This window comes from Meriones unguiculatus, chromosome X (assembly GCF_030254825.1).
Source record: "Meriones unguiculatus strain TT.TT164.6M chromosome X, Bangor_MerUng_6.1, whole genome shotgun sequence".
NCBI lineage: Eukaryota > Metazoa > Chordata > Mammalia > Rodentia > Muridae > Meriones > Meriones unguiculatus.
Window position 1 is genome coordinate 99,804,425 of NC_083369.1, and position 144,179 is coordinate 99,948,603.

Below are 144,179 nucleotides of genomic sequence, written 5' to 3' on the forward strand. Positions count from 1 at the left end.
CTGCTAACAAATTCTACTTATTAGTTTCATTTTTATAAATAAAATAACCAAACAATTATGAAATAGAACAAAATGATATTTTCATATGCAGCCCTTTATAGAGTTACTGAACTTGTTGTTTTTGATGAAGACTGAACTCAAGGCATCAAATATGCTGGGTAATCACTTTAGCTGTGAGCTTGAACCCTAGCTCTTTTTTTCATAGATGGTCAAGTTTATGTTTGAAGGTAAACCAGTATAAGTATAGAAGCTGGAAATGAAACAGAGTTTCAAGCAGATCACATATGTACAGACTCAAGTTTTAGATCTTCCTTTGGTTGATTCACTTAAAATCAGTGAATGGGGTGAGTTAAAATTAGTCTAGCCTAGATTCAAATATAGAAGCTAATCTGCAATTAGCATCTTAGGTTGGACTAGAAGTGTGTTTGCATTCTTTTTTTGTCAAGACAGGTTTCTCTATATAGCCCTGGCTGTTCTGGAACTCAGTCTGTAAACCCAGCCTAGTTTGAAATTCAGAGATTTGCCTGCCTCTGCTTCCTGGGATTAAAGGCATGTGCCGTCATGCTTGACTTGAGATACTAAAAATTACAGACATAATTACCATAAGAGAATTGGGGAGGAAGTTGTGCACATCCAAGATGGTTAGTTGAGAAGTTAAGGGAGAGTTTTTGGTATAGTGATTTTGGGATGATATGAAGTCCAAAAGTTACATGGATTGGATAATATACATTGACAATATTTAGCTTCTGTTTGGCATTTTTTAGGCTTCTATTTGTCACCTTCATGTTACTTAGTAATTTTCTGGCAGACCTTCTTAATTAAAGCCAGCACTTTCTAAGATGGTAAATTCTTTCAGTGAACTGGTATCCTAAGAACTCTCAGGAAAGACATGTGGAAAGTCAAAAATATCACTGGCAATTTATGAAGCCTTTGTGAGTTCCTAGAGATCTGCATTTGTAGGTCAACTGCCACCACTTCATTTTATCCAATCCGGAAGAATTCAATAATGGAAGAGAAAGTGTCACTCCCTTTTCTCTGCTTTGCTTTAAAGCTAAAGATAAATGACCACAGTTTTATTCAGTCAGTAACCTCTTTGCTCATTTATAATTCTATCTTACATGAGCTGAAATACGGGATGTTGAAAAAAAAAAGTCATTTTTTTTTCCTATAGAAATTGGGAAATACCTTTAAAACCAGCAATTGAGAAGCAATTTAAAATGAAAGAAAACATTGCTAGATCATTAAAGCGTGCAGGATTTCAGCAACTTAATATTGAAAAGAAACTTGGGAGTCCAGTCATAAAGGTCAAATATTGGTTAGTATGGATTTCCCTGAGTGCTCTGTTTAAAGACTTGTAGGGATGGGCTCCTTAGCACCTCTTCTTTAAGGCAATCTGTTCCATCTCTTGATTGCTCCAGAATTAAAATAGAATTTTTTATACTGAATCATTTTTTACTTTAATGCACATGAAGATCATAATATCAAAATCAAGAAAATCATTTGTCCACAAAAAATTCCGATGTCTTTGTAATGAGCAAGTTACACTAAGCCAATGTAATTTCCTTCTGTGACAGAATTTCAAGTCTCAAATAAAAAGGGAGCAATCAATGTAAAACACATCTGGACTTCACTAAAGCTATGAGGATCTGCCAGAGATTTCCATTAATGAGCTGGGGATGTCAGGCCTGGATTGTACTATTATATGAGTCTTACAGTAAGAGCATAAAGCAGGTCTTTGAGAAGAAACGGAGACAACACATCCCAGAGATCCCATACATTTATCCTGGAACATCTCTTTTTTTTTTTTCTGAAAGATCTGGAAAAAAAGAAATAAGAAAATGTCTACAACCTTTGTAGAAGACTGTGTTTGGAAATGAAGATAGAATGGGCGGGGATGGAAAGAAAAGCTGAAAATTCCATGTGAAGCAAGAGTAGAATCCAAGGTGACCTTGACCAATTAGAAAAATGGTTTGTCAAAGAGAAACTGACATTTGATGTTCAACAGGGACAGTGCTGGGCAATCCATGTGCTCCCAAATCCAAAACACATGAATACCTGCTGAGGCATGGCTGGAGAAGCCATCACTATGAATCATACGTTAAATAAATAGAAACAAGACAGGGACATGGTTTAAAGGACTGATTTGGGCCTGGGTTTTTTGAACAAGACTATAATGTACAAAAGCCAGGATATCATTCTTCTGTCTTGTATTCCACATCAATAGTGACTTTATTAGACACACTCGCGCATTTATCATGTTGGTCTTTCTATCAAACATGGAGGTACAAAAACTGGAAAATTTTCAAGGTTAATGGACTGGAAAGCAGCTTTCATAGGAAATATGTGAGAAAAAGAGAATGACTGAAATTGTTGGGCGACTCAATGTTGGCATCTTTTTTTTTTTCTTTTTAAAAAATTATTAATTTATTTTTTATTACAAATTTTTTTCACTTTGTATCCCGGCTGTGGCCCCTTCTCTTGTCTCCTTCCCATCCCTCCCTCCCTCTTCTCCTTCTATGAACCTCCCCTAGTCCACTGATAGGGGAAGTCCTCTTCCCCTTCTATCGGACCCTAGCCTAACAGGACTGGTTGCATCATCTTCTTCTTGGCCTGCCAAGGCTGTACCCCCCAGGGGGAGGTGATCAGAGAGTCTGCCACTGAGTTCATGTCAGAGACAGTCCCTGCTCGCATTACTAGAGAATACATTTGGAGACTGAGTCTATGGGTTACATCTGAGCTGGGGTTTTAGGTTCTCTCCATGCATTGTTCTTGGTTGGGGTACCAGTCTCTATAAGGACCCCAGGGCCCAGTACTTTTGGCTCTGCAGAGGCTGAGACTCATAGCCAAAATTAGGGCAGAGTGCATGGAGTTTTATGATAGAAGGGGGAGAGAGAAAGACCTGGAGGGGACAGGAGCTCCAATGCTGGCTTCTTTACTTGCTTTTCTCTCAGTGAAGCTTTTCATACTCACTGTACCAAATAGCCCTTTCCAACATTGCTTAGAAATTACATATAATGACATGTCTGTTCGTACCAGTTCATCACAATGTGTCAGGAATTTTTTAGATTTATTATTTTCTTTGACAGATATGTCGATTTCTTCCATTGTATCTTCCACACTTGAGATTCTTTTTTCCATCTCTTGTAGTCTGTTGGTTATACTTACCTCTGTAGTTCCTGTTTTCTTTCCTAGGTTCTCCCTCTCCATGATTTCCTCCATTTGTGTTTTCTTTAATTATTCCAATTCTATCTTCAGATCTTGAAGCGTTTTGTTGATTTCCTTCACCTGTTTGACTGTATTTGCCTGTTTTTCCTTCAATTCCTTCACCTGTTTCTTTGAACATTCCTCTGTTTCTTTTCTTTCTTTCAGTGATTTAATCATTTACTCTATGAAAGCCACAAACTGTTTGGCTGCATCTTCCTGTATTTCTTTATGGATGGCCATAATCTGTTTTATTATATCTTCCCCTAATTCTTTACGCATTTTATTTGCTTCCTCCATTAACCTCTTCATAAGCATAGATGTAAGGTCATCTTCTTGAATTTCACTTATGTTAGGGTGTCCAGGGCTACTTGCCCATGGATAACTGGGTTCTGGGGATGCCATATTGCTTTGCCTTTTGTTGGTTGTACTTTTATGCTGGCTTCTACCCAGCTCTCTGTCTCAGGTGTTGTCTCTTAATTTCTGGTGCCTGCTGGGTCCTGGGGTGGGGAGAATCCACTTGGCGGGGTTCTGAAGTTCTCCTCTGCTTTTTGGGTATGCTCACCTGAATGGTGGTGCTTCTCAGGAATTGTCACAGTTCACTTCATGCGTATGGATCTGTGTGGTAACTGTGGTGGTTCAGGAAGGCTCTCCTCTCATCAGGAGAGGTCCTGGTGATGGCTGCCCTGCTGCTGGGTTTCTTGCTCTGAATTTAGTGAGCAGCAGCTGTTGCTTTTAAGGTGCAATTGTTGGCTGCAGCCCTCTTGAAGAAACAGGGATTCCCACAGTTTTGTCAGTTTAGCTAGGGATAATTGGTTGAAACTTGGAGCAGTATCCGAGGGCTGCTGCAATGGCTCTCTGGCTTTTGTAGGTCTGAAGATGCAGCTGTGTGCCCAGTGCCCTAGGGGTACTCAATAATGGCAGTGAGAAATAGTATAAAAACTGCATGGTACTGGCATAGAAACAGACTGGTGGATCAATGGAATCGAATAGAAGACCCTGACATAAATCCACACACTTATGAACACCTGATTTTTGACAAAGATGCCAAAACCTTTCAATGGAAAAAAGATAGCATCTTCAACAAATGGTGCTCATCTAACTGGATATCTACATGTAGAAAAATGCAAATAGATCCATACTTATCATCCTGCACAAACTAAAGTCCAAGTGGATCAAAGACCTTAATATAAAACCAGACACATTAAACTGCTTAGAAGAAAAAGTGGGGAAGAGCCTTGAACTCATTGGCACAGGAGAAAACTTCCTGAACAGAACACCAACAGCACAGGCTCTAAGAGCAACAATCAATAAATGGGACCTCATGAAACTGAAGTTTCTGTAAAGCAAAGGACACTGTCATCAGAACAAAACGACTGCCTACAGATTGGGAAAGGATCTTCACAAACCCTATATCTGACAGAGAACTAATATCCAATATATATAAAGAAATCAAGAAGTTAAACAGCAAAAAATCAAGTAATCCAATTAAAAAATGGAGTACAGAGCTAAACAGAGAATTCTCAATAGCGGAATATCAAATGGCAGAGAAACACTTAAAGAAATGCTCAACATCATTAGCCATCAGGGAAATGCAAATCAAAACGACCCTAAGATTTCACCTTACATCCATCAGAATGGCTAAGATCAAAAACTCAAGTGACAACACATGCTGGAGAGGCTGTGGAGAAAGGGGAACCCTCCTCCCCTGCTGATGGGAATGTAAACTTGTACAACCACTCTGGAAATCCATCTGGCGCTTCCTCAAGATCCAGCTATACCACTCCTAGGCATATACCCAAAAGAGGCTCAAGTACACGATAAGGACATTTGCTCAACCATGTTTGTAGCAGCCTTATTTGTAATAGCCAGAAGCTGGAAACAGCCCAGATGCCCTTCAGTGGAGGAATGGATAGAGAAATTGTGGTACATCTACACAATGGAATATTACTCAGCAATGAAAAACAAGGAAATCATGAAATTTGCAGGTAAATGGTGGGATCTGGAAAAGATCATCCTGAGTGAGGTATCCCAGAAGCAGAGAGACACACATGGTATATACTCACTCATATAGGATAAACCTACTAAAATCTGTACACCTACAGAAACTAATCCAGATGGAGGCCTCTTGCTAAAATGCTCAATTCCTATCCAGAAAGGCAAAGAGAAAGGACATCAGAAGAAGGAGAAAAGAGGGAACAAGTCAGGAGCCTGACACAGAGGACCTCTGAAAGGCTCTGCCCTGCAGACTATCAATGCAGATGCTGAGACTTATGGGCAACCATTGGGCAGAGTGCAGGGAATCTTATGAAAGAAGTGGGAAACAGTAAGATCTGGAGAGGACAGGAACTCCACAAGAAGAGCAACAGAACCAAAAAAATCTGAGCACAGAGGTCTTTCCTGAGGCTGATACTCCAACCAAGGACTATGCATGGAGATAACCTAAGACCCCTGCACAGATATAGCCCATGACAGTTCAGTATCCAAGTGGATTCTATTGTAATAGGAACAGGGACTGTCTCAGACATGAATTGATTGGCCTGCTCTTTAATAACTCCCCCTGAAGAGGAAGCAGCATAAGCAGACCACAGAAGACAATGCAGCCACTCCTGAAGAGACCTATTTGACTAGGATCAGAAGGAAGGAAAAGAAGACTTCCCCTATCAGTGCACTTTGGGAGGGGCATGCATGCAGAGGGTGGAGGAAGGCAGGGATTGGGATGGGAGGAGGGAGGGAACCACAGGAGGGAGACAAAGTGAATAAAGTGTAATTAATAAAGAAAAAATGGCAAAAAAAATGGGATTAAATATAATCAAATTCATAAAAAAATAGATTGCTAGAATGGGAAGAACAATTTACTTCAGTGTTTATCTAAAGCTGGTATCCTGTCTGTTAAGTTCAATGTTAAATTCAAGTTATTCCGGGAATGTTGGAGGAAGAATGAGATTAATTATAAGCTATGGCTTGCATTGGAAACATTATGGAAGGTCACTTGGAATGAAGAAATGGAAGACATAAATCTAGATCAACAGTACTATGTCTTTAACTGGTGAAATGCTAACAAAACTTCAAATATTTGCATTGTTAACAACTATCTTTAATTAACCTGTCTGAATGCGTCTGAATCACATAGTGTGGTACCTGATACATATTAGATCCCAGATACATGTTAGTGATTGTTTGGTGAATTTTATAGTGTTTCTCAACTTTGGGTAATTATATTGACACTGATTTCTCTGACTCAGCATTGACAATCCATGCTGTGCTTTGAATTTTCATGAAATATACTGTAAGAATTTTACGTAAGCACCTTCCAAAGCATAGTTCAATGACTACTTGGTTTCTCCCTTGAGAATTTTTTCCTTTGAAAATCTGGAATTCTATCAGTCAACTTGAGGGTACCACTTTATCAATGCTTCTTAAGCAATAACAGTCAGTATGTTCTTTATAATTCTAATATTAGAAGATATTATACTTAGTTTTAGACAAAAGACTAAGGAACAATAGTAAAATTAGAAGATAATAGAAGTCTGACATAGTTGGTCTTTAATTATCTGAATGGTAAAACTTTCTATTTATTTTATCTAGTTAGCTATGATTCAGGTCTGTGATGATTAAAGTCATTAAAAATAAGATTTGGCATAAATTATAATAATATCAATCAGTAAGTGGTATCTGTAGTGAGAAAAAAAGCTGAGATGTTTAGTGTTGTAAAATTAAGCTATATTGAGTCCTGTAGCTTTGTTGATATCTTCTGTAAAATTCCCTTAATTGTGTATGTATGATGGAAAAGAACATATCTGTAAATGAACGGTCAGTCAGATAAGATTGTTTGTTTGTTTGTTTTCTATCACCACTTCCATCTATACCTAGTAGAGTAGTTTGGGTAAAACTCCAGTTTATTTCCAATAAAAGGACAGTTCCTTGATCCACGCTGGCAAGATCATATGCCAATAGATCTCTCAAGAAGAAATAAGGGAGAGTCTCCTTCTTTGCATTACTTCTCCATTCCGAAATAAGAAGCAAAACTTTTGGTTGTTCCACATTTTCAAATATTTGTAATTGATTGGTGGCTCTGGAGACTTCTGGGCAGAATGACTACGGCATTTGTGAATATTCATCCAAAAGATGTTTCGGTGTGCATCCTTAAAAAGAATCAACCAACAGAAGGCTATTGTGCTATCATTAGAACAGTCACACCCTTGGGTTCTCCCACAGGTTGTCCCAGATTTAGAACCAAAAGTTCCACCTCCCATAACAGTTCTCTCTCAATCTCAGAAATCCTTAGTTAGAGTCACCTATATAAGTAAGCCAAATGTATGAACTACTTTTATTCAGGCTTTAGCTTTCACAAGTGTGAAATTAATGTATAGTATGGGGTAGTCTCCAAGACCCTTCACAAATCTCATGTTCCATGGTTCTACTTAGGAACATTCTACTCATGTCCCTCTGGTTCGACTTAGGATCTGGTTTTAGAAAGTGATGTGACCTTCTATCCCCTGCCCCCTTCTTCAGTAAGACTTCCTGTGCTCTGCCCAAAGTTTGGCTGTGAGTCTCAGCATCTGCTTCAATCCCCTGTTGGGTGGAGCTTTTCAGAGGACCTTCTATAATAGGCTCCCATCCTGTTCCCTCTCTTCCACCACTTCTGTGTCTATCCTATTTGCCAATCTGAATGAGATTTAAGCATTCTCCCTAGAGTTGTAGTTAGTGTTTGGCTTCTTTAGATTTGTAGATTTTAGTATGGTTACCAGGTCAAGGAAGAGGATCCAGGTAGTCCTTATGAGACTTAACAAGCTATGAGCGGATGGCACAGGAGGAGAACTCCCCCTTTCAGTGGACTAGGAGAAAAGGATGGGGGGAGAAGGAGGAAGGGTGGGACTGGGAGATGATTGAGGGGGCTATAATTGGGATATGCAATAAATAAATCATAAAAAATAAAAATATATATACAAAAAAGAAAGTGATGTGAGATACAGAGACCCATAACTGGACAATGTACAGAGAATGGGAGATCTTTAAACATTCAGTTCTAAATGAATTGTTTACATCAAATCCCTTCCCTCTGGGTTCAGGGAACCTTGTGGAAGAGGAGGTAGAAGGATTCTAAGAGGTAGAGGGGATGGAGGACCACAAGAAAACAAGGCCTTCTAAATACACCAGGGTTAACATACATAAGAAACCACAGAAACTGTGGCAGCATGCACAGGAACTGCACAGGCCTGGGCCAATCTGGGTCCTAGAACTGAGAGTGGAAATGAAAATAAGCCCTCGTCCTTAAGCTAAAAGCTATCTCCAGTTGACAACAAATTGGAAAGGAAAAATTAGTTTTCTCCAATGGACTCTCACTGGGTGTTCAATTCACCATTAAGGACAAGCTTCATAGCCAACACAAAACAAACTTAAGGGTATTTTTGAATTTTTTCTTTTATCTCACAATGCTTTGTCTGGACATTTTATAATTAAAGATATTTTGCTTATATATTATGGTTTCCTATTTTGTTTTTATTGGTTTTCTGTGTGTGCAATGTGTGTGTCTCGGTGTCTGTATGTGTTTCTTATATCTTTTCTTTGGTTTTTACAAATGTTTATTTGCTTTGCTTTTTCTTGTTCTTGTTTTCTTTTACTTTGTTTTATTAGTTTTGGATGTCTGTTGGTGTTCTAATAAGAGAGAGAGAGAAAGAAAGTGTATATTTGGATGGGTGGGGAAGTGCTAAGTATCTGGAAGGATTTGGGAGAAGGAAACCATAATCAGAATATATTATATGAAAAAAAATCTATTTTTCTGTTAAAATAAATTGATTTTTAAAAAGAAACATGTAAAAGTTCATTGCAAGGTCAAGTGACATCTTCCAAAGTTACAAAGTTACTTTTACGAGCCCACCCAGTTAGGTAACATGAACCTAGAAGAGGGAGTGAGAACTGAGAAAATAAAAAGTTAAGAGACAGAGATGGGGATAGTCTCTGCAAATGCTGAGACAAGTTTTTTTTTTTCAGTCATCTCTTCATACCCAGCAGTCCTTACATTAGCTTTTTGTAGGAGTATAATTAATATAATAAGTGAAGTCCAAGCCAAGATGAAAAGATGCAGAAATGTATACAGAAAATTAACCAACTTTCTTGTTGCACTTCCTTATGATATATTTAAAGTTCATGGAATTTTTACTCTACTTTCTTAGGCACCAAGAAGAGGCCAAGAATCAATCTTCTCATGCCTAACCGCTTGCAGATATGCAAGCCATTAATCTTAGCCTTAGGTAACTCTCATATTATTTAAAGAGCTCCAAAAAATTACTTTTTCACTCAGATATTTCTGTGTCAAACACTCCCTTTATTTTTTAACTCATACCACTTTGTCAAGATCAAGTTCCAGAATATTGCTAGCTACCTTATAAAGTATTAAATCTGCTAAATTCTAAACCCAATGCTTTCTTCTTCAGGATTTAAAGTATTCTCCCTAGTTCTTTGATTCTTACCTTTAAAGAACAAACCTAGGTTCATATTATCTCTTCAGTTCATGGTGCCATAGATGCAAGTCAGGACATACTACAGTGCCTTGGCACATTGGAAAATTGGCTTGAAGAAATCTGAGAAGTCCCAGCTACAAAAATACTCTGCCATTTGTGTTCTTCTCTGCACCATGTTATAACACATGCAAGTGAGGAATGCCCTTACCATGACAAGAGAAAGGCACCTATGACATTGGGAGGACACTTGAAATCATTGAGGTGAACAGGTCTTGTTAAGCCCTATCCTATCCACAGCCCTGCAGCTGACCACCACTAGGTCACACCTTTTTCATATTACCAGAATTTTCTATTCTTTCCCCAGTCCAAAATTAAAACATTTGGACGTTTTTTAGACCTTCATTTCCCATGTGACTCAAAACATAGATTAAAAACAGTTGTACGTTTTACTCTTGGGAATCTATCTTTCTCACTTAAAGTTTCAGGCCTAGCCAGGAAACTCTAAGAAAGGGGCACTAAGAGTTTTTGTTTTGTTTTTTTTTCTTTTTTTTAAAAAAAAATCTATCTTGTTATCATGTTAGTTAAATCCCTTTCATTCATGTAATGCCATGTATTCAGTTGACCCTTAAATCATTTCAGTAGCTCTGTGCTTATTCAGTTATGCCTTGTATCTATGACTAACTGGCAGACTGGATCATTGTGATCTAATCAACAGGCAGGGCACCAGTTTCTAAAATGGTGGACCCATTTACTGGCTGGTGTCTTTCCCTGGGCTAGAAGTTTCAAAGAGCGTCCCATAACTGTTAGGTAAATTATCTTAGAAGCTATGTAATATAGTGGGGTGACATTTCACTTCTGTCTCTAGTTCTGCATTTGACCTTTATGTGTGGGAGCTGAAAAAACCCTGAGTGAATGGGTAAGGAATGGATGATGTTCTGAGTGACTGTGTATTATTTGACATGAGCCAGCCATGACAACGATTAAGGACTTACGAGAATCTGGAAAAGCCCTTTCCTGAGGATCAGGCTCAGAAAGGCAAAGCCTTCCTCTGGTCCAAATGTGAGTTGTTTCAAAGGCTTAATCAGTGTGTGCAAAAACTAGTAACTGGAGCTTCCTCCTTTCCAATGTTTACAACCTGAGCCTGCTCACCCACAGATACTTCCTCCCAAGATAAGCTAAGTCCTACCCCTGGCCTGTACATAATCAACACAATGCACTGAAGTTCCACTTTGTTCCGTAGTTGGTGCCTCTGCATCAGAGGTTTCTACAATCAGGCCATGCTGGTTGTATGGACAAGGCATTTAATCTTTTGAGCGTAAGCAACATGAGGGCATGGATAATAGCTCCATGTTTGTTGTTGTCATCCCAAATGTCTGCTTTACAATTTGTAATTGAGTAAGTTTAAAATAGTGAACGGTGCTGCAATAGACATGGATGAGCAGATATCTTTGAAGTATACTGTTGAAAAATATGGTAATTCTTTGTTTTTATTTTCTAAGGGGCTCTTTATACTAATTTCCATAGGGCTGAGCAAGTTTATATTCCTGTCAGCAGTGTATAGGGAACTATTTTCCTACATCTTTACCAAAATTTGTTGTCTTAGATTTTCTTGAAGGCCATTTTACATATGGTAAGGCAGGCTTTAAAGGTAGTTTTATTTTGTGTGCCCTGGTCACAGAGCTACATTATTATTATTATTTATTACAATTTATTAACTTTGTACCCCAGCTGTTGTCCCCTCTCTTGTCCCCTCCAAATACTACCCACCCTTCCTCATCTCCCATGCTTCGCCTCTTCCCCAGTCCACTGATAGGGGAGGTCCTCCTTCCCTTCCATCTGACCCTATCATATCAAGTCTCATCAGGACTGCCTTCATTGTCTTCCTCTGTGGTCTAGGAAGTCTGCTCCCTCCTCAGGGGGAGGTGTTCAAAGAGTCAGCGACTGTCTGTAAAGCAAAGGACACCGTCATCAAAACAAAACGACTGCCTACAGATTAGGAAAGAATCTTCACTAACCCTTTATCTGACAGAGGACTAATATCCAGTATATACAAAGAACTAAAGAAGCTGAAAAACAGCAAACCAAGTAACCCAATTAAAAAATGGGGAACAGAGCTAAACAGAGAATTCTCAACAGAGGAATATTGAATGGCAGAGAAACACTTAAAGAAATGCTCATCCTCATTAGCCATCAGGGAAATGGAAATCAAAACGACCCTGAGATATCACCTTACACCCATCAGAATGGCCAAGATGAAAAACTCAAGTGACAACACATGCTGGAGAGGTTGTGGAGAAAGGGGAACCCTCCTCCACTGCTGGTGGGAATGTAAACTGGTACAACCACTCTGGAAATCTATCTGAAGCTTTCTAAGACAATTAGGAATAGTGCTTCCTCAATACCCAGCTATACCACTGTTAGGTATATAGCCAAAGTTTGCTCAAGTACACAAAAGGGATACTTGCTCAACCATGTTTATAGCAGCTTTATTTGTAATAGCCAGAACCTGGAAACAACCCAGATGTCCATCAACAGAGGAATGGGTACAGAAATTGTGGTATTTTTACACAATGGAATACTACTCAGCAATCAAAAAGGAGAAAATCATGAAATTTGCAGGCAAATGGTGGGATCTAGAAAAGATCATTGAGTGAAATATCCCAGAAGGAAAAAGAAAAACATGGTATATACTCACTTATATAGATATGATAAATATAATGAAATCTATACACCTAAAAAAGATAATCAAGAGAGCGGACATGGGGTAAGATGATCAATCCTCATTTAGAAAGGCAGATGGGATGTGCATTGAACGTATGACAGGAGTCTACTGAGCGCATCTGAAAGACTCTAACTAGCAGTGTTTTCAAAGCAAAGACTCATAACCAAACCTTTGGCAGAGTACAGGGAATCATAAGAAAGAAGGGGAGTTAGTCTGATGGGGAAAGGATAGGAGCTCCACAAGGACCCAATATATCTGGGCACAGGGTCTTTTCTGAGACTGACATTCAACCAAGGACCATGTAAGGATATAACCTAGAACCTCCACTCAGATGTAGCCTGTGGTAACTCAGTAACCAATTGGTTTCCCAAAGTGAGGGGAACAAGGACTATTTCTAACAGGAACTCAATGACTGGCTCTTTGGCCTCCCCACCCCCAAGGGAGGAGCAGTCCTGTTAGGCCACAGAGGAGGGCTTTGCAGCCAGTCCTGAAGATACCTGATAAAACAGGATCAGAGGAATGGGGAGGAGGTCTCTCCCTATCAGTGGACTTGGAAAGGGGCACGGTGGAGATGAGGGAGGGAGGGAGGGACTGGGAGGGAATGAGGGATTGGGACACGGCTGGGATACAGAGTTAATAAAATGTAACTGATAAGAAAAAAATAAAATTAAATAAAAAAGAAAAATGTATAAAATAATAATAAAAAAAGAGTCAGCCACTGAGTTCATGTCAGAGACAGCCCCTGTACCCCTTACTAGAAAACTCATTTGTGCTACATTTGTGCAGGGATTCTAGGTTATCTCCATGCATGGTCCTTAGTTGGAGTATCAGTCTCAGAAAAGAACCCTGTGTCCAGATTTTTTGGTTCTGTTGCTCTCCTTGTGGAGCTCCTGTCCCCTCCAGGTCTTTCTATCTCCCCTTTCTTTCATAAGATTGCCTACACTCTGCTCAAAGTTTGGCTATGAGTCTCAGCATCTGCTTTGATGCCCTGCAGGGTAGAGTCTTTCAGAGGCCCTCTGTGGAAGGCTCCTGTCCTATTCCCTGTCTTCTCCTACTTCTGATGTCTATATACTGTTTGCCCTTCTGAGTGAGGACTTTTGACACAGAAGTTGTTTTCCTTTTTTAATTTTTATTTTTTATATTAATTACAGTGTATTCACTTTGTATCTCAGCTGTAGCCCCCTTCCTCCTGCCCTCCCAATCCCACCCTCCCTCCTTCATCTCCCCTATGCCCCTTTTGAAGTCCACGGATAGGGGAGGTTCTCCTCACCTTCTATCTGACCCTAGCTTATCAGGTCTCATCAGGATTGGCTGCAATGTCCTCCCCTGTGGCCTAGCAAGTCTGCTCCATGAATCTTTGGTGTAAATAAATATTTAGTGTGTGGTTAATGATTATACTGGTTTAATAAAGTAGTAGTACATATATGTATGTAACAACAATTAAAGAAAAATAGAGTCTATGAATTTGAAAAAGAGCAAGGAAGAGTATGTGCACAGGTTTGGAAGGAGGAAAGTAAAGGGGAAATATATTATAACAAAAAATTAAAAATAATTTAAAATTAAATTATTTTAATTTAATTTTTAGTTCTCATATTAATTACATAAAAATATTACTGATCTCATTTATCCCTCTCCAGAAGTGCTCTTTGTTTGACCTTATCTATATTTTTTGTCATTGCTGGTAATTTTCATTGCTGATAGCATTTCCTCTACAATCTTATTAAAGAAATCATATTAAAAGTAACTTTCTGAAACGTTTATTAAAGCATATATTCTAATTTTTTATGTAGAAAAATCATCTGGATTTGTGGAGAAGTAAACAAAGAGTCTCACTTTCAGATGACCTGTCTGTGTTGCTCTTAATGTTGATTTCTATAACAACTTAGATTTGAATTGGTGACAGCAGACATCAAATAAAGTATACAGAGACAGAAGCTCAGAGAAAGATTATGTTAACAGCAATTTCCAACTCTATGGGAAAGTGCATAAATTCATGGGCTGGCAAGGAAAATTGTCTCTTTTGCCTCTTTTGTAGTATAATGAGGACCTTCTACATATTTTTAAAAGGAAAGCTTTAGAAGCTAACAACAAAAAGGGATCATTTCTATTTTTTACAAATGGATGTTTTAAATCATTTTTTTCAAGTTATGGAAGATTTTAATATTTCTACAGCTTCATTTTTCAATCTTTTCTGGAGGAGATGTACTGTTCTTTTTGAATTAAAGAGAGGTATAGAAATGCAAATGTTGTAAATTATAAAATTGTACAAAAGGATTGTCTGCTAAATTGATTTCAAGGCTATATAGGACATGTATGCTGAGACAAAGGGGATTTGGAACTTAACCAAAAAAGAGGAGAGATTTAGGTAAAGAACTTAATGCAGAGAGGAATAGATCTGTAAGTTAATAAAAATGGATTTATGTACAAGTCGCATATCACATTGTTCAATTTAATTGTCTACCATTCTTGGTAGCTTTTGGCTTTCAAATTGCACCAGCTATATAAAGTGCTATTCTTTCTTTTCAGTGCTTAACAGCATGATAGATACTAACAGATTATGGCATATATGAAATAATCCACACCTTAGTATAGTAAGAGCAAACTCAGTGTCCATCAGAGTCTATAATATACGTATTTGAGAGTTCTACATAAGCAAATCAAACCTCTGCTATTAAAATTATTAAGCTCATGCTGACAGGAGGATTATTTATAAACTTCTCAGAGCTCTCATTTGAAAAGAGAAAAGAGAAGAAGGTGACAACATAGATTAAAAGGGTTAGTTTTTAGAAGTGGTAAGAAAGGACAGTAGATCGCATTTTTCCCCTAATTTCTGGTCGCTAATGTTTATGCATCCATCCTTACTCTCCCTTATCATTTTCCTGGAGAATGACAGTTTACTCATTCATACCCTTTACAAATGGGAACCCAAAATGTTCTAGGCTTGAAACATTTTAGAATATGAGTTACATTTGCAATTAAAGGCTAGTGAGAAGGTATTTCTCCTGATGGCAGATTACATACATGGTTTGAAGCCATCATAAATGGAGAGTTCATCATAATAGAATGCATATGTCTCAGAACCAATGCTCAACACAAGTAAATATTGCCCAGGTTCGTGTCCAGAGAGGACTCTATAGCAGCAGCATCAGTAATGATCATGGTGAAAAGTCCTCCTGTGAAAGTCACCACACCAGGTACTATGTAGCACAGGACACTAGATGGAGACTGCAATCTTCAAAGGCACTTACAAATATATATGTAGAGGAAAATACAGTTCATACTATTAGGATAGAATGAACTGAGTCTGAGTACTGGAAAGATAGGGGAAGCAAGTGGTAATTAGAAACATTTGTGGAACTCCAGTTATCTAACATCTTAAATGGAATATGTGTTATATGGTCTTCTTTAAAGATTGACTTTATCATTATTCTAATCCTTTCCCAAATGTTAAGATGCTTCTCAGGAATACTGATAATCCAATCCTTTTGGCAATTAAACACAGTTGCTGATTGATTGGGACTGAAGCACAGTGAAGACCTTCTCTGAAACAATGGAAATGTACTAGAAACTTTGTGCTTATATTTGCCCTTTTCTATTCCAAGTGCCCGGTTAATGGCCAAGGAGTTTTCTTTTTAAAAATTAGTTCTTTGAAATTTTCATACATGAATACAAGGTATTTTGATAATATCTACTGCCATCACCCCTCCGTTTTTTTTTGTTTTGTTTTTGTTTTTGCTAAGAACCCCCTCAAACTCATCTTTCTCCTAACTTCATTTTTTCCTTTTTTTAAAATATAGCTACTGTATACAGTTAGTGCTGCCCATAAGCACATGGGTGTAGGGTCCACCAGTGGGGCATGGGCAACCTACCAGGTTGTTACCAAAACAAAGTTTCCTCCTCAATGGAAACTGACTCTTCCTTCTCTAGCAGCTATCAGAAACCCATAGCTGCCTAGCTAGGGGTGAGGGCTAGTGAGATTCTCAACCCTCCATGCTAGAGTATTAACTGACTTGGTTTTCAGTTGGCCTTGTGCAAGGAACTATATCTGCTACAGGTTCATATATGCAATAGTGTTTTCTTTTTCTATTGTTTCTCTCCAAATATAATTTCAATGATTGCGTATTTTTTTGTTTGGTTTTGTATTCTATTAGTTTTGGTATCTGTTTTATAGCCAGAAATAAAAGAGAGCTTAAAATGGTACCTATTAGCTCACAAAACTTATGAAAACTGAAGGACACATTTTTCTGGGGCTCTAGATACTCCTTTAAGCTTTGCGAACCTACAGAATGCTCTATAAGATTCCAACCTGTCAGCTAATGACAGTATAAATATGGGTGATTATTTTCTTTTTTAAAAAGAGCAGTATTAACAGCTCAGTCAACTAACTAGCTGAAAGGATAAGTGATAGACTGTGTGACTCACTGAACTATCAAAGCTTTGCACAGCAGTTCACAGAACAGCCTTCATAATAAGTGAAGTGTCTGGCCCTAATAGCTGGTTGGCTTGGATATGATAATCAGAAATGAAGTAGTTAAATGGATTGTTAATTTAAAAAAAAACATCTTGATTAGAGGTCAGGATGAGACTTGGAAGAGATAGGTAATGACAGTGTGCTTTGGGGCAATGTACTTGCCTAACACAATGGGATATCCATTAGCTGTCATTGTCATACTTCCTATGGTGTCAGAAGTGCATAGTGACTTCAATATCTGAAAATTAGAAGGATAGTATTTGTGAATGGGAGCACAGGTAGTCTTTTCAGGGTTGCTTGTATGGAGTGGTAGGCCATACCAATGAGGCTTATTGAAGGAAGCTGTCCCAGAGTATACCTGCTTATTAACTTTCCTGGCCAGTTTAACATAGTTCATTGTAACCTTACAGTGCTGAGCCAATCTGATATACAAAGATAGAAGACAGGGAGAGGCTTTTTATTATTTATCAACACACAAGGATGAGTTCTGTAGTTATTTACTGAATAACTGTAGGAAAAGAACTGTCTGTTTATATTCACATTGAGCAAGTTTGATGAAAGTAACTTTTAAAATTATACTTTAAAATATTTTTGTCATTTTGAAAATTACATTCATATGGGAGTTTTGTGTGAATAAATGCATGTGACTGCCCACAGAGTCCAGAAAAGGGCACTTGGATCCTCCTGAAGCTGGAGTTACGGGTGGTTTTGGAGATGGCCAACATGGGTGCTGGATCCAAAATCAGGTCCTCTGAAAGAGCAGTGTGTATTCACAACCACTTAGCCATCTCTCTAGTCCCACAAATTATTTTTCTTGATTTTCCAAGATCTATCTTTGGGAAAAGCTTATTTAAAGCTGAATCTAACAGAGTATGTGCCACACAGCAGTAGCTTGGGGATGGAGTCGGGGAATAGATAAAAAGTTGAAGAGTCCGTAGACTTCTCAAAAGTGCTTAGCATCAGTGGAAATGTCACAGACTCTCCTCCTGCATTAATACCTTTTTAAAATATCTACAAACAAGGGTACTTACCTGGAAATGCTACAGTCCAGACATATGTTGCCAATCATCATTGTTAATGGAGCTATTTATGTGAGTGTCATGGTCTTTTGGACCCTGTGGGGTAGTATGCCTATTATGAAATAGCACACACACACACACACACACACGTTTGGAGGTATGGAATTTGTACGTTAATGGGGTTTACCTAAAACCATGGAAATAGGAGCCATCATGAAGTTATTAATTAATAGCTTGATGAGATACATAGACAATCTATCATCTCATCAATCTATGTATCTATATTTGATCTGTTTTGTCATATGATGCTTTCTGTCATGTTGTGATACAGAAAAAATGGCCCTTGGTAGATGCAGAGAAGATACAGGTAACATACTCTTACTAGAGTCTCTAGAACCATGAGTTATGAAATTTTTTTTAATAAAATGACTGGTCTCAATGCTTTATCATAGGAACAGAAATTAGACTAAGACATGGAATCAACCCAAATTTCAAACCATTCATCTCTGTATCAATTCTTTATCCCTTCAGTCACTGAACATCTACCAGGCAAATGTAATAGATGAATTACCATACAGAGAGCAGTGAGAGGGATCCTGTAAGACCTTGTTCAATTTTTGGCATTACATCGACGGTATCTAGTATAACACAAAGACTATAACATATTTATATGATGCCTGTTAACAAGTGAATGGATAATAACAGATCACTGCATGCAGGACTAATTATAATGCCTAAGTGAAATAAGTGATTTAAGCTAACTACCATGGGCAGTAAAGGAAGGATGCAATTTACTCCACTTTGGATAAGGTTACTTAAGAAAGGTTTTGGAGAAAAGAAGATGGTATTTGAATTAATCTTTATGGAATGAATAAGGTAACACACATATCGCAGACTAGGATATTATCCAACACAAATGTTTGCTGCAGGGTAAAAAGGCTTGGTGTACTTCGAAAATGGTAAATAAACAAGATGGTTAGATGATGTGATGGTGGATGGGGATGAGAGGGAAAAAAAAAAACACAATTTAGAGCTATAAAAGACTCTAAATGTCCAAAGAGAGCTGCACACCACTTACAGTTTCAGAAGGGAGTAGTAGTAAGATTTATCCTAGTACCCATCACTTCGTAAAGTACCCATTAAGCACCTATCTTGTACTATAAGGAGGATTTTATCCTCAGAGAATCTCTAGTTTACATGTGTAAGTAAATAATTTCCTTTGGGAAGTATTTCCTGATTCAAGTCTGCAGCACACTGTTTTCCTATAATCATAACAGTTTCACTTTGCTGTGTAATTGCTTATTTCATTTTTAGTTTCTTCCACTTGACTCAGGGAAGGAAGGAACAATGTCTACCTTGTTAGTAATTATAATTATAATCCAATTGCTTAGAGTAGTCCCTGGCATGTAGTAGATATTCAATAAACACATGCTGGGCAAATAAGAAATGAACTAGTATATGAATCATATGACTAATTTGCTATATCCACAAAATACAGAAATACCCTTTGTGGAAAATTTCTGTTAGATGGAAAGAATTCACTCATTACACTGGAGAGTCTGTGGCAGTTAGAAATGAAAAGCTCTGAAAATAAGTAGTTATTTGTTAGGTACGAGGGACTTAGCTACAAGTTGAACATTTTCATTTAAGTGATGGGATTTTCCTAGCTTGTTTTGAGGCTCAAGATTGACAGAGGAAGTGTTTTTATCTCTGAGATGGCAATATGCTTTCATAGGAATAAAGCTTGCAATCTCCCAAGACTGTGAAGACAGATATGCTGATAAGTTTCAAGTGACAACTTGGTTAAACTAGAATTTTAAGCTTTAATACTCTAGTAAGCTACTGATCAATGCAAAACACAGAGGTCCAGCAAATATTTGTAGGGACCATGAAAGTATTTACTGAATGCTTCTATTCTTCTGTTATGCCAGATTGTTTTACCTAGGAATGTCTTATACATATATTTATCTCATCATTTTTGCTATAAAGAAATGGAATCACATTTTCCAGCTTCAAACTGCCACCGCCACCAAAATACAATAGAAGTGAAGCTATGAGAATTTTAGATAAATTATAAAAAGTGGTATGGCCTTTGTCTAGTTCTCTCCGTTCATCCTCTCTTCTTTTCCTCCTCCCTCTATATCCATTTTTTCTCTCTCTCTTTCTCTCTCTCTGTCTCTCTCTCTCTCTCTCTTGTGACCTATCCTGGAACTATTGGAAGACAGCTACCAAGCTGTGAAGAAACAAATTTTTCTCATAATGACACTACATGGGATAAGACATGTGGAGCAGAATCAAGACCCCTTGTTGATAGTCAGCATGGATCAACAAACAGGCAAATGAATAAACCTTCAGATGATCTCTACTCCCAGCCATGGAGCCTTCCAACTGAGTCCCCAGACATGGCAGACTAAAGACAAGCTTTTTCTTTCCATGCCTTGATTGAATTTTTTGAGCCATAGAAATTATAAAAATGATTATGTGATTATTATTGCTGTTTTTGAAATGTTTTTCCTTTTATTGAAAATTGTTTTTGAAATATTTTTACGTTAACTTATTTATTTGTGTGTTTCTCTCTCTCTCACTCTTTGTGTGTATACATATAAGTGGAAGTCAAAGGAGAACTCATAGAACTCCGTTCTCTTTTACCACGTGGGTTCCTGGGATTGTTGTTAGGCTTGATAGCAAGTACCTTTATCCACTAAGTCATCTCACCAGTCCAATATGTTGTTGTAAACCACTAATTTTTGTTTTAATTTATTTTTAATTTATTTTTAAATAGGCACACTAGATCTCTTTTCACAAGGCTAGTGACCAATAACCTAGAAAGTACATTTGAAAATCATATGATGGCCAAAGGGACCTTAATGATGCTCTTCTTGTGTTGTTTACCCGTGTGTAAGTTTTTTCCCCTTAACTGTGGGCAGGACATTTGATTAGATCACAATCAATGCATAGCCACTGATGGGATTATATTCTTATTCCTTTGCAAGCAGGCTCATTTTGAATACCCCCTCCCCCCCACAAATAGAGTAAAGCTGAATACCTTTCCCAACTCCAGCATGATGGTCACAACAGAACTCAGGCCCATACCTCCATGTCAGTTACAGGGACTCTACTTAGACTCTAGACTCCTCAAAAATTTAGATAGTTAATAAGTATCTTTTTTCTTAAGGCAAATCAGGATCATGGAAAGAATCCGGTAACTAATAGACAAGCAGAAAAGGCAGAGTGCTACTTTTGAGTTATTCACAACATTAGTGACCACAATTTGGTAAGCGGGTTACACTTTATTTTTCAATTGGAAGTTACATTTAAGACACAACATTTTTTTTCTTTTGATCATCCTTAAAGTACAACGCAAATAAGACTATCTCTTCTTCACTATTTAAATGTTTTCTTTATGCTTTTACTAATAACATATATTCTCTAATAAAGTTGGAGGATGTTGAAAATAATACTTACTATAAATTATCTACCACTGGTAATCAAATACCCTCATTAAAGCCAGTGATCTACATTTTGTTGTTTAGACAAATGTCTATGACTCCTTGTTATTGATTTTTTTTTCACCCACATTATCCATTTCTTTGGTGAAAATGCACAATCAAGTTCTGACAGTTTTAGTTCCCATTTTTGATGTTACCAAATTGAAAGGTAAATTTGTTTAGTGGCCTAACAGAATTATAGGTGAGGTTCCAAGATATATAGCTACATGGGAAACCAGGACTCCTCAAGCTCCCTTCTTCTTCAACTGTGTTGGGAACTTTGAACACGGGAAAAGCAGTAAGCAAGTGCTCATGTGACTCTTTGGAAACAGATTCTGCAGGAGGAAGATCTGGCTAATGAAGATGTCCTGCTTTTTCCCACACTCCCATCTGCATCTAGACCAACCTCAGACTGCATGGAAAAGTCTTCTTGCTGGCTTCATAAACAATTGTGATGCAAGTTGAATGTAGGCATACTGACTGACTTAATCTTTCTCTTCCTTCCCAATCACAAACAATTTGGCTTTGCCTATTGATTTTGTAGATATCATTAAAAGGAATACCATTGCTAATGTTATATCAGAACCCATTATGCTAGTGAACTGATTCTATTTTTTTTTTTTCTTTCATGCTGTGGCATTTCCTTTCCTCTGAAAACACTCTTTCACTCAGTCTAGCAATTAACTGCTTGAACAGTATAATAAGGAAGCAATTAAGAGGTGACAGAGAAAAATTAACACTCCATTTCACATTAAAGGCTAAGTGAGTATCCTTGCCATTGTGAGTTAAACGTGTCTTTGAAAACCTGTAGTTTGGATGTATTTTCCTTTTGAATAAGGAGCCCAGCTCCATGTTTTTTGTCTAGCATCCCAATCTGAAAATGGATGATAACTAATTGGGTGCTGTCTGCTTAAACAGGCTATATTAATTGCAGTTTGTTCTCCTCTAAGTGTCAAGGAAAACAAAATCTTTGTAATGTTTAGGCATAATGTACGGCTGCCTTCATTTGAATATGCAGGCCATGTCCTGGTACAAATAAAGCAAACTCCTGGATGCAATGTTGCCATGGCAGGCAGCATTTGCATAATAAATAACAGCTATCATGAGACTTTCTTTATGAAGTTCTCTGTTGTGTTGTCAGCTGTAAGGGCCTCCACTAAAGCAGCCAATACTGAGGAAGTAGAATGTGTTTTGCTTGTAAATGCAACACACCAACTGGAGTCACTATTATTTTAGTGTTGCTGGCTAAATGGGATGGATTGTGTAAAATATGTACACGCAATACACAGTGAATTGTATCAACACATATCCACAAGATGACATGAATATGACTTAACTGCAAGACAGTGATTGGATTAAGTCAAGAACATAGCATTAGCTTACTCTCTTTGCCAAAGTCTTTGAGCACAATAATGCCATGCATAATCTCTTCATCCATTGCTTAAGCCCAAATCAAACAAATTAGAAGTTCCTCTTTTATTAGGGATTGAATTCCATTTGAAAGATGAGGAGTTTTGCTTTATCTTCCTTTGAGATACTATTCTCAATATATTAAGGCTACCAAAAGTTTCCCAAAGCTTACTGAGGACTAACATGAAAGCACTTTAGGTTTTTTTGGTGCCCTTTTTATTAGTTAATTCAACTTACATCTTGGTCATGGGACCCTCCCTTTTCTCCTCCCAGTCTTACCTTCACTCCCACATCCCCTCTAAGCCCTCCTACCCAGATATCCCAGGTCATCTAGTCACATGAGGACTAAGTTCATCTTCCTCCTCTGTGGCTTAGTAGGGCAGTCCCATCATTGTGAAGTGATAAAAAAGCAGGTAACATAGTCCAAGTCAGAGAAATTCCCCATTCCCCTAACCAGTGAACCCACATAAAGCCTAAGAAGCCCATTGAACTTATCTTCTTGGGGTCTGAGCATTGTAGTATGCCTATCCTGTACAATATGACAAAAATCCACTTATAAGTGAGTACATAACGTGTGTGTCTTTCTGGGTCTGTGTTACCTCACTCAGGATTATCTTTTTAGCTCCATCCATTTGCCTGCACATTTCATGATTTCCTTGTTTTTAATGGCTGAGTAGTATTCCATTGTGTAAATGGACTTTGTAAGTTTATTTCAAATGAGAATTAGCATTCAAAACTGGGAAAAAATCAACTGGATTTACTCTTGAGCCTAAATTCTTCCTTTTACAGTTTGTAAAACACCCTTTTTATTCATTGCACATTCCTGGACCTTATACAGACAGAAGCTTAACTGTATGTAGATTTCTCCACCATTAACCGAAGTACGAGGAAAGACAGAAATAGCAACCTCACTTCACATGGACTTAAATATTCTGACTTCTGTTTTGGTACAGATGAGGTCCCATCATGTTCACGATGAAGTTTAAGGCAGGCTACCTCAAAACACAGAAGCTAGGCACACTGAACATTCTAGATGTAAGAAACTGAAGGAAGTGGAGAATGCAATAAAGACTTCCCCTGCAGCAGGCCATAATGGAGACGTGCCTAGTGCCTATCTTATACCTATAAGTAGAAAACACTTGTGTCTCCAAAGATGGAAGAACAACTAAAGGAATTTGAAAAATAAGAATTGCTTACTTTCTCCCCTTCTCATACGAATAGTTAACATGTCCTTTTGTTCAATAATTTCTTTCTTGTTTCTCTGCTCTTCATCAAACTACATATGACACTGATGTTTAACTCTTTCTTCTGGCTCTTCATTTCTTTTATGCGGCTCTGTGTCATGTGAAACTTGTATTAGGTGCCTTTGGATACTCTTCTCTTGGTAATCAGCTTTTTAGTAGTAGAAATCCACACAGAATTAAAGAGTGAAAGGAGAAATTTGTTGTTCTTCCTTTACATTCCCAAGGAAAGAAACCACAGCTACCATCCCATTGCCTTTGCACCTGACTCTGACTTTAAGTGGCTTTGTGGACCTCATCTCATTAAACCTCATAATGCCCTTAGTCTCCTGTAGGCCTGAGAAAATCCGGACTCAGCCTGGTGCCTTTTTTGACTTATCACAAGTTGCACACTTTGGCAGAGGCAGGATTTGAATATTGCACTGTTTTACTCAAAGATCTGGTTCCTTTCACTACATGGTGCCCCAGGGCTACAATTCTAAGAACTGACCCTTAATGAGAATGTCCTTAACAATGGCTAATTTAATGATTACAAGCAGCACTGTAGGTTTTCCCACATTGAACCAATGAAAATGGCTAGATTCATGGCTCTCAGAAAAAAATAAGGGGCAAATCTGGAGCTGATTCTCACCTCTTTATAGCTTGTTTTATAATAGCAAAAAAGTTAGAAGTCTGATCTAGATGGAAGCCTAGTAGATTGTCTTTTATTTTCAAATGGCAAAAAGAAAAAGGGAGGGGATCATAGAAAGATAAAAAGGAGAAAAACATTAGTGAAACCTCAACCACTCAATTTTTACTTTTAAAAGTACAGAAAGGTAGTCTAAGCTATTAAAGACTATTTATTATCCCTCCCCCCTTTAACATTTCATCATCTTAAAATTTCCTTGTTCATGTGAGAACTTTCTGTTCAGGTGTCTTTATAGAGCAATTTTCTGTAACCAAGTTACACATCTTAAAATAATGACTCGTAATGGAAATTGGGCATGAGGTGGCTGCAGCATTAGCTAAAGAGCACCATTAGAATATGCCGTGTTACAAAAAAAAAAAAAAAAAGAAATAAATAAACACTTGGGTGCTTCAGCTTTTAAAATAAAATCCTTAAAAGCAAGGCATCTGTTGCAAATGCAGTAATAATACTTAATAATGGTGGAGAGAGTGGTAAAAATGACAGAGTGACCAAACAGTCAGAAAAAGTAGAAAGGTTGTAACGTTGAGGTGTATCCCCTTTCTTGTAGGGTACTTAAGTATCAAAAAGAATTTCTTAAAACTTCTATTTCTTTATCTTCTTTATGTTTTTCTGTCATGTATGATATGGTATATAAGTTATGGTTTGGGAAACAAGGCTGTTTTCTTTCTCCTTCTTTTATTTTTTTCTTTCAAATAAGCATATTCTTCAATTTACATCATTGCCCACTCAGACACTTTCAATCATCAGAGATTTTTTCACCCTTTATCAATGATCATATTTCGTCAATATGAAAAGTTACTAGAAACAAATCTTTGCAAAAATAAAATCAGTATCTCTTTGATAACATCAGTACCTTAGGGAAAGACAGTAAAAGAGTGCTTGATTTATTGTTAGAAAGCAGTTGGACAGCAATTTTATTATTAGTCACTGTTTACATAGTGCCTGTGTTCCAAGCTTACCCACAACCTCATTCAGTACATAGTTTGAAAAGTGATAATAGTGCTTATTTGATAATCCTGCCCCCCTACCCATTTAGGAAATTGCATGAGCATGCACTTAATCTAATAAGCAATAAGAAGAGTAGTACAGGAAGGAAGTGATTCTTTCTGGAATGCAATTCAGCGCATTCCTTACTCATGTCATCAGTCCCAAGTACTTTTAATTTTTTTATCATATCTATGATATATATACAATATATATATACAATATATATATGAATATATATTGAGAGAGAGAGAGAATGAGAGAGACTAGCCACAAATTCTTGTTTTCTTGCCTTTTACCTTGTTTGAGGCAGATCTCTTTGTTTGTTTGTGCTGTTTATGACAGGTTAGTCATCCTGACTGCTTCTGAGGGTTGTCTAGTGTCTGCTTTTCATCTGGCAATAGGAAAACTGGGATCACAGATGCTTATCACATAAGTTCTAGGGATCCGTACTCATGTTCTCAAATTTGCATGAGTAAGCACTTTACTTGCTGAGCCATCTCCCCAGCCTGAGATTTCACCTACTATATGTGTATGGATGTAAAAATATGTGTGCACAGGGACTTTCCTTTGTAAAGCAAGGATATTGTGCAAAATGTTCAAAAGGGGGAAAGGCCAACGTTCTGAGTAAAAATTGCCAGAATAAATACTACATGATGAAAGCTGGTAGGACATTAACATTTTGTACCTCTTTGCCCTCCATAGGGATAGGTTTCTTTATTTGGCGCTTGATTTTCTGCACTTTGTGGTCTGCTATGCATATCACTGCAGGGAGGTACTATGTGCCATACTCATTTTCTTTTCTGCCTAACTCTGGAGACAGCAGTCTCTTAAGGTCATCACATTGATCAGTCCAGAAAAACAAAACAAAACAAAACAAACAAACCCCAAGCTCTTCGAGAAATTCTCTGTTCTATATCCCCCAAACTTCTGTAAGTCTGTCAAGGACCTTGTAGCTATTGCACTAACTGAATCACCTTTAGGAACTTTTCTGCCAACTGTTTCATTGCTGCTACTCCAGATGTAAATAAGCACATTTTGTAAAAATTCACTGCCAGAGTGAGGCTGTGTGCAGCTGTATCAAGTAGCTACACATACTCTGATCGCTGAAATTGTATAAAACAAATACACATGTCACAAATTTGTTTAGTTGCACTTATCTTTTACGATTTGCAAAAGGATCAGCATTAATTTAAAAAAACTGTACAGCAGAAAATAGAGGTGTATAATCTATGAGATGTATAATATATACTGCCTTCATAAAATGCAAAATGAGTTTTGGTTCAAAGTGCTTGATTTTTCAGAGTGGAAATCAGTAAATTCAGAAGTTTTCCACTGTACCCAGTTCTGGAGGCTCTCATAGCTTTTGTGCTAAATGCCATCCCTCGCTAATAGCTCATGTGCATCACACCTCTCCAGCCACTGACAAAATGAACTGTATAGTTCAGTGCAAGGTGACAGACAGTTCTCAGCCCCAACTATGTTTGTATAAGTTAGCTCTTGGAAACATTGCAGTAAACATATATTTTAGATTAGGTGGGGGTAGGGGTGAAGAAAGACTCAGTTTTCTTTTAGGGGCTTGCCAGGGGGAAATTTAACCATGCTCCAGTGACAACATAAATTGGACTTGGTGCATTTTTTCTTTCTTCTTCTTTTGGTGGGTTCATAAAGGTGGAAGGATGAACGTGGGAGGACTGGGAAGTGGGTATGATTGAGGTACATTTTGTGAAATTCCTAAATAATCAATACAAATATTATGATGAAAAAAAATCTTGTTTCTTAGGTCCTGCCTTCATCACTTACTACTAGAAAGAAAAAAGAGTAGCACTTCCAATAACTTAGTGATAGTCATCAATCTACTTTACTCTTTTGCCTTCCCCCTAAGCCATACTAGCTACTATCCTAAATCTCATAGCCTGGGCCATGTGCACAGCCTGGCATAGGCTACATGAACTCTACATCTCTGTTTGAGTATCCAGGATGAGTTTAATCCATTCATGTGTTCTTTTTTTCTAAATACAGATTTAAAAGTCCTTCTCATTTTGCTGGAAACACAGCTGTCCAATCTGTATCTGTCCAGACCTCTTAAGATGAAGTCAACAGGGTAGAGAAAAGAGTGTTCATTCTTCTATTCCATCTTTTAGGTCCTCAAGCTCTTTTTCCCCTTTGTTCTCTTTCCTGCCAGGAAATTTCTGTCTTATTACAAATGAATATTTTCAAATCCTCACATTTACCAACATCATCCATAAGAATAACTTTTGCCCACTGGAAAAAGGAATGTAATTATATCTCAGATATAATTGAAAACTGGATTGTTCATTACAAATCTGCAAACCTCAATCAGTTGTTTGTAATTTGTCTTTGGACCTCACTCCAGCAGTTTGCTGGATACCTGTATAAAATGTGAACATTATTTACCTTGTCTTCTTTCTGGTGATGTTTTGTTTAATTATGTAATCATTGGACCAGTGTCAGATATTTAACATGCTAATTCTGATGCTTTCAGTAAAGCCTCATGGGGAGCTGAAACAAAATTAAATACATGAGGAGTGGAGATTTCAAATACAAATAAGATTAGCTGAGAATATTAGTCACTTTTGCCACTGTGTCAAACCATCTAAGCAAATTACTTAAGGAACTTTGGCTTATGGTTTCAGAGATTTCAGCCCATGGCCACTTGACTCCATTGCTTCTGAGTCCATGCGTGATGAGGCAGTATGTCATGTAGGAAATATGCATCAGAACAAACCAATTCACCCCATGGCAGGCAGGACATACAGAAACAGACAGATAAAGACCAAAGACAAGATATTCCCTTCAAAGGCAAGCTACCAGTGGCCTACTTCCTCTAACTAGGCCCCAGCCCCTATAGCTCATTCACCTATAAGTTCATTAATAAATATTGATTAGTGAAATGACAGACCCTGTGATACAATCACATCTCACATCTGAACAGTTCTACCAACTTTGAAGCAAGCCTTCAACACAGGAGCCCTTGGGGAGATACTTTTAAATTACAATTCCTGGGTGTTCTTGCAGAGCCCTGTAATCTTTCTTTCTTTCTTTCTTTCTTTCTTTCTTTCTTTCTTTCTTTCTTTCTTTCTTTCTTTCTTTCTTTCTTTCTTTCCTTCCTTCCTTCCTTCCTTCCTTCCTTCCTTCCTTCCTTCTTTCTTTCTTTCTTTCTTTCTTTCTTTCTTTCTTTCTTTTTTTCTTTCTCTCTCTCTCTCTCTCCTTCCTTCCTTCCTTCCTTCCTTCCTTCCTTCCTTCCTTCCTTCCTTCCTTCCTTCCTCTTAACTTTTAACTTTATTTATTTAGTTGTTCACTTTACATCTCAATTATAGTCACCATCCTCCTGGTCCCACCTTCTCTATCTCTTCCTTCCTCCATTTCTGCTCAGGAAAAGGGAGTCCCTACTGGCTCACTTCAAGTCACATCAGGACTGAGCACATCCTATTCCAGGCTGGCCTGGCAAGGCAGCTCCACCACGGGGAAGTGATCAAAAAGCAGGCAATAAAGTCCATGTTAAAAACAACCCTTCCTAATTGTCTGAGAAAGCGCCAGATTGATTTCCAAAGTGGTTGTACCAGTTTAGATTCCCACCAGCAATGGAAGAGGGTTTCCCTTTCTCCACAGCCTCTCCAGCATGTATTGTAACTTGAGTTTTTGATCTTTGTCTCTCTGTTAGATGTAAGGTGAAACCTCAGGATCATTTTGACTTGCATTTCCCAGATGATTAAGGATGTTGAGCATTTCTTTAAGTGCCAGAAGTCATTACCATCCTCCTCTCTGTCTTCCCAACTCCTGCACTTCTAGGAAGCACAGAGTGGTCCACACAGTTCTCACTGCCCAAGAGCAGATGGCCAGTGGGTTTCCTTCTCAGACCTAGGCTCGGGGTTTCAGACAGACCTGCTGAACTTCCTCATGATACCTCTTGGTTTTGGAAGTAGAATTTTTTTTGTTATTCCAATTTCTCTGCCATTTGATATTCCTCTATTGAAAATTCTCTGTTTAGCTTTGTACCCCATTTTTAATTGGATTACTTGATTTGTTGCTGTTTAACTTCTTTAGTTCTTTATATACACTGGATATTAGCCTTCTGTCAGATATAGAGTTGGTGAAGATCCTTTCCCAGTCCGTAGGCTGTTGTTTTGTTCTGATGACAGTGTCTTTTGCTTTACAGAAGCTTTTCAGTTTCATGAGGGGCCATTTATTGATGTTGATCTTAGAGCCTGTACTATTGGTGTTCTGTCTACTGTGCCAAGTATAAAAAGGACATCTGCTCAACCATGTTCATTGCAGCTTTATTCGTAATAGCCAGAAGCTGGAAACAACCCACATGTCCCTCAACTGAGGAATAGATACAGAAATTATGGTACATTTACACAATGGAATGATACTCAGGAATTAAAAACAAGGAAATCATGAAGTTTGCAAGCAAATGGTGGAATCTAGAAAAGATCATCCTGAGTGAGGTATCCCAGAAGCAGAAAGACACACATGGTATACACTCACTTGTAAGTGGACATTAGACTTATAATATAGGTTGAACACACTAAAATCTGTACACCTAAAGAAACTAAGCAAGAAGGAGGTCCAGATGATCAATCTTCACTCAGAAAGGCAAATGGACAGACATCGGAAGAGGGCGAAACCAGGAAAACATGACAGGAGCCTACCACAGAGGGCCTCTGAAAGACTTTACCTAGCAGTGTATCAAAGCAGATGCTGAGACTCATAACCAAACTTAGGGCAGAGTGCACGGAATCGTATGAAAGAAGGGGGAGATAGAAAGACATGGAGGGGACAGGAGCTCCAAAAGAAGAGCAACAGAACCAAAAAATCTGGGCACAGTGGCCTTTTTCTGAGACTGATACTCCAACCAAGGATTATGCATGGATATTACCTAGAACTCCTGCTCACATTTGCCCATGGCAGCTTAGGTGGGTCCTAGTAAGGGGAACAGGGACTGTCTCTGACATAAACTTATCGGCTGGCTCTTTGATCACCTCCCTCTAAGAGGAGATAAGCCTTACCAGGACACAGAGGAAGATATTGCATCCAGTCCTGATGAGACCTGATAGGGTAGGATCAGATATAAGGGGAGCAGGACCTCCCATAACAGTGGACTTTGAGAGGGGAATGGGAGGAGATGAGGGAGGAAGGGTGGAATTGGGAGGGAATGAGGGACAGGGCTACAGCTGGAATACAAAGTGAATAAACTGTAATTAATATAAAAAATAAAAATTAAAATAAAAAAAACCATGAAATAACAACCCTTTCTCCCATTAGTAGGGAACCCACAAGAAGAAGACATTGCTCATTGGGTATATATGTGTGGGGAGCCTAGATCCAGTCCATGCATGACCCTTGGTTAGTGCTTCACTCTCCTCATGCACCCTCCCTGGTCCCTTGTTAGTTGGCTCTTTTGTTCTTCTTTTGAAGCTCCTAACCACTCTGGGTCCCTCTATCCTTCTCTCAACTCTTCCACAAGGCTCCTTGCACTCTGCCCAATGTTTGGCTGTCACTCTCAGAATCTGTTTCCATCCTCTGCTGCAAGCATAACAGAGTGTCATTGTCAGTGTCAGAGGTTCACTCTCTCCCATGGGGTGGGTCTTTGGTTAGGCCAGCCACTGGCGGGATAGTCCTTTAATCTCTGCTCTATCTGTCCTATCTTTATTCGTTCACATCTTGTAGGCAGGGTAAATTTTGAGTTGAAGTTTTTGTGGGTGGTTTGGTGTTCCACCTCCTTCCCTAGGAAGCATGTCTAGTTAGAGGGTGGCCCTGAAGTTTTCATAGCAGAGTTTGAGAAGATCAGCATTTTAGAGCTGGATGACCCTTAGAGATGAACTAATTTAATAGTTCAGGTTTGCACATAGGGAAATTGAGGACAAGAATAGGCAGGAAAGTCACCTTGGGTTGTATACAAATCAGTAGCAAAGAAATCATAATGTTCCCAGATACTAGTCTCTCTCTGTAGGAATGCAGGCGACTTACTCTATATGCTGCAAAGAGATGGAGCGAGCATGCACACTGATATAGCTAAAAAGTAGCATTTAAGATGTGGTTTAAATTACACAATTAACTTCAACATGCATATTTCCCTAATACAGCAAAAACAATGAACATAAAAGGAACGAAATGTGAATAGCAGGTTTGTTGCTTACAGTCACTAGCACTTGATTTGGTACAAAAGTGTTTCTTTCGATTTGTGACCCCAGATCAAATCCAGAGGCACAGCATGTGTCAGTTCACACTCTGTCATGTGACACACAGCTACTTAATATAACCTGACACAGAGTGACATTTCCATTGCACTGCATTGCAACAGAAGGAAAAACACTCTCTTTCACAAGTGGGTAATTATCTCTGCCAGCTGATATTGTTTTGCTAGTTGCAGGTAGAAATGGAAAGCAGCTATGTTCTTGAGAGTACATTCTTAAAAGAAATACCCACTGAGATAAAGAATTTGTGGAAAGCCTATTTGATAGGGTTACAGGAGTTCACACACCAGGAATGAAAGAAAATATCGTGTTTAAAGAAAGATATATGCTTGCTTTGAGAAGTAGTCTGGTTGGAAGGCAAAGTATGGAAATTTACACAGGAAACAATCTCAGTGAAGTACGATAGACACTGAAAGCTGAGAGAAACTCCTTGAAAGTCTAAACCTTCTATACATGAGGGCCATTAAGAAGTTATTACACAAAAAAGGATAAATGGTTTCACAGAAAAAAATAGCATCTACAATATCAGTAACACACACTTTTGTGCTAAATATTACTCCAAGGTCTTTATTGGTTTCAAGGCTTATTTATCACAATCCCTATGTAATCTACCTATTACCTATTAACATGCTCACTTTATTGGAATATTCACTTGCTGGAAATTCCAAAATAAAGTCCCACAAACTAGGTGGCTTAAACAATAAAATTTAGTCTCTTGCAGGTTGGGATTCTAGACGTCTGAGAGCAAGGTGTGTGTAGTACAGTTTCTTTCGGAGAACAGCAAGAGAACTCTTTCTTCTAGACAGCTCTCCTTAGCCACTGCCTAGTCACTCTTTCTCTGTCTCTCCACATTGTTTCTTTCTATGGATATCTGTCTCAGGGCACAAATGTCATCTCTGTATAAGAATGCCAGTGTTTTCTTTTCTTTTTTTTTTTTTTTTTTAATTAAGACCCACTATACTTTTGAATTGTTCACTTCCATATGATCCTTTCTCCAAACACTGTCATACTACATAGTACTGAAGGGTAAGACTATGTATGTGAATCTTGGGATAGGGAAGAAGTTCAACCCGTAAGATCACATTGCATAATGAGACCCGATAGGGAAGAGAGTCTCCTTTAACCTACCACTTTAAAGCAGCACTTAATTTTGACATCAGTATAAAAAATAAACTAGAGAGGAGAATGTCTTCCCCTGAGATGAGAAGCCTTAGTATTTTAATTATTTTCCTACTTGATTTGTATACTGCCAGTCTTAAAGCAACTTGAGGGAATGATGCTAAATATAAAATAAAATAGTACCAAAATAAATTATTGCCTACTGAGTTCTAAGAACAAGGCCTTACATATAACAAATGTGTATAATTTGCATAAATGTTGGTTGGATAAAACTGAAACACATTTTCCTCATCAAAGAATCTAAGGATGATGTGTTGACAAAAAATCTTAATTGTGTCTATTTCTGTAAATAGACTGGCTTATATTCTTAATTACATGAAATAAGGATATAGTGGGGTAAAAATCACAACTCAACATGAAAAGTGCTTGCTTAAATAACTCATCTTAGAACCTGTGGTAAGCCATGAACCAAAATCACTCCTTGTATTTGAATTCATCAGTTAGACCTGGCCTGGACATTCATGTTACACATTATCAAGATCTTCTAGAAAGCAGCCTAGGTAAGTGTTCATAAATAGCAAGTGTGCTAATTATTTTGTGAGTCTTGGTTATGTTTTTCTAAAAGAACTCTTTTTTTAAAAGAATAACATTTATTATGTGTACAATGTTCTGTCTGTATGCTATACTTGCATACCAGAAGAGGCCACCAGATCTCATTATAGATAGTTGTTGGACACAATATGGTTGCTGGGAATGAACTCAGAACTTCTAGAAGAGCAATCAGTGCTCTTAACCTCTGAGCCATATCTTCAGCCCAGTTATTTTTATATATATATTATATATATTTGTTTATATATTATATATATGTACACACACACACACACACACACACACACACACATATATATATATATATGTTATGGGCTGAATTGTGTCTCTCAGTCCCCAAATTCATATTCTAAAACTGTAAGCTTCATAAACTAGAAAAGATCATTGTGAGTGATGTAACCCAGACCCAGAAAGACACACATGGTATGTATGGTTATTAGCCATAAGTATTGGATAATCATGCTACAATCCACAAACCAAAAGAAGCCAAGGAGGGCCCAAGGAAAGATGCTGCATCTCACTCAGAACAGGAAATAAACACCTGAAGTAGATAGTAGATGGAGAGAGGGAATTGGATGGGAAATGATGGAGTGGGTTTGGTGACAGGAGTGGGGATCAGGTGTGTAAAGATTAGGAGGTACAAGTGGCTGAGAGCTGGAAAAGAGAACAGAAATTGGTTGGGGTCATCCCCCTTGGTACAGGGGAGGCTATCCGGAGTCTATGAGGGTGACCCTAACTGAGACAGCAGTGGGAGGTTAAGGAGCTTGGAGTGTCAAACTCCTGTAGCCAGATTGAACTTCCAGTAAGAGGGAGGGGGACACCAACCCATCCATAAAACCTCTGACCCAAAATTTGTGTTGTCTACAAGAAGCAAAGGGATAAAGATGGAGCAGAGATTGAGAAAATGACAAACCAATGACTGGCCCAACTTGAGACTCACTCCATGGGAGAGACAGCCCTGCCACTTGAAATGATACTATGTTATGTTTGTAGACAGGAGCCTAAAATAACTGCCTTCCCAGAGGCTTCATTCAGGAGCTCATGGAAACAGATGTAGAGACCCAAGCCCAAGAAATGGCCTGAGTTCAGGGAGTGTTGTGGAAGAGTGGGTGGAAATATAGAGGGACTTGGAGAGGTCAAGGACAGCACAAAAATACCTACAGAATAAAACAACCTGGGCCCATGGGGATTCACAGAGGCTGAAGAACCCACTGAAGAGAATGCTCAGACTGGACCTAGACCTCCCCATACATATGTAGTAGATGTTCAGCTTATTTATCATGTGGGTTCCTTAATACTGGGAGTACCAGCTGCCTCTGACTTTGTTGCTTACTGCTAGGTCACTTTCCCCTATCAGGGCTGCCTTGTTAGGCCCCAGTGGTAGAAAATGTGCCTCGTCCAGCTGTGACTTGAGGTGTCTGCGTGGGCTGATACCCCTTGGGGACCTCCCCTTCTCTGAGAAAGAGGAGGAGAATGATGAGGAGGTGGTGTGATGTCGGGACTGGGTTGAGAGTAGGAAGGGGGCTGGGTTAGGCTGTAAAGGGATTAAATAAATAAATAAATAAATAAATAAATAAATAAGTAAAGGGGAAAAGAAGAAATAGAGTGCAAACTGGTTGTTTGTAACTACAGTTATAAGGATCAAGGCTCACAAAAATACATTTATTTGAGCCAATGGTTAAGAGATTCTCATGTAGCTGAAAGTATTTTGGAAGAGATTTGTGATAGTTGGTGGGCCATCAAAATCATCCTTAGAACATTGCAACCCATACCCACATCTTGGATACTTTCCATCCTTTGAGGTCATATCCTATTCCTCTCAGGAAAGTACCTCAGAATTCTGATAGCAGGAGTTGGGTATAAGAGCTTTTATGTATAAACTGAAAGTGTCTCAAGTTCTGATACTAATATCACTTTCGATCCACCATTGAGGAGCAGTGGTATACATTAAGAGGATATGTGAATTATTGACCAGTACAATACCCGGTTTGTTTTGTTTATAAGTAGCTATAAGAAAGGTAGGTCTATATATTTGTATAAGTTGTCTACTGCACAAGCGTTCCAGACCACCGAGCTGAGAGGAAACTTAGATTCAGCCCATGTTCGGTTTTGGATTGTATTTATGTTTCTTGATCCCCAGACTAACATGATATAGCTTACTCCTAGGAGCAATTATCAAGATTCCTGTATTTGTTTACAATTTCTGTATTTCCAGAATTTATGTTAAGTCCAACAACTACCATGAAATGCCCCAATAAAGGACATATTTTCTGTGAGTCTAAATATGCTTTTTGTTCTGTGTCAAACTTTGTCTTTAACTTTGAGGGTTATACATGGTAGAAGAGAGCTGTTGCTCTCAAAGAAGAGCAAAAAACAAAGCAGAGAAGTAATCACACCATCCCAGGAAGTTTGACAGGGTCATAAGAAATATATTTTAGAGGAATTTAGGGCATCATGGAGGAGCCTCAACTCTCTCTGTTCTTAGTATGCACATAAATGGTATAGGTATGGCAATACACATATACATATATATGTATATATACATACATATTTATATATACATATGTATACATATATGTGTATATATATACACACATATATACATATATTTACATGTATACATACACATATGTTTATATATACATACATATACTTGTATACATGTATGTATATGTATATACACACATATATGTATATAAACACACATACACACACACACACATATATACACATATATACATATCAGAGAAAACCCAGAGAGGAAAGGAAACCGAGAGAGAAAGGAAAGATTGAGGTGTAAATGATGAGCAACTCAATTAACCTTTAAAATATGAAGACAAAGTAAAGAGGGGACTTTTGATATATAAAACACTCAAAAAACACAAATAACCAGAAAATCCCGTGTGTGTGTATTTGTGTGTGTGTGTGTGTGTGTGTGTGTGTGTGTGTGTGTGTCTGTAGGGTGCTATCGAGGATTGATGATGAGGGTTAAACTGGAGAGATTCTAAAGGTGAGAGGCTGATTGGTGGAGGACCTACCACAGGCTTCTAAACAGGGAGGGAAAATTCTCTTCTACTGCCTTTCTATAGAGTTTGCTTGCAATGGGTCCCAAGCCTGAGAGGAACAGGAAGATTTAAAGACTGTGAGAGTATTCCACATTGGAGATGATGACAGCCTTAATTAGAGAAGGAGTCAGCTCATGGGCAAATCTAGTTCACCACTTGTTTTTGTTGATATTGTTTGATTAAAACAGGATCATGATCAGCCTTTAAGAACTTCTAGTGAATGTTTTTATGGAACAATGCCGAGAGTAGAGTAGTTGTTACAGAAAATAAACTACTCACTGTCTGGCCTGTTACAGAAAGACTATATCAATGACTGGGTATGAAACAAAGTGAAAAATTCTAGGTACAATAGATGGGCTTTTCCATATTTCATTTATTTATTTGTAATTTACTGAAATTTCAACCATGCGGTAAACAGAAGCATGTAATAAACACAATTGTCTAAGTTTAGTATTTATTAGTATTTTGCCATGCATGTTCTGCTTAAGTTTTCCCTGAATTACATGAACTACAGGTATTTAATCTGTAGACACATCTATATGATTAAAACTTAATAACTTGTAGCAACATAACCATACTTGCCTTATGAACATACCAAATTAATATAAAGTCAACAACATTAGGAGGAATCATTTTTCAATTTTCTTATTTTCACTAGGGCTTTTCTTAGCTTGTTTATTCAAACATGTTTAAGGGTTTAATTTAATGAGAATAACCTTTATAGTGTTCTTATCAGTCTTTTTGTGGAAATCATATTGCAAATAAACTCAAATAATTACTTCCTTAAAATGCTTATCAGCTTATTATTCTCCATAGACTGTGGTTTAAAATATTTGGTGCCACACTGTGAGTTGTGGAGGAGAGCACAGATGTCAGGGACAAAGCTTATATAGTTTTCTACCAGAGAACTGAGATATATTTATTAAAAGAGAAAATATAAAAAAGAACAATTTTTTGGTTAACCAACGGTTCAGTTTTGAAACTTTGAATGCAATATGTTGATATAATACAAATACAAGTTTTAGAACAATCCCTATAGGGGAAAGGTTGAAGGCCAGGAGACTAGATAGTGTTAGAATTGTGGATATGAATATATGCCTAGGAGTGGTATAGCTGGATCTCAAGGAAACACTGTTCCTAATTGTCTGAGAAGGTGCCAGAATTGATTTCCAAAGTGGTTGTACAAGTTTACATTCCCCCCAACAATGGAGGAGGGTTCCCCTTTCTCCACAACCTCTCCAGCATGTGTTGTCACTTGAGATTTTTATCTTAGCCATTCTGATGGGTGTAAGGTGAAATCCCAGGGTTGTTTTGATTTGCATTTCCCCGATAACTAAGGACATCAAGCATTTCTTTAAGTGTTTCTTTGCCATTTGATATTCCTCTATTGAGAATTCTCTGTTTATCTCTGTACCCCATTTTTTAATTGGATTACTTGATTTGTTGCTAGGCATATATTCAAAATATACTCAAGTATACAACAAGGACATTTGCTCAACAATGTTTGTAGCAGCTTTATTTGTAATATCTAGAAGCTGGCAACAACCCAAATGTCCCTCAACAGAGGAATGGATACAGAAATTGTGGTACATTAACACAATGGAATAGTACACAGCAATTTTTTAAAAAAGGAAATTATAAAATTTGCAGGAAAATGGTGGGAACTGGAAAAGATCATCCTAAGTGAGGTATCCCAGAAGCAGAAAGACACATATCTATATACTCACTTACAAGTGGATATTAGAAATATGATATAGGATAAACATACTAAAATCTGTAAACCTAAAGAAATTAAGAAAGAAGGAGGACCCTGGGTGAGATGATCAGTCCTCATTCAGAAAGGTAAACAGACAGACAGTGGAAGAGGGAGAAAACAGGGAACAGGAAGGAGCCTACCACGAGGGCCTCAGACAGACTCTACCCAGTAAGGTATTAAAGCAGAGGCTGAGATTCATGGCCAAACTTTGGGGAGAGTGCAGGGAATCTTATAAAAGAAGGGGGAGAGAGAAAGACCTGGTGGGGACAGGAGCTCCACAAGGAGAGCAACAGAACCAAAAAAATCTGGGCAAAGGGGTCTTTTCTGAGACTGATACTCCAAAGAAGGAACATGTATGGAGATAACCTAGACCCCCTGTACAGATGTAGCCCATGGCAGCTCAGTGTCCAAGTGGGTTTTCTAGTAATAGGAACAGGGACTGTCTCTGACATGAACTGATTGGCCTGCTCTTTAATTACCTCCCCCTGAGGGGGAAGCAGCCTTACCAGGCCACAGAGGAAGACAATGCATCCAGTCCTTATGAGACCTGATAGACTAGGGTCAGAGGGAAGGGGAGGAGTCCTATTAATGGACTTGGGGAAGGGCCGAGGGAGGGGGCTATAACTGAGATACAAAGTGAATAAACTGTAATTAATAAAAATAAATTAATTTTAAAAAGAACACATATTGAGTGAAAAAAATATTCCAACAACAACAACAAAGAATTGTGGATTTGAAGAGACATGTTGCATCTGTTATATTGCTGTTGGGAAGGCACTTCAGCTCCATTTGCTGAGGTTGAGGACACTGAGTGAAGACAATCAAAAGGATAATGGAAGAAGACTGATAAGCTTTAGAGGAGGCCATTTATGTTTTCACAAATCCACACTGATTTCTCTACAACACATCGATAAGTGGTCTACAATGGAGGCAGAGACAACTATTTAAGAAAGGATTTCACTGGTACAGGTGGAAAAAGTCTAGTGACTCAACTACAACAGAAGATGATTTGATGCCGTAGAAAATAGTGAAGCCAGTTTAACAAGATGGCTACAATTTTTAAAGATTTATTTATTTATGTATTTTATATACATGAGTACTCTATTTGCATGTATGTCTTCATGATAGAAGAGGGTATCAGATCCGTTTACAGATGATTGTGAGCCACCATGTGGTTGCTGGAGTTGAAATCAGGACCGGATTCATCTTTTAGCCTAAGACAGCTACAATTGAGACACACAGTTCATTGCTAGCTTCTGCTCACTTGTGGCTTTGAATAATAGAGAATGAGAGAAATGAGTACTGAATCTTAGTCATCGCCTTTTCTGGACCACTAGTTCTTGGAGTTCTGTGATGTTGTATAAGGAGGCAAACTACCCAGATATTTGTGTACTGGAGAGAATGCAGATAGCCTTTCCTGTGGAAACCATTAGCTGAAGCCCCTTCTGCCACTTCTCCTAGGCCCCAAACATAATTGACAAAGCTGTCTTAGAAACAGGTCTCCCCATCACAGGTAGTTAGCTCAACTGTTTTTGTCACTTCACTAGTCAATTGTGAATTGATCTGAGAGTCCCAAGCTGTTCAGAAGCTAAAAAAAAAAAAAAAAAAAGTTGACCATGCTTTGTCCCTTTCAGGTCTCTTTCAGATTTTCCACCCAGAAAATTTAAGAATATTAGAAAAGGTTTGTTTAATGTCATCAGGTGTAAGATGGCTTTTTGGTGCAGCTATTGAGAATTAGAACTAGGCTAACAATGGCGATGTATGAGATACAGTTCTTGCCTTCCAAGGTCCTGAGAATTTACAATCTAAGAAAATACAGGAGAAAAAGAACCAGAAAATAAGAAAAATATAACAACAGAAAAATTTTAATAGTTGTTTCAGAAATGTACTGTGAAAACAGTGAGCAAAAGCAGTTATTAATAGTGATGGCTAGTTAATCCAATTGTCCCCAAAGTAGTTCAGTATTAAATGAAAAAGTTGCATATATTTGTGCTTCACCACTGTCATATTAAACACAGAAACACACTGAGCCCATTTTTAGATGAGAAAATTAAGACAATCCTGATAAATAAATTTTATTATACTTTATTACAATTTATTCACTTTGTACCCTGACTGTAGCCCCCTTCCTCATCTCCTCCTGGTTTCACCCTCCCTCCTTCTTCCACCCTTTGCCCCTCCATCAGTCCACTGATAGGGGAGGTCCTCCTCCCCTAGTATCTGACCCTAGCCTATCAGCTCTCATCAAGACTGTCTAGATCCTTTTTCTCTATGGCCTTACTAGGCCACCTTGCTAGGGGGAGGTGATCAAAGAGCAGACAATCAAGTTCAGGCCAGTGGCTGGAGGTTGCTCCCCTCACTAGGGACTCCCCATGGAGACTGAGCTGCCCATAGGCTACATCTGGGCAGGGTGTCTAGGTCCTCTCCATATATCAGTCTCTGGAGGGTCCCCTGAGCTCAGGTTTTTGTTTTTGGCTCTGTTGGTCTCCTTGTGGAGCTCCTGTCCCCTTCAGGTCTTTCTATCTTTCCATTCTTCCATAAGATTCACTGTTACCATGATTACCTCTTCACATTTTGTTTTGGTTTACACTCCCTATTTGTGTCCAAAGTAAAGTTCATCTGGCAGCTCTGCTTCTACACAAATGCAAAAAATGAATAAAGTGTTTTCTGAGACCAGTATCCCACAGTGACAAAGCAGCAGCAGCATCTTGTGGAATGTAAAGAGAAAGGCACTTTGGGATTTTTATGTTCCATCCCTTTCAACAGATAATGTGCAGCATAATGAGCCTGTCTTCTTGGAACCCTCCTTCCTCATCTTGAACTTGATTGTTTTCTTGGCATAAAGATATTGTTTGATCAATATGGGCAGACTTACTGGTTTCCTTTCATTGTTACTCAGCAATCTTCCATTTATTAATTTGGATTTCCTCGGTTACTCCAGGCAGAAACCATTCGTAACTCTGTTCTTTTAGTTGTACCCTCACTTTTGCCTGTGTGATAAATTTCCTCTTTTTCCTCATCAGAATATATCGCTGTATAAACCTGGCCTCTCCTGGCTTTCCAACTATTCTTAGTGGAGAATACTTCCTTGTCTTTTAGGCTCTGTGTCTTCTGGTCTTCTGTGCTCCTGCTTTGAGTCTACTACATCACTTTTAAAATCAGGTTAATTAGCCTCCATTGTCAGCTGTCTGTAATCTCTCAGAATACAACAACAACAAAAACAGAATATGTCTCCTGGGTCTTGGGAAATATAATGCTATTTTTTTTTCACTCCACTACAAGTCGTAGATTTACTTTCATTTCTTCCAGCAGACCTTACATTCTTGAAGGTTTCGCCAGGTTCCCACAACTCTTGTAACTTTCTCCCTCACACTCTTGCCTTGCAAATCTCAGACTCCGCAGAAGCCTGACTCTCCTAATTCAATGCTCCAGCCTCCAGTGGTTGCTTTCCTTTATTTTCTACATAACCCCCACCTATGCCCAAGCCCAGAGACTCCAGTCTAGGTCACCCATGAAAAATCACAACTGGATGATTTTCATGGAGTCGTTCCTCCCGTCTCAACTCTAAATCAGCACATTTGAAGCATGGTCCTCCCTTAAAGCTATTACTTTCCTGACAATGACTGTGCATTGGAGTTGCCTTTGACTTCTTTCTGTCACCAATTATGTGCTTGAGGCATAGAAATCCACACTAATATTAGCATAAGAAAAAGTAATTAGGAGTGCACACCTGCCACATATACACACAAATCACACAGTGCGTTCTCGGAACCAAATCTGGGTGATTTTTAAATTATTTATTGATTGAGCACAATACATGCTCAGACTCAGATTGTTGAGAGTATACATTAACAGCCCTTTTTGGAGTTCTTGCCTGGCATCCTAATAGAGGTTTCATTGTAGGACAGCCATCTTATTTAATAGCATAAAATATGGGATACTCCTTTCTTCTCATCCAGAAGAAAGCAATGTTCAGGCCATGTTAATTGATGTGTTTTGATCAAGAAGAAGCCAAGGTTAGTATGAGGCTTATTTCCACAGTGACTAAATGGAAGAGTCAACACATCAGTCTTTTTGAGCCCACCACAGAACTCTCATTTCCATTCTTCTATCCCACAACTGACACTCTAAGTAGCTCAGATTCAAATGCAAATGCAAACACAAGAATCCAGACACACTTTGAAATCAATAACATCGTTTTGTCAGGCAATTCATTTAGTATTTCTAAAAAACCAGTGAAGTTTAAAAAAACAAGGGAGTTGAAAGCTTGCTTTCCTGTTCCTTGAGTTTTAATGAGCCTATTCCTCATTCTGGGACAGAGAAGCCCTCATTATAACTTGTCAATAAAGCATTAGCACCCAAGATGGAGGGAGCTCCATCATTCAGGCTAATTTTCTTTCCTTTTTTTCCCCCCATCTGGACATAGTTGAAAAGTCTTCCAATGGGAAACCTAGCCATTTATTTTAACTCCTTTCTAAATCATAGACTTAGCTACTTAAGAATCACATACAACTCTCACCATCTCAGTAAAGACATTTCAGGCTAAGACCTTTTATGCTGGGATATTATGTGTTCATAACCCTGAGGCTACCTGTTCTCTCTCCCAAATGAACTCCACATGACTGTGCCAAGAGGTGAAAAGAACACACAGAGAGGGCACTCCATACTATGTGAATACTTTTGTTCTCCCTCTTACCCTTACTTTGCATTCACCTGCAAATTGAGAAAATCAGAGAAAAGTTTCTAATTTTAGAGTGTGCTTTGGAGCTACACATGGGTGTAGAGCTGGTGGGGAAAGCAGTACACCTGAACTTTTGTAGAAGAGGATTTGTTTCACTTGATAGCAGCACCCTTAAATTCATGGGCCTTTGCCATGTTTGATAGGTGGTTTCACATACTGTCATATTACACAGGTTATTTTTCATTGATTTTAATTATTGAATCTCATTGATCACTATATGTTTCCATGTTGTAAGATTTTAGAAACATTGTCTACTGGGACACACAAGCAAACAGGAGAAGGAAATGAATAAAACTGTGCAAGACCTGAAAATGGAAATAGAAGCAATAAAGAAGACATAAACTGAGGCAATCCTGGAGATAGGAAACCTAGAAAAGAGGACAAGAACTACAAGAGATGGAAAAGAGAATGTCAGGCATAGAAGATACGATAGAAGACATTGATATATTGGTCATAGAAAATGCTAAATCTAAATAGTTTCTAACAGAAAACCTACAGGAACTTTGGGACACTATGAAAAGACCAAAGCTAAGAACAATAGGAATAGAGGGGGAAGATTCCCAGCTCAAAGGCCCAGAAAAAGTCTTTAACCAAATTATAAAAGAAAATTTCTCTAACCTCAAGAAAGAGATGCCAAAAACATACAAGAAGCTTACAACATTATACAATAATCTCCACTAAAAAAATTGATTACATTTACCATGCATCCTGGCAGGATACTTTCTTGGGGCTTTCTGCTTTGATTCATTCTAGAAGCAATTAGTTTCCTAGTCAAACAGGTTAGTGTTAAAATTATAACTGTGATGTTTTCCTTGTGTGTGGCCATGAAGGCATTACACAGTTTATCATTTTTTGAAATCTGAAAGACAGAAAAAAAACTAATTTCCGTGGTTATCTTGAAATTTAAAGTGACTAATATAAATGGAGAGTATAATATAATATCATGCCCAAGGCACAGTAAATAATCAGCAAATATCAGAGACTCCTTTTATCATATTCACTTCTATCATAACACTCTCTGCTAAAGAAAACATGCAAATGAAAATACCCAGGTTTCTAGTCCTAGCTATGAAACTAGCCCCGTGGTTTTGTGTAAGCTGCTAGAGCCCACATTTCCACCTGAATAATAATGGCAATTATCTACATGACTTTCAATATACCTTTCTTCTGTAGCAGTCTATGGATGACTTAGCTGCTTAGAATGACTTTGTAAGCTCATGGGCATGACAGTCACTGTGGATGTCCTGCAGGGTCTAGAAGCACCCTGCTTCCTGTGCAGTATCAAGCAAGATAATGCTGTGCTTCCAAAAAGAGGTTCCAAAGGCTGTAAAAATGATGTCCCAGAAGGTCTTGTAATGATTTGTTATCCAGAGTTTTAAATGGAATATGTAACTGCTGAGAAGGCAAAGTCTTCTATTAACCCCATAGGGGTTCTCTTAACTATGTAGAACTAAAGAGATTGTCAGTCAAAAGAGATCTTAATTCTAGGGTTTATTCAGTTATGCTTCTTTTTTTCTAGCAAAGACGCTGAAATAAAAAAGGAAAGATCAAGCATCTTGCCATTACTGTTCAAAATTTCTGTGAACTTGTTAACCCTGTGGTATTCTCAGAAGCATTTGAAGTGCTCATTACAAAACTACCTTGAACATAAGCACTTCAAAACTCCTTAAAGGCATCATAAAATCACACACAATTTTAGTTATTTCTCAGCAAAGAAGCATTATGTCAGACATGAGTCAAATTAACCACTACATTCTACTATCAATAGAGACTCACATCTTTATCACTCTTATCTCTGTTGCCAGTGCTCCTTAATGCTGTTTGCATTTTCATTATGTCTGAGGCAAAGGGTCTCATACTTGAGAGATCTATTACATGACACTTTCCTGACCATGTCTTTGTATTTTTCAGGGTAAAAGTGAGCTTATATTCTTTTGGTTTTCCCTGTGACAAGTAAGAATCAAGAGCAGAATAAGATTTGTGAACCCCTATGGGAATATTTTTTATCATACTTTCAATATCAAACCCATAAAAATTACCTCTATGCAGTATTATCAAGGCAAGTTCACTGAGTGAAAAGGCAACTGAGTGCTTATGCTAGAAGAATTCTAAGAAATGATGGAGTAGTATCTCTTTATTGGCTCTAAGACCTTTAGTGGATGCCTAAAATCCTGGGTAATAGTAAACCCTATATAAACTGTTCTTCCTATACATATGCATTCATTATTCTTGTCACTATTGTGACAAAATACATGACAGCATCAACTGAAGGAAAGAAAGATTTTATTTGCTCATGATTTAAGAGGATTTCAGTATATCGTGTCAGGGAAAGCAAAGCATCTCATTCTTTATCGACAGGAGTGTGAGGTGGCTGGTCACCACTTCATGGCAGCAGATAAAGAAGTACAGAACAAAACTAAAAAATGGAGTGGTGTTATCCCTATCAAAGGTCCTCACCTAGTGGACCACCTCCAGCAGATAGGCCCTACCTTCTTAAAAGGCCATCTGTTCAGGCACACAAGCTTGTCACGAGCATTTCATATTTAAACTGTACTAGAACGTATACCTACCATTAAGTTTGTTTTACAAGTTAAACATGGTAAAATATTACAAAACTACTATAAAAATTAGAACAACTAAAATAATGTGTGATAATAAAAGTTACATGGATATGGCTTCTTTCAAACTATCTCTTTAATTTACCCTTCTTCTTCTTCTTCTTCTTCTTCTTCTTCTTCTTCTTCTTCTTCTTCTTCTTCTTCTTCTTCTTCTTCTTCTCCTTCTTCTTGTTCTTCTTCTTCTTCTTCATATGATATGGTATGACCCAATCTTTGCATGATTCAGTGAAGTGAAGTGAATGATAAGGACATTGTGACATAGCATTAGGCTACCACATGAGGGTTACTTGCACATAGGTGTTGCCAAACTGTGACAATTGAGCAAATAGCTGAAAAAACTCCTCATAGGTGGCATAGTGTGCACACAGTGAACATGTTGAATCGAGAGACTATTTACATCCAATATGGATGGGAGTGCGGCATCTGTGAGGCCTCATCACACTGCTGTTATGGTTTGAGTATAAAATGTTCCCCAGAGGTGTATGTGTTTGAACATTTGAACATTTGGTCCCATCTTAAGGGGTGCTATTTTGGAAGGCTCTAGTAATTGTAGGAAATATGGACTAGTTAGAAAAGAAATTTGCTGGGCAGTGAAATTCAAGGGGTTATACCTCATCCTACCTCTCTCTCTCTCTCTCTCTCTGTGTGTGTGTGTGTCTTTCTCTCTCTTTCTCTTTGTGTGTAAGTGTGCACGCATGTCTCCCTCTTTGTCTGTGTTTCAATGGCCAATATAAGAGGAATCCCAGCCACATGCTCCTTTTATCATGAATTCCACCCTAATTCTATCATTAATTCTTCCCTAATATGATAGACTATACCTTGCAAACTACAAGCCAAAACAAATCCTTCCTCTTCAACTTGCTACATGTTGATTATTTAGTCATAGATATAAAAAATTAAGTTATACAATGACTCAGAATTACTCAATTTAAAGCTCATGATTTTTTTTTTAGAGTTTTTCAGGTAATGTTTTAGGACATCAGTTGACTACAAGTAACTGGCATCATAGAAAGTGAAACTACAGTGCCAGGATCATTGTAGTTAAAAATAGGTTACTACCAGTCTGTGTCCTGAAAACATGTTCAGCCTGACTGAATTCAATTTTGATTTGTTTTCATTCTAGTCAACAACTGTGCTGGGATTCTGTGACTGTATTGGCATACTCTTGATTTCTGGTTGATATAACAGGGTCCATCCCACTGTGAGTGGTACCATACCTAGGCAGTTAGATTTTGGCTATATAAAAAATCTGGCTGAGCATAAGTTAGGGAGCAATCCAGTAAGCAGTATTCTTACATGGGCTATGCTTAGTTCTGTCTTCCAGGTCTTACCTGAGTTCCTGTTCTGAGTTCCCTCAAGGAGGAATTATGACCTGACAGTGTAAGGTGAAGTGAATCCTTTTCTCTTCAAGTTGCTTTTGGTTATTGTGTTTTTAACAGCAACAGAAAGCAAGATAGGACAATGACTGAATTCTTATAAAAGCTTCATGAGGTGGCCCGTGATACCATTCTACCTTATTCACATACACTATATGCATACTTTATATTCTAAGTAGGCTTAACTTCTGTTTATAGAATAATTTCACACAACATAAACACTACTTAAGTGTCACTTCAGTTGGATTTTCTCTCCAAGAATACTTAACTAACTTTGCTTTGTGCTATCAACATATCCAGTCCTTTCTTTGAACAGCAGTTATCATACTGCTGGAATGAAATCCTTTTGTTGTCTTTTCTATTTGGCATGCAAGCACTTGGAAACTAAGAACGTGGTTTATGCAACTTGATATTATGCTATCAACTTGCTATTGTGATATCAATTTGTTGATGACATGAATATTTTGGTTGGTTGTCTTTAAATTTTTATCCTGAAACTTTACACTTAGCCTCATCAAATATCAGTTTTTGTTAGATACTGACATGCATGTCTAAATATTATGCAAAATAATATGTGTAAATAATTATGATCTTTGAGGGCTTTTGTGTACTAATTACATCACCAAGAATGTGCAGTAAAAATATTTTATTTTATTTATTTTTGTTGTTGTTGTTGTTTGTTTGTTTCAGACAGGGTCTCATTTTTACTCCAGGCTAGCTTCATATTTATGATTGTTTTATCTTAGTCTCCCAAGTGCTGAAGTTATTGGTATGTGCTATCACACACAGTACTGAAATTTTTATCTTTTTTGTATTTTTGGGCTCTAGCATGGTAACTGTAATGACCATAAGTAGTATTGTATGTAGTATGCATTCCAGCTATCTTGCCAGGGAACTCGTAGGCATTAACCACTAAATGCCATGTCCTTACAGAAGCAGTCGATCTGAACAGTAACAGTCTCTACATTATTACTGGCTCCTCTTCATGCTCCTAATAAATACAAAGATATTAATAGCTGTATGAAGATTAAGGCATATTAGTTATTGTTTTTGTTGCCTTGAGCATTTCAAGGATGAAGATACATAGAAGATATTCCCAAATCTCAGGAATATCTACTCAATCATCCTTTGGTATAATTGTGTCCATAAATATTGGGTACATGTGTGATATCAGTTAAATAAAATGTAATTAAAAGGAAAACAAACTATAAGCTCTGAAACATATAATTATTTTCTATCCAAATCATTCAACTCAAGAGAATAGAGAATATCTATATCATATATCCTGCACAATTGAACCACCAGTCCTGACTTCTTTTATCTATTAGTATTTACTTGTATCTATTGATATTCTAGCTACCTTTAATGTATTCAAATGGGAAATTAATCTTCTTGATGACCACCAGTAAAGGGGAAGTCAGTTCTAGAAAGGAATTCTTAGATTCCCTAACTCAGAGGTTTTCCTCCTTTGCAACATCTTAAAATCATGCAGGAGAGTTTATTGAAAATGCACAAATATGGGTTCTCAAATAAAGTCAACTAAATCAAAATCTCTGTGTTAGAGGGACAGCTTGTATATCAGAATGTTTCCATATGCCATGGAGGCAAGACTGACAGCCACAATGCCAAAATTACAGGTTGGCTAGAACATAGAAGATGAACGTTGGTGGTGGTAGCAAGGAAAATAGACTGAAAACATTGAGAAGCCTCTGGTTGGTTTTTTCTAATTTATGTTAAGGAGTTTGACATCTTTTGTAGTGGCTAATGAATCAGTAATCAAGAAGAAATACAATCCATAAGAAATTAAATTTTCTTCTGAATTTTCTTTTGCTCATACATTTGAAGTAGTAAGTAGAGTAGGTGTTTTTCAATATCCTTTTTTATTACAGAAAAAATTGTTGGTAGAGCCATCATTTCCATTGTAGAAGTGCTGGAACTAGTAGCTACCCAACTCTATCATTGTCATCTAAATGAAAGCTTTTGCAGAATATAGTCATTCTTTCAGAGGATTTATTCTCTTTGGGGACTTTGAGAAGGGATGGCTGTTGGCAATCAGTTTTTGCCTCACCAAGGTACTGACCTCAGTTAAATGCCCTATTTCCTTGCTTTGGAAATGGAGACTGGCAGATATGGAAACCTAGGTCTAGATCCAGCCCTGTAGTTATAAGAATAGATCAAGAGTCCAGCATGGTTATTTGTTGAGTCGAACCGAACATTGCTTTTTAAAACTTTTACTTCAAATGATTGTTAGCAAGTATGCCTTAATGTCCAGGCTATTTCTAGGCCATATCATGGGTAAGGCTTCCAGTGATGTGACCCCTAAACATAGCATTATATGTGCTCCTTCACAGAGGCACCTACAGCTACATTTACTTACTTATCATCGTGATCTCTTGAAGGGCAGGGGTATATTACATGTTGAAATCAGGTGAACTGCCTTTGGCTAAGCTCTTTTCAGTACCACTGCAGATCACTTTTCCTAATAGTAATAATAATGCCTATCATTTACATGGGGTTGAGAAAAGAGTCTGCTTGTTAGGCATCAGCCGTGCTTATTAGCAGCTGCACGGGCATAGAGAGTCTTCTTCCAAATGCAAAGGAGGCCACACGTGTGGATCCAGTTCAGAATATATTTCAAAAATCCATGTGCCATGTATTTAAGAGCCAGAGTCTGATCTCCCCCATGTCCAGCCAATGTCAGCTTCTTTTCATCTTTCTGATGCTTAGAGGAGCAGCACATCTGTCTGAAATTGTGTTTGATTTTCATTGTTATCTGGAAAGAAAGACTACTGGTAATGAAGGTGGTGAATTAATATGGATTACTCAGGACTAAATATGATGGATACTCTCAACAAACACCTGCACCATTAAAGGCAATTTTCTGAGACCAAATGCTGTTTTAGGGAAGACAGAAGCTACTGTAATTGAAGTCTTGGGGGAAATGTGACCCTTTATGCCTTCCCTTGAGCAGAAATTATCACATTTTGTTATGTTGAGGTAAGCATAAAATTTCAATTACATTTTGGGATGTGAAAAATGAGAATGCCCTACTTTGCCCTCATTTAATTCTCTGGCAATATCAGCTGTTTATCCCTTCTCTTGCTGGGTAAGAAAGGTTTAGGGATTTAAAAAAAAAAAAGAAATCACCAAAACCAATAAATCTTAATCCATGTAATTACTCTAATTGGCTAAGGAGAGTTTTTTCTCAATAGCAGACAGTTCCTCACAGTTTACGGACACGTGTTTATGTTTTGAAAAGATTTAGCGAGTGTGGTTCACTTCTCTGTCTCTCACTGCGTGGGTGAACAGAAAACACGGCTCAGACACTTAGAAAACTGTGCAGCCCTTGTATTTTTCTCCACATCTCTTCTTTTCCTTGAGTTTCCACCCCGCTTGTTTGTTGAGATGATGCCTAATGAAGTGTTCATTGATGACAGCCTTATCACTAATAAAACATAAATCAAATTGGGCTCTACATACCATGCATATGCTTGAAGGAGGCAGGAGTTTGCACGGGTGCTTGTTTCCAGCTGTTTTCCTGTCATTAGCTTTTAATTTCAACAGCTACCTACTTGGGCTGCCCCTCTCTTTCCTCAGCTCAGGTATTTGTGCTGTTAGTGTGATTGTCAGTTCTGTTCTGCTTGAAAGATTTCCGTGTACGTTACTATGGTAACAAGAGCCAGAATTGGAAAGGAATGAAGGGGATATCAAGGGTTTGACGTAGCTGTGATGAAGGCTTAGTGCTGAAATGTTAGCTATTACTTTGGCAGAATCTATGTTATTTGTCAATGAATCCATTTTAATAGAATATTTAAATGCATTCCTGAATATATGGCATATTAAGATGAAAATATAGGGAACTGGATTTAAAGCAAATTAATATTTTAAAACAGTTTTGAGTGTACACCCTATGGGACTTCCGGGAACTAAATGAACACTGTAAGTATAATATGTAGACTCACCTAAGTAATATGAGCAATTTTATTAACTGTCTGCAGCTCCTTAGAATGGCAGCCTTCTCTTCTTTTCTTTCTTTGTTTTTTCCTTTTCTTCCACAGCAGACTGTAATCCTGTGAAGTCGCTATTAAGCAGATGAACACCGTAGTCATTAAGGTGTCTAGGGAGATAGGACTGATGGTGAAGCTTCCCCAAAGTTCACTTGTCTCCTGCTGGAAATGTTAAAGAGCTGCCTAGGGGATTGGTTTTCTTCATCTTTCCAGTTGGAGGAACCTGAGGAATGCTGAAGGCTCTGATACCTTCTCTATATAGCTAGTTAGTCAACACACCAGTATCTTTCTAAAGCGGTTGAAGGAGCTGCAGCTTCCAGTTGCAAAAGCCACCTCCACCTCCTTGCTTTGTGTTATAAAGTTTTATTCCCTTCTTTTTGGGTCAGCAATCTCCAAAGGCTATTTCTGCCCAGTCTCAAGTCTCTGAGAACTTATCCACTGCTTGTATGTGGATATCCTACTATTGGCTGACGCAACAGAATGAGAGCACTTGTTTCTTTTCCTTACAATACATTTGATTTTGAAAAATCTCCAACTGATTTTTTTTTGCCCTCTTCCTACTATGCTGACAATCCCCTACTATGTATGTGCTCTACCATGAAACCATAATTTTTAGCTCCTTCCACTTTTCTTACTGCTGTCTATAGAGGAAAGAGCCTATATTCCCATACCTAATGTTGTGCTATCCTTGGAGTACAGCACCATAGGCAATAACAGGGCAAAAGAATTGCTAGTCTCAGAGCCTAGGTTTGGCACCCAACTAGTTCTACCATTTTTGGGATAATATTACTTAAAATCTATGGGTGTCAGTATCTTCATCACAAGCCAGATTAATTATAACTACCCTATGGAAGTTTATGAGTTACATGAAATACACCATATGATGAGTAGATCAAGAGATGTATATCTCACAAATTCTCAGTGAACCAGTTGTAATGCATAAATATTGACAGTCTCCAGGTATTAGGCAAGGATATATGTTAGGCAGTGTAAACATATTTGCCTTTACTAAACAAATGTTTGGTTTCTACTATGTACTAAGCTCTGGGGACAGGGCATGGAACAAAAGAAGTGTAGTCCTTGTTATCATAGGATATATATATATATATATATATATATATATATATATATATATATATAAAGGGAAGCAAGCAGCAAGAAGTAATTATAATCATGGGTGATGAGAATGAACAATTCTTGCAACCCACAGTTTTCAGAACTGTCTAAACATGTCATCTCATGGAAACCACCTGTATAGCCATGGCAGGGATTTCTCTGTTCTCCGAAGTGTTGTGGGTCTACCCAGACAGCTCTGGGAATGAGGAAAGGTAGTTGGGCTTTCAAGAAGGACTCCCACAGAGGGCTCAGGCTGGAAGGGTCATGTGACTGACAGCAATAAAAGTTTTACTTAAGCCAGAGTCTGGCTGGGACTTTCTCGCTTTTACAAATAACACAAAGGATCCAATTCTCTCTAATAAGCAGAGCTACCAACAGCAGCCTGTACAATAACTTTTCGAAACCTGACCTTGTGACCCACAGGCTATCCTGAAACCACTGCAACCCACTTCCCCCCTTCCTCCCCATCACTCAATAAACATCCAGCCTGATCTATTGTCCTGGGAAAGAGAAGGCACAAGAAATAATTAGCAATCCCCTCTCTGTTCTGCAAAACTTACTCCAAACATCAAGCTTTCAGGGGCTCTGGAAAGACTAAGCAAAGATGATGTCCTATCAGGGTGATTAGATGACAAAGAGCCTTGTAGAGCACCCTTGAAAGCAGATTGTTCCTCAGCATTCCTGGAAGTAGGTTATTAACCACTTGCACTCGTTAAAGGACTAACTTCTCTCCACACTAACGGTTTGTCTGGTTATAACGGGACTACTAAAAAGGGAATGGGACATGGACATACTTTGGGTCTCTTTCACAGAAAGATTTTGAACTAGGTTGTGTTAATGTTTCTACTGGGAAAGGAAAGGTTTAGAAGTCACAATGTTACTGTGTCAACTTTGTTCCAAAGCCACATCATGTAGACTTTGACTCTAATCTGTCCTCACAGCAATTTCCTAGCAGGGTCTGGATTGGTAGGAAAAAGGAAGTAGTGGACATTAGACAAATGACATAGACTGTAGCTAGAGTAAGAAAGAAAGGCAGAGGTGGGTTGGATTGGAAAATTTTCAGGAGCTGAGTGTGTCTTCATAGAAACAGAGCATCAACTTCTATGATGGCAAAGGACACTTCCTCTCATACCCCCTAGAGCAATAGCTGGATGTAAGTCTATGGAGAAGAGTTTAATTAAGAGTTCAGAAGAAGAAGGTATGAAGACAAAGAGGCAGCAGAGACAGTGATAGAGAGATGGCTCAGCAATTAAGAGTACTGGAAGTTCTTCCAAAGGACCTGAGTTTAATTTTCAGCACCGAATGGTGGCTCTCAACCATCTGTTACTCTAATTCCAGGGGCTCTGATACAATGTTCGAACCTCCACAGCCACTGTATGTACACAGTACACAGACATACATGCAGGCAAAAGACCCACATGCGTTTAAAAGGAGGAGGAGGTTAAAAAACACACAGTTTCGAGATATCTGGATGGGTGTAAATTCTGCTGACTACTTCCTTGCTTTGTGATACTGGGCAGTTACATGATTGGTCTGTCTTCTTGTGTATAAGTAGAGGTGGTGGTGTAAAGTGGGAAGAGTACTACTCACACGTCTCATTCATGTATATGTTTACTCTTTGCTTTTTTTCCTTACCTTCCTCCTGATCTGCTTGCTTTTCTAGAGCCCTGCTTCTATAAGCTGTATTACCTTAGTCACCTGTGCCAAAAGGTTGCCACCTGAGTTTGGCAATGAATTACCAACAGGAGACTGGAAAGGAAGAAGGAGGAGGAGGAAGAGGAAGAGGAGCAGGGAGGAAGTGAGATTTCCCTCTATCTATTACAAATAGTGCTGAGAGCTGTGATAATTGAGATAGGTTACTGATAATAACTGTGTTTCCTCTATGACTCCAGCTCTTCCTTCATAACCCCCTTCCTCAGCTTGAGTCCAGCAGCCCAGTATGATCTAATTAAAATAAAATGGGATCCACATATACCAATCCTCATTTTCTGGTAACCATATTTAAAAAAGTGTAAGACAGGTACAAATCAATGAAATACTATGTTCACCTAATGTACACAAACTATCGTTTTAATATATCAACACTTTAAAGTGCTAAGGACATGGAGCGTATAAGTGTTGCATTATTTTCTCTTGTTAGTATTTGAAATCTGCTATGTGTTTTCTATGCCTATAGTACATCTCAGTGAGGACTAGATATATACCAAGTTCACAGTAGCTACATGTGACTAGTGCCTACTACATCAGACACTGCATATATGGCCTTCTCAGTAGCTCTAGTTGGTATCTTGCCAATACCACTCCTGTTACTGTGCTCTCTAATACACGTGAAGCCTCCTATACTGATAAATAGCAAATTGCCTTGTTATCTTCTGTTTGACTGTTAGATCTTTAGTCGATCATATTACCAGTTTCTTGTATCAAATGATCTCCATTCAAAATACTTGGAGAGTCATCTCAATCTGGCAGGATCTGACTAACTGGATGCCTTAGACAATTATTGGAAAGACCAATGAATCATCTGTGCATAATACACTTATAATATGCTAGAACATGTACGGTATCCCATACCTAGGGTCATTCAAACAGTAATGGTCTGAAAAAAGAGTGTTAGGCAACTGGATGGTATGAATATCATAAAGAGACAGACAATGAAACCATAGTGACATCATTGTCTTTCTACCCTTAGGATTGTGTCTAAACAGCAAGGCAAGCATGTATTTCCACAACTTGCTTGGCTCCCTTTCTGTTACTGCTATGAAGAGAGGAGTCTGAGGAGAGAGGGCGAGACAGCTTCTGTGAGTGAAGATTTTTACTTTTCACTTTGTCGTGTCACAATAAGACCACATAGATAGCCAGAAAACATTTCAGCCACAGTCAGATATATGCCATAAATCAAGTATGTGAGGTATTACTGAGTGAGGACCATGAGTTTTTCCATAGAAAAGCAGAGAACTGAAATGCCTGCACTGCCATTCCCTGGGTATACAATCAAGAGAGTGACACAGATGCTCTCTGTGCTTCAACAGCAAGAAAAAGATAAAACAAAGATAAAGCCCTGAAAGAGCATTTTGTCTTTAAGGTGAGCAATGGTCATGCTTTTTTTGTAATTTTAGTTTTTTTTTCCACAATTTATTCATTATATGTCCCAATTGAAACATCCTCCCTCAACTTCTCCCAGTACCACCCTTCCTCCCTCTTCCCTCCCATCCCCTTCCCCTAGTCCACTGAAAGGGGGAGTTCTCTTCCCCTTCCATTTGCTCTTAGCTTATTAAGTCTAATCATGACTGCCTGCATCTTCTTCCTCTGTGGCCTGGTAAAGCCACATTGCCAGGGCCAAGTGATCAAAGAACAGGCTACCAAGTTCATGACAGAGGCAACCCCTGCTCCCCTTGCTTGGAAAACCTCATGGAGAATGAGCTGCCAATAGGCTACATCTGAGCAGGGGTCTAGGTCCTCTCCATGCATGGTCCTTGGTTGGTGCATCAGTCTCTGCAGGACCCCTTGGGTTCAGATTGTTTTAGTTTTGTTGGTCTCCCTGTGGGGCTCCTGTTCCCTCCATGTCCTTCTATTCCCTGCTTTCTTCCTCCCTGTGCTCTGCCCAAAGTTTAGCAGTGAGTCTCAGCATCTGCTTCAATACCCTGCTGGGTGGGGTCTTTTATGGTAGGCTCCTATCCTGTTCCCATTTTTCAACCACTTCAGCAGTCTATTCTATTTGTCCTTCTGAATGATAATTGAGCATCCTTCATGGGTCCTGATTGCTACTTAGCTTCTTTAGATCTGTGGATTTTAGTGTGGCTATTCTGTATTATATGGCTAATATCCACTTATAAGTGAGTATATGCCATGCATGTCTTTCTGCTTCTGGGTTACCTCATTGAGGATGATCTTTTCTAGTTTGATCCATTTGTCTGCAAATTTCATGAGTTCCTTGTTTGTTTGGGGTTTTTGTTGTTGTTGTTGTATTTTTCTTTTCTATTTATTTATTTATTTATTTATTTTGAGCACAGACAGTTCCTTGTATTTAATAGCTGAAGTATTCCATTGTGTTAATGTGCCATCATTTCTTTATCCATTCCTCCTTTGAGGAACAAATAGGTTATTTCCAGATTTTGGCTATTACAATTAAAGCTGCTACGAGCATAGTTGAGCAAATGTCCTTATTGAATGGTGGGACATCTTTTGGGTATGTGCCTAGAAGTGGTATAGCTGGATCTTGAGGTAGTGCTATTCCTAAATTTTGAGAAAGCACATGATTTCCAAAGTGGTTTGCACTCCCACCAGCAATGGAGGAGAATTCTCCTTTCTCAACATCCTATCTAGCATGTCTTAGCCATTCAGATCAGTATAAGATGGAATTTCAGACTTGTTTTGATTTTCATTTTACTGATGACTAAGGATGTTGAGCATTTCTTTAAGTGTTTCTCTGCCATTTGATATTTCTTTGTTTAGAATCCTCTGCTTAGCTCTGTACCACTTTTTTTATTTGGATTATTTGATTTGTTGCTGTCTAATTTCTTGAGTTCTTTATAGATTCTGGATATTAGCTCTCTGTTGGATGTAGGGTTGGTGAAGAACTTTTCCGACCCTATAGTCTATTGTTTTGTTCTGTTGACAGTGTCCTTTGGTTTACAGAAGGTTTTCAGTTTCATGAGGTCCCATTTATTAATTGCAGATCTTGGAGCCTGAGCTGTTGGTGTTCTGTTCAGGAAACTGTCTTCTGTGCCAATGGATTCATTGAAAACTCTTCCCCACTTTTTCTTCCAACATATTCAGTGTGTCTGGTTTTATGTTGAGATCTTTGAACCAGTTGGACTTTAATTTTGTACAGGGTGATAGATATATGTCTATGTGCATTTTTCAACATGTGGACTTCCAGTTAGACCAGCACCATTTGTTGAAGATGCTATTGTTTTTCCATTGTATGGCTTTAGCATCTTTGTCCAAAATGAGGTGTCCATAGTTGTGTAGGCTTATTTCTGGCTCTTCAATTTGATTCAATTGATCCACCAGCAGGTTTATATGCCAGTAACATGCAGATTTTTACAGTTGTTCCATAGCTTGAGATCAGAAATGGAGATCTTTTATTGTAGGAGACTGTTTTAGCTATTCTGTTTTTTTTTTTATTATTATTATTCCATATGAAGTTGAGAATTTTTCTTTCAAATTGTGTTGGTAATTTGATGGGAATTGCATTGAATCTGAACATTGCTTTTGGTAAGGTGACCATTTTTACTGTGTTAATCCTACCAAGCCATGAGCATGGGAGATCTTTCCATCTTCTGATATCTTCTTCAATTTCTTTCTTCAGAGACTTGAAGGTTTTTTTCATGCAAGTCTTTGACTTGCTTGGTGTTACACCAAGATACTTTATCCTTTTTGTGTGTGTGACTATTGTGAAGGGTGTTGTTTCCATATTTTTTTTTCTCAGCAAGTTTGTCTTTTGTATACAGGAGGGCTACTGATTTATTTTTAGTTAATTTTGTATCTGACCACTTTCCTGAAGATGTTTATCAGCTGTAAGCATTTCTTGGTAGAAGTTTTGGATTTACCCATACATACTATAATATCATCTGCACACATTGACTTCTTTTTTTCTAATTTTAATCCTCTTGATCTCATTTAATTTTATTATTGCTCTAGCAAGGACTTCAAGTAATATGTTGAAGAGGTATGGAAAGAATGGGCAGCCTTGCCTTATTCCTGATTTCAGTGGGACTGATTTAAGTTTCTCTCTGTTTATTTTGATGTTGGCTATTGGCTTGCTGTATATTGCCTTTATTATGTTTATGTATTTGCCTTGTATCCCTGATTTTTCCAGGACTTTAAACATGAAGGTGCATTGTACTTGATCAAATGGTTTTTCAGTATCTAAGGAGATGATCATGTGGTTTTTTTTTTCTTTCAGTTTGTTTACATGAGTTACATTCATAGATTTTAGTATGTTGAACCACCCCTGAATGACTGGGATCAGGGCTACTTGGTCATAGTGGAAGATATCTTTGATGTGTTCTTGGAATCGGGTTGTGAGTATTTTATTGAATATTTTTGCATCAATGTTCATAAGGGAGATTAGTCTGAAATTCTCTTTCTTTGTTGTGTCTTTGTGAGGTTTAGGTATCAAGGTGACTGTGACTTTATAGAATGAGTTTGGTAATGTTCATCTGTTTCTATTTTGTGGAATAGTTTGAAGAGTATTGGTGTTAGTTCTTCTTTGACAGTCTGGTAGAATTATGCCCTGAAACCATCTGGCCCAGGGCTTTTTTTGGATGGGAGAGTTTTGATGACTGCGTCTATTGCCTTAGAGGATAAAGGACTTTTTAATTTATTTGCCTAAACTTAATTCAGCTTTGGTTAGTGGAATCAATCAAGAAAATTCTCCATTTCATTTAGATTTTCAATTTTTGTGATAGATAGGCTTTTGAACTAAGACCTAACCATTGTTTGGATTTCCTCATCATCTGTTGTTATGGCCCCCTTTTCATTTCTGATTTTGTTGATTTGAATAGTGTCTGTCTGCCTTTTAGTTAGTTTAGCTAAGGGTTTGTCTATCTTTTTGATTTTCTCAAAGAACCAGCTCTTGGTTTCATTGATCCTTTGAATTGTTCTCTTTGTTTATAGTTTATTGATTTCAGTCATTAATTTGATTATTTCCAGCCATCTACTCCTCTTGGATGTGTCTAATTCTTGTATTTCTAGGGCTTTCAGGTGAGCTGTTAAGTTGCTTGTAGGAGATTTATCAAATTTCTTTATGAAGGCACTTATTGCTATGAAATTTCATCTTAGCACTGCTTTCATTGGGTCCCATACGTCTAGGGACGTTGTGCTTTCATTTTCATTGAATTCTAGGTACCCTTTAATTTCTTTTTTTACTTCTTCCCTGACCCCACTGTCATTGAGTAGAGAGTTGTTCAGTTTCCATGTATGTGTATGTTTTTTGTTATTTCTGTTGTTGTTGAGGTCCAGCTTTAGTTCATGGTGGACTGATTGGATACAAGGGATCATTTAGTCTTCTTATATCTGTTGAGCCTTGCTCTGTGAGCAAGGCTATTTTGTAGGATTCTGGAGATATTGTGTTGCTTTGGCTTTTGTTGATTGTGCTTTTATGCTGGTCGTCGCTAACCACCTGGCTGTGTCAGGTGTTGGCTGTTAGTTTCTGGTGCCTGCTGGGGTCCTGTCTGGGGGGAGTTACCTTGGCAGGAAGATGGTTGTTCCTGAAGTAGATCTCTTCAGCTTTTTGAGCATGGTCACTGAATGGCCAGTGCTCCTCAGAGAATTGTCAAGTTCTCCTCAGGTGTATGGTCCTGAGGGCTCACTGAGCATGTTAGGAGCACAGGGCCTCTCCTCTCACCAGGAGAAGTCCTGGAGACAGCTGCCCTGCCACTGGCTTTCTTTTTCTGAATTTAGTGAGCTGCTGCCGCTCATTTACTCATTTACATATGCTGGGTGCAGCCATTTTGAAGAACCAGGGAGCCCTGAGGTTTGGTCAGTTTAGCTAGGGAGACAGGTTGAGCTTTGACGCAGCATCTGGGGGCTGATCTCGTGGTTCCCAGATGTTCCTGGGTCTGAGATTGGAGCTCTGTGCCCCAGTACCCAAGAGGTAATCAGTGGCTGAAGAGCACAGCATACAGGCTAGTGGCTGGAGGCTAGAACCTCAGGGTTCGTGGGAATCCAGGAACTTTTCAGGGGATTAGCTGGATGCTCTGAGTTCTGACCTGATGTTTCCTTCAACATGGGGTTTCCTCCTGACAGGGAAACCTAGTATCCGGTGTTTTGTTGCCCTCACTTCTGTCTGGGATGATGAGTAGCATGCAGGCTTGTGGCTAATGAGTACCTGCAGGAGCCCAGGACCTTTTCTGGGGGTAGTGGGTGATGTGATGTGAGGTAAGTTGGACCAGGTTACTTTCTACACTGTGGGGTTTTCTCTCGACTGGAAAACCCAGTCTCTGGTGTTGTGAGGCCCACAGTTCAGTCTGGGACAGTGATCCCGCGCATTCAGGCCATGTGGCTCTGGGCTGGTAACACAGTGCCTGCCGGGACCCGGAAACTCTTCCTGGGGTTAGCTGGCTGGCTTGAGATTGGACCTGATTGCTTCCCACACTGTGGGGTTTCCTATCACCTAGAGAACACTCTCTCTGATGTTTTAGGGCCCACAGTTCAGTCTGTTTATCACTTTGCAGTCACTGCCGTCCTGCTTGTCAGACTTGGCAACACCATAGTTAAGTCCTAATGGTCATACTTAAGGGATAGTGTGAAGATTGAGTAAAACATGCAAGTACCACATTGTTAAGCTTAGAATCAGTGCTTACTAAAAGCTAGCCTTTATTCCTGTTTCTTTTAGATAAACTAAATATGTTTTCATGACCTCATGTGACTCAGTTTATTGAACTTGAGCTAAAATAAGATTTCTTTTCTTTGTCTGTCAGTCACTTGTCCTTCCTTGTGGGTTGAGCTCCTTATCCAGGGCAGAGATATTCAGAACATCCATTTCCACCCTTCCTAAAAGATAGTCCTGTTCTGTCCATGCTATGGCTGAGTACAGTTCAGCATGGATGGAGATTAAAGGTTATGTTTTTGCTCTACCTTGACCTGTGTTAGCATCCAGTGAGATAAAGTCCAACATAGAGTTTGAGTTCCAGGCACCACTGCTCCTCAGAATGGGATGGGTGAGAAGGAAATTGGTACAGGATCATGTGATTTATCTGAATCAGGGTCCCAGACAAGCTAGATCACAGTCCGGTCTCTAGGGAGAGGTGCAAACAAGGACATGGTTAGAGGGCATAGCTTTTGTTCAAGGTAGGCCACACTTCCCCATAGGACTGTGGTGAAACTTCTACACTACAGAAGATATAACTGAAGTTTTGCAAGGAAAAGTGACTCTTCTTTTCAGTCAGTAAAAATCAATTGATACATTAGAGGCTGCACAGAAATGTGTGGCCATGGTTGTATGTTCTAAAATGAAGGATCATTGTCATCTGAAATGAAAACACAAATCACACTGTCTTTCACTAATTGGGTTTTTTGACACTTCAAGTTCTGGTTTTTGGTGTTCCCTTTTGTCTGCATGTTAGGAAGCAATTAACTCAGTAGATATTTTTCTACAGAGTAAAAACTTGGTCAATAATATCCTTGGTTGGTACAGCTGTCATAAACTAGTGGCTAGTTTAATGAAAGACTGCTTTCATGCCAAGTATCTACCCTTTCTTCAGTAAACTGCGATATCTGAATGTGGAAAGAACAACAGATGAAATCATGTACATGTAACCAAAAAAAAAAAAAAAACACTAACATGGTTGATTAGGTTTGTGTTATTTGAAAAGTTTGTAAGACAAAGTAGCTTATAAGCATATAGAACTGTGAAAATGGTAGAAATTGATCACTCAGTATGGAAAGTGTACTGGGAGCTCCATGGATAAATACAGAAAATGGATCATATATATACATTATGTATTATATTATATATGTGGTACACATATATACATACATAATTCAGACTATTACTCAACCTCATACAAAGAAAATCCTGTTGCTTTTAACAACATTGATCAACTCAGAGAGCATTATTCTAAGTAAGCCAGGATCATGAAGAAAATACTGCATTATCTAACGTATCTGTGGAAGTTAAACAACACCTAAAAATGTAATTGCATAGAAGTAAAGAGACTAAGGAAAGGTGATAAAAGGTATAGACAATCAAGTAGTAAAAAGACTTAATTAAATGAACTAAATTCTGAAGTTCAATTGCACGTATGGGAACTATAGTAACTATATGGCATATTTCAAATTTGTTGAAATAATAGATTTCAAGTGACTCACTGTAGGAGATGGTAGTGGTTATGTTGATTAGATTAAATCAATCAGCTCACAATGCAAACATATAGCAAGACATCACATTATACTCTATAACTATATGTAAGCATTGATAGTTCAATTGAAAATAACATTGAACATTTATCTTCAGCTTTTTTAACTGTGTGTATCATGCATACAGTCCTCAGACTTACAATATCTCCAACAGATTTGGCCTTATTGGTTAATGGAGCATATTATTTAGTCTTGCTATACTAATCTAGGTACTGAATGTTTGAATCCCATCCAATAGTATTTATTCTCATTCTATGAATGCATATAGTGACATAGAGACTCTCAAAGTCTCCCAAAGCATGAAGGATAGTTTCTTTCAAGGCCAAAGACTAGCATTGCTATATTTTTGTTCCTCATCCTGTCAGCTTGGGGAAAAGAAAAGATTCCTCAATCAAATGCTTGATGTGGATCCATTTTAATTCTGTGTCGATATTAAGAGTCCCTCTCCCAACTTTATTCTAATTTTGTGAAACAGAACAACTCTGAATTGGAATGAGAAAGGAGCATGCAGAGGAGAGTGTCATGACACTGAAGCTCTCCACAGAAGGATCAGAGATCTGCATAACCAAACCTTCAGCAGAGTGCAGGGAATCATATGAAAGAAGGGGGAGTTAATATGACCAGGAGAGGACAGGAGCTCCACAAGGACCAACTATATCAGGGCATAGGGGTATTCTATGAGACTGTTTCTCCAACAAAGAACCATGCATGGATATAACCTAAAACCTGTGCTCAGATGTAGCCCATGGTAGCTCAGTATCCAAGTGGGTTCCCTAGTAGAGGACAAGGATTGTTTCTGACATGAATTCAATGCCTGGCTTGTTGATCTTCCCCTCCCCCCCAAGGGAGGAGCAGCCTTGCTAGGCCACAGATAAGGTTATTTCAGCCAGTCCTGAAGATACCTGATAGGCTAGGGTCAGATGGAAGGGGAGGAGGACCTTCCTTATCAGTGGACTTGGAAAGACACAGGGGAGAGATGAGGGAGGAAGAGTGGGATTGGAAGGGAAAAAGGGAGGGGGCTATGGCTGGGATACAAGTGAATGACCTGTGATTAAAATAAAATAAAAACAAAAGGATCAGAGATCTGGAAGCATGATGATTCTTAATGTTTTTGATGAGGCTCAATGTTTTTACTTTCAAAAAATTTAAAAACAGTATCAATTTAATCTGTTCATTTCTTGAAAAGCCAACAAAAAGAACAGCCAATTTAAACAGTAAGTAAAAGGTGATGAAAATAAGCAATTTTATCACATAGGTCAATCAAGAAATATAAGGATCATGGCTTTTCTAACATGCATAATTCTAGTTTTATTACTTAAAAACAAAATAAAAATGTTTTCTTTTGACTTTCATAAGATATCTTTGTTCTTATACTAAAACAGTATCTTGAAAAACAATGTTTACCCCAATAAGCTCTTTCCCAGTGGTCACACCAGAGCCTTCCTACTCAGTTACATACATGGATTTTGTTGGATTGATGTAGACTGAACATAAAGATGTATACACATTAATCTTACAGTAGTAGAGGAGGCAAGAGTGATTAGAATTTTTCAACTCCTCTTTTAAGGGTACCTGAGATAAGTTTAGAAGAAGTTGCAGGCAAATGGGGCAATCTTAACATTTGTATCATGAAAAGTTGGTGTTCTGAAAGGTTTTTGTTGGTGTTCCTGAGGTTTTTGGAAGCTGAGAGACTCTTAGAGTGAATTTGAGCCAAATTCTTAAGTAGCTATCACAGGTCAAGCCAGAAACGGCAGGAACCAGATGCCAAGTCTAAAGGGGCAAGAGAAAGAAAGGGCTACATGCCAGAAACTGAACTGAATCAGGATCCTTCTGAAAATAAAACAGAATATGATCAGCCTGTAGGGAAAATAGCAAGCCTTAGATTGCTTCATAAATTTCCTCATGTGATGTCAATATGATTAGTAAAGTATCTATTAAATACCAAGAATTATATGTTATCTTATTGGTTGATGCTAATATGTTTACCTTCATTGAAATTGTATATGAAAGTAATGCAACCTGAATAAAAATTTATCTCAGTAATTTATAACCTGTGTGACTTTAAACAAGTGTATATATCCTTTCTATGTGTCAGTTTCCTGTCTGTAATATTAGAGATAATAAGTGAAACTTATGCCATAGGCTTTCAGGAAGAATGAGAATAAACCACTCATAAAGCATTTAAAGGATACATGGTAAGTTAATGTGAAGCCTTTGCCTATTACCAGTCCTGAGAGTGAACATCAAGTTAAGGGTGGAGCTGAGATTGGGCCAAATTTCTTTGGATGGTATGAAGAATGGATTTGAAAATAAAACAAATGACATACAAATGACTTTAACAATATTTTTAACCAGAAGGAAAGATACTAATTGTTTACCAGGGTATATATTTGGCTATTGCTTTTAACCTTAACCAAGTTTTAAGTGAAATAAAGCTGAAGTAATAACGAAGAAGGTAGGAACTGGAACTGAATATTCAGTACGAGGAAGAGAAATCAACTAAATGTTTCAACCTTAAGAACCAATGTAATTATCATTGTTTACCCTTAAACTATGTCTCTGTTTTGAAGCAGTGAAAAAAAAAATAGAACCAATAGTCAAAGTCTAGATATGACTTAGTACAGTGATTCTCAATCTTCTTAATTCTGCAATTCTTTAATACAGTTCCTCATGTTGTAGTGAGCCCCAACCATAAAATTATTTTCATTCCTACCTCATCATTGTAACTTTGTTACTTTTATAAATCATAATGCAAATATCTGATATGCAGGTATCTGATATGTGACACTAGCGAAAAGGTTTTTCAACCACCCAAAATGGTTACAATCTACAGGTTGAGAACCACTGAGTTAGTGAAAAACATAGAAATTTATTATGGGGAAGAAAATCTTCTTCTGAGGGTCAGTGAATTTGAATAAAGACTTGGAGTAAAACAGATTTGTTTTTAAAAAATTCATCTTGGTTGGAGTATCAGCCTCTATAAGATTCTGTGGGCCCAGGATTTTTGGCTCTGTTGTTCTCCTTGGGAAGTTCCTGTCCACTCTAGGTCTTTCTATCTCCCTCTTCTTCCATAAGGTTTCTGGCACTCCGCCCAAAGTTTAGCTAGGAGTCTCAGTATCTCCTTCGATAGTCTGGTGCGTAGAGTCTTTCATAGAGAGAACCTAGACCCTGTTCAGAGGATGTACATAGGCTGCTCAGTTTCCAAGTGGGTTCCCTAGTAAGGGAAGCAAGGGATGTCTCTGTCATGAATTCAGGGGCTGGCTCTTTGATCAACTCCCCCTGGGGGCGAGGTGCAGCCTTGCCAGGCCACAGAGGAAGATGAAGCAGTCAGCCTTGATAGACCTGATGGGCTAGCCTCAGATAGTAGGGAACTAGTGAAAGAGCATAGGGGGAGAAGAGGGAGGGTGAGTGGGACTAGTAGGAGATGAGGGAGTGTGCTACTCTGGGGATATAAAGTAAATAAATTAAAATTAATAAAAAGGCAGGTGGTATATACTCACTTATAAGTGGATATTGACATATCATATAGGATAAAAACAGACTGAAATCTGTACACCTAACGAAGCTAAGCAAGAAGGAGGACCCTGGGTGATATCAATCCTCACTCAGAAAGGGATGGACATGGGAAGAGGAGAAAAACAGGGAACAGGACAGGAACCTACCACAGAGGGCCTCCAAAAGACTCTACTCAGCAGGTAATTGAAGCAGATAGTGAGACTCATAGCCAAACTTTGGGCAGAGTGCACGGAATCTTATGAAAGAAGGGGGAGATAGACTTGGAAGGGACAGGAGCTCCACAACAGGAGAGCAACAAATCTGAAAGATCTGGGCACAGGTATCTTTTCTGAGACTGATACTCCAACCAAGGACCATGCATGGAGCTAACCTAGAACCCCTACACAGATGTAGCCCATGGAAGCTCAGGGTCCAAGTGGGTTCCATAATAAGGGTAATAGGGACTGTCTCTGACATGAACTCAGTGGCTGGCTTTTGATCACCTTCCCCTGAGAGGGGAGCAACCTTACCAGGCCACAGAGCAAGATAATGCATCCAGTCCTAATGAGACCTGATAGGCTAGGGCCAGATGGAAGGGGAGGAGGACCTCCCCTATCAGTGGACTTGGAAAAGGGCATGGGAGGAGATGAGGGAGGGAGGGTGGGATTGGGAGGGAATGAAGGAGGGCACTACAGCTGGGATACAAAATGAAAAACTGTAATTAATATAAAAAATAAAATAAAAGCCTAAAAATATTCATCTTGTATACAATCTATTCTTTTCATTTTAAATTTCACATCCAGTATTTGTTCACTGTCATGTGGGGCCTAGAACAAAATCTTGAGACTCTGACCTATATATATGATGGAAATAATAATTCTTCCTGTATGTTAAATGAGATTTTAAATGTTTAATGTGACACTTGATATATTCTAATTCCCTCAATAAATAGAAGTTTATTTTCCTATGCTCTCCCGTTCTTGTCCTCTTATTAATTTTCCAACCTCCCCCTCCTCCTCTTTTTTTAAATATATTGGAAACATTCCTTCAATATTCATTCTTAGTATAATTTTAACAGATTTATATCACTTATTGAATGAGAGATATTAGTCTAAAGATTGTACTTGCATTTTGATTCATTTAATCAATTATGTGAAAAAATAAAAATCATGTGGAGTACATAACTGAACATTTTATATGCTGCAACAAGAAATCACCAGGTAGATGGTATCCATGGAGTTTTAGGTCATATTGGATGTGTTTTCTTATTAGGTAATTGGTTGTCTTCTCTTTTTACCTTTTTTAAATTTATTTTTATTTTTTATATTAATTGCACTTTTTTCATTTTGTATGACCCATAAGCCCCTACCCTTCCCTCCCGATCTGACCCTCCTTACCTCTTCTTCATGCATGCCCCTCGCCAAGTCCACTGATAAGGGAGGTCCTCCTCTCCTTCCTTCTGATCTTAGTCTAACAGATCTCATCGGAAGTAGCTGCATTGTCATCCTCTGTGGCCTGGTAAGGCTGCTCCCCCTAGGGGGAGGTGATCAAAGAATAGGCCAATCAGTTCATGTCAGAGGCAGTCCCTCTTCCCATTACTATGGAACCCACTTGGACACTGAACTGCCAAGGGCTACATCTCTGCAGGGGTTCTAGGTTATCCCCATGCATGGTACTTGGTTGGAGTATGAGTCTCTGGGAAGACAGCTGTGTTCAGATTTTCTGGTTCTGTTGCTCTCCTTGTGGAATTCCTGTCCTCTCCAGATCTTACTATTTCCCACTTCTTACATAAGATTCCATGCACACTGCCCAACAGTTGACCATGAGTCTCAGCTTCTGCTTTGATAGTCTGCAGGGCAGAGCCTTTCAGAGGCCCTCTGTGGCAGGTTCCTAGCTTGTTTCATGTTTTCTTCTTCTTCTGATGTCCTTCCTCTTTGCCTTTTGAGATGGGAATTGAGAATTTTAGTCAGGGTCCTCTCTCTTGATTAGTTTCTTTAGATGTACAGAATTTAGTAGGTTTATCCTATATTATATGTCTATCCGAGTGAATATATACCGTGTGTGTCTGTCTTTCTGCTTCTGGGACAGCTCACTCAGTTGAGGGGCAACGGGGCTCTTTCCAGATTCTAGCTATTACAAATAAAGCTGCTACAAATATGGTTGAGCAAATGTCCTTATTGTGTACTTGAGCCTCTTTTGGATATATGCCTAGGAGTGGTATGGCTGGATCTTGAGGAAGCGCTATTCCTAGTTGTCTGAGAAAGCGCCAGATTGATTTCCAGAGTGGTGTACAAGTTTACATTCCCACCAGCAGTGGGGGAGGGTTCCCCTTTCTCTACAGCCTCTCCAGCATGTGTTTTTCATCTTGACCATTGTGATGGCTGTAAGCTGAAATCTCAGGTTCGTTTTGATTTGCATTTCCCTAATGGCTAATGAGGATGAGCATTTCTTTAAGTGTTTTTCTGCCATTCGATATTCCTCTACAGAGAATTCTCTGTTTAGCTTTGTTCCCCATTTTTTAATTGGATTACTTGGTTTGCTGCTTTTCAGCTTCTTTAGTTCTTTATATATACTGGATATGAGTCCTCTGTCAGATAAAGGGTTGGTGAAGATTCTTTCCCAATCTGTAGGCAGTCGTTTTGTTCTGATGACAGTGTCCTTTGCTTTACAGAAGCTTTTCAGTTTCATGAGGTCCCATTTATTGATTGCTGCTCTTAGAGCCTGTGCTGTTGGTGTTCTGTTCAGGAAGTTGTCTCCTGTACCAATGTGTTCTAAGGTCTTCCCCACTTTTTCTTCTAAGCAACTTAATGTGTCGGGTTTTATGTTGAGGTCTTTGATCCACTTGGACTTTAGTTTTTTGCAGGGTGACAAGTATGGATCTATTTTCATTTTTCTACATGTAGACATCCAGTTAGACCAGCACCATTTGTTGAAGATGCTATCTTTTTTTTCCATTGTATGGTTTTGGCATCTTTGTCAAAGATCAGGTGTCCGTAAGTTTGTGGGTATATTTCTGGGTCTTCTGTTCGATTCCATTGATCCACCATTCTTTTTGTATGCCAGTACCATGCAGTTTTTATTACTGTTGCTCTATGGATTAAGGTCAGGGATGGAGATACCTCCAGAAGATCTTTTATTTAGAGGATTGTTTTATCAATTCTGGGTTTTTTGTTATTCCATATGAAGTTGAGAATTTTTCTTTCCAGGTCTGTAAAGAACTGTGTTGGTAATTTGATGAGAATTGCGCTGAATCTGTAGATTGCTTTTGGTAAGATGGTCATTTTTATGATGTTAATCCTGCCAAGCCATGAGCATGTAAGATATTTCCATCTTCTGATATCTTCTTCTAATTCTTTCTTCAGAGACTTGAAATTATTTTCATACAAGACTTTGACTTGCTTGTTTAGGGTTACACCAAGGTAATTTATGTCATTTGTGGCTATTGTGAAGGGTGTTGTTTCCCAAATTTCTTTCTCAGCCCTTTTGTCTTTTGTATACAGGAGGGCTGCTGATTGTTTTGGAGTTAATTTTGTATCCAGCCACTTTGCTGAAGGTGTTTATCAGCTGTAGGAGTTCCCTGGTAGAATTTTTGGGGTCACTCATGTATACTAACATATCATCTGCAAATAGTGATAATTTGACTTCTTCCTTTCCAATTTGTATCCCCTTGATTTCCTTCATCTGTCTTATTGCTCTAGCAAGGACTTCCAGAACTGTGTTGAGGAGATATGTAGAGAGTGGGCAGCCTTGCCTTGTCCCTGATTTCATTGGGAATGCCTGAAGTTTCTCTCCGTTTAGTTTGATTTTGGCAATAAGTTTGTTGTATATCGCCTTTACTGTGTTTAGATATGTGCCTTGTATCCCTGATCACTCCAATACTTTAAACAGGACTGGATGTTGGATTTTGTCAAATGCTTTTTCAACATCCAAGGAGATTATCATGTGGTTTTTTCTTTCAGTTTGTTAATATGGTGGATCACATTGATGGATTTCCATATATTGAACCACCACTGCATACCTGGGATGAAGCCTACTTGGTCATAGTGGATGATATCTTTGATGTGTTCTTGTATTCTGTTTGCAAGTATTTTGTTGAATATTTTTACATCAATGTTCATAAGGGAGATTGGCCTGAAATGCTCTTTCTTTGTTGGGTCTTTGTGAGGTTTAGGTACCAAAGTGACTGTGGCTTCTTAGAATGAGTTGATAATGTTCCTTCTGTTTCTATTTTGTGGAATAGTTTGAAGAGAACTAGAGTTATCTTTCCTTTGAAGGTCTGGTAGAATTCTGCCCTGAAACCATCTGGTCCTGGGCTCTTTTTCAATGGGAGCCTTTAAATCACCACTTTTATTTCCTTCTGGGATATAGGATTATTTAATTGATTTACCTGGTCCTGCTTCTGCTTTGGTAAGTCGAATTGATCAAGAAAATTGTCCATTTCATTTTGATTTTCAAATTTTGTGGCATATAGACTTTTGAAGTAAGTCCTAATGATTGTTTGGATTTTCTCAGTGTCTGTGGTTATGTCCCCGTATTCATTTCTGATTTTGTTGATTTGGGTGGTGTCTCTCTGCCTTTTAGTTGGCTTGGCTAAGGGTTTGTCAATCTTGTTGATTTTCTCAAAGAACCAGCTCTTGGTTTCATTGATTCTTTGAATTGTTTTATTTGTTTCTAATTGATTGATTTCAGTCCTGAGTTTGATTATTTCCAGTCATCTACTCCTTTTTGGTGTGTCTGCTTCTTCTTTTTTCTAGGGTTTTTAGGGTAGCCATTAGGTTGCTTGAATGAGCCATCTCGAATTTCTTCCTGAAGGCACTTAGTGCTATGAACTTTTCTCTTAGCACTGCTTTCATTGTGTTCCACATGTTTGGGTATGTTGTACCTTCATTTTCATTGAATTCTAGGAAGACTTTCATTTCTTTCTTTGACCTTGACCCAGCTGTCATTTAGTAGCAATTTGTTCAGTTTTCCATGTGTGTGTAGGCTTTTTGCTATTTCTATTGTTGTTGAGGTCCAGCTTTATTCCATGGTGATCAGATAGGATACAAGGGATTATTTCAATCTTTTTGTATCTGTTGAGGCTCTCTTTGTGACCAACTATATGGTCTATTTCGGAGAAGGTTCCATGAGGTGCTGAGAAGAAGGTAAATTCTTTTGTGTTTGGGTATAACGTTCTATAAATGTCTGTCAGGTCCATTTGATTCATGACCTCTGTCAGAGACATTGTTTCTTTGTTTAATTTCTGTTTTGTTGACCTGTCCTTTATTGAGAGTGGGGTGTTGAAGTCTCCCCCTATTAATGTGTGGGCATCTATGTGTGGTTTAAGTTTTATCAATGTTTCTTTTACAAATGTGGGTGCCCTTGTATTTGGGGCATAGATGTTCAGGATTGTGATGTCTTCCTGGTGGAATTTTCCCTTGATGAGTATTAAATGTCCTTCCCCATCTCTTTTTATTAATTTTGGTTGAAAGTCTATTTTATCAGATATTAGATTGGCTACTCCTGCTTGCTTCTTGGGTCCATTCCCTTGGAAAGCCGTCTTCTAACACTTTGTGACTTAGGTGTGTTTCTTGTATACAACAGATTGCTGGGTTTTGTTTAGGCATCCATTCTGTTACTCTGGGTCTTTTTATTGGAGAATTGAGTCTATTGACGTTGAGAGAGATTAATGACCAGTGGCTGTTACATCCTCTGATTTTGATGTTGGCTGTGGTCATAAGGTTGTGTACTTGGTTGTGTTTTGTTTTACTGTAGTAAGGTTAATTATTTCCTGTGTTGTCTTGAAAGAAGGTAGTTTTCTTGAATTGTATTTTCCCTTCTAGTGTCTTCTGTAACGCTGGATTTGTGTGTAGGTATTGTTGAAATTTGTTTTTGTCATTGAATAGCTTGTTTTCTCTGTCTATGAGGACTGAGAATTTTGCTGGGTATAGTTGCCTGGGCTGACATCTGTGTTCTCTTAGGGTCTGCATGATATCCATCCAGGCCCTTCTGGCTTTCATAGTCTCTGTTGAAAAGTCAGGTATGATTCTAATGGGGTTTGCCATCATATGTTACTTGGCTTTTTTCCCTTGCAGCTTTTAGTATTTTTTCTTTGTTCTGTATACTTACTGTTTTGATTATTATGTGGCGGGAGGATTTTCCTTTCTGGTCTAATTTATTGCATGTTCTGTAGGCCTCTTGTATTCTTATTGGCCTCTCCTTTAAGTTGGGGAAATTTTCTTCAATGATTTTGTTAATATTTTCTGGGCCTTGGAGGAGGGAATCTTCTTTTTCCTCTATTCCTGTTATTCTTAGGTTTTGTCTTTTTATGTTGTCTTGAATTTCCTGGACAATCTGTGTCAGGAATTTTTTAGATGTAACATTTTCTTTGACAGATACATCTATTTCTTCCATTGTATCTTCTACACCTGAGATTCTTTCTTTCATCTCTTGTAGTCTATTGGTTATGCTTACCTCTGTAGTTCCTGTTTTCTTCCCTAAGTTCTTTCTCTCTACAATTTCCTACATTTGTGTTTTCTTTTTTATTTTTTCCAATTCTATCTTCAGGTCTTGAGCTGTTTTGTTTCCTTCACCTGTCTGACTGTATTTTCCTTCAATTCCTTCAGCTGTTTGTTTGAACAATCCTCTGTTTCTTTTATTTCTTTCAATGATTTAATTATTTCCTCTCTAAAGGCCACAAACTGTTTGGCTACAACTCGCTGTTTTTCTTCACGGATGGCCATAATCTGTTTTTCTTTATTTTCTATTTCTTTACAGATGGCCATAATCTGGTTTTTTTTTGTTTTTGTTTTTTTTTTTTATCTTCTATTTCTTTAAGGATGGCCATAATCTGTTTGAGTTTATCTTCCTGTAGGTCTTTACGCATTTTATTTGTTTCCTCTGTTATCCTCTTTGTGAGCATAGATGTTAGGTCATCTTCTTGAATTTTAATTATGCTGGGGTGTCCAGGGCTACTTGCACCTGGATAACTGGGTTCTGGAGATGCCATATTACTCTGTCTTTTGTTACTTGAGCTTTTATGCTGGCCTTTGCCCATTAGGCTATCTTAGGTGTTTGGAGTTAGTTTCTGGTGGTTCCTGGAATCCTGTGGTGGAGAGAATCCCCTTGGCAGGAAGATGGTTGTTCCTGAAGGAATCCTTCTCAGCTTTTTGGGTATAGTCACTGTATGGGTGGTGTTTTTCAGGAGTTGCTTCAGCTTACTTCACACATAGAGACCTGAGTGGTTACTGTGGTCCTTGTTAGTTGAGAGGGCTCTCCTCTCTCCTGGAGAAGTCCTGGAGACAGCTGCCCTGCTTTTCAGTTTCTTGCTGTAAATATAGTGATCTGCTGCTGTAACCTGGGTGTCCCGTGGTTTTATCAGTTTTGTTAGGGATAACTGGTTGCCCCTTGGAGCAGTATCTGGGGGTTGATCTCGGGGATCCCAGGGTTTTGTAGGTCTGAGGTTGGGGCTCTGTGCCCCAGTACTGAAGCGGTAATTTGTAGTGGCTGAGTACTGCTCTCCTGGTAACAGCAGGCTATTTGGTACACAGCAGGTCCCTGGGTTGGGCCAGTCCGCGGGACCTTTTCCAGGGATATACTGGGTGGCCTAATTTCATCCCCTTTGCTTTGTTCCCTGTGAGGATTTCTCCAGACAGTGACTCCAAATCTCCGGTGCCCTAGGGTGCACAGTTCTGTCTGTGAGGAATAATTGGTACAGAGCAGGTTTCTGGAATGGCGACGCGTGTGCCCACCGTGGTCTGCAGGACCTTTACCAGGGATATACTGGATGACCTAATTCGGGTCTCCATTTCCTTCCTTCCCTGTGGGGTTTACTCCCCACAGTGACTCCCATTCTCTGTTGCCCTGGGGTGCACAGCTCGGTCTGTGCCAGAGAGCTGAGCTCACAAAAACTCTCTGTGCTCATGGCTTGAGCCCAGTTCAGTGATGGCGGCTTGTACCCACAGGTCTGCAAGACCTTTTCCAGGGAAAGCCTGGGTGACCCATTCCCAGTCTGTTTCCTTCATTCCCCATGGGTTTTTCTCACAACTGGGACTCCCAGTCTCTGGTGTTTTTGTGCCCACCGTTTAGCCTGGGAAGGTGATCGGGACACGCAGGCGTGTGGCTCTGGTCTGGCAACCTAGTGCCTGTGGAACCCAGGATCTCTTCTGGGTTCTGGCTGGGTGGCCTCAGTGTGGACCCGACTGATTCCCTCGCTGTGGGTGTTTCCTCTCACCTGGGAAACACAATCGCTGTTGTTTTAGGGCCCAGAGTTCAGTCTCTTGGTTGCTGTACGGAAAATGTTGTCCTGCTCCTCAGATGCAGTGTTCTCCTGGCGCTGCCATCCTGTCCCTCCCTCTTTTTTACTTTTTAATATATATATATATATTTAAATTTGAGATTATAATATAATCAAAACACTTCTTTGCTTTTCTTCCCTTAAAACCCTCCTGTTAAACCACTTGCTATTTCTTTCAAAATTATGGCCTCTTTTTACTAACTGGTATTGCATGTATGTGTGCATGTATGTGTGTTTGTGTGTGCGTGTGTGTGTCTATGCATGTGTCTGTGTGTGTTTATGCATGTGCTTCTCTCTGTGTGTATATTCCTAAATATAACCTGCTCAGTCTACACAATGTTCTTTGTACACAGTCTACAGTCTACACAATGTAGACTGCTCAGTCTACACAATGTTCTTTGTAGCCGATCAAACTGTTCTTCCCTGGGAAAGATCATTTCTCCCCCTCTCAGAATTCCTTAGTTGCCCATAGTTTTTGTGTAGGATTGAGGCTTCTGAACTTGTCCAGTCCACATTGTCATCCGGTGCCCAAAAGGAAAGTGAAAACATAGTAGATAGATCCATCCAACCCACATCTAAGTCTTATCCATAAAATTTCTCATTTCTTTAAATTTTACCTTTGTTTCTAGACCTCTTTACTCAGTTGTAAACACTACAACAAGGGCCTAAAGAAAAACATTACTTTAACAGAGGTTTGTGTTTTTCCCAGTGTCTGAAACTTTTATAAAATTTAAATGAGCTGTGATTTCATGTATGAATTCTTAGAGGAGGTTGTTAAAATAGTGCATTATATTCTTTAAGGTATCTGTCCTCAGAAACTACTACTGTAAAAGATCTAAGGGGAAGAATCCCATGTTTGACCATTCATTGAGGTAGAATTTTTATGGAACAGAGTTTAGAATTCTTAGCTGACTGTTTTGAGAAAGTATAGTAATTACAAGTGGACCAAGATGGCGCGTGGAGGGTATTTGTACTGGGGGATTCTGAGATCTTAATGCTTCTACTATGCTCAAAACTGACATAACCATAGGTTGCAACTGAAGCCATAGGTGTGAAATAATTTCTTAGGGATACGCAACAAAGAGAAAAGAGTGGAGAGATGAAGAAAGATACTCAAGGGCAGAAATATTCAAAGATAGGCAAATGAATAGAAACAGAAGCATGTGGTATGTTTCTGGCACTATTCTGAATGTTTTTTTTTTTTCTTTCCCAAGGCATTTTATTTCACAGCAACTTCATTAGGCAAATAACAGGAATCTCTCCATTTTATAGAAGAATAAACTGGAACAGAGAGAAGTTCAATAATTCATCACAACTAGCAAATAACATAACTGGGATCAAATGCAGGCAGTATGATTTTCTGGGCTTACTGTTTTAAATACTGAACTACTTTATTCACATGTCCCCTGGAGCATATCATTTATGTTGTTTATCCGCGGTGAACCTTAAAGTATCTTTTGAGGCTCTCTCTGGACTTTGCACAGCGTTATATGTGTCTATTAGACAAGTGTTTACTTGAGTAAATGACAAATCTATTGGGAAGTCACAGAGTCACTACAAGTGGTTTTTGACCCTCATGAAAAAGCAATTAGCTTTGTTATAGACACAGGGTCCTTACTTTTAACAATAAAACACAGATTAATTTAAAAATATCAGATGTCAAATGGCATGTGTTATTGTGACTTATAATATCAATGGGAACTTAAAACCAATTATGTTAATTTTTTATTTTTAAGATTTTTTTTGTTATTTTATTTTATATGTTTGTGCTTCTCTGTGTATGCAATACATATGTGCAGTGTGCATGGAGTCCTGAAGATACACAATTTCCAAATACTGTATTTCATCCTTTAGATTGCCTTTTTACATTTATTGATTTTGTTCTTTGATGTGTCTAACTTTCTTTGACTGCCATGTGGGAGGTGGGAGTAGGAGGAAGAAGGAGTGAAGAATAAGAGGTAGAAGGAAAATAGAATAAGAGGAGGGAAAAGTAGAAGAAGTGGAGGAATAAGAGTAGGAGGAAGAAAGAAAGGCTGTTGACAAATTTGAATTATGTTCACTTTTCACTAAATGTAGAAATCTCCCAGAGGTAAAGGTGTTATGATTTGAATATAAAGTGTTCCTTCAAAAGGTTCATGTATTCAAACTGGTGGTGTTATTGAGAGATGATTGGGTTATGAGGACTATGACTTTATAAATTGTCTGATCCATTGATGAGTTGCTAGTTGAAGAAGCAGTGGGGCTGAGCTAGAGAAAGTGGGTCACCGGGGATATGACTCTGAAGGTATATCTTATCCCCTACCCTTCTTCTCTTGCTCTCTTTCATGTTGGCTTTTACAAGGTGAGCATCTTTCCTCTTCTATGCCTTTCAGCCATAATAATCTGCATTACTACAAGTTCAGAAGAATGTAGTCAAGTAGCCATGAACTCAAGCTGTGAGAAACAAAACAAAACAAAACAAAACTTTGCTTTCTTATCTTAATATTCTCCATCAGTTTGTTACAGAAACAAATAGTGAATAGTAAAGATGTCCTGAGGTCTTTTCTGAGGCTAGAAGCTTCCCTTTGGATGTTTATGTCTTTCTAAATTCCTCAGTGTAGAGTGGTACATTTGGTACCATAATGTCCCAAAGAAACTCTTTCCTCATGTGTTTCTCTATAATATATTGCCCTAGGCATCAGTAGATTGTGATTTTATTTCACAATATTTTCAAGAAACACCCATGGCTTTGCAACCCTGTGTGAGTTAAAAGTTGGGTGAAGCAAAGAGAAACACCTTGTGTTAATACTTCAGGCATCTCTCCAAGAAATAAATAAATAAATAAAACAATAAAGTGTAGTTTGGGCAATGGTATCAACTCTTCTCCCTCTGGAGCCAAGGCTTAGAGTTCCATCCTGGAAAGATGCCATCTTGAATGCTGACAATCTACGTGGGGTAAGGAGTAGTAAAAGTGCCAGAATGTGCCCAACAATTTTGACCTTACCTTTTTAATCAATTCAATGTGTTTTCGCTGCACTCCAGGCTGTATTGCAGAGTGTTCCCAAACTTGATTTAGGCAGCTTTTATTATAAACTATAATTATTTGTGTGTGAGCGTATTTTTATTCTAGGTGGAATGTCTGGGCTGATACTGCTTAGATTTAAACTTCTGGTTACATTTTTGTATATTAAAGCATGCAGGGTGATATGGGTAGGTGTGGTACTTCAGTCCAAGAAAAATTTCAGGCCTTTTTGGTAGAGGCCAGTTTATTTGTAAATGTGAATAAGAAACTCATTGTATCATTTGTATTGTCTTATTTTCCAAAACCATTATGGTGATTAGACAGGAAGACATTATCAAATAGTAGTCAAGAGCATAGTTTTGAATTAAAAGTTAAAAGAGTTGATCTTGATTCTGCTTTTTATCAGCTCTGTGACCTTTAGAAAGTTACTTTATCCTTAATCTCAAAAAGCTTCAGTTTCCTTATCTGTAAAATGAGTGCACAAATTCCTTCTTTCCTAGGTATTAGGAGAGATTTAGTGAATTAATCCAATCCACATTACAGACACACACACACACACACACACACACATATATACATATTATACATATATATGTATGCATCTGTATATATTTGCCTATATCTCATTTTCTAGGGCTGAGGCCTCCTAAGATTTTTTTTTTTGCCTGTCCACATTAACATGTCTATTGTTGTTCTACTTGTTCAGGTCATGGGTAGGTAGTCATGTTGGTGAGAGTTTTTTGAGGTGTATCTTATGACATTACTAAGAGAATAATCTCACAACAAGTTCCCTGATCCTCTGGCTCTTACAATGTTTCTGTTCCCTCTTTCATATGACCCCTGAGTCTTCGGTCTGAGAATTGTGTTGTAGATGTATCTGTTGAGGCTGGATTCCCTTTTGTATTTTGATTGATTGTGGATTTCTGTAATGGTGTTTGTCTGTTACAAAAAGAATCTTCCTTGATGAGGCATGAGAACAACACTTGTTTTGAGTGTAACATTATCTATAATGTAGGTAGAGATTTTGATGACTTAGTAAGCTGGCAGTTGAAGGTTCTCTTCAAAGATCCATGATGTCACTAACCATGGCTAGTTTTCCAGTACCAGGCATGATTTAAATATATATCTTGAAGTAACTGCTTAATCCAGGAAAGTAAAAATGGGAGATTGCTGAGAATAGGAGACTGGATAGCAACTGAGAGGAGAGTAGTATGGTACAAGTGATCTGATGTGGGAATGAGAAAATGAGTACCCTAAATTAGAGGGTGGGGAGGAAGATAAATACAAAAGAAAAAGAGTGGCTTAACAATAAGGATCCTGAAAAAAGTCATGAGAAATCAATACTGTTAACTATTTAGCTAAAATAATCCTATAATACATGCTAATATATAAATATGCTTAAATGAAATTGTCCATTTGAGTTGATAGTGTTCTCTCTAAGAGCCAAAGACCTTGTAACAAAAACCCCAACAAGAGACATGAGAAGCCTTCTTCTGAGTTGTTGGCCAGGGTGTTTAAGAGACTCCTAAGGCATTACAGTCTATTGCTTTTGCCTTTTAGTGGACCCAAGAGGAGGGAAGTAAGTCACTATTGATGAACACATGATGTGCTTTAAACATAGAGCCCCAAAGCCCCTGGCCTGGAACTGATCTGAAAACCTCCTCTACCAGGACTAGCTTTCATGGTACTAGGAGGCACCATGCTAGCTTTTAAAGGAGGGAAAAAACAACAGTCCCAACCAGACACGACAACTATGAACCACAACCATAACCAGCATGGCACAAACCCTAGTGTAGTAGTGACACTCTTATCCTGGCAGGAACTAGCAGCTCTTTAACTGTACTTAAGACTCCTAGCTAGTCTGTGGTGATGTACTCCTATAATCATGAGGCAGAAGCAGGTGGATCTCTGTGTGTTCAAGGCCAGCCTGGTCAACAAAGCTAATTCCAAGACATCCAAGGCTACACAAAGAAACTCTGTCTTAACACACCCCCTCAAGAAAAGGAATTTTATTTTTAAAATACTTTTCAAAGCAAAATAAATAATGTAATCATTGTTCAGTGTTATCAACATGAGACTAATTGTGGCTGATATCAGCAAGGTGGAAGTGAAAGCTAAGGACTCATATGGTCGAGTAAGTAGGAGTAGTAGCACTTAGTAACCATCATGAAAATTATGTGGAATCAAGTGCCAAGGATCACACACATATTAGAGAGAATAGATACATTTCAAGTTATAGTTAGGCTGAGCATCAAGGTCAACTTAAATGAAACTGAGTAAGTTTAATGAAATATAAGGTAGTGTTGAATACTGTAAAAAAATGCTTCATATTGAAATCTTGTCTCAACTGCTTAACAATTACGTGATTTCTATAAAATAAAGATAATAATAGTACCTACATCAGAGGATTTAAATGAGCACTCAGTGAATAAGCTCATGTAAAGTACCTAGAAAAGTTCTGAACACCTACTAAACTGTGATTCCTGACTGAAATGTAGTTTTCCTTCTAATTCTGATGAGGTTATGTCCGAATGAGCCAAGTATAAGTTGAAAGTACTGTAGGTGGAAATATAGGAAGCCAAGACCTTCTGGAATTAGCCTTATGTGGTTTAGGATCATTCTGGAGAAGAGCATGGGCTCTGGATGAAGATGAAATCCTTTTGTAGACACAAGCCCTTGCTTCAGTGTGTCTTCCTCAGATGTGGTGCCATAGGTCTGGAATCTGGATAGGTATATAATGAATACATTGATTTTGAAGAAGAGGACTCTGGAATCCTCTTAGGTGTCTCTTTAGTCTAGGAGTCATATTCTATCTTTACCTTGCAGCGAGTACTAGGCTCTTAGAAATCTTGTCAAATAGGGTGATGGCCCTTACAAAGATCGATGTGTTCATCAGAGGATTTTGTTGCACAGGGTACTGGTGTACAGCACTTAAAAAAGAACATAGAAACAGCATGATGACACATTTGGTGTAGTTAGAATGGCAGAGACGTCACCTCTGAACTTGAGAAAGGACCTTTGCTGAGGCTTCTATGTAAAGTGGACACTCATATCTCTTGTTCCTCAGCATATCTTGTTCCCATAAGTCATTATAGGTATGGCAGATATCAGTGTTATTTTACATACAAAATAACTGATGCTCTTAAGGATAGATCTAGGAAGTGGAAGAGCTTAGAATCTAAGCCATGTTTGCCTGACTTTTAGTCTAAATTTTTTGGACCCCAGCAAATACTTCTACTTGGCTTTCTGAGATATGGCTTTCTCTAAGATAGAGGAGAAAGCACTTGTAAAGTATATGCCAAGTAAAAAGAGAAAACATTGTAAGCCAAGAACTCAGCAACTGGAAAGAGTATGATTATACTTTGCAAAAAGTGAAGATGAAACTGATTATGAATGAGCCGTGGAGAATCAGTCTACCATCCCTCTCTCTTATGCACACATGAGCACAGTAGTTATTGTAACCTTCGTATACTAGCACTCTACTCAGGACCAATAACATCATAGCACATTTGGCTAATATTTTGGGGGACATGAGGGTAGAGACTGGTAGAATCAAGTCTAAGAACATGATATTAAGATATTGGGCAAGCCTACATTTCAAAAATATGTCATGTTTAGAGTGCTATTGCCACCCTCTACAGGATGATTGTAGGTAGTGTTCAAACATGACACTGTCTGCAATTGGCAGGAAATCCTATTTGATTCCAGGCTTTCCTGGCCCTTGAATTTCATATTAGAAACTAGTTGGGAAAAAATAAAAAAAAGAAACTAGTTGGATTGACAGCCTGGAGAACTTAGAGGAAGCCTTGTTGAGTGCAGCTAATTAAGTCCATATACACAGTTGTCAGAACTAACACATTTGGGACTATTTTATTAATATCATCACCATTTTCATAGCAGTATAATGTTCATGTCACATGAATTAAATTGAGCTTTATAGATCAAATGTCATATTCATTCATTCAACAAATATGAATTGTGCCCTATGGGTCGCAGCCCAGCATCCACCTTTAAATAAGAATTGTTTGCTGAGTTGTAGACAAGAAGCACATGAAGCAACATGTTCTGCCCTTTCTCCATTTGTTTAAGAGCAGGATAGACAGTCGCAAAGACATAAAGTCATCCTGTCCCCTGTTCTACCAGGAAAGAGAAAGGTTAAAGAAAAACTATGGACTCCAAAGATGACTTTGCACTCTTATCAGGTTGGCAGTGGTACCAAAAACATCTAAATTTAGAAGCTCCACTAACTAGACTCTATCTGCCATATAGTTGACTTCCCTTAAGTTTCTCTCCATTGGGACTCAAATATATTGAAATGTCCCTGAAAATTCACTGGTTTTCTTGAGGATCTGTTACAGAATTAGAACCCAAAGTCATTCCCTTGAGAATTACTCATTTCCTAGGTGTTGCCCATGCATAAGTGACAATACACTTCAGTTTCTTTTCCTTACTAATCTCCTTATTGCAGAGCTCTACTCCAACTACGAATTGTGAAAGTCATTCTTCTGCTATAGTCTATTATATAGACTGTGTAATTTGTTCAGAACTGGGAATCTAACAGTGATCAAAATGCACTAGCTCCTTTAAAGAACTTATGTACTAGATAGAGAAAAATTAATTAACAAATTATTGTTTCCCATGCTTAGTTAAAAGCTATAGCTTTTGTGTCATCTCAACCCTTTTCAGTTATCTTTTGATATTATATTCTTTAGGGGATACAAATAAAACTAATATTTGCTGACATTCTCCTTTGAACCGGGAGCTTTCCCATACCCTTCATTTACAGAACTTACCTCTTCCTCATAATAAACATACTCAGAAGGTGTTATTTTCACTCTTCTAGATAAGGATATGGAAGAACAGAGAATTCTGGCAACTGGTCAAAGTAAGGCAGCACCAAAGAAGCTAAGACTGGAGTTTATTTCTATATTTTATTATATAACACATAGTCATTTTATTAAAAATACTTCCTGAAATATTATAAAGTAATTACTGACTCCATATCACAGTAGCTCGGATAATGATCCTGACAGAAGTTCTTAAATCTCTGTTATGAGTCAAAATTTAATTCACTATAGTTAAAAAAAACATTTTATTTAAAATTCAATCATTGTATTTTGTCCCCCAAATTTTATCACAGGTACACCTTTTAATGATAGCTTATCGTTTTCTGTATTTCAGTATTTGGTTAAATCATGAAGAAAGGTTGACAGTATTTCAAAGTGAACAAAGACATTTGAAAAAATAGGAACTGAAAGTGGAAAATAACTTTTCATGAAGTGAAATCATGTTATTTCTCTTAGGAAAAGAGCACTGTTTTGTTGTTTAATTATGTGATTAGCCATCAAGCAGTGCTCCCCTGCTGTAACAATATTCTTCATGAGTAATGTAAGTTTAGCTGTTTATAACTTTGCTATTCTAAGTATGATTGACATAAACATTTATTAGCTTGTTACATGCTGAATAAATAAGCATTTTGTAGAAAGACTGTGAATATGTTAATTTTGATTTTATTTTTCCATTCAATGCTGTCTTTTGCCTTTTCACCAGGCATGAAAACCAACTAACAGTTCAACAGTGTCCACTAGTGGACAAATGAAAGTATAACAGTATGATGACAAAAAAATATCCTAACACTTGAATTGTGGATGATTTCTGCTAAAGACTACTGTATATACTGTTAAAACAACACATTCAGATAGAGCAGATAGTGTTCAACTTTTGTAATATGTGGAGAATAAGGTTTGGCATAAAATTTCCATTAAATATTTGCTTAGTGAACAAAATTTTGATTCCACGTAGAATTCAAGTGACATCATTTTATCTAGCTTAAAACTTGATTTTCACTTCTTGAAGTTATGGAAAGCCAAAGGTATCTCCATTTTGAAAAGCTCACTTGATTGTTGGTCATTTTTTTGAAATTCCAATAAATAAAAATACTTTAATGAGAGCAGAGTCAAATAAAAATTTGATCTCCAAGGCTGTTACTTTCAAATATTAGCAAGCTTCAGAAGTATTGTGAGGGGTTAATGGAAGTATAGAAGTAAATGATGCTTTTCTGCCACCCTGTGGACATAAAAGTTTATTTTCACAGATACTGGGCACACACACACACACACACACACACACACACGCTTCTAAATGTGACCTGCTCAGTCTGTATAATGTTACTTGCAATATATATATATATATATATATATATATATATATATATATATATATGTTAGGGCTGACCATATTTTATTGGATAACCAATTGGTATGATCTTTACTGAGGAAGACTATTTGTCTGTTTATATCATTCCTCAGTTGCCTCAGTAGTTTTTTGTGTACAGTTGAGGCCTTGTGGGCTTTTTCTTAATCAAACATGCAAGCATGCGTGTGCGCACACACACACACTCACACACACACACACACACTCACGCACAAATGCACCCACACTTGCACAGAATGTATGCCCATGCCATGGCATACATGTGGCAATCAGCGAACAACTTGAAGGGCTGGTTCTCTCCTTTCACCATATAGGTCCCAGGAATCAAACTCTGGTCATAAGACTTGACCTGATGAGCCATCACTTTGACTCAATACAGTAGATTTCTTGAAAGTATCCCTTGTCTTCTTTATTTTTCCAGTGTAAGGGAGAGCTTATATGTATTTTCTTTTCTGGGACAAGATTATTTTACTTAATGTTCACCATGTTCATTCTTGCTATCATAACCCATAGACTATCCTTGTTCGTGTGTGTGACTTCTATTTTACTATGTACATGTAGTACGTTTTATTTCTCTATACATAAGTTGATTTAATAACTTGATTATTGTGAAAAGTGATGAAGTGCACATGTGAGAGCAATTATCTCTTAAATAATAGTAATTCATTTCTTTTCAACTTGTGGTTGAAAAGTGGTACATTTTTGCTTTTGAAAACGAGGACTGAGGGTGAGGACTGGGGGTCCAGGCTGAGGGAGTAAGAAGTGTGGAGTCATCACACAGATAGTGGGAGTCAGGTGAATGCAAATCGAGGATGAGAGGATGCAAACTCATTTATTCCAGAAGAGAAAGCATGTTATAGAGCTTTGGACAATGGATCAGGTTTCTCCACATCATCTCTGAGCCTGCCATTGGTTGTTTGTCTCTGGGCAGACATTCCAATAGTCCGACTACTTCCACAGTTATATCAGTGGAAGCTGCCCCAGGCCATGAGCCTGAATGGCCCTTTGCTGAGGATGCTCACATATCTTCCTTTTTATTTTATTTATTGTGATCTTGGGAGACGCGATCCTTCGCCCCGCTGTTGTTGGCCCCAAGCCTTGGGTGCCTCTCCTCAAGCAAAGGTGCCTGTCTTAGGTTGCCCCAGCTCTTGGGATCTTACTCGTCATTGGCTACCCCTCTTCCTGGTGAGTACTCCTTGAAGGTCACTCTGTCACATAGGAGGTGTAGAAGGAGAACCACGAACCAGAGAGGAAAAGAGGGGAGAGGGGCTGCTCACTCACCCATGAGAAGCCAAGAAACACACAGAGAGGGGGCTGCATGTTCACCCATGTGCATCAGAGAAACACACAAATGGGACACTTTGTAGACACTGAGGGGGACAAGGCCACATTTTGTGCCAGCTTTTGGTCCTCCTCCCAAGGGTCCAGCCAGTGGGTGAGGACAGGGAGTCCAGGCCAAAGGGGTGAGAGGCACAGAATCATCACACAGACACCGGGAATCCAATGAATGCAATCCGAGGGTGAGCGGATGCAGACTTGTTTATTCCGGAAAAGAGAGCACATTATATAGCTTCGGGCGACCAACTAGGTTCCTCCACACAGTCTCTGAGCTTGCCATTGGTTGTTAGTCTCTGGGCAGACTCTCCAACATCAGGTCACATACTCTCCGGCTGTATTCACATCAGTGCAAGCTGCCCCAGGTAGTGAGCCCTAATCTTCCTTTGCTGGGGATGACCACAGTTATGGTACTAATTGATATTTTCCAGTAATTAGTGACATTATCTTCCATATACTTCGTTCCTATCTGTATGTACGTTCATTCTATTGATTATTTTCTTTTTGTTGCTGAAAGTTTTTAGTTCAATGTGTACCCAAATGTTGATATTTGATTTTATTGTCTGTGTTTCTCATAATATTGATTAAAATCACTGCCCTATTCAATGACATGAATATATCTCCTTTTTTGAGCAGTGTAATTATTTCAGATTTTCCATTTAAATGTTACCCATTTTCTTTTTTTTTTTTATTTTAACAACTTTATTGTTGTAACTTTTTTTTTTTTTTTTGCTCTTCTCAATGCAGTTTATTCAGGAACCTTGAACAATCTTCTGACCCTGGGGAAAGCCAGCCCACAGCTTAAATAGCCTCTGGGTAGGCAACCCCAGCGTGCCACGTGGCCAATGCAGATAGGTCCACATACATGGAAGCAAGCCAGATCCTTGGCCTTAGCCAAATGTGGAGTTGTTTGTGACAGAGAGCACTCACCATCCGGAAAGTGGGAGGCGGAAACCAGCTCCATCTTTAAGGCGCGGCATTACGCAGCTCTCTACAGTTCCCCCTTTTTGTTTTAGACCCATCAGGAATGTTACCCATTTTCAATGGACATTTCTATATACTGACAGATAAAGGTCAAGTTTCATACTTTTTAATGTGGCTATACAGCAATCTTTATCAAATATACTCTCCTTTCCCCATTGTATGATTTTAACAGTTTAGTTGAAAATCAATTGACAATAAATGTGTGAATATAGTTCTCTCTTCATTATTCTGTTCCATTTTTCTTTCTATCTGCTTTTATTCCTGCACCATGCTGTTTTCATTACTATATAACTTTGTAGCATATTTTGAAATTGGCGATATGAGGTCTCAAGCTTTAAAATTTCGGTTCAAGACACCTTTGAATATTTTTGGCCCTTTCTGTTTGTATACAAGTTTGGGGATTTTTCTTCTATTCCCAATAAAAATACCATTGAAATTTTGATTCCAATTATATTACATTTGTAGTAAAACAGTCACATTGTGGTAAAATTACAACTTAAACCTGGGCATATTGGAATTCAGTACCAGGATATCAACTAAGGAGAAAAGAATCTTCATTCAGACAGGGGTAATTGACTGGAAAGTAGGAGAGGAGATGAGTTATCGTTACAGAATTGGAATGTGGAAGAATACATGTGAGACCCAGGTGATCCATGTGGTCATCTCATGTAACTGTTTTTAAGATGCTGTGTTGCTTAGGTTTTGTCAGGGTATCATGAGCTAAGGTCATCTGCAAAGAGAAAACCTCAATTGAGAAAATACCTCCATAATATTGTCCTATAGGCAAGGCTATAAGGGATTTTCTTGATTAATGATTGATGTGGGTAAAGCCCAGCCCACTGTGGTGAGTGTCATCCCTGAGCCATCCGTAATCTTTCTTTGGTTCCTGAGTGCAGTCTTCTTCCTTGAGTTTATGCCCTGACTTCCCTTCATGATGAACCATATTGTGGATGCTGAAATGAAACTTTTACCTCCACACATTGGTTTCAGTCATAGTTTTTATCACAGCAGTGAAAACAAAAATAAGACAAAACACCAATACTGAGTGAAGGCTAATGGAAACATAAACTAGCTAATGCCTGAAGAAGGCCAGTGTACTACTCAAAGATGCAGTTTGGATCGTGACACTGATAAACCATCTAGACTGACAGAATTGTTATTTGTGTTGGGAGAAATCCATAATGGCTCAAGAGAGAGAGAAAAGGAACACCATTGCACAGGAGCATTGGCTAAAGTTTGCCCCACTAATCTTTCATGCCTTCTCAAGAACAAAGTTCTAGCAGAATCATAGAGTACTGGTTACTAGAACTAACACAAAGAGATATGCCCAGGAATTCTGAAACTGTTCTCTAAGATAGAATATGCTACCAAGCCCAAACTCAAAATATAAGGGTTTTGCCAGAGTGGCAGAGAATGTTGTTTAACTGCCAACTCTTTCTAGAAATTGTTCTCATCTGAAAAAATATGATGTACTCAGGTCAGCAATACAATCTTGACTGCCTGAAAAGCAACATTGGCCAAGTTCTGACCATTCTACAGGGCCATCGCTCAGACGCCACATGCTGAGCTTTTGCCTAACACTGAGCCCCAGGAAACCTTTAGTTTCTCTTCTGTTCTCTGTCCTTATCTTTACACTTGCACAGGTTTTGATCTCATGAGAACTTCTAACACAATTCCTTCTTAGCTGATCTCCATCTAAGAATCTGTTTTCTAGGGAAGCTAACCATTAAGACTTCCACTCATATTCCCATTCTCAGAGTTCTTCTATAGGTTTGAAGTAATATGAAGCCCCATGGTAGGCATTGCAATAAGTTTGCTGGGTAACTTTAATTGGGATCAGCCCCTAGCAATTTATACTGGAACACATTGTCTTACAAAGACTCTTTAATCTCTTATCCCTTTAGCATGATGATACTCCCCTATCCTAAATATTACAAGATGGCTACTACAGACACACAGTACTAGGCAGATGAAATCAAGCAGCATTTTACTAATCACACAGCCCTTGAGAAGGAGGCACAGGTGGTTGTACTTGAGAATAGAATGATCAAACTGGGGCCATGATATAACACCTACTTAGAGTAGGAAAAAGTGACTGATGCATTTGAATGACTTAACATGCTGACAGGGAGAGGGGAACACCTTATATTGAGAACTAGGTTAGATACAATTGATCTGACTCTTATGTGAACCATCCATGTAGGGAACTGTTACCATTGAGTGGGGAGCAAGAATATCTGGTGAGATCAAGGACACTTACATTTAGAACTTTGGGGTCAGATAAGGCTCAACGATGTCAAGGCAGGGCATGAAATATTAGGCCCTTCAATGAGAAGACTTATAGTACTCCTCAAATCTGAGTAATGATTATTTACTGTGCTACACAAAATATGGAATAGCTTGATGCTTCTCTAAGGACTAGCTCCTATACTTCCACCCATCACTGACAATATTATGCCTAAGATTTCTACACATGTATTTAAAGAACTTAAGGTTGCAGATTTTGTGTTAATTCTTCTAACCACAGGTGATCAAGCAAACATCAATAAATTAAACTGAAACACATCTCTGAAAAGTCACTGTTAAATTTTGTCCAGTATTTTGTTCTTAGTCAAATTTTGTAGCCCCTCTACTAAGAGCGGATACTTACACTGGCTGTTATTGTACATAGTCTTAGTTAGGGTTTTCATTGCTGTGTAAAAGACACCATAACCAAGGCAATTTTTATATATGCAAACATTAAATTGGGGCTGACTTACAGTTTCAGAGGTTTAGTTCATTGTCATCATGGAAGGAAACTTGGCAACATGTAGGCAGACATGGTGATGGAGGAGCCCGGCGTTCTACATCATGATGCGAAGGCAGCCAGGAGGAAACTGGAAGTGTTTCACATTGGTCAGAGCTTGGGCATTTATGACCTCAAAGGCCTGCCTTCACATTGATACCTTCCTCTAATAAGGCTACACCTCTTCCAATAAGGCCACACCTAGTATTGCCATTCCCTGTGGCCAAACATTCAAACACATGAATCTATAGGGGCCATACCTATTCAAACCACCACATATGAAGTGGTATGCTTCCTTTATTACAGTAGGTTTGCTCTGTGCCTGATTGTATTCCCTTCCTCATACACACATCTTTATAGCACTTCCATTCATCATGACTTACTTGAACCATTTACTTCCCACATAGTTTCTGAGTTTTACAGATCCTTGTCCAGGTTCACGGTTATTCCTTAGTAATGACTTCAGATCACTTTCTGTGCTTCACCATGTCTCTGTTTCTCTTTTTACTCACAGTTGCTTCTCAGTTTCTTTTCCCTTGATGTTTTTAGTGCTTTTAAACCCAATGAGTTGTTTGGGGTTTTTATTGATTCTTAGTTCTTTATTTATAGATCCATATAGATTGCTGGGTCAGGAGAACACTTAGGCATATTGACAGATACCTAGAGAGAGGAATCAATGTGAAGAGGTGCAGAGAAAAGACAGCACAAAGGACTTAAAACAGATCTTACCTTCATAGTACTCAGAAGAAACTAACTGTCAACACCTTGCACTGAACATTGAATTTCAGAAAGGTGACTCCATAATACATTATTTTTAAAATTTATTTTATTTTATTTTCTGGTTTTTGAGAAAGTTCCTCTGTGTAATCTTGGGTGTGAGTGAGTCCTGTAATTCACTCTGTAGACCAGGCTGCCTTTGAACTCAGATACCCATCAGCTTCTGCTTTCTGAGTGCTGGGGTTAAAGACATGCACTGCCATAATACATTCTGTTCTTAGGTTCATAGCATTTTGCTACATTAGCCTCAGCAATGTGAAACAGACTTGAGTGGAATTGTGCATTGGTCATATTCAAGTCACATTCTTCCAACATATGAAATTCCTTCTCCTTGGAGGCATATACCATCTGGCTTTATGTTTCTTTTCTTTTGTGTTAGTTAGCTTTTTAACTTCCTGATTTATTCACTATATCCACTCAAGTTTTCAAATCTTCCTTAGTGGTTTCTAAGTCATCATTGACTACAGAGATAGCTCTTGATCTATAGTTAACAAACTTTATTTTTCTTTCAGTTCTGCTACTTGCTTACCTCTTCTGTGGTCCTGGTCTCATTAGTAACTTCTCCAACTGTGAAATTCTAATCTTATACAACTCCCTTACTGATCACAACTTCAAAACACGAGGCAGCATCCCTTGCTAATTCCAGTTGAAAGCCACCAGATGGAATTAAATGACAACCTCTTTAAACCCCTGATGTCTTTATTCTTCCCATATCTGTTCAAGGCTTTGGGAAGTGGGAAAAGGTAACCCAGGATACTGTGGAGCTTCTGAAGTCTCCTTTGGCTATAATGACAGAATGCTCTAGTCACCAAATAGCACATTAATTTTATCTTGCTGTTTTCTGCATGCTTAAGATAAATAGATTGTTTCACAGTTTATGCTAATACATATTTCAGTCATCTGGATAGCTACAAAATTCACTTCCTTTCACCATTTTGTTATTAACACACACTCTTCTTTCAAAGAAGTTTCTCCATTCCGTGTGATATGTACAAAGCTGTTGACTACAGTCTTGGGCCCCTGCTAGCTACCCAAGCTATCAGCTCTAAAAGAGACCTATATGTGTGGACAAAGCACTTTGGGCACAGTTAGTGGTTCGGGGAGACGTTCATCTTAATTCTCCCTGAGAGTTTTCTGAGGGAGTTAAGAGGAAAGATTTCCTTTTACTTTGAGGTTGCTGGCCCAATGTCAGGACAGCTATCTTTCTTCTGTGTGAAAAAAAGCTTGTCTGAAGAATACAGTCTGTTGGGAGAAAAAAAGGACAAAAAGATGCAGCTAGAGACTTAGAGAAACCTTTGGAATTCCCTACCTAAACCTTACTTTTGAGAAGCTGGGTACATAAATTTCAGAGCCATGCAAACACAACTATCATGAGTTGTAGAGAAGCCATGTTATATGATGTAATTCTGAGTACAGAAAACTGATGTTCCAAATCCATTATGTATGGAACAACATTTAATGAATAAAGAAGCCAAAAACATGAAAGAGAGCAAGAAGAGCTGTATAGAAGAATTTGCAGGGAAGAAAGAGAAGGAGGGAGTGATGCAATTATATTGTAAAAGAAAAAAGAAAGAAAAAGAAAGAAAGAAAGAAAGAAAGAAAGAAAGAAAAGAAAATGAGAAGCAAGAAGAGAGTAGATCTCCTAAGTTACAATCAGAGAAGGCTTTCTGAGGGAAGGGGAATTTATAAGGGAAGTATGATTATAGATAGTAGCTACAAATGATGTGGAAAAAGGAAAAGCAAAAAACAAAAAAATAAAAAAATGAAAGAAGGATGAAAAAAAATGCCTGTATGGCTCAAATCGACTAGACACTGGTTGTGAAAAATGTACTAACTTCAAGTCCAACCAAATACCATGCATGTAGATAACCTAGAACCCCTGCACAGATGTAGTCCATGGCAGTGTAGTGTCCAAGTGGGTTATATAGTAATGGGAAGAGAGACTGCCTCTGACATAATCTGATAGGCCTGCTCTTTGATCACCTCCCCCTGAGGGGAGAGCAGCCTTACCAGGCCACAGAAGATGACAATGCAGCCATTCCTGATGTGATCTGATAGACTAAGATCAGAAGGAAGGAGAGGAGGACCTCCCCTATCAGTGGACTTGGGAGGGACAAGCGAGAAGAAGGGAGAGGGAGGGTGAGGCTTGGAGGGGAGGAGGGAGGGGCTTATGGGGGGATACAAACTGAATAAACTGTAATTAATAAAAAATGAATAAAAAATTTTGCTGGCTTTTCAGGATAGAGTATTTGATTAATTAAGGGAATTGAAGGGAGTTTGGAAAAGAGAGTCAGATGGTCTCACCAGAGATAAATCTAACTCTTCATAGATTCTAATCAGGACTATTGATTATAAACAACAAAAATTAAGTTACTGGCTTAAGGGGAGAAATGGCTTATGAGAAAGAGGCTAAAAATCAATGCAATGCTGGTAAACTGGGCTGGGATAAGGGCCAAGTAAAGCCCAGTGGTCAGAATTGCATCCAACATGAGAGGTGAAGTGTAGCTTCTAGGCAGTTCACAACTCCAGTTCACAGAAGATTTTGGAACTCTGCTTATGGCCAGGCCCAACTACCCAGGGTTATACTCCAGGAGACAGATAGGTGAGATGATGCTTTTCATCTGTTGGACAGCAGAGCTATTGTTCCTATCAGTAGACTGGGTGATTTCCCAAACACAGAAATTGAATAAAAATATTTAGTGCTCAGATATCCCTTGCTTGACAACACAGAGACACTCTTTCACTTATGGTGGTGTAGCATTCTGATAAAAAATGTTAAGTTGAAAATGCCTTAAATAAAGATGAATTTAATAGACCTCATCATCATAACTTAGCTTAGCCTACTTAAGAGTGTGCTCAGAAAACTGACAGCATTATCTAACATAAGCTTACTTTATAATAAAGCATTGGATATTTCATGTGATTTCTTGAATATCTATGTTAATCATGTTACCATCACAGTATAGAGTAGAGGGTTTAGTGTTTGCTTCGATGACGGGGCAACTGACTGGGATAAGCAACTATACTCAGTGCAATGAAAATTATTATGCTATATATCACTAGCCTGGAAAAGGATTAAACATCAAATTTCCAAGTATAAAGACTAGGCATAGTGGATAGTGGTACATAGCTGCAAATCTAGTATTTGTGAGGCCGAGCCAGGAAGAGTCATGAGTTCAAAGACAGCCAAGGCTACACAGAAAGTTCCAGACTAGCCTGGGTTTGCTAAGTGGGACTGCCTCGAACAAATAGAAACACTGATATGTTTATACTCACTTGTACCATCACAGTATAAAAGAAATCATTAAATCAAACCCATATGAGTCAGAGATTGTTAAGAGTAAAGTAGGAAAAAGAGAACTTACCAGACACATAGGGTCAAGGATGATATTGGCCATATAAGGTCCAGGGAATGTGAATGGTAGTCTCATTCACTCTGCAGGTTCCCTCAATCTGGTGTTTGATATCTTTCCCAAACAGTTGTCTATCTATCCTGTTTACTTATGGAAACAAGCTGGGGCTACACCAGGCCAGAAAGCCTGTCAAATACCACAGTGGTCTTATCCATTCTTTCTGCAACTGGCATATGGATTGGTACAATTTGGGAAATAGAACCAGACTGGATTAACAACTGAAGTGGCTTATTCTTTTGGAGCTGGGTGATTGTAGCTAGATTGTATCCTACAAGTGGCCAGTTTGACATGGCCTTAAAAGGCACACATCATTTAAAATGTGTGACATGGGACATGATCCCCCCCCCCCATAATCTGTTTTCCTTTACAGTGTCTTCACATGACTCCTAAGTGGATCAAAACCCCTGTGAATATTTCTATATTTGCACAATATACAAGACAAAAGAACGAAGTTTAGGGTCAGGCAACTCAGAAGATGAGATTTTTCTCTACCCTTTGGTAGCTCTGTTTCTTTGGGTTTATTATCTACCCTCTCTGATCATTATTTTGAATATGTAAAATGATGTTAATTACATGTACCTTGCAGAATATTTTTCTAAGGATTTAATAAAAATGATTACACAGTATAGTTTCTGATGTGTGAGGAAGAAATGTGAACAACTGTTATGAATAATGGTACCTTTCTGACCTGTTAAGTGTAAAATACTTCCTTTCCACTTCCTCTTTCTGCACAAAACCATGCCTCCTGTGTGTTCATAAAGAGTTGAGGCTGCTTTAAATAGCAAGGATGGCTTAGCCATGCTGCTTTTATTTTTCTTTCTCCTTCAACCCTCAGCAGCAGAGAGAAGGCAGCTCTGCCCCTCCCCACACAACTAAGGGAAAGAGGGTGACACCTGCTCCAGAGGTCTGCTTTACTCACTCATTGCTGTGCTCACTAGGCCAGGGATTAAAAGACAGCTGCCAGCTTATCCTTGTTGCTATGGTGACAAGAGTTCCTGTGGAATTCCTTGCTCATGTAAAATGTCCAAATCTTTCTCAGAGGGGATAAGGCTAGTGGCCAGCCGGTTGTTCAGTGCCTGGAGTGAAGGCCTGAGGGTCTGGCTCAGGCTTGAAGCAGGGTGACTCAGGGCTGTAACAGCCACAGGCCAAAGCCCATGAGTAGTTTGTCAGCCATGCCCAGCAGAAAGCAGAGGCAAAGGTTTCTGTTTAAAGTAGCCGGTGCTAAATTGGCAGTGGATGAAGGAGGTGTTAGAACGATCGTCAACAATGATCAGTGAACCGGGACAAAGACGGGCTTTAAGTTGAAGAAGGTCTCAAGACAGAGACTTTCTAATCACTTGTCTTATAAACACAAACTTCTGAGTCTGCTTATTTTAAGCCTCACAATCGTTCAGGGAAAAGATCTGATATTCTTTGCTCTGGTTTGCTTCATGCCTGGCACATATTAGGAGTATTGTGATTAAGAATATGGATTTGGAGAAAGATTGACAGGGTTCTAAGTCCAACTTGTTCCAGTTAACAGCTGTGTGAACTTACATGGATCCTTTAATCTCGGTTTTTATTGTCTTGGCTGTAAAATGAGGCTAAATTAGCATCTATTTCATATGAGTCTTTAGACTTTAGTGTACATAATACACTTAGAACAGTGCCTGGCTTACATAGAAAAACCACAGGAGGATTTTCGATAATTATTACTTTTTTCAACTTCAGAATCTAAACCATGGCATTAGGTAGTTTTAGGAGGTGCCTCTCCAACTCACACTCTGCATTTAAATGACACTTTCTCTTCATATGCTGTGATGTTTACACATGCCAGAGTTTCCTGGCTGCTGTGCAGCCGTGTTCACTCCACTATTTCTGTCTAGAATGTGTCATATGAACTTCTCATTCAACGTGTAAAACCTCAAAAGACATTTTCTTTAACACGGTAAGTACCTTCTTTTTGTTGTTGCCTGTATGGATAGCTGTCGCCATAATTAGAGTATTTTTCTATTTGTTCTACATCCAACTCTGTCTCTTCACCAAAATATGATCCCCTCAAAGACTAGGCCATAATTTATATTCAATGCATATATCCATGTTCAACATAATGCATTCTTGTCATGCAAATTCATGAATGAACACACAAATGAAGGAATGAATACAAGCAGCAAATGGGTAGAATATGCCACTGACATGACTGTGAAAATATTAGTAAGGATACCTACTGGTTAATTATCTCAATAGACTTCATCATCCATGGGAATATTTTTCTCTCCTGCACAAAGACTTTTCCTTTAAAATGATCAGGAGGAAGAGGTCCTCAGCCTCCTTCTTGATAGGGTTACAGTGTCTGAGAGATTTTAAGGCCTTTAGGATTTGGAGAGATTGGACAGGCCTGTATCACCATCAGATTAACTCATGTACTTGACAAAAGTTATAAAGGCTCTGGTTAACAGCAACACACCTAAAAACCATCAATCCTGAAATGTAGTAAATATAAAAACGAGGGTCATGAGGTTTTTGTCATCATGAAGTTCATGATGTTCAGTGACACTTGTTTTTCCTGGAACACTGGAGTTTTTTTTATTGTTTCCTATAACCAAGGTGAAATTATACTTAACATTTACTACAGACTAAGAAACAATATGTTGCTGGAGTTTATAGTTTCCTCAGTGAATGAACTAAGGTGATAGGAATATTTCCACACTATAGGTTTGTACCCTATGTCATTAGAAGATTGAATAAATTTGGGCATAAATGACACATTGGAGGAGTTTATAATAATTACTGAGTAAGGAGACTTGTTTTAGGATTATAATAAGGGTGAAAGAACCATCATCGGATGTGGAAAATACCAGGAGTCTTTATTTGTGAGAAGCCATTAACACCCTGAAGCCTAAAGGGACAACTAGAGGAGATGGAATTCCAGAATCTTAAGAAAGTTTGGAGACAAGGAATAGAGACCAACAAATTGGGTTTGTAGCTAGTGATGAATTCTGTCATTGCCAGAACCATAAATGGGTGGGATAAATGGTGATCTCCTCTTGCAAGTTTATATCTTGTTCTAGTACTTCCCAGTGAGTGGGTGCAAACCAAAACCAGATGGCAAGTGATAGAAAGTTGTGAGCAATGTACAGGACACAATTCTAGGCCTCAAAAATGGAGATGTATAGGGAAAGGCACAATGGAGTAGGTTCACTAGATTTAAAATAAAAATACAGGGTATGGAGTTAAATTTGAATTTTAGATATCAATAAAGATTGTTTAGCATAAACATATTTCCCATGTTTGGTATATAATGACACTCATAAATTCATCCTTTATCCGTTGTTCAAATTTCACTCAGGATCTTATATTTTAATCTGGTAAATCAAATAGAGAATAGTGAGAACAGATGTGCTTTTAGTATTTGGTCACTATACAGTTATTAATATAAATACCTCTGTATGTACCTCACTTCTTGTATGTATGGAATTATATATTTATGTGTAGTAGAACAAATATTCTCTCATCTTCATTCCCTGAAGAATGTCACTGGATTCACTGGGATATATGAGAGGGTCTCAGAAGGAACTTGCTAGATTTCAGTTTGTAACAGGAAGGCTGCCTCATGTGTGGCATTTCAACCCTATAGCAAATAGGTGGCAGTCTTGATCAATTTATCAAAGAAAATAACTTTGTTTTTCTTTTTGAAAATAAACCAATATCAGTGAAAAATGCGATAGCTGAATATAAAGAAACACTGTGATTAATTTTTGATATAATCAATACTTAACCCATAATTCTTTTTTTAAATTTATTTATTTTTATATTAATCACAGGTTATTTTCTTTGTATCCCAGCCGTAGCCCACTCCCTCCTTCCTTCTTAACCCCACCCTCCCTCCCTCATCTTCTCCCTGCCCCTTTCCAAGTCCACTAATAAGGTAGGACTTCCTCCCCTTCCATTTGACCCTAGCTTATCAAGTCTCTTCAGGCCTGGCTGCAATGTCTTCTTCTGTGGCCTAGCAAGGCTACTCCTCCCTTGGGAGGGGGCGTTTGAGGAGCTCGCTGTTGTGTTCATGTCAGGAATAGTCCCTGTTCCTTTTATTAGAGAACACATTTGGACACTGAGCTACCATGGGCTTTATCTGAGCAGGGGTTCAAGGTTATATCCATACATGGTCCTTGGTTGGAGAAACAGTCTCATGAAAGACCCCTGTGCCCTGATATATTTGGTCCTTGTGGCAATCTTGTACTCTCCATTAACCCATAATTCTATAATGAGGCATTGCTTGTGTCTTAATTAGTTTTCTACTCTTTTAATGAACTATTTCTAAAATAACTTTACTCTTGAAATTCCAAACTGACATGCTTAAAACTGAAGGCTACTAGTAGAGAAGCTTCACACGGGCTTTCCATTAGGGTAGAATGAAAGAGCAACTAGAGCCTGGCTATTCCTGCTTCATTCAATAAATAGAAATGTTAGCCAGAAATAAGCACTGAACTAGAGGCCTGGAATGCGAAGGAAAATCAGTCTCAATTACTTTCCTCAGGGGGCTTACAATGTTATATAGGAGAGCAACATCCATAAAACTAGCCAGCTGCTACATTATGTGTGTGTGCACACACACGCAAGTATGAAGACTATAAGTCAACCCCATGCACCATCCACCTTGCTTTATTGAGAGTCTCTCATTGACCTAGACCATGCCAAGTAGGCTATGCTGTTTGGCCAGCAAGCAACCAGGAACTCGAATGTCTCTGCCTTCCCACCCTGATGATTACAAGTGTATCCCATCACACCTGTCTCTTGGTGCTTGGATTATGGGGCTTCAACTCTGGTTCTTGTGATTGCAAGGTAAGCACTTTACTGAGCCATTGTTCCTGATCCCCACAACATGCTTTACGTATATTTTACTTAATATTTACAACAACTTTCCCCTATTAGTAGATTCTCTGTCCCACTTTTCAAAGAAAACAATTGGCAGGAAGAGGCAGTAAACGGTTTCTGTAAGTTCACATTGTAAGTGGCAAGGCCAGGGTACAGAGATAAATAACAACAGTGAAATAACAACATGGTGATATATTAGGTAACATTTCTCATCACTGTGATAGAATACCTAATAAAACAGATTATGGGAAGAAACTATTTCATTTATGGTCTCAGGGGTTCTTATTATTGTGGAACAACATGACAGAGCAGAGCTGTTCAACTAGTAGCACTGAAGAAGCAGAGAAAAATCAGCAAGGAGTCAGGGCAAAGTCATCAAAAGACACAATCAGTGGCCTCCTTCTGTCAACTCTTTCTCCAGTCTCCCATCATCTCTCAACAGTGTATTCAAATCTGAAAGTATGCTTGAATCAGTCTCTTAGACATCTCTTCATCCAATCAATTATACAATGAAGATTGTTAATCACAGATGTATCAGCATACATGACTTTTTTGTTTATACCATGTACCTTTAGATCAAACAAGAGGGAAACCCCTTTCATTATTAATGACCATGGAAGGAGTTACTAAAGAAAACATTTCAATTGGACATCTCTGGGCAAAGAACAGATTTACCATAACTATAGAGGCAATGAGGTTGAAAAAGTGGATATAGAGTAGTTATAGTGCAAATGATATAATGAAAATAGACTAGTTGAATTCCTGCAACATAAACATGCAAATAGTAAAAATGAGGGACCCTAGAGAAAATAAGCACTGTACATCACAGCTAGATTTGAATGGGCTTTGAAAGATATGAACAATTATTTTAAGTAAGTACATTTTTAAGCCAACTATGATAACTCTGGGCAGAGTAATAACATGTTTGACAGATGGTGTCATAGTAATCACAGAGGATAAGGACCTGCTTGATACTCCAAGGTAATCTCTAAGAAATCTGGAAGTAAAGGGTTAAGAACATTGTATGTATCATGGAAGGTTAAAATATATATGTATATTTTGTCTTTTTTGCTTGTTTTCTGTTTGTTTTATGTGTGAGAGAGAGTGAAAGAGTGAGACAGACAGACAGACAAACACAGAGACAGAGAGAGAATGAATATGAAGTTGGGTTGGTAGAATCTTAGAGGAGTTAGGGGAAAGAAAATATATTCAAAAATATATTGCATAAATTTTAAATAATTAGAAACAAAAATTCGATTGTTAAATTGTAAAACATACACAGAAATGAATTAATAACCCAAAACAGTTGTTATGAGGCAGAGCACAGCTGGAGTGAAATTGTCCTGTATCAAAATACCATGATCTCTGAGACCCAAGTTGAAAATTGCTTTGTTTTCATGTTTTGTTTTTTTTGTTTGTTTGTTTTTTTAATTTTTGAGACAGAGTTTCTCTGTGTAGCCCTGGCTGTCCTGGACTCACTCTGTACACCAGGCTGGCTTCAAACTCACAGAGATATGCCTCCCTCTGTATCCCAAGTTCTTGCGGCGGGGGTGGGGGGTGGGGGGGGAGGAGTTAAAGGCTTTCACCACCATAAACACTTTTAATTCTGATATTGTTCTCTTTCAGCAGCATTTTCCAATAGGAATTTTTGCCATGCACTGATTCAAGACCACAGAATCCTTTCCTGTGAACTAGATAATCCACCCCTGGATTTATAGCTGGCATGGATGTGTAAAAGCGTTATCTGCACTGCGTATTTGCAACGTTATTCACAAAACCCATGATCTGAACCAACCCAAGTACTTATCAGTGAATGAATGGATAAAGAAAGTGTGTGTGTGTGTGTGAACATGTGAAACGTGCCATTGAATATTATTTAACATATACATAGCATAGTTGAATACTATTCAAGCTTCAATACAGGAAAATTTTGTCATTTGCAACAACATGGATTAACATAAGTGATTTCAGGATAATTGAAATAAGCCAGGGGAAAAATGGTAGATAATGATCTCCCTCACATGGTGAATTTCAAAAGTGGACCTCATGTAAAGGTGGATCAGAATAGTTATTGGTTACTTGGGTCTTGGATTTGGAGGAATGGTGAGATGTTGGTCAAAGGGCATGAATTTTTAGTTCCAAAAAAAGGAGTAAATTCAGATCTACTTACTGTACATCATGGTAGCAATGTGTAGTGATGTGCCTATAGTTAGAATTTCTTTTTTAACTTTAAAGAACTGTTTTGCATTACTTTTAATTTTGTGTGTGTGTCTGAGTGTGCATGTTAATGCAGTGTTCACAGAAGCCTGCACTGGTAGATCTTTCTGGGGCTGACGTTATCAACAATCATGAGCCCCTTGATATGAGTTCTGAGAACCTACGATGGGTCTCTGCAAAAGCAGTATGTACACTTATCCACTGATCCATACCTCCAATCTGCACTTAAAATTTCCTAAAGGAGTAGAGCTTAGGTTCTCTTGAAAACATCAAGTACTGTCTGGGAGGTGCTAGTTATGATAGTTTGATGTAATATTTTCACTGAGTACACAGGTATCAACATCGTACTATATGTCATAAATATGTATATGTTTAATATGTCATTTAAAAATTCCAGAGTAATTAAACTAAAACAAAAGGTCTGCAGTCAAATAAGTGTGTAAATATTGCATGTTCTTGCCTTGGAGAGCCACAGACAATGTTCATCTGGGAAGGGCTCTGAGAACTTCTTCAGCAGTAACTCTAGTTCAGACCCTGTTACTTTATCGTGTCTCAAATGATTTAACTCTAGAATTATTTAGCAAATGTTGAAATCTCTTAACAGAGGTAGAAATGGTGCTTTGTCAGATTGTGAGATTGCATTATCCTCACAGCTTGCCATACAATCCCTCTGGTGGACTCTGGAGGGCACCCTTTCTTTCAAATGCAGCAAAGACAAACTAGATGGCCAAGGTTTGGTGGCTAATTCTGCTGCAGTAAATATTTATAGTAGTGGAAACAGCTGGTGTCAAATACAATTTGGAAGAAAAGTGAGGATGATGGAAAATGCAGCAAAGGTAGCTGTAGGTTGCCAGCCTGGGAGCTCCAGATGTTTTCAATTACTCTTCTCAAAGTTTTTCTTATCAGTTGTTTATTCATCTGAACAAACTATTCTGGCTTTCTGTTTGTTCTCTTGACCCCAAGAGCTTTAGAGATGACACCAACATTACGTCTTAGTGATTTTGAAGTATTCTTAGTAGTGAAACCCTTAAAATCTAGTTACTTTCATCATCATCTTCCTCTAAAACCTATCCCCTGATTCCCATGGCCTCAGAACCAAAGATTCAAATTATGTGCATACCTTCCTTGATGTTCCATGCCATGATCTCTATTTACTATTTGCTAGCAAAGCCGTTTGCTCTTTATTGTTTCTTGTGATCAGCCAGCTCCATGTGACTTAAATGCCCTTTCCTTGGCTGTCAAAATGTAAATCAGCCCTTGGTACATACTAAGTCTTCTCTTAGTAGCTTTTACAGATAACTCTAATTTTTTTCCAGTCAAACTTTTTTATTTTTAGTTAAATTGACATAAAATTGTATACATTCATGTAGTATAATGTTATATTTCAACATACATATGTATTGCATGCTATTTAACACAAATATGTATCATCTCTTTATGGCAAAAGCAGTCTAAGTTCTTTGGGCTTTTAAAAACAGTTAAGTCTTGTTACAGAATTCTACAGTGTTTCTTCTGTGTCACAGCACACTAGCACTTCTTCTATCTGATCGTCACTAGTATCCATGAAACAACCTGTCCCCACAGCTGTCTTCCACCAAGTCTCCTCAGCCTCTGGTCATCACTACTCTATTTTGATATTCTATAAGAGCATCTACTTTAGATGCCAAAGGGGTTTTTTTTTTTTACTTTTTACATAGTCTGTTTTGCAGTTTACTCTGGGGGTCAACTAGCTTTATGTGAATCAGTGTTTCTCCCTGGATGTCAGTACCTTGAAGAGAGAATGTTTTGCTAACTCTTTAATCCCTCTAATCAATCAATCCGTCAACTAATATTTGAGTGCCTACTCTGAGACAGGCACTAAAGCTTACACACAGTAGGGGCTCTAGTGATGTTTGTAGACTCAGCATAGCTCCTAGAAGTGGAAGTTGTTTCTCTGATGTAAATCCTCAGGAGGCAATTCATGTCAATATCAGCATGACTGATGAGACAATAGGCTAAGGATTGCTATGACCACCCTAGTGTGACTTTCTGTGAGAAGTCCTGGATTTTCAAGCAGACACTCAATCAGCAAGTCTAGGAATGCTGATGATCTCTGAGTGAAGGAAAAACATGCAGGACATCATTAATGGTTTTTCAAAGTCTCTGGCTTAAGACAAACATGCTTAAGCTCCAACAGAAAGGCTGTGGCCTTTTTTCTGTTTTTGCATTGGTATCATCCACATATTGACAACATCTTAGTAAAGGATCAAAGAAATCATGCTTTGATTTGGTCCTATCTTTTTCTCTTCACTTATGCAATTGTTAACCCCCATATGATAATATTAACTACCATGATAACCTGAACATTTAACATGTGTAATACTTGAAGAGCACCCCATTATTTTGTTATTGTCATTATCATTTGTTTTGTAATTTAAGAGATTGTGTATCATGGAATGAAAGTGTTCTGCTAAATGCCTTTATGAAAACTGGACATATTAATGTTCCTGCCACTTGTACCTGAATGCTGTGAATATTTTCACTATTATCTGGCCATTAAATGTCTATTAAAACTCAGTGATTGTGTATGAGTACATACTGTATTTTAGGTATTTTTGTAATTATTCTTGTATTAAAGCTTGTTTATAATTCTTTGATGTCTCCCACATATTAAAGTCTAGGATAATTGGGTCAGGAGGTTAACAACTACCCAAGGTCACCCAATAGGTAATGATGACTAAGATACAATTTCAGGTTTTTCTGACTCTAGATTTGCTACTCATCCACTATATCCCATCAACTTCTTTTCTAATAACAGTGGAGAGCCCTCGATCTGTTGTGTGGAGGGTTTAGCAGCAAGTAGGAATGTACAAAGCACTCCAAATGAGAATTTACCTGGAAATCTCAGGATGTATGGTCTTTCCTCTCTAAATGACAGAACTTCACTGTTCAGATAGAAGATTGTAAAAGCCGGATAATCAGGTTCATGGCCTGGAAGTAGCTTAATTATTTGAATGCTAGTGAAGCTACCTTTATTGTTTTCTGACAACTCCAGGAAGTAAGGAAATTTGGGTTGGCCTAGTTGGGGAACAGAGAGTAGTTTTTTCTTTTTCTTTCTGCTTATATTTGGGAACTCACAGTTAGCAACTTCAAAGAACACCTTGGCCATGACAAACAGTGAATCTAATGCAAACTCTGAAAGCTCTCAAGCACATTCTAACTAAAACAAAAGGTTCAGACTCAGAAGGGGGTCCTTCAAACTCTAATGAATGAATGCTTCCCCAGCAGTTAGCGAAATCAAGAGAGGGAGAAAGGGGGTATAGAGTTGGGGATAAAATAATTTATTTGGAATTTGGTTGTTCCCACTAAGCCTGCTAATTCCTATGGTCTTGAGCTTGCTTTGAAAACACAAGTAGGTTAAAAAGGTCAGGACTTGATGGGAACTTTCACACTTGGACATTTGCTCAGCTCTTCAGAGAAGTGCTGAAATCAAGTGGGAGAGTCCTTGGCACCTCTGTGATCACACTCATGGGCAAGTCCAGGCACTAGAGAGGTGCAGTACAAATGATGCCATGAAAATCCTTTTGAGATAACAGTTAAGAGACATCCATCTGTCCAGGGACAATCTTTCTGAAAACACTTCCAAGTTCAACTATTTATATGTGATTTGTTTAGGATGGAAGAACACAAAGCTATTCAGGTCCATAAGAGCATACCAAGGTCATAGACTATACAGAAATCAAAGTGACCTGGAGAATATTAAAATTTATTAGGTTACTGAATTCTTGATGAGCTGTGTTTGCCCAAGATTTTTATGTAGAAAGAATCTGATGGTTCTTCTAAGAAGATTGGAAGGAAGCAAATAGTAATGAAAAACCTACTTTCATATCTTTGTGTTTTTATATTTTGAAATCCAAATAACACTGAATGGTGTTGGATTTGGAGGTCTCTCAATATATTTTCTCATTTATACTTCTCATTTTACAGACAGGGCAATATATTCTATTGGCATGCAACTCTGACAATTAATGAGTAGAATAATGTAGCACAAATTCCAGGTCTTCTGATTCTTGTCCTGGAGTTTCTTTAACACATCTGTATATAGGAAATGTATGAAAAGCTACCTTGGAAATTTTTGTATCTAAAACTCCCATTGATCTGATTGGGGATACGGTTGGTCATACCTGCCGAAGAATCTTGGGATTGGATTACCTTAACAACTTCCCTCTTTGTCCAGCTTGCTCTTTCCCAGGCTTTCAGTAAATACTGAAAGTTGTTTCATACTCTTCACTCACATTGAATTTCTCCTTCTCAGCTTACTGAGAAGTTCAGTTCTTTCTACTCCACCTGAGAAATTAAACACCACTGCTGTGATCATCTTTGCTCTAGTTTACCTCTCTCTCATTTTTGCATGCATAGTACAGACTAGATGTAGCATGCGCTCTATCATCTTGAGGTCAGCAAGATGGCTTGTTCTTAACACTATTAAAAATACCCCTGGCTCTTTGATCTCCCCACCCCCGAAGGGAGGAGCAGTCCTGTTAGGCCACAGAGGAGGGCTTTGCAGCCAGTCCTGAAGATACCTGATAAAACAGGATCAGATGAATGGGGAGGAGGTCCCCCCTATCAGTGGACTTGGAAAGGGGCACGGTGGAGATGAGGGAGGGAGGGAGGGACTGGGAGGGAATGAGGGATCGGGACACGGCTGGGATACAGAGTTAATAAAATGTAACTGATAAAAAAAATAAAAATTAAAAAAAAATTACCCTGAACAATAGATTTTCCTCATTTTATCTTGGGAAATTTTCATGCTAGACTTTTTTTTAATAGCATGATGGCTGTACTCCCCTGCCAGCAGATTTTATTTTTTTTTAACATGATAGACTTTTAACATTCAAAATAAGTAAATAAAAAATAAGTAAATAATTAACAACATATAGAACTTTTAGCTATTGCTAGGAACATGTTAAAAATCCAACTGCATGCTCACTTCAGCAGCACATAAACTAAAATTAGAATTAGAATGCTGCAGAGAAGATTAGCATGGACTCTGCACAAGGATGACACGTAAATTTGTGAAGCATTCCATATTCATTTATTTATTTTTAACTTTTCTTAGTCACACTTTGTTCACTTTGTATCTGCCCATAAACCCATCCCTCCTCCCCTCCCTATCCCACCTTCACTCCCCCTTCTTCACTCATACCCTTCCCCAATTCCACTGATAGAGGAGGCCCCCCTCTCTTTCTTTCTGATCTTGGTCTATCAGATCTCATCAGAAGTGGCTGCATTGTCATCCTCTGTGGCCTGGTAAGGCTGCTCCCCCCTCAGGGGGAGGTGATCAAAGAGCAGGACAATCAGTTTATATCAGAGGCAGTCCCTCTTCCCATTACTATGGAAGCCACTTGGACACTGAACTGCCATGGGCTACATCTGTGCAGGGGTTCTAGGTTCTCTCCATGCATGGTACTTGGTTGGAGTATGAGACTCTGGAAAGACCCCTGTGTTCAAATTTTCTGGTTCTGTTGCTCTCCTTGTGGAGTTCCTGTCCTTTACAGGAACTTACTATTTCCCACTTCTATCATAAGATTCTATGCACTCTGCCCAACAGTTGGCCATAAGTCTCAGCATCTGCTTTGATAGTCTGCAGGGCAGAGGCTTTCAGAGGCCCTCAGTGGCAGGTTCCTAGGTTGTTTCCTGTTTTCTTCTTCTGATGTCCATCCTCTTTGCCTTTGGGGATGGGGATTGAGCATTTTAGTCAGGGTCCTCCCTTTTGATTAGTTTCTTTGGATGTACAGATTTTAGTAGGTTTATCCTATATTTTATGTCTATATAAGTGAGTATATACCATGTGTGTCTTTCTGCTTCTGGGACAGCTCACTCAGGATGATCCTTTCCAGTTCCCACCATTTACCTACAAATTTCATGATTTTCTTATTTTTCATTGCTGAATAATATTCCATTGTGTAGATGTACCACAATTTGAACAGTAATGAAAACTTCACGGTACTGGCATAGAAACAGAATGGTGGATCAATGGAACCAAACAGAAGACCCAGAAATAAACCCACACACTTATGGACACCTGATCTTTGACAAAGATGCCAAAACCATACAATGGAAAAAAGACAGCATCTTCAACAAATGGTGCTGGCCTAACTGGATGTCTACATGTAGAAAAATGCAAATAGATTCATACTTATCACCCTGCACAAAACTAAAGTCCAAGTGGATCAAAGACCTCAACATAAAACCAGACACATTAAATCGGTTAGAAGAAAAAGTGGGGAAGACCCTAGAACACATTGGTGCAGGGGACAACTTCCTGAACAGAACACCAACAGCACAGGCTCTAAGAGCAACAATCAACAAATGGGACCTCATGAAACTGAAAAGCTTCTGTAAAGCAAAGGACACTGTCATCAAAGCAAAACGAATACCTACAGATTGGGAAAGAATCTTCACCAACCCTTTATCTGACAAAGGGCTAATATCAAGTATATATTAAGAACTAAAGAAGCTGAAAAACAACAAAGCAAGTAATCCAATTTAAAAATGGGGAACAGAGCATTCCCCATTTTTAAGTAAAAATTTTAGAATTGTTAAACCAATCCTGTACAATACCAGATCTTCTAGAATTATCTATATCCCAGATTTCAAACTGTACTATAGAGCAACAGTAATAAAAACTGCACAGTACTGGCAGAGAAGCTGTCTGGAGGATCAATGGAATCGAATAGAAAAACCAGAAATATACCCACACAACTATGCATATTTGACTTTTGACAAAGAATCCAAAACAATACAATGGAAAAAAAGAGCATCTTCAACAAATGGTGGTGATGTAACTGGATGATGTCTACATGCAGAAAATGCAAATAGATCCATATCATCCTGCACAAAACCAAAGTCTAAATGGATCTCAACATAAAACCAGGCACACTAAATTGTTAGAAGAAAAATTGGGGAAGAGCCTTGAGCTTATTGGCACAGGACACAGGAGACAGCTTCCTGAACAAAACACCAACAGTACAGGCTCTAAAATCAACAATCAATAAATGGGACCTCATTAAACTGAAAAGCTTCTGTAAAGCAAAGGACACTGTCATCAGAACAAAACTGCAGCCTACAGGTTGGGAAAGGATCTTCTTATATCTGACAGAGTTCTAATATCCAGAATATATAAAGAACGGCAACAAACCAAGTAATCCAATTTAAAAATGGGGGTACTGAGCTGAACAAAGAATTCTCAATAGAAGAATATTGAATGGCAGAGAAACACTTAAAGAAATGTTCAAAATCCCTAGTCATCAGGGAAATGCAAATCAAAACAGCTCTGATAATTCAACTTATACCTACCAGAATGGCTAAGAACAAAAATTCATGTGACAACACATGCTGGAGAGGATGGGGAAAAGGGGGAACACTCCTCCATTTCTGGTAGGAATGTAAACTTGTACAATCACTTTGGAAATAAATCTGGCACTTTCTCAAAAAACTAGGAGTGCTACCTCAATCTATATATCAAAAATATGCTCATATATTGAAAATATGCTCAACTATACAGCAAGGACATTTTCTCAAACACGTAGCAGCTCTGTTTGTAATAGCCAGAATCTGGAAACAACCTAGGTGTCCCCCAACCGAGGAATAGATACAGAAATTGTGGTACATTTACACAATGGAATACTAGTCAGCTATTAAAAACAAGGGAATCATGAAATTTGCAAGCAACTGCTGAAAACTAGAAAAGATCATCTTAAATGAGGTAATCCAGAAACAGACAGACACACATGGTATATAGTCACTCATAAGTGGTTATTAGACATATAATATAGGATAAACATACTAAAATCAATACTCCTAAAAAAGCTAAACAACAAGGACGACCCTAGAGAAGATGCTCAATCCTCATTCAGAAAGGCAAATGCAACATTGGAGACAGGAGACAACAGGGGGCCTACAAGAGCCTACCACAGAGGGCCTTTGAAAGACTCTACTGATTGAGGTATTGAAGCATATGCTGAGACTCACAGCCAAACTTTGGGCAGAATGCATGGAATTTTATGAAAAAAGAGGGAGATAGAAAAACCTGGAGGGTATAGGTGCTCCAAAAGGAGACACCAGAGCCAAAAAGCTGAGTCTTTGGGGCCCTGAAGAGAATGATACCCCAACCAAGGACCATGAATGAAGAGGAGCTAAAACCTCTGCTCAGATGTAGCCTATAGACTCAGTCTCCAAGTGGGTTCCCTAGTAAGGAGAGGAGGGGCTTTCTCAAGCATGAACTCAGTGTCAGGCTCTCTAATCACTGCCCCTTGGGGGGGGGGTGTAGCCTTACGAGGCCACAGAGGAAAACAATGCAACCAGCATTGATGAGACCAGATAGGCTAATATCAGATAAAAGGGGAAGAGAACCTCCCCTATCAGTGGACTAGTGGAGAGGTGTAGGGTGGGATTGGGAGGAGACAAGGGAGGGGGTCACAGCCAGGATATAAATTGAATAAATTGTAATAAATGATAAAAACAAACAACTGCTTGAAAAATAGAAGCAATACTTCTTTGTCTAAATAGCTAGAACAAAATGAAACAAAATAGAATGGCATATTATGAGGTTTAAGAATAAGTTCCAAAAATAAAGTACATCAAATATAGATCAATAGAAAACAAACAAGCCTTCAACAAGGGAATGCCTGTGTCCCTGTGGATATTGTTTAACTAAAAATAAATACTTTAGAAGAAGAAAACAAATCATATAGCAACCACAGTGAGCCATTAAAAACTCCATCAGGCTATATTTTAGTGTGATCTGACTTGGTTAATAAAACACATTTGTGAAAGCTGTATGAAACTGAAAATAATTAGTATCACTGAACATTTTCTGTGTTTCAGGTACTTTACACATTTTATACCATTTCCTCATTTGGACAGCTGTGAAGTATATGTGAATATGTTCTTGTTTCTCATGACAACAAGCTGAGGCTCTTTTTGTAAGGGTGAATGGCTTGCTTACTTTCACACAACAAATAAGATTAGAACAGAGACTGAAGTGCTTATGATTGGAACAACGTTTTTTTTTTTTTTTTTTCAAAGCACAAATCAGGTGAATAGCAAGTGATACACAAAGTGATTTCTGTGTTGTGAAAAAGGAAAGGGTTTGCGTATTTGCTTATGGGCTTACTTTGTAGCCCATACTGGCCACAAACTCCTGTTGCCTCAGTCTTCTAAGTGCTGATTATAGATATGACCCATGATATTAGGGGGAAAATAGAATTTGTTTTAAAGTGGCAAGAAAATCAGCATTCTCTCTTATTGTTCATATAAAAACAGGCCCTGAAGGCTCATTTGAGAATGGGGCACTGGTGAAGTAAATTTCAGGACAAATTTACAAATTTTGACAAAGTGATATCTGCAGCAAGCGAATAATGGCCTTTCAGATCACACCACATTGCTGAAGCAGTCAAGTTGCCAGTATTTGATATCGAGTTAGCTGTGCATGTCTGGACGAGGTTTGGTCTCATGTATGTTTGCTACCTAGATTGTAGCAACACGAACAGATAATACAAAGACTTTTCATGAGCTCAGTGTACAGGAGTAACAGGAAAGAGTCTGGCATCAATATTTAATGTCTGTTTATTGATTTTTTAACTGGAGAATGCCATCATAAGCACTTTTGAACCACATGTGGTCACATATAGAACAGCTCGGGCTGCTCCAACAAACACCTTTTTTGAGAACTGTTTGGATACAACCAAATGGCATGCAGAAAAGCAAATTTCAACACTAGCATGGCTGTCACCAGGAAAAGATGGAATTGGTTCACTCAGAGGTAATAAGGGATATAGATCCTAAAGCCCTTAAAAATAGATAGAGAAGAGTAAGTGTTGGGTTAGGGAGCACCCACCCCTACATGCTGATTCACCATCCTTGACAGCTCAACTTCTAACAGAATGAAATAACTGTACATAGAGATGGATAAAGCCTTGAATACTTGCATCATATTTAGGTCAGATTTGAAATTTGTTTCTAATTAATTAATTAGTTCATTAGTGGTAGGGTTTTACCCAGGTTGGTTTAGAACTCACTATACAGCTCAGACTGGCTTTGAACTCACGGAAGTCTTCCTGTTTCAATCTATAAGTGCTAGCAATAAAAAACTGTGATCTACTATACCAGGATGTCAGATGTGGCCTTTCTCTTTTTCACAGATGTGGTCTTGTATAGATAGCCAAGCTTGGCTTTGAATTTGCTATTCAGTCAAAGCTAACTTTGACTCTTTTAGCACTATCTTTCTAGTTCTAGGATTACAAGCATGTACTCCACTCAGTTTATGTGGTGGGAATGAAGCCCCACATTGTGTATGCTGGGCAAGAACTCTGCCAACTGCTCTACATCCCCAGGCCAGATGTGCTTTTTAACAGCTCTCCAAGAGTATATATGGCTGAGATTCCTTTTCCAGACCAACTCATTTAGTCTTGTTGCTGAGGAAGGAAAGAATCCAGTGAACCTCATGATCAGAAGTCAATGCATTTGGGCATAGTCAGTTTTGGTAGGCAGGTAGGTCTTTCAGGAGTGACACAGTGAGTTAGCCTAGAATTTAAAGTCTAACCATCCAGTGACAACTGTTGCTTCTTTTCTATATCTATTAGTTATTGACTAATAATACACAAACATATGTATTCACTTTTCTTATGTTCTTCTCTTTCAGTTGAAACTACCAGAGCCCAAATTGCTATCCTGATATTTAATGTTTTCAATCATTGTAATTAATATACTTTAGTTTTCTAAAGTCGTTACTCCTTCTACTTCTGCCCTCGCCCATCTCTTTTTTTAACTTGGGTTTCTCCAAGTTCATATTAACCAGATTTTCTGAACTTTTCTTGACTATTCCAGTTCAAGGTTTTGGCTTCATTATCAGTCTGTGCAAGTACATCTAGACAAAGATGATTCCGAAGAGCTTATCAAAACGTAGAGTACAACTGTTGATGTTCAGGCTTCTTCTTTTCTTAATTTTTTATTTTTTTCTTCACAATTTATTTATTATATATTCTGATTGAAACTCCTTCCCTCAACTCCTCCAGTCCCACTCTCCCTCCCTCTTTCCCTCATGCCCTTTCCCTAGTCCACTGAAAGGGGGACTTCTACACTATTGCCATCTGCCCATAGCTTGTCAAGTCTCATCAGAACTGCTTGGATCCTCTTCCTCCATGGCTTGGCAAGGCTGCATCAACAGAGGCTAGTTATCAGAGAGCAGTCAAATGAGCTTCTTCTTTAGAAGGACTATATAATATTTGACAGTAAACTCTCTATCACCAGAGGCTTCCAAACAAGAGGAAGTGATTTCCACATAGAATGTAAAGTAGATCTTAGAAAATCCTTTCTCCATGTTTTTCTTTCAGGCCTTTTCTCTTTTAGAGACCCACTAAAAATGGTTGTCATTGAGTACTTAGGAATTGGTATGACAGTAGGAAAGTGTGTCAGAGATATAAAATAAATTTCAGTGGTAGTTGTAGCATCTGTTTGCACAACTCCTTTCAGGGAAGAGGTTATAGGTTCTCTTTCTTTCTACTAAGGATTCCACCTTCTTAATAACTTGCATCCATGGGTAGAAATCAAAGTTACTACTTTTTGAGTTCTTTTTATAAATCAAGTATCTTGTTGAGTACTTCACAATTATTTTATTTTGTGCTCCCTAAAATTCAGACCCATAATGTGAGTGAGAAAGTTAAAACTCAAAAATGGACTGTTGGCATGTATTTTTTAAAAAAGCAGAGTTGTAAATGTAATCCAGGTCTGATTGCTTAGCTGCACTATTTCCTCAGCTGCCCTTCCTCTACATAGGTAAGAAGATCAGAGTGGAATAGAGGCTGCAAAAAATGAGCACGCCACATAGAAAAACTCAGCAGTCAGCAGGGTCATAATGTAAAGGCCAGCAGCCCTTACATTAGTCCATGTCTCCTCTTTTCTTCATTATGGTTAGTCCCGTGGGAAATGCTGGAAGAAAGCAGCATATCAGATTCACAGCTAGCTTTGCCACTGACTTGATTGAGGCTGCACACTCCACATAATATGGTGCTAGGAAGTGAGCTAGGGCCAGAATGGGGAGGAACACAGGCATGGTTACTCTCTTTTGGTGATTATCAATCTAGTAGGAAAAGTAGATGTTCACCAAACAGAAGCAAAACAAAAGCAACAGAATTTTTACTAGTCAAAGAGCTACAATGGGGGTATATTAGAAACCTTTCTGTCACTGTGATAAAATAAAGCAACTAATAGGAAGAAAGAGTTTATTTTGGTTCAGAGATGTAAGAGTCTATTGTGGCAGGAAGATATGGAAGCAACCAGTAGCCATGGCAACAGGAATGAAAACCTGAGAGGTCATACCTTGAACTGTCAGTATGAAACAGAGAGGGCACTGGAAGCAGCGTGAGGATTTTGACTTTCAAAGCTTTCCCTCATTGACATGTTTTTTTTCCCAAACCGCCCCATACAACACCATGAACCGGGGGCCATGTGTTCAAATACCTGAGATAATGGTGGACATTTCTCTTTTACACTACTACAAAGACTAACCAATCATGGAGGACTCTGACCAAAGCTGAGTATCTGTTAGGAAGGGATGAGGCAGCAGAGACCTAAAATCGTATAAAGCCAAAGAAAGGAGGAGTGAGAAGTGTTGAGGCAGACGGGGGTGGCGTAGAGAGAGAGAGACAGAGAGAGAGACAGAGAGACAGAGATACAGAGAGAAACAGAGAGAGTGAGAGAGAGCAAGCCTCACTTAAAAGTGAATAGAAAAGGATGTTATAAAAAACATGTATTTAAGGAGAAATAGATATAGATCAGTGGCAAGTTTCTAGCCTAGCATATGTGGGGCCATGGATTTGATCCATAGGCCTATGAAATCATACTAATAAAATGTAAACAACTCATATATTTAAAAAAATAAAAACCTTAATTTGAATTTATTGTAATACTCCTTTTTGTATATCTATACTTATATCTATATCATCTATTATCTATATATAATCACTGTGAGTGGGTACTTGAAGCATCAAATATTATCAAATCCTGTGCTTTTTCTCCTATACAAAAATACCTATGACTACACATATTAAGGTGAAAATAAATAAACAATAACTAGTAATACAGTAAAGTTATAACAATTTAATGTAAGGTAGGTGGCTGGATCACTGCTTTTGCATCATCAGTCCACTACCAGGCACCGGAAGGGTTACTTGCACACAAGCACTGCAATACCACAGCAGTTAATCTCATTACCTAGATGGATAGGGGAGTAAGTGAACAACTACTTTGCAAGCAGCACAACGAGTGTGTATATGCCAGATAAAGTGATGATTGTCATCCTAAGCAGGATGTCACCACATTTTTAGCAGGCTACACATAACAGTGTGTAATTTAAATTTTATGAGTTGTTTATTTGTGAAAATTACCATTAATATTTCCAGATTAAGTTGACCACAGATAACAGAGCCTGTGAAAAGGAAACCACAAATAAGATGTAGGTACCTACAAAAGAAGGAAGTTAGAGCTGTTACAGCTTAAATTGAAGTGAGGTGATGGTCCTATATCTTCTTTGTTCATCTTCCCTACCATTTCACTAGCCCCTGTGACAACCCACTAGAACATATTTTATAAATTTTTTCATATGTGGTACTGAGGATCAAACACAGAATCTGTCACATGCCAGGCAAGTGCTATATCACTATGCTATATCTCAGGTCTACCTAGAACAAATTTTAAATATGCTGACAAAAGATCGTATGGGTTTTGCAAGTCAGAACCATTGTGTTCAAGTCCTAGCTTATAAAGTATATGATGTTGAGAAGTTTAAATTATCTTGATGGATTTCAGCGTTCTTGTGTGTAAAAGAGGAATAATAACGTCTATCTCACAGCATAGTTTTGAGCATTAAATAAAATTTGGTATTTGTTAAAATTCAATTCAGTTCCCAACAAAGACTACAGTCTTGATAAATTTATTTATTTTTTTCCTTTTCAAGCACATCTTCTCTCTTTGCCCTAACTCCTTGTCTCAGACAGGATTCACAGTTACAATCAAAGAAAACTGATTATGGTATTCAGAAAGTAACTCAAGAAGTTTGGGGTAAGTACAAAGATTAGAGGATTCTACAGAACCGTGTTTCTGCTTAAATGTCCAGGAATGCTGGCTAAAATATAGGTGCTGAAAGTGGTCAAGTAAGAATATTTTTAGTATGAATATTGAGTAGTATAGAGATTGCCACTCCACTCTTTCGAGGTTGAGCTTCTTATTTCTGTCATCAGCTACAGAGATAGTATTCTTCTTTGCTTCATAAGTTAGAGGCAGGAGTGTTTAATGTGTGATGTACAAATAACCTTCCTGCAACAAGGGAAGCTCGCATCGAAAGTAAGAGACAGCTATGTTTGTGTGCACGTGTGTGTGTGTGTGTGTGTGTGTGTATGTATGCAAATCAAGACGCAAAAACATGGAATTTCCTACAAAAGATTGGTATCATAATTTTTGTAATAAAGGATGCTGTGGTTTACTGTCCAGATCTCTTAGAAATAACGTCTTATTTGACAACCTCTCCCTAGGCCCTGATAGCCACCATTGTGGTTCTATAAATATACTGCCTCATGTGATTCATACGAGTCAAACAATATTTTTTCCTGTTTGGTGTATTTCATTTAACATAGGTATTCAATGTCCAGCTGTATTTCAGCATGTACTTCATTTTTTAAAGTAATTCATTTAAAAAAAAAGATTTAATAATATTCCATTGAGTATACATGCTACATGATTTAAGCTTTTGATTTTTGTGAACATTCATGGAGAAATATTTATTTAAGGCTGATTTTAATTCTATATACTTCTGTGTTATTAGCCTAGTGATTGTATTTAGTACTCTACTTAGCATGCTAATTTATAAAATCTTATTTGGATAACCATGCACATAATTTTAGTTCTATTCAGAAACTCTTAATTTTTGTAACTTCACCTTCTCCCCATCTTTTGGGATGTTAAAGATATACAGATCACATCTTTATACATGTATGTCATAGAAGATTTTTTTAAACTTATAGCCTTAGTTAATTATTCGTGAAGTCATATAAAAGGCATGGCATAGCAAAATATACATGTATACTGTCATATATGCTAACTATATAGTTACATAACTGGTGCTATTTATTTATTATTTTCTTTGATTGTGTCATGATTGGTGTGGTAGGGATGAAACACACGACTTTGTGCATGTTTCACCAGTATTGACACTGAGCTACAACCTAGCCATCCATTCATCTTCAAAAGAATTGAAACTGCTGTCAAGTGTACTTTAATTCCAGCCTAAAGAGTATTGACTAAAGTACTTCTTATAGGTCAGGTGTGCTAGCAGTGAAATCAGTTTTTATTTACCTAGGAAAGTTTTAATTTTTCATTATTCCTTGAAGGAAAATTTTGCTAAGTGCAGGTTTTGGTTGCTACTGTTGCTATTGTTAATAGATCACCACTCTTCCTTTGGAGATGTAACCCAGGCTCTCACATGTTCCAAACAAATTCTTCTAGATTTTTAGCTACATGTTGAATTGACTTAAGGGATGTAAATAAGATAACTGGGGGGGGATTCCAAGATGGCGGCGAGCAGAGCGAACCGTTTGGGAGAGGCAGAAGACATGAATCTCCGTAATTGGTGAGTGGAGAGTCAATCAAAGCTAGAATTTGGACTGTGGGGCTTTCTAAAGGAGAGGGGCCACCACAGAAGCGTGGAGTGCTAGTAGATTTAGATTGGGCGTGGACTTCTCCGGGAAGGAAATAGGGCGCCTCCCTTGCCCGGGCCTCCCGCGGGGAAACCCGCACACAGCACCAGGCAGCTGAGCACAAAACTCCCATCCAGGAGATCAAGGCAGCAGAGACAGTGCTCCGGGCCCCTTACAGCAACGGTCTGCTGTAACCATCTGTTGAACACCCAACCCCTCCTGGGACACGTCCCACTCAGGGCCCTCCGGTCCCGAGGATCGTCCCCTCCCCCATCCCGCTGACTTGATCCTACAGCTTAGACCACAGCAGGAAGTGCAGCGGAGCTCACACCCCAAGCGGCCAGAGCGCAATAACCCCAGAAACCTCCTCACAGGAGGAGCGCAGGACCAATCACAGAGCTCCAACCACTGAGCGCTAACCATAGAGACTCAGATCCACGTACAATTCTTCCTGGATACCAAAGCCGCAAAGCTCAGTGTCTGGGACCCAAGACGGGCGGAGGCAGGGAGGCAGGGCTCCAGACCCCGCAGCCGCAGGGGAGAGCAGTAACGACCTGCTGAACGCCACCACTCAGAGGAGAACACACCCCACCTAGGACCCTCTCGCCAAGCTCTTGACCCTTCAGAACACACCCCTCACTACCACCACCACCCGGCTCTGCAGGAGTGCACGCACCGCCGAAACTCCACCCCGCCAGAGCACACGCCCAATACAGTGCTAGCCACAGAGACTCAGACCCACAGTACAACCCGTCCCAGATCCCAAGCCTGCAAGTGGCAGCACGGACTACACAGGGCTGCCCAGCCAGTGACTGTATGGGCCATCCAACCCCTCAGTGGCAGAAAACCAGCTGAATAGACACTAAAGACCAGCAGACCGGTAAAATCAATACGCGCACGCATTCTTCAACAGCGCTTGCGATCCCTTAGCGCCTGCAACAACTTCAGTGCCTGCAAAGCACCCCTCTCACACACTGAAGGCCTCTTCATTCACCAACACCCTGTCCCTTAGGACACACCCACAAGCACACGCTCAAACACACGCTACCCCGCATTTGCCCTTCTGCGCCTGCAAACTTTCCTTCTATAGGTATAGCTGAATAACCAACGCACACATTGAAACCACTAGACCTCACTAGACCTTCATTTTCCTGAAGAATTCTCCAGATACCAGAGAAAAACCAGTCTGACCTGCAGAATCCAGGAACAGACAGTGAACACGACAGATAACCAAATGGCCAGAGGTCGGCGAAAGAACACAACCAACACAAACAAGATATCATGGCTTCACCGGCAACCTCCAAAATTATTGGACACTCCAACTCAGCAGAAACAGAAAAAGAAAATGATTTTAAAGCTATGATTATCCAGTTATTTGAGGCACATAAAGAGGAAACCAAAAAATCTCTCAGAGAAATAGTCATAGAGATTCAAACAGTTAAAGAGGATACAAAAAAATCCCTTAACGATTTGGCCTCCCAAATAGAAACAAAGACAAACGAAGTGAACGAAGAAGCTCTTAAAGAAACATATGCAAATATAGCCAAACAATTGGAGGCAGAAGCAGAGGCACTAAGAGAGGAAACAAACAAAAAAATAGAGTCCATCTTGGAGACACAGGAATCCACACTCAAACAGATGAAGGAAATGTTGCAAGACATGAAAACAGAATTAGAATCAATAAAGAAAACACAAACTGAGAAAACCCTGGAACTGAAGAACGTAGAGAAAAGAGAAGGAATCTCAAAGGTAAGCATCACTAATAGAATTCAAGAGATGGAAGAGAGAATCTCAGGTGCTGAAGATACACTCAAAGAAATTGATACTTCTCTCAAAGCAAAAATAAAATCAGAAAAATCCCAAACACAAACCATCCAAGAAATCAAGGATGCCATGAAAAGGCAAAATATAAGAATAATAGGAATTGAAGAAGAAGAAGAGTCCAGGTTACAAGGTCCAGAAAATATTTTCAAGAAAATCGTAGAAGAAAATTTTCCCAACCTAAAGAAAGAGATGTCCACAAACATACAAGAGGCCTACAGAGCACCAAATAGACTAGACCAGAGAAGAAACTCCTCATGCCACATCATAGTCAAAACATTTAATCTACAGAACAAAGAAAAGATACTAAAAGCAGCAAGGGAAAAAGGCCAAGTAACATATAAAGGCAAACCTATCAGAATCACACCGGACTTCTCATCAGAAACTATGAAAGCCAGAAGAGCCTGGGGAGAGATCATGGGGGCCCTAAGGGACCACAGGTGCCAACCTAGACTACTTTACCCAGCAAAGTTTTCAATCAACATAGATGGGAGAAAATAAAATATTCCACGACGAAACTAAATTTAAGCAATATCTGAACAGCAACCCAGCCCTACAGAAGATACTAGAAGGAAAATTCCAATCCAATGAAAACAAATACACCCAAGAAAACATAGGTTAAAGATAATTTCCAACAAAAGTCAAAAGCAAACAAGCAATGATTCACAGTAACATCGCCAACTCCACAATAATAGGAAATAACATTCAATGGTCATTAATATCTATCAACATCAATGGACTCAACTCTCCAATAAAAAGACACAGACTAAGAGAATGGGTGTGGAAACAGGAACCAACAGTCTGCTGCATCCAAGAAACACACCTAAGCAACAAAGATAAACATTACCTCAGAGTAAAAGGCTGGAAAATAGTTTTTCAAGCAAATGGTCCCAAAAAACAAGCAGGAGTGGCTATCCTAATATCTAATAAAATAGATTTTCAACCAAAACTAATCAAAAAAGACATAGAGGAGCACTACATTTTCATCAAAGGAAAAATTCACCAAGAAGACATCACAATTCTAAACATCTATGCCCCAAATACAAGAGCACTCACATTCATAAATGAAACATTATTAAAGCTTAAACCACACATTGATGGCAATACCCTAATAGTGGGTGACTTCAACACCCCACTCTCACCAAGGGACAGATCAACTAGACAGAAACCAAATAGGGAAATAAAAGCACTTACAGAGTCCCTAAATCAAATGGACCTAATAGACGTCTACAGATCATTCCACCCAAACTCAAAAGAGTATACCTTCTTTTCAGCACCTCATGGAACCTTTTCCAAAATAGACCATATAGTTGGTCACAAAGCAAGCCTCAACAGATATGAAAAGATTGAGATAATCCCTTGTATTCTATCAGACCACCATGGACTAAAGCTGGACATCAACAACAATGGAAACAACAAAAAGCTGACACGCACATGGAAACTGAACAACTTGTTACTCAATGACAGCTGGGTTAAGGAAGAAATAAAGAAAGAAATTAAAGACTTCTTAGAATTCAATGAAAATGAAGGCACAACATACCCAAATTTATGGGACACATTGAAAGCGGTGCTCAGAGGAAAATTTATAGCACTAAGTGCCTTCAAGAAGAAATTTATAACATCACATACAAGTAACTTAATGGCCCAACTGAAAACCCTAGAAAAAAAAAGAAGCAGATACACCCAAGAGGAGCAGACGGCTGGAAATAATCAAACTCAGGGTTGAAATCAATCAATTAGAAACAAATAAAACTATTCAAAGAATCAATGAAACAAAAAGCTGGTTCTTTGAGAAAATCAACAAGATAGACAACCCTTAGCCAAGCTAACTAAAAAGCAGAGAGAATCTATCCAAATCAGCAAAATCAGAAATGAAAAGGGGGACATAACTACAGACACTGAAGAAATCCAAACAATCATTAGGTCATACTATAAAAGCCTATGCACCACAAAATTTGAAAATTTAAACGAAATGGACAATTTTTTTTGATAGATTCCATCTACCAACATTAAGTCAAGATCAGATAGAAAGACTGAATAGCCCTATATCCCCCAAGGAAATTGAAGCAGTCATTCACAGTCTCCCCTCCAAAAAAAGCCCTGGGCCAGATGGTTTCAGCGCAGAATTCTACCAGACCTTCAAAGAAGTGCTAATACCAATTCTCCTCAAACTATTCCACAAAATAGAAACAGAAGGAACATTACCAAACTCATTCTATGAAGCGACAGTTACCTTGATACCCAAACCACACAAAGACCCAACAAAAAAAGAGAACTTCAGACCTATCTCTCTTATGAATATTGATGCAAAAATACTCAATAAAATACTTGCAAACCGAATCCAAGAACACATCAAAGATATCATCCATCATGACCAAGTAGGCTTCATCCCAGGCATGCAAGGGTGGTTCAACATACGGAAATCCATCAATGTAATCCACCACATAAACAAACTGAAGGAGAAAAACCACATGATCATCTCCTTGGACACCGAAAAAGCATTTGACAAAGTCCAACACCCATTCATGTTTAGAGTATTGGAGAGATCAGGGATACAAGGCACATACTTAAACATAGTAAAGGCAATATACAGCAAGCCTACAGCCAACATCAAACTCAATGGAGAGAAACTTAAATCAATCCCACTGAAATCAGGGACAAGACAAGGCTGCCCACTCTCTCCATATCTCTTCAACATAGTACTTGAAGTCTTAGCCAGAGCAATAAGACAACTAAAGGAGATCAAGGGGATACAAATTGGAAAGGAAGAGGTCAAAGTGTCACTATTTGCAGATGATATGATAGTATACATGAGTGGCCCCAAAAATTCAATCAGAGAACTCCTTCAGCTGATAAACACCTTCAGCAAAGTGGCTGGATACAAAATCAACTCAAAAAAATCAGAAGCCCTCCTGTATACCAAAGACAAAAGGGCCGATAAAGAAATTAGGGAAACAGCACCCTTCACAATAGCCACTAATAACATAAAGTACCTTGGGGTGACACTAACCAAGCAAGTGAAAGACCTGTTTGAGAAAAACTTCAAGTCTCTGAAGAAAGAAATTGAAGAAGATCTCAGAAGATGGAAAGATCTCCCGTGCTCATGGATTGGTAGGATTAACATTGTGAAAATGGCCATCCTGACAAAAGCAATCTACAGATTCAATGCAATTCCCATCAAAATACCAACTGAATTCTTTTCAGACCTTGAAAAAAAGATTCTCAGCTTCATATGGAGAAACAAAAAACCTAGAATCTCCAAAACAACCCTATACAACAACAGATCATCTGGAGGTATCTCCATTCCCGATATCATGCTGTACTACAGAGCAATAGTAATAAAAACTTCATGGTATTGGCATCGAACCAGAAAGGAGGATCAATGGAACCGAATTGAAGACCCAGAAATAAACCCACGTACCTATGAATATTCAATTTTTGACAAAGCAGCCAAAACCATTCAATGGAAAAAAGATAGCATCTTCAACAGATGGTGCTGGTCTAATTGGATGTCTACATGCAGAAAAATGAAAATAGATCCACATTTATCACCCTGCACAAAACTAAAGTCCAAGTGGATCAAAGACCTCAACATAAAACCAGATACACTAAATCTGTTAGAAGAAAAAGTAGGGAACAGCCTAGAACTCATTGGCACAGGAGACAACTTCCTGAACAGAACTCCAACAGCACAGGCTTTAAGAGCAACAATCAATAAATGGGACCTCATGAAACTGAAAAGCTTCTGTAAAGCAAAGGAGACCATCATCAAAACAAAACGCCTGCCTACAGATTGGGAAAGAATCTTCACCAACCCTCTATCTGACAGAGGGCTAATATCCAGTATATATAAAGAACTAAAGAAGCTGAAAAGCAGCAAAACAAGTAATCCAATTAAAAAATGGGGAACGGAGCTAAACAGAATTCTCTGTAGAGGAATATAGAATGGCAGAGAAACACTTAAAGAAATGCTCAACCTCATTAGCCGTTAGGGAAATGCAAATCAAAACGACCCTAAGATTTCACCTTACACCCATCAGAATGGCCAAGATGAAAAACACAAATGACAACACATGTTGGAGAGGTTGTGGAGAAAGGGGAACCCTCCTCCATTGCTGGTGGGAATGTAATCTGGTACAACCACTTTGGAAGTCAATCTGGTGCTTTCTCAGACAATTAGGAATAGTGCTTCCTCAAGACCCAGCTATACCACTGCTAGGCATATACCCGAAATTTGCTCAAGTACACAACAAGGACATTTGCTCCACCATGTTTGTAGCAGCTTTATTTGTAATAGCCAGAACCTGGAAACAACCCAGATGTCCATCAACGGAGGAATGGATACAGAAATTGTGGTTATTTCTACACAATGGAATACTACTCAGCAATCAAAAAGGAGGAAATCATGAAATTTGCAGGCAAATGGTGGGATCTAGAAAAGATCATTCTGAGTGAAGTATCCCAGAAGGAGAAAGACAAACATGGAATATACTCGCTTATATAGACCTAAAAGATAGGATAAACATAATGAAATCTATACACCTAATGAAGATAATCAAGAAAGCAGACATGGGGTATGATGATCTATCCTCATTTAGAAAGACAAATGGGATATCCATTGAACATATGACAGGAGTCTACCGCAGAAAGCATCTGAAAGACTCTAGGTAGCAGTGCTCCAAAATAGATACTAAGATTCACAACCAAACCTTCGGCAGAGTGCAGGGAATCATATGAAAGAAGGGGAGTTTGATGTGGAAAGGATAGGAGCTCCACAAGGACCAAATGTATCTGGGCACAGGGTCTTTTCTAAGATGGACACTCAACCAAAGTCCATGAGAGGATAAAACCTAGAACCTCTGCTCGGATGTGACCCGTGATAGCTCAGTAATCAATTGGTTTCCCATAGTAAGGGGAACAAGGATTATTTCTAACATGAACTCAATGATTGGCTCTTTGACCTCCCCACCTCCCAAGGGAGGAGCAGTACTGTTAGGCCACAGAGGAGGACTTTGCAGCCAGTCCGGAAAATACCTGACAAAAGCGAGTCATATGAAAGGGGAGGAGGTCCTCCCCTATTAGTGGACTTGGAAAGGGGCAGGGAGGAGATGAGAGAGAGAGGGTAGGATTGGGGAGGGAATGAGGGATACAGCTGGGATACAGAATTAAAAAAATGTAACTAATGTGAAAAATAAAATTATGGAAAAAAAAAGATAACTGGCTGGTGAGTTGAATGGCTTGCATTCTAAAGGCCAACTCTGATTTTCAGCTTTTAGCCATATGTGGGATGTGTTTCCTTGCTTGCATGTTCCTAATAGTTAATGGAAAATGATATTTCAAAATAACATGTTGTGACCCCTCTCAATGTCTAGTCTTCCTATCCTCCCACAGTTTGAGGTTGTTGTTTAGTCTGTGCCTCAGCCCAAGGTTATTAGGTCTCATTTCCCTGCATTTGATTTGTGCTGCATCCATTTCACCCTGTGTCCTTGGATTATAATGAACAATCAACTATTAACAACATTCAGAATCCCTGAAGAGGTAAGCTGCTTCTCTAGTAGTTTTTAAAGATTTTTACGTTGCTTTTGGTACTAACAGTTTGATTAGGATGTTTTTAGTTATAGATTTCTTTGTGTTTGGCTCACTTAAGAGTTTACTGAAGTTCTTGGATGTATGTATACATTACTTTAAATCAAACAATATTATTCCTTTGCTTATTATTTCTTCTTCCTTTTCCTTGCCTTTGCTATTGGTACCTACATTGTGGTCATTCTAGTATGTTAAGATTTAAACTTGTGCAAGCACTCTGAAAATCAATCTGGCGCTTTCTCAGACAACTAGGAATAATGCTTCCTCAAGATCCAACTATACCACTCCTAGGCATATATCCAAAAGATGCTCAAGTCTACAATAAAGACATTTGCTCAACCATGTTTGTAGTGGCTTTATTTGTAATAGCCAGAACCTGGAAACAGCCCAGATGTCCCTCAACTGAAGAATGGATGCAGAAATTGTGGCACATCTACACAGTGGAGTATTACTCTGCAATGAAAAACAAGAAAATTATGAAATTTGAAGGCAAATGGTGGGAACTGGAAAAGATCATCCTAAGTGAGTTATCCCAGAAGCAGAAAGACATACAGGGTATATACTCACTCATAAGTTGATAGTAGATATATAATATAGGATAAACATTCTAAAATCTGTACACCTAAGGAAACTAATCAAGAAGGAGGACTCTGGCTAAGTTGCTCAATCCCCATTGAGAAAGGCAAAGAGTATGGACATCAGAAGAGGGAGAAAACAGGGAACAGAACAGGAGCCTACCACGGAGGGCCTACCCTACAGGGTATCAAAGCAGATGCTGAGAGTTATAGCCAAACTTTGGGTGGAGTTCAGGGAATCTTATGAAAGAAGGGGGAGATAGTAAGACCTGGAGAGGACAGGAGCTCCACAAGGACAGAGACAGATCATGAGCACAGGGGTCTTTTCTGAAACTGATACTCCAGCCAAGGACCACTCATGGAGATGGCCTGGAACCCCTGCACAGCAGTAGCTATGGCAGTTCAGTGTCCAAGTAGGTTCTCAACTGGGAAGAGGGACTGCCTCTGACATGAACTGATTGGCCTGCTCTTTGATCACCTCCTCCTGAGAGGGAAGCAGTTTTACCAGGCCACAGAGGAAAACAATGCAGCCATACCTGATGAGACCTGATAGACTAGGATCAGTTAGGATCAGAAGGAAGGAGAGGAGGACCACCATATCAGTGGAGGAACATGGGTGGAGAAGGGGAAAGGAGGGTGGAAATTGGAAGGGGAGGAGAGAGAGAGTGACAGGGGAGATACAAAGTAAATAAACTGTAATTAATAAAAATTAAATTTTAAATTAAAAAAGATTTAAATAGGTGTTTGAATAAGTTTCCCTTTTAATAAATTATGTTTACAGTTTTTTAAAATTAAATTTTTATATTAATTACAGTTTATTCACTATGTATCCCAGATGTAGGCCCCACTCCCATCCCCCCGCAAGTCCGACCCTCCCTCCATTATCTTCTCCTATGCCCCTCTCCAAGTCCACAGATAGGGGAGGTCCTCCTCCCCTTCCATCTGACCCTAGCTTATCATATCTCATCAGAACTGGCTGCATTGTCCACCTCTGTGGCCTGACAAGACTGATCCCCGATGGGGGAGAGGGAGTCAGTCAAAGAGCTAAACACTGAGTTCATGTCAGAGACAGTCCTTGTTTCCCTTACTAGAGAACCCACTTGATACTGAGCTGCCATAGGCTACATCTGAGCAAGGGTTCTAGGTTATATCAATGCATGATCCTTGGTTAGAGTATCAGTCTCAGAAAAGACCCCTGTGTCCAGATTTTTTGGTACTGTTGCTCTCCTTGTGGAGTTCCTGTCCTCTCCAGATCTATCTCCTCCTTCTTTCATAAGTTTCCCTGCACTCTGCCCAAAGTTTGTGTATGAGTCTCAGTATCTGCTTCGATACACTGTTGGGTAGAGTCCTTCAAAGTCCCTCTGTGGTAGGCTCCTGTCCTGTTGCCTGTTTTCTCCTTCTTCCAATGTCCATCAGTTTTTCTTTCTGAGTGAAAACTGATCATCTTACCCAGGATCCTCCTTCTAGCTCATCTTCTTTAGGTGTACAGCTTTTTGTAGGTTTATCCTATGCTGTATGTCTAATATCCACTTCTAAGTGAGTATATACCATGTATGTCTTTCTGCTTCTGGGATACCTCACTCAGGATGATCTTTTCTGGTTCCCAGCATTTGCCTGCAAATGTCATGATTGCCTTGTTTTTAATTGCTGAGTAGTATTCCCTTGTGTAAATGTGCCACAATTTCTATATCCATCCCTCCGTTGAGGAACATCTGGGTAGTTTCCAGGTTTTGGCTATTACGAATAAAACTGCTATGAACATGGTTAAACAAATGTCCTTGTTGTGTACTTGAGCATATTTTGGATATATGCCTAGGAGTGGTATAGTTGGTATAGTGGTATAGTTGGATGTTGAAGAAGCTCTATTTCTAATTGTCTGAGAAAGCACCAGCTTGATTTCCAAAGTAGTTGTACAAGTTAATATTCCCACCAGCAATGAAGGAGGGTTCCCCTTTCTCCACATCCTCTCCAGCATGTGTTGTCACCAGAGTTTTTGTTCTTAACCACTCTGATGGGTGTAAGGTGAAATCTCAGGGTCATTTTGATTTGCATATCCCTGATGACTAAGGACTTTGAGCATTTTTTAAGTGTTTCTCTGCCATTTGATATTGCTCTATCTAGAATTCTCTGTTTAGCTCTGTTCCCCATTTTTTAATTGGGTTATCTGATTTGTTGTTTTTTATCTTCTTTAGTTCTTTATATTTTCTGGATATTAAACCTCTGTCAGATACAGGGTTTTCAAAGATCCTTTCCCAATCTGTAGGTTGACTTTTTGTTCTAATGACAGTGTCCTTTGCTTTAGAGAAGCTTTTCAGTTTCATGAGGTCCCATTTATTGAATGTTGCTCTTAGAGCCTGTGCTGTTGGTGTTCTGTTCAGGAAGTTGTCTCCTGTGCCAATGAGTCCCAGGCTCTTCCATAGTTTTTGTTTTTTTGTTTGTTTGTTTGTTTTGTTTTGTTTTGTTTTTTCCTAACCGAATTACTGTGTCTGGTTTTATGTTGATCCACATGGACTTCAGTTTTGTGCAGGGTGATAAATATGGATCTACTTGCATTTTTCTACATGTAGACACCCAGTTAGACCAGCACCATTTGTTGAAGATGCTGTCGTTTTTCTGTTGTATGGTTTTGGCTTCTTTGTAAAAAATTAAGTATCCATAGATGTTTGGGTTTATTTCTGGGTCTTCATTTCGATTCCATTGATCCGTGAGACTGTTTCTATGCCATTACCATGCAATTTTTATTACTATTGCTCTATAGTACAGCTTGAGATGAAGGATGGAGATACCTCCAGACCATCGATTGTTGTACAGGATCGTTTTGGCAATTCTGTTTTTTTTTTTTTCCATATTAAGTTGAAAATTTTTCTTTCAAGTTCCGTAAAGAATTTTGTTGGCATTTTGATGGAAATTGCATTGAATCTGTAGATTGCTTTTGTCAGGATGGCCATTTTCACTATGTTAATCCTACCAATCCATGAGCATGGGAGATCTTTCCATCTTCTGAGATCTTCTTCAATTTCTTTCTTCAGAGATTTGAAGTATATTTTTTTTTGAGCAGGTCTATCACTTGCTTGGTTAGAGTCACACCCAGGTACTTTATGTTATTAGTGGCTATTGTGAAGGTTGTTGTTTCCCTAATTTCTTTCTCAGACCTTTTGTTTTTGGTATAAAGGAGGGCTTCTGAATTTTTTAATTTAATTTTGTATCCAGCCACTTTGCTGAAGGTGTTTATCAGCTGAAGGAGTTCCCTGGTTGAATTTTTGGAGTTGATCATGTATACTATCATATCATCTGCAAATACTGACACTTTGACTTCTTCCTTTCTGATTTGTATCTCCTTGATCTCCATTAGTTTTCTTATTGCTCTACCTAGGACTTCAAGTACTATGTTGAAAAGATACAGAGAGAGTGGGCAGCCTTGCCTTGTTCCTGATTTCAGTGGGATTGATTTAAGTTTCTCTCCATTGAGTTTGATGTTGGCTAGAGGCTTGCTGTATATTGTCTTTTCTTTGTTTAGGTGTGTGCCTTGTATCCCTGATCTCTCCACGACTTTAAACATGAATGGGTGTTGGATATTGTCAAATGCTTTTTCAGCATCTAAGGAGATGACCATGTGTTTTTTCTCCTTCAGTTTGTTTATATGGTGGATTACATATATGGATTTCTGTATATTGAACCACCCCTGCATGCCTGGGATATAGCCTACTTGGTCATGTTGGATAATACCTTTTATATGTTTTTGGATTATATGTTTATAATTTTAAATAATAATTATACTAACTAAATAAATTATGTTTATATTTTTATAAATTAAAATAAAAAGTATTTATGAAAATTAAATATTTACATAAATAAAAAATATTTCCTTAGATTAGATCATTTCAATTGAGCTATGTTCAATTTTACTCCTGCTTTCTTCTGTCTTTTCAAATCCACTGAGCTGCTTTAGAAAATTTTTCATTTCAGTCATTGTACTTCAGTAATCACAATTTTCTGTATAATTACTTTTATAGTTGTTTCTTTGTCTTCATTGATAAGTCACATTTGGAGAGGTATCATTTTCATACCTTCTTTTAGGTTTTTAGCTACATGTTGAATTGACTTAAGAGATGTAACTAAGATAACTGGCTGGCAATTTGAATGGCTTGCATTCTAAGGGTCAACTCTGATACTCTGCTTTTAGCCATATGTGGGATGTGTTTCCTTGTTTGCATTTTCTTAATATTTTATGGAAAAAGATATTTAAAATAACAGATTGTGACCACTCTCAATGTCTAGTGTCCCTATCTCCCCATAGTTTGATGTTTGTGTTTTAGTCTGTGCTGATGTTTGTTTAATGTTGTCTAAAGATTCCTCAGTGATTTCTTTATCGTAGAAATAGGAACTCTTGTTTTGTTGAGAGGTTTTGATTATGTGTTGGACCATAATTTTTCTAACACTCATATATTGAACTTACAATTCTGCCTTACTTTTTACTTCATGATTGCAAAGAAGCTTGTTTGTTTAGAGTGCAAATTTAGAGCATTCTAATGTCATGGCTGAGAAAATACATAGTCATGGCCATGTTTTAGAAAAAGCCTATTTGATATCAAAGCTTTTCAAATTCATTCTCCAATGGAAATGAATTTCCATTGGAAATTTCATTTCCAAACTTATCCTTATGAACTAATGCAGTTTGCTTTTCCTCCTAGTCATCCTTTACATTCTGTGAGTTATTTTCATATTCAATGGGACTGTAAGCAACCAGAAAGTAGACTAGTTATTTACATCTGTGCTTTTCCTAGAACGAGGAGAGCACATGGCCCGGATATATTCCAAGAGAAACTGTCTGAGTTGGATTTAATAGATTCAAATTGTCTGAACTAAATAATGACAAAGTAGGATTTACTAGAACAATCTTCCTATAGATAACAAGCACAGAATCTGAGGACACTGTTGATATCTACTGTGTGAAAGCACAGATGCATGACTAAACAAAAGCAGTTATTGTAAAGAAGAGATATCCTTAGAGGAATATAATGACATGACATAGCAGAGCTAGTCAGTTCTATAAGGAACCTAAGTCTCATATAGATTAAACTTGACAGCTTTTCTACATTAAAGAAAGAAAACAATGCTCGGAAAAATTTTTATTTATTCTATAAAAAAGTAGAGAATAAATATTTTAGGCCACATATTGTCCCTCTTATAGAGCTGTGTGTGTGTATAAATTCCTCAGAATTATTTTTCAAACATTATAATCTCATGGATTTTATATATATATAAAAACATGTTGGGGAATAGATTTGGCTCACTGCCCTTAACCTAATAGCTCCTCAATTAGGGAACAGAGCCTAAACTGTCTGGAATAACTGAAAAGCAACAGAGGAATTGGAAAAATAAACTAGAATACCCAAAATCTGTGAGTTAGTTGTGGAGGTACACATGTCCAGGAAAGGCTCCAGATAATCCCAATACACTTAAGAGTAGTCAGAAATATTTAACTATATCACATTGCAAAATGCCAGGCATCTTTTATTTAAGTGCAGCCAAATGAATTGTCAGTGAAAATAAGAAAGATAATGTTTCTTAAGAGAACAATATGGGATTCATAACATCTGTAATATAGCCTCAAATCACTAATTATGTCTCAGAAAAATTAGAGATATGAAGAAATAAGAACGTTTTATTGATACTCATAAGAGAAGTGGAGGTATATAGAACAACCTGGGCCTACTTAGATATTGCAATTAAAAGACAAAGCTTTGAGAGCAGCCATTTTAACTGCATTCAAGAACCTAAACGGAAATAGCTCCACAGTACATATCAATACATTCACTTATAAATAACTTAGGTAGAAAAACAAAACTGTAATAACCAATTGGAATTTCTTTTTTTTATTGGTCAAATTTATTTGAAAATTTCATATATGTATATATGTTCTGTTTACCCTCAATACCCATGCTCTTTTTCCTTTAACCATTTTAACTCATCTGTCCTCCATATATGCCTCTTCCCCATTTTTATGCCCTTTGTTTTATTTTGTGTCCCTCTGATTTTAAGCAGGACAGTTTGTGTGGCAATAGGTTTAAAACTGTCCACTGGAGCTTGCTGGGCTCACTCCTGAAGGCAGTAACTGTCCTTGCCCTGAGTCCTCTTCTTGACTAAAGTTTAGATAGGAGTAGTAGCACTCCATGACCCTCCTTGAATCGTGATTGACTATTGATAATAGCAGCTTATGCAAGCCCCAGTGCAGGTAACCACACTTGTTGTGTATGCATTGGCTGGGCCAAGACCTGAACATAGCATTTCACATCCCTCCTCCTGGTCTTCTGTCTCCTACATTCTTTCATATCTCCCATATTATTTAGAACATGCAATGTTTAGATAGGCATGGTAGCATGAGCCTGTAATCTTTACAAGAGAGAGGCAGAGTCAGGAAAATTACCAAAATTTTGGGGTCAGCCTTACATGCAAAGCATAGTTTAGGCTAGCCAGGTTTACATAATAAGACTGTACCAAAATAAACATAATAAGAAAGAAAAAAGAAAAGAAAAAGAATAAAATACAATTTCTGACTGGCATTAACAAAAGACTAGCAGTAACAAATGAAAAGTCAATGAACTTAAAGAAAATCAATGGAAAATTTCCAAACTGAAAGACAAAGAGAATGAAAATAAGATATTTAAATAGAATCTACCATCTTGTAGGCATCAAGGGCATGAAATATATTATACATAAGTTTCTATCCAACAAAAAGAGGGAAACTATCTGTATTATCGACTCACTTTGGTTGCGAAAAGTTTGAGGGGGAAGCTTGCTAGCAAAACTCAAGGCTGTCTTTGTTCAATAATATGAAAGGGACCAGTGAACCAAAGACAGGAGTAAAATACACATTTTAAGGAATTTTCACTAGCAAAGATGAAAGGTAAAAAGTACAGGGCACTGTAGCTCACTGTAAGCATCTAATGGACTAACTCAGAATAAAAATTTGTAAAATTCAGGGTTTTGTAGGATTTGAGAAAATAATTAAAAGTTCACAACAACAAAAGGAAAGCTTTCTGAAAGAACGTGTTGCTACTGTGTGGTATGAGAAAGCACTGTGGTCTCTGCAGTTGCCCACAGGTGCCTATCTGCAGCCAGAGCTACACCTGTGCACCTAGAATCCCGTATTCCCGGCTGGTAGTACAAGACTGTGTCATTCTTAGGCCAGAAGAACTATGGTTGGGATTTTGGATCCGTCTGGCAGCATCCTCACGGATCCTGTGTGAAGACTTGCTTTTGCCCTATTTCACATGAGCATCCTAAAGCTTAGAGTCTGTTCTCAAGCAGCTTTTCCTGAATGAAATTCCTCATTTGTGAGGCAGCTTGATCCAGCAGAAAGAATATGGCCATGGAAGTCAGAATACTTAAGTGAAATTCTTGCCTCAGCATGCTATAGTGGCAGGATTTGAAGCAAATGAATGCATGTCTTGGAGCCATTGTGTTATCTTTTGTAAACTAGACATCATCATTATTACCATTATCATCATCATCATTATCCCAATTCCTAGGTCTGAGTTTAGAACTATTGTTTTGAAGATTTATTGAAAAAGGCAGTATTTGATACAGACATGCCTACATGTTATTTCTTTCTTGATTTGATTCTCTCCATCTTCTCAGTCAATGACTTTGGGAAGTAAGAATAGACATTTTGGAGTAAGAAAAAGGTTGGTGCATGGAAGAGGCAAAGTATTGCTTTTTTAATATGATTTTTATTTATCACAATTTATTCACTTTATATCCCAGCTGTAGCCCTTCCCTCATTCCCTCCCAATCCCACCTTCCCTCCTTCATCTCCTCCCATGTTTCTCTCCAAATCCACTGGTATTGGAGGACCTTCTCCCCTTCCAACTGACCCTAGCATATCATGTCTCATCAGGACTGTCTTGCATAGTCTTCCTCTGTGACCTAGTAAGGTCTTTTTTGAGACTGACACTCCAACCAAGGACCGAGATAACCTAAACCTCCTGCATGGAGGTACCCCATGGCAGCTCAGACTCCAAGTGGGTTCCCTAGTAAGCAGAATAGGGGACATTTGTGACATGAACTCAGGGGATGGCTCTTTGATCACCTCCCCCTGAGGGGGGAGCAACCTTACCAGGCCACAGAGGAAGACTTTCATAGTCTTTTACAGAGATCACACACAGTCAGGGAGGTGAGTGCTTCATACTCAATCATAAGGGCCTGAATTTGACTCTCTATTACCCACCTAAAAGCTGAGTGCTATATCATACTTGTAATATCAGCCAGGGTTTGGGTTGTGGGTTACAGGGATAATAGAATCCCTGGGGATCACTGACCTGCCATTGTGGCCAAGTATGCAAATTCTGAGGCACTGAGAGGCATTGTTCTCCAAAACAAGATGGGGAATATTTGATAAGGACAACCAATATCAATTCTGTGCCTCTACAAGCACATGAAGATATATGCATGCACATAGATAAATATGAGGGAAAGTAAGAGGATCTCCTGTTTCCAGATCTTCAAAAGAAATTATGGAAATGTTCACCCATTTCAGTTCCCAGTTATATTTGCATTCAGGTCCTAAGAAGATGCTGACCACTGAGGGCTTCCTGCTTAGTAGGCAGACGGGTTAGGGGTGATGGTGGGGGATCCTGAAGTTATAAGCCTTTAGGCCCTGTGGAGCCACTTTGCATTGCTGCTTTCCCACCTGAAATGCTATCTGTGAGTGAGTGAGTAAGTGAGTGAACCCTGGTCATTCTAGTTCATGTTGCTATGTATGCTCAGCAAAACCCTTATGTCCTCCACATTAGCAATTACAGAAGTAAATTAATCAGTTATTGATTATCAGGAGCTGTTTACATCGTCATTTATGTCTCTTTTTTTTGCATTGTAAGTATTCCTGTTAATTCTCATCACTATTTTATTCTGAGGAACTCAAATGTTTTAAGAAAACAAGGGTCTTGACTAAGATCAAGTGAATGTGCTGAGAGTGAATCTTCTTGTGCAACTCTTCATTTGTATAGCAGCTCCTTCCTGCAGGGACAGCACAGCCCGAGGTTGGCAGTGTCTTCACAAACACAGAAGCCAGCAACAGCAAACAAAGCAAATGAGGCAGAGGGTGACTTTAATGCCATGTATTTTTCTAGGGTTTTTAGTGGCATTAACCCATTAGCTCCCCAAATTAGTGTAAAGATTTTATGTTATCCCTTGCAATAAAAATGTACTTAAAACTAAATGGTTGAGTAAACATTCCCACTGTGGCAATGCTTGGCTGGCTTCTGAATAACGTGGTTATTTCTTTGCTTCTGCAGAATGAAAAGATTAAAGTATCTTATTTTTTTTTTTCTACAAAGATAGGCTCTCTTGGGTAAATGCCTCTTTCACATTTGCTGAGGTATAATGCCACCTTAAATATCCACTGCAGCATGACCTATACACAGTCATTGTGTTAAAAAAAAAGTACCTTGCCACCAAGTAAATGGATGGTGTAATAGAAATACAGTAGCATATCAAAATTGAAGAGTCTTACAAATAACTTTTTACTGGTCTTATGTATCATATGTCTGTACCATTTGCTACAGACCTGCTAAATCACAAGTCATATTTATAAATCACATAATTATCTGTTGAGATTTGAAGCATTGCTGGTCCTATCCAAGTCCTCCTGTTTCGCTTATGGTTTAGCTGTCACTTGCAGGCTAACCTGCTGACTCATGCAGTCTTTCCTAATGTTTCCTGATCGGTTGAAACCCAGTTGTAAGTATCCTATATGTGTGTTAGAAAGCAATGTCAGGACTTCTGAAAAAACAATGTGTCCTTAAGCACTGAGCTATCTTTCTAGCTACATGGGTTGGAGTAAGCCAGGTTACGTAAAAACTATTCCAATATTTCAACTAGCATGTATGGACCTGGTCACAAAAAGCTTGTTCTCTAAGGATTTCTGCCTAAGTATCTGTCTTTGTTAAGGGCCATGAATGTAGCACAATCAGTCAGTGCTGGTCTAGTATACAGGGAGCTCTGAGTTTGATATAGAGTGAATAAACCAGGCATGGTTGTAAAGAAAGTTATGTTATATAATTATGTTTCTCTTTTAAACCCAAGTGTGGAATTTTAGTTGGGCTATGGTTTGTCCACATCCTTTAATTGTCACATGTGGGACATAATCTTTGCCAGCTGGTAATGGCCTTCTATGCAAGGCATGGAGAAGGGCGTGGCCGTGGCCTAGGATTTTGAGAATATAAATATGAGAGCTGAGAAAGAGAAGGTGTGGCTTGTGTGTGGTGTTGGCGTGTGGCCTGTTTGGAGAGACCAGAGAGGCAGGTAGTGTGGTGGTTTGGAGCAGACGGAGGGAAATAAATGCTTCTGGTACAGTGGTGTGAAGGAGATTGCTGGCTGCATTTGCTATTGATGGAGATTGGTATAGAGCTCTAAAAGAGCCCCATGACCTTCAAAAGCCAGAAGAAGTAAAGGGTCCCTTTCTCCCCATTAAGGGTCTTCTCTCTTCTATGTAGGGTTGGGATGTGGGAAGCGAGGTTGAAGCCTAAACATACCAAATAAAGTTAGGGTTTTAAAAATGAGCACAACACATAGTGGTACAAGCAGGTAATACTAGCACTCCAAGGTAAAGGCAATGTTCAGATATTCAAGCTCATACTCACCTACATAGTGATTTTGAGTTCAGCCTGGGCTATCAAAAATTAAATAAAATAAAAAACCAAAATAAAACAAAAGAGCTTTCTTAATTGTGTAGCTAGACTTTCTCTAAATCATTTGTCTTTTTTTAAAAAAAAATTATTTAACTTTTATTAATTACACTTTATTCATTTTGTATCCCTCCATAAGACCCTCCCTCTTCCCCTCCCAATCTCCCCCTCCCTCCCCTTTCTGCATGCATGCCCCTCCACAAGTCCACTGATAGGGGAGGCTCTCCTCTCCTTCTTTCTGATCTTAGTCTATCAGTTCTCATCAAAAGTGGCTGCATTGTCCTCTTCTGTGGCCTGGTGAGGCTGCTCCCTCCTGAGGGGGAGGTGATCAAAGAGCAGGCCAATCCGATTATGTCAGAGGCAGTCCCTCTTCCCATTACTAGGGAACCCACTTGGACACTGAACTGCCATGGGCTACATCTGTGCAGGGGTTCTAGGTTATCTCCATGAATAGTCCTTGGTTGGAGTATGAGTCTCTGGGAAGTTCCCTGTGTTCAAATTTTCTTGTTCTGTTGCTTTCCTTGTGTAGTTCCTGTCCTCTCCAGCTCTTACTATTTCCCACTTTTTACATAAAATACCATTCACTCTGCCCGACAGTTGGCCATCAGGCTCAGCATCTGCTTTGATAGTCTGCAAGGCAGAGGCTTTCAGAGGCCCTCTGTGGCAAGTTCCTAGTTTGTTTATTGTTTTCTTTTTCTGGCTTTCAGAGGCCCTCTGTAGCAGGTTCCTAGGTTGTTTCCTGTTTTCTTCTTCTGATGTCCATCCTCTTTGCCTTTCAGGGTAGGGATTGAGCATTTTAGTTAGGGTCCTCTCTCTTGCTTAGTTTCTTTAGATGCACAGATTTTAGTGGGTTTATCCTATGTTGTATGTCTATATGAGTGAGTATATTTGTCTTTTTTAAACAAAACATCAATACTAGAGACTACTATAGATTTAGGATGTGCTACATGATCTGCATTAGAGTTCTGGTAACATTTTGCTTCTCAGTGTTGTTTTTGCATTGTATTGTTTAGATCATATGAGAACATTAATGAGGTGTGTCTAGAGCTTGGTATCAAGGAAATATCAGTTTTTTTCTGGAGATGTTGCCTTTGGGGGATCTGTAGAATGGTTAGCAAGAAATAGCCAATGACAAATGGAGTCTCCTGAACTGCAATTGGGATGGGAGGGACCAGAAGCTCAAAACAAATATCTTGGGTTTATTAACCCTTATAGAGTAACTGAACTATGGAAGCGAATGGCATTAAGTATGATAGCCTATAAGGTAAAAATAGAGTGGGGCTGAGAATGGAGCCCTGGAAAATAACAAAGTTAAGAAAGAAGATACTTTCTCAATAAAACTGAAGAAAGCAAGGTAGGGGAGACACACAACCACGTAGAGCAAGATTCTCATGTGCCAACCAATGGCTCACAGCCACCTGTGTCCCAGGATAGCTATAAGTGTGGGTCAACCCAAAGTTATAAATGTGTTGAAACTACTCTGAAGACTTTTTTGTTTGTTTGTTTGCATTATTGTAAAACTCAATAGCATAGTTCTCAAGCATCACATTGGAGGAAAAAAAAATTAAAATGTCAGTGTGGTGTCACAGTGTCAAAAGGCTGTACATATCCAGAAAGCATAAAAGTAAGACATTTTCAAAGAGAAAAAAAACAGTTAATGACATGAGAGACAGTTGAAATGTCACACATGTTCCATTTGGATATGGGCAGGACCTCCGAGTGACAGGGCTGGAGCATTTATATTTTCTTTTCTGAAACCTTTCATTCTTCATCTTTCTCTAGACTGTTTCTTCTTCCTTCATCTTAACTTTATTATTTTCCAGGGTTTCATTCTCAGTCCTACTTTATTTTCATTATATGTAATCATAAATGTCTCTTATTGCAAAAAGTTTTTTTCATACAATATATTTCCTTCCTCCAACTCTTCTGAGATCCTCTCACCTCTCCTCCCATCTGATCTGAAGCTACACCATTTTTGTCTATATTTAGAATACAGTTACTAAGATTTTTAAATCATATCCTTGACTTTATTTCTTAAATCTGCCTCTAGGATGTTAAAAAGCTGATTGACTTAATCATATAAAACAACCTCATTGGACATTATAAAGTCATCAAAGATATAAAGATATAGCAAGATATAGAGTTTCCACTTTTGCCATCTACTGACCATTTCTGATCTCTCAGAGTACAGACCAGCTAAAATCCTCCCCTGGATAAAAACACTACACAAAGGACACTGGTAAATATTGTCCAACAAAAAATATTTTAAAATATTAAAATATAAGATAAACATATTAAAATCTGTACACCTAAAGAAGCTAAGCAAGAAGGAGGATCCTGGGTAAGATGATCAATCACTCAGAAAGGTAAACAGGACTGCCATCAGAAGAGGGAGAAAACAGGAAACAGGACAGGAGCCTACCACAAAGGGCCTCTGAAAGATTTTACCCAGCAGAATATTGAAGCAGATGCTGAGACTCATAGCCAAACTCTGGGCAGAGAGGAGAGAATCTTTTGAAAGAAGGGGGAGATAGAAAGACTTGGAGAGGTCAGGAGCTTCACAAGTAGAGCAACAGAACAAAAAAATCTGGCCCCAGGGGCCCAGGAGTATCTGAGACTGATACTCCAACCAAGGACCATGCATAGCGATAATATAGAACCCCTGCACAGATGTAGCCCATGGCAGCTCAGTCTCTAAGTGGGTTCCTAGGAATAGGAACAGGGGCTGTATCTGACATGAACTCAGTGGCAGGCTCTTTGATGACCTCCCCCTGAGTGTGTGTGTGTGGGGAGGCAGCCTTAACAGGCCACAGAGGAAGGCAATGCAGCCACTCCTGATGAAAACTGATAGCCTAGGGTAAGATGAAACTGGAGGAAGACCTTCTCTATCAGTGGACTGGGGGAGGGGCAGAGGAGGAGAAGAGAGAGGGAGGGCAGGATTGGAAGGGGATGAGGGAGGGAGCTGCAACTGGAATACAAAGTAAATAAATTGTAATAAATAAAAAATTAAAATTCTTGGAAAAATAAAAATAAATACAAAACAAAACAATAAAAATATTAAAAACAAAAAACCTTGACAAATATTTTCATTCATTAATTAATTTATTCACTTTACATCCTGATCTCAGTCACTGCCTCTCTCTTTTCTTCCCAGTCCTACCCACATACCCTCCTTCCTTTATTCCCCCCCTTCTTTCTCCTCAGAGAAGGGGAGGCCTCCATGGGTACCAACCTTCCTGACATATCAAGTCACAGCAGGAATCCTCTTCCACTGAGACCAGACAATTAGGGGAAAGGGATCCAAAGTCCCTCCTCCCATTGTTGGGGGACCCACATGAAGACCAAGCTAAACATCTGATACATATATATAGTGGGCCTAGGTCCAGCCTATGAATGTTCTTTAGTTGGTTCAGTCTCTATGAGTCCTGGTTAGTTGACTCTGTAGGTCTTCTTGTGTTGTCCTTGGCTCTCCAGCTCCCTCAATCCTTCCTCTTACTTTTCCACAAAACTCCCTGAGCTTGGCTGTGGGTCTCTGCATCTGTTTCCATCAGCTGCTCAGTGAAGCCTGTTATAAGACTGATACATTAGGCCCCTGTCTGTATGAATAGCAGAGTGTCATTAGTAGTGTCAAGTGTTTGCTCTCTTCCATGAGATGGGTTTCAAGTTGGGCCAGTCATTGCTTGGCCAATCTGTCAATCTCTGCTCCATCTTTATCCCTGCACATCTTGTAGACAGACAAATTTTGGATCGAAGGTTTAATGAGTGGGTTGGAGTCCCGACCCCCCACTGGAAGTCCTACCTGGCTACAGGAGGTGGTGACTTCAGGTTTCGTTTCCCCTGCTGATAGGAGTCTCAGCTAGAGTCACTCCCAAGGACTCCCTGGAGTTTCCCCTGTCCTGGCGTTCTGGCTCCTCCTAGTGGTGCCTGCCCCCACTGATTTCCATTCTCTCTCCCAGCCTGGCTCCCAGAATATGATTCCCATTCCTGTGACCCTTTTTTCTCTCCCATCCAATTGCATCCCTCCATCTACTTTAGATGTCTATTTTATTTCCACTTCTGAGTGAGATTCAAGCATCCTTACTTGGTTCCCTCTTATTACTTAGCTTCTTTGGGTCTGTGGATTGTAATATTTTTATCCTACACTTTATGGCTAATATCCACTTGTAAGTGAGTAGATACCATAATATTTTCTAGTTCCATCCATTTGCCTTCAAATTTCATGATATCCTTCTTTTCAATAGCTGAGTAGTATTCCCATCGTATAAGTGTACCACATTTTCTTTATCCATTCTTCAGTTGAGGGACATCTAGCTCAATTCCAATTTCTGGGTATTCAAATAAAGCTGCTATGAACATAGTTGAGCAAGTGTCCCTGTAGAATGGTGGAACATCTTTTAGGTATATGCCCAGTAGCGGTATATCTGGGTGTTAAGGTAGAACTATTCCAAATTTTCCTAGAAACCGCTTGGCAAAATCCACCTCCCCCCCCCCCAACTCTTGATTTTTGAGACAGGGTTTTTCTATATAGACTAGGCTGTGCCAGACTTGCTTTGTAGATCAGGCTGGCCTTGAACTCACAGAGACCCACCTGCCCAGGCCTCCCTGAGTGCTGAGATTATAGCTGTGCACCACTGTGCCTGGCTCCACTTGGCAAAAATCTTAATTCTTCAATTATATTGTAAAGAATCTACCAAGTTTTGAAATGTCCCGACTTTTAAGAAAGTTAATAATTCTAAGGCAAATGTACTAGGCACAAAAAGATGCAAGTACTTCAGCACTGTATGGGGTTTTCTACATTTGGTATAAACGAAGTAATGGTACCTATTTTCAGGCAATACCAGTAATTTTAAGGTTAAAAGCTCAAACTGAAAACCATTATAGGACTTCATGCTATGCTTTTTCCAAGATTTTGAATATGTATATTTTCTAAGGAATCAGCATGGCATCAGTAGGAGTAAGTATCCCAGGAGACATTCAGCCTATGTCCAGTCAGATGAATCATGTAAACTGCATTCACTAACAACAGAAAGCAGCATATGATGAGCCACTAAGTATAAGTGCCATTTTCCATTTCTCCTTCTCTAACTCTGGGATTTTGAAAATTAACCATGACCAATCACGGTGAAAAGGAACAGGGTGTTGGCAGTGGTGGGAGGAGAATGGATTTGTAACTCACTTAAAGTTGAGTTCCCAGAGAACCAGCGTCACTTGACCCATAGTTCCTCTTCATCATGCTGTTCAGGATATGAATCTCCTATTTTTTTTTCATTTACATATTAACTTTTCTCCTTATTTTACCCTGTTTTACATAAAACACATGTAAATAGTTATAATAGCCATTTTCTCTTCACAGTGTTGTAGTTTTCTCCAAGACTGAAACACTACTTTCTTGCAGAGAAGTTACTTAAGCTGCAAGGTAAACAACTCAAAATCATTTTAGGAAGTCCCAGAAATTGACTAGATTCACTAGGTCTGCCCACTCCCAGAGTAAGCAATAAAGACTGTGGAGACTTTCAGAGAAGCCAAACTGCTTGCAAGAAGCAAAAAGCAGTGCCTGCCTCGAATCAGCATAGACTAACTGAGGCCCCAGGAAAGGACACCCTCCAACCCATTCAGCTGCCTACAGGCTGTGCAGTGTCCTCCATGTTCCCAGCTTTCTGAGATGTCATCTGTGCAGGGGTGGGCTTTGGTGATGCAGTAGTCTTTGAGTCATTTCTACTCCTGTAAATAACCCCTAAAAAGCCTCATTGGTTCACCAAGTACGACTTTGGTGGTATCTGTACTTTGATCTAGCATTAGCTCCCTTGTGAGCATGTATTGCATCTCCCCAAGAAAAGTCCTGTCACACAACACATACTCACCTCTAGGTTTATTTATTTGGTAGAAGAACTCACATGGATATTCCAGTCTCATGCTTTTCAAAGTCTGAATGTTTTTGTCTTTCTTTAAAGGTTTTTATTCTGTCGTTTTTAAAAAAGAAAACCTTTATAAAGAAAAATCTAGGGTAGCTTTAATTCTAGAGATAGTTTCACGGTAAATACATGACTTCTGAAACGTTTTCTGCTGAATGCCAAAGTGCTTAACAGAATGTTCACTTTTCCTTACTGCAATTTAGGAATTTAATATGTGACTTCTGCTAACAGATCAACTTGTATTTTTATTGCACTTAATTTAACCTCACAAAGTTACAGTGTATCTTATAAATATATTTATTAAAATAACAAAGGAAACCTGTGGTGAAAATTTTTGAAACTCTTTATTTTTGTGTAGCTAGCCTCTGAACTCAGCCTGATACAATTATTTTGGCCATTCTGAATTCTGATTTTATTTTCTCAACTCAGCAAGCCTGCTGGGTTTTATGGTTGATCAATGTATTATTCTGTGGTTCAGAATATTTCACCACCAAGAGATTGGGAGAAGCTGTAGAACTCAACTCACTAGTTTTCCTTCTTTACACACCACAGTCCTGAGGTGTCTCTTGCTTAGTAACTAAAAAATAATATTTCATGAATGTTGCCATGCTTAGTATTTAAAAGAAGAATATTTCATGAATGTTGCCACCTTGTTAATTTTTATAATGAAATGGTAATCGTCCTTCCTGAAGACCATCATATCCAGCAGTGAAACTTTTTTAAAAGAATTTTTTATTATTGTGTACAGAGTTCTGCCTGCATGTATACCTGCATGCCAGAAGAGAAGAGTAGATCTTACCATGTGGTTGCTGGGAGCTGAACTCAGGACCTTTGGATGAACAGTCGGTGCTCTTAACCTCTGAGCTATCTCTCCAGCCCAGAGGAAGTAAAACTCTTAATGTTTGTTTTGGACTTTATTAGATGGATCTGGAAAGTTCTTTATGCCTGCAATGTTTTAGCCTACTGCTGTAGATTGAAGTTTCTGTGATAATTACCCCAAACCTTGAGTGTTTAAAGAAGCTTCTACACTCCATTAAGAGAGAATGCCACCCACACAGCAGGAAGGATCCAGAAGGAGGCCTTGTCATCACAGGATGTGACTACTTCATGTGTGTTTCTCTCTAAAGACTTTTTAGTGTAAGGAGATGTGGGGAGGAGGAACATGCTGATATACTTCCTTCTGGCCCTGTGTAGGCCTACCTAAATGTGTGTATTTGTGTCTTAGTTTGAAATGTAGGAGAGAGAGAGAGAGAGAGAGAGAGAGAGAGAGAGAGAGAGAGAGATTACAGAAGAAAACTAAGGGTTTTTTGTGTGTTACTGTAATTTTTTAAAATATATATATTTATTTTTTATTAATTACAGTTTATTCACTTTGTATCCCAGCTGTAGCCCCCTCTCTCATTCCACTGATAGAGGAGGTACTCCTCCCATTATATCTGACCCTTATCTATCAGGTCTCATCAGGACTGGCTACATTGTCTTCCTCTGTGGCCTGGTAAGGCTGATTCCCTCTCAGGGGATGGTGATCAAAGAGCCAGCCCCTGAGTTCATATCAGAGACAGCCCCTGTTCCCATTACTAGGAAACCCTTTTGGACACTGAACTTCCATGGGCTACATCTGTGCAGGGGTTCTAGGTTATCTCCATGAATGGTCCTTCTTTAGAGTATCGGTTTCAGGAAAGACCCTTGTGCCCAGATTTTTTGGTTCTGTTGATCTCCTTGTGGGGCTACTGTCCTGTCCCCTCCAGGTCTTTTTATGACACCTTCTTCACTCTACCCAAAGTTTGGTTAAGATTCTCAGCATCTGCTTTGATACAGTTCTGGGTAGAGTCTTTAAAAGGCCCTCTATGGTAGGCTCCTGTCCTGCTTCCTGTTTTCTCCTTCTTCCAAAGTCCACCCCATTTGTCTTTCTGAGTGAAAACTGATCATCTTACCCAGGGTCCTCCTTCTTGCTTAGCTTCTTTAAGTGTACTGATTTTAGTATTTTAATTCTACATTATAGCTCTAGTATCCACTTATAAGTGAGTATGTACCGTGTGTGTCTTTCTGCTTCTGGGATACCTCACTTAAGATGATCTTTTCTAGACCCCACCGTTTGCCTGCAAATTTCATGATTTCCTTGTTTTTAATAGCTGAGTAGTATTCTGTTGTATAAATGTACCACAACTTCTGTATCCATTCTTCCATTGAGGGACATTTGGGTTTTTTTTTTTCTAGGTTCTGGTTATTACGAATGCAGCTACAACAAATATGGTTGAACAAATGTCCTTGTTGAGCATATTTTGGATATATGCCTAGGAGTGGTATAGCCGGATCTCGAGGAAGCACTATTCCTAATTGTCTGAGAAAGCACCAGATTGATTCCCAAAGTGGTTAAACAAGTTTACATTCTCATTTGGACATTCTTAAACTTTGATACCTTTTACCTCAATGAAGTGAAATGAACACACTCTATACTGGATCTTTATTTTTGTATCACAGGCCAGAAAAATTTCTTTTTATGGAAACCTGATATAGTGTATGGGGTGTTTTTTCAGGTTCTAAGTTTTCTATTGTTGTCTAGATATTTCTTTCATCACTTTGTTGCAACTAGTAGGAATAAGAGGACAAGCATCATAGTAATTATTTTGTTATAGAAGTGCATGTTTTCACTTTAAAGTTATTTTTATTAAGTGCTATTTTTATTTTAAAAATTGTTAGTACACAACATAAAAGAGAAATTATGTGATTTTTCTTCTGAGTTTGGCTTATTTCATTCAATACGACCATCTGCAATTCCATTAATTTTTCCTTTAAGTGTCATGTGTTTATTCTTCTTCATGACTGTATAAAACTCAATGTGTATATCTATCACATTTACTTTTACATTCATCTGTTGAGAAACACATAGGCTTATTCTATAACTTGACAACAGTGAATAGTGAAATGGTGTTTATTTTTATAATTAAATATAATCAAGATATAGTTTATCATTACCATTCTCAGATTTAAATTAGGATTAATTTTTAAAAGCAATATTTTTCTTCTGAGTAATTAGTAAAAAAAACACATTTAGTTACTCTAATTTAAAATCATCAATAAGTTCATCATCAGAAAAATAGAACAACATGCTACTCAGCTTGTATGATAGAAATACAAAGAAAAAATGTTCTAGGATGGTCAAGGGCTTTCTCAGTTTAATTCACTTAAAACTCTTTCCTGGAAAAAAAGTGTCTAGCCAGATAAAACATTTTATAGAAAATGAAAGGAGAAGAGATACAATATAAAGTTGTCAGGTAAATATATGTTTTAGATTCTTTAAAGAGTTTAATGGCCTCTAAATATAAGATAAATTCACTAAGCAGGTTAAACAGATGCAACCAATTGAAATTAAAGTTTTGCTTTGAATTCTCAAAAGCCCAGGTTGAAATTTGTTATTCCCTTAGAGTAGTTAATGTTCCATTTTCTAGTAAAATCAACTAATTGTTTAATCTATGTATTTTCAGATATCTGTGTTCACATTATTTTAAGCAATATATTTACAATACATATATTTATACATTTATATTTTAACTACATTGCCACATGACAATAGTTAAAACCACAAATAATATAAGCAAGAAGGTAAAGACAATAAGCCATGGCTTTGTGAATGTAGAAATGATATATCACCATCCAATTAGTTGTTTATATGCTTTCTACTTCTATAGTTACCAAATACACAAGTTCATTAAAATTTTGGAGCTCATAACCCCACAGAAGACACTCTATATAAAATCACACTGTATATTGCAAAATCCAATAGCTGCTTTGAGACTGTATTTTACTTGATCTGTCTTCAGTGCTCAAATCTATTGATCATTCTTTTTTAACTCTGCTTCCTTAGTTGTAAACTATCATTTTCTCTTGGTCTTACTGGCTTAAAATCTCAAACTACTTCTTTGACTTCTACATTTCAGTGCCCTTATTGACTAATTAAGTCAATACATAATATCACTATGTCAATGTTTCATCTTTCATCTTAGTCTCTCCTTTGTTCCACATGCATGCCTGACATAAATGCATTCATACAGTGTCAGTGGTTACCTGTATACAAACATTCTCCAAAGCACACAGTGAAAACTTCCTTCCCTCACTCTTCTCACTATCTCCTTCCCCTAATCCACTGAAAGGGGGAGTTCTCCACTATTGTCATCTTCCCATAGCTTGTTAAGTCTCATCAAGACTGCCTGGATCCTTTTCCTCCATAGCCTGGCAAGGCTGCATCAACAGGATCCACTGATCAGAGAACAGTCAACTGAGTTCATGATAGAGGCAGTCTGTTCCCCTCACTCAGAGATGCACATGGAGACTGAACT

At 38.5% G+C, this 144,179-nt stretch overlaps 1 pseudogene; it reads left to right on the forward strand.

Moving 5' to 3' along the window:
• The first annotated feature begins 104,490 nt into the window (after positions 1-104,490).
• LOC132650174 (U6 spliceosomal RNA) lies at positions 104,491-104,603 on the forward strand (annotated as a pseudogene).
• Positions 104,604-144,179: the final 39,576 nt, after the last annotated feature.